The sequence below is a fragment of the Pinus tabuliformis genome, chromosome 6 (genome assembly GCF_031772625.1).
Source record: "Pinus tabuliformis cultivar Carrire ecotype Pingquan chromosome 6, CPIR1, whole genome shotgun sequence".
In the NCBI taxonomy this organism is placed as follows: domain Eukaryota; kingdom Viridiplantae; phylum Streptophyta; class Pinopsida; order Pinales; family Pinaceae; genus Pinus; species Pinus tabuliformis.
This window is the reverse complement of record NC_142292.1, coordinates 278,914,829-279,059,007: the sequence shown is the minus strand read 5'-3', so window position 1 is coordinate 279,059,007 and position 144,179 is coordinate 278,914,829.

Below are 144,179 nucleotides of genomic sequence, written 5' to 3'. Positions count from 1 at the left end.
CATGCTTTCCTCATGGCTAATAGTTGGCATAGGTTGTCTTGAGTCATTGTTGTTATTTTAGGCCTCCCTTTAGCTTTAGTTTTTTACTAGTTTTTTCCTAGTTTTCTATATTTGGAAATTTCTATATAACCACCTCCCTTTGGGATTAGAGGTTTGGTTGCTCATGTATTACTATTGTTCATTAATTTAATACATTGATTTTATGGAGCAAATTATTGCTCTCCTCTCTTGAATATCAGCAAATTACTTGTGTTTAATTTAACTAGAATTCTAGATCTGTCAGAGTTTATGTGGGAATTCTACAGGGGTCCCCGTTGTACCTGGAAAAAATGTTGGCTCGACTAACTTAAGCCTTCTTGAGGGTACTTCACATGAGATGATATATGTGAAGTTACTTGCACTAGGTGGTGACCATTAAGCAGGTTGCCAGCATAATTGGTTCCACCTGCTCTATCTATAACAACTTTACACATTGATCTTTGTGGTGTTGGGTTTCATCTCCGACTAGTGACTTTGTTGTGAAAAGGTTGTTTGCATCATTTTGACTCCTTAGATTTGTTAGCTTGTGTTATAATGTTTGTTTTTACATTTTAGTGAGACCTTAGGTGTAAATTGTGAATTTGATTCATTTATCTTGTTAAAATTCCTAATTAAAATTCATTATTTAGTATACCTTAGGGTGAATCTAATGGCAACAGTTCCAGAATTTACCAATAAAGGAACCACTTTTAATAGGGATCCTAGTCCTTTTCTTTGCTTTAGAAACATTGATCCTCCTCAAAGTTGTATCTTCCTGTATTCACGATAGGTTTACTGATATGGTTGTTTTCAACCTCGTTAATCCAAAAAACCTAAGTTGCTTCACCTCAAACAAGTACTTCACCTCAACAACACCAAGCTCTTGTTGAACCTTTACCTTCTTCACCAATCATGTCTTCTTCCCTTTCTTCTTCTTCGCCTGGTGGAAGTCTTAATTCTAGTAACCAGGAAGCTAAGAAGAAGAAGAAAAGAAAGAAGAGAATAAATAAGATAAGAAAGTGGGTAACCAACTAACTATCATTGTAAGTATTGATAATGTTGAGGAACCCTCCAACATGTGTCGCAAGCCCAAATAGCCTTGGAAGCTTTGTAAGGGAGACCACCTTCTTATCAATTGTCTTGGTATTCCTAGGGTATTAAAAGTGTGGTCTAAATATTCTCATCAACTTACTATTGGTCCATCAACCAGTGGTTATAAATTTCCTGGGAAAAAGTTTAAAGTTAGGTTTCCATGTAGGTTATGCAAAGCGATTCATCAAGATCACCTTTTCGCTCATATGGATGAAGCCTCTAAATTATTGGAAAACCTTATTGTTTCTCAATATCAGCTTCTAACTGGATATCATAATCTTTCTCCCAACCTAACTTCATTTGATGAAGTGATTGATATGATTTTATCTTTGGTCAATCCCACTCTTCCCATAGAGAGTGAAAACAATACCACTCAGGTTAATGAACCATTAGTTGATGAAGTGTCCAAATCATTTCTATATTCAGTCAATCCCACTCTCCCCTTAGAGATTGAAGTTAATACTACTCAATTTCTTCCTTTTGATTCATATATTACCCAACCAGGGGGATTTTCACTCATTTCAATGCAACCCCTTCCAAGTACTGAGGTCATTTCCATTGATTGGAATAGACTGACAAGGCCTTATCTCCCTTCTTACATCCATTTCCAAATCACAATAAAGGCTTGTGATAAGAACCTGCATCTTACTATTGTAGATGAAAGTGCTTATGTTACCATTTTATCCTCAACTGTTTGGAAAGATTTGGGTTCCCCTCAACTTGTGTTTGTTACTTAGAATCTATTGGCTTTTAACAGAAGAGCCTGTGAGCTATTAGGGATCCTTCATCAGGTTCCCATTACCTTGGTAGGAAAAATTGTTGTTTATTGATGTTATGGTAGCCCAAGGCCCCTTAGATTTCAATTTTCTCCTTAGGTAAGACTATGTCTGTGCCATGAAATTTGTTGTGTCCACGCTCTTTCGCGTGATGTTTTTCCCTCAGAATGGAAACATTGTGACTATTAACCATATTTGGTTGATGGTCTTGATATGAATTCCAACCATCCAACCTCCCTAAATGTTCACTATATGCAAGTGGTAATCCCCATACAAAAGGTTAATTAAGTGGAAACTTGTCCCATGCCTTCACTCACTGATGAAAACAATCCTCTTATTGTATTCTTGACTTCTTTTGACTTAGATTTGGTAAGTGACATCAGTGAACCCTTCAATGGGGACAATGAGGCCTAATATTCTTACCCCTATTGAATCCCTTGACATGTATTCCTTCTAGAGAACTTTATTTCCTTATAGTTAAGACCTTTTGGAAGCCATGATCGAGGAATGTCCCTTGGCATGTATTTCTTCCAGAGCATAGTTCTTTTTCTATGTCAAGCTCGTTAAAAAATGAATCAAGTCATCATGAGCATAGTTCTTTTCTTTTGTCAAGCTCATTAAAAAATGAAACAAGGTGTTATAAGCATTGTTCTTTTCCTATGTCAAGCTCATTAAAAAATGAAATAGATCCCCCTCTAATTGATTCGAGTCTTTGACTAGATCTCGTAAATGTTGAGTCAAGTCTTTCACCCAATCTTGTAAATGAACCTTCATTTCATTTTTTTTATTAGTAACCAGTAGTTTACTTGAGCAGATGAAATGAAGCTTGGGGGGCACGTATCTCTACTCATCATACTAGAATTAAGCCAGGAGCCTCTATCATTATGCTAGGCGCATGGAACCTATCTCAAGCACAATTTTTGCTTTGTTTCAAGCTTGTATAAAAATGAAACCTATCTCAATCACAATTTTTTCTCTATTTCAAGCTTGTGTAAAAATGAAACCTATCTCAAGCACATTTTTTTCTCTGTTTCAATATTGTGTAAAAATAAAAATTATTTCAAGCTTAGTCTTTGTTCCTTCTCGCACTTATAAATATATGAGAATAAGTTATTGAGTATAATTTTAGAACTTTTTCTGGCTCATTAAAAATTTACAAAAAGGAACCCCTTGGAGTCCTCTTTAAGCTGTAGATTTTGCTTACTGTAGATTCAACAACTTATGTGATTTTATAAAACACAAGACAAGAATCGACTCTACTCTTCTCAGCAAAAACAAAAATTGATCGATGAAAACAATAAGAAGAAAATGAATAATATCAATCGCACATAACACAATATTTCTCTGGGGAAAGCAACTGTTAAAAACCCTGACTATCTATATTGCACTAACCAGAAGATCTGAGAAGAAACTACAATGTTTGTTCGTCCTGAACAATTCTTGCACTAGTACAATCTAACTCTCTACCTCACAAGCCATCTCAAGCCAAGACTTAACCAAATGTGCTGCGTCCCAAGCCCCTACTTCCTTGTGCAATTCCTAGAGAAATCAACCCATATTTAATTGGGAAATCCACTCTCCATAATTGTGCAATCCAAACATATGTCCTCAACTAATTGTATGCACCATTTGTACAACTCAGAAAATTATACAACTAATAGTACACTGTCCCTGAACTCTAATCTCAACTGGGTCTTCATCTGAACTAACATGCATGAATTATTTGTGAGTGAATCTTCAGTTAACTGGTGTGGTACTGGTGATGCACTGGTGCACTATTCCACTACTAGACCTCTACTAGTTCCTCCAACAGTTAGAACTAGTTTAATCTACTATAACTCAATTAGACTGATTTATCTAATTATAACTCCAAAGAACTCAACCTGGGCCCCTAAAATTTAAGGATCACTCTACATGAATCTAGATAGACTTCCAAATCGAATTTCCTAAGTCAATTTAACTTAATTAACTATTACAAGTTGTTATGAGAATAGAATTACAATTTTAATTTAGAATTTAATTCAAGGACAAAATAAATTGGAATTTCTTGTTGCTATTTTTAACACTCCCTCTCAACAAGAAATGGATTATCAACTACCTCGGTCCTATCTCTGTGAAACTCGAATTTTCATCTTGAAAAATACTTTGTCAAAATATCTACATCCTGCTCCTCTGTGGGAATGTACTCCAACAACATAATTCTCCTATGCATACAATCTCAAAGATGATGATATCAGATATCAATATGCTTGGACCAATCATGAAAAACTAGATTTTTAGAGAGTTTGATGCATCTCTAATTGTCATCATAAATCACAGTTGGATCCATCTGTTGGCCAAGCAAACCAACCAGAATCTTCCTCATCTAGATAGCCTCACAAGTTTCTTGACTAGCATCCATGCAATCTGTCTCTACCATACTGAGTGCAATTGATCTTTGTTTCCTTCTTTACCAAGAAACAATTGTTGACCCAATACTGAAGATCCCTCCTAATGTTCTCTTCCTGTCAGATGGACTCCCTTCCCAATCTGCATCGGTGAAGCCTTGAATATTCACTCCCTCTGTCCATCTATACCATAAACCATACTGAATAGTGCCTCTAAGGTATCTTAGCACATGCTTGGTTTCCTTCCAATACAGCTTGGTCATCTTAACCATTGCTTGACTAAGTTGGTTAACTGCTAGCACATGCGTGGTTGTGTGTTCACCAAATACATGAGTGAACCCACAAGCTTCCTGTAAATAGTAACTTCCACTACTTCACTGGAAGTAGCATCCTCCTTCCTCTAGTTACCTGCTAGAGGAGTCTCCATGGGTTTACTTCTCTCCATGTGGAACCTTTTTAGTATCTTGTTGGCATACTTTCCCTGAGAGACAAAAGTTCCTCATCACCTTGCCATACTTCCATGCCCAAAAAGTAGTGCATGAGCCCCAAGTCCTTCATTTCGAACTCTCTTGCAAGATCCTCTTTGCAAGACTTGATCATCTTATCATCACCTATCATAATCAAATCATAAAAATATAAAAAAAATAGTCAACAATTTACCTTCAACCACAATATGGTAAAGGTTCACATCTGCTTCACTTTTGGTTAAGCCCAACCCAGTGAAGTAGCTATCGATCCTAGTGTACCAAGCACAGGGTGCTTGCTTCAGCCCATACAATGCTCACTTGAGTCAGCACACATGCAAATCTCTATTGAAGGTCTCAAAACCTTCAGGCTACTCAATATACACCTCTTACTCAATCATTCCATTAAGGAAGGTTGTATTTACATCCATCTGATGTATCTTCCATCCCGTTTGAGCTGACAATGACAAAATGGATTTGATTGATGAGTACCTTGAAACATGAGCAAAGGTCTCATCATAATCAATCCCCTCCACTTGAGAAAAACCTCGGGCCACAAACCTAGCCTTTTGTTTCTCTAGAATACCATAGGCTACTTGCTTTACCTTGTAAAACCATCAGGAACTCACCACTGACTTGTCTGTCAGTCTTGGGACGACATCCCAAACATTGTTCCTGACAATGGATTCATACTCCTCAACCAAGGCATCAACCCAAACCAGTTGATGCACTACTTCCTCAAAAGAGGATGGCTCTGTCTCAACACGTCCACTCATAAGAGCCATGTATCCATTTTACCTCTCTAGTGACCTCCTCTACCTGCATTGTGATGTGGGTTCTCCCACATTCTCTCTCGCATCATGTAATAACTTGTCAGCCTCTCTAGTGTACTTTCTCCAATCTCTGGAAGACATTGCATGAGTGGGTGTCTCCACTCCCTAATCCTATGCATGTGGCTGCTCCACATCAATCTGAGGTTCCTCCTTAGGAGCTAAAAGCTCCTAAACTGCATGTATCTAAAGCTCCCTCTCAAGGGAAGATCTCATGGCCTTCTCTTCATCAAATTTTACATCCCTACGAACCACTATCATCCTGTTAGTTGACAGGTACACCTGATAGTTATGTGTATTGGTGTACCCGAAAAATATTCCTAACTCTGTTGTTGGATCAAGCTTCTTCCATGCATATTTGGTTACATGATAGTAGATCAATGAACCAAAAATCCTAAAGTGACCCACATTTGGTCTCTTCCGTGAGAAAACCTCCTATGGTGTACTCATCCCAAGAATTCGATGATGGCTTCTGTTTTGGAAATAAGCAGTTGTGTTTCATGCCTTGACCCACAAGTGTAGTGGTAGGCCCTAATCATGCAACATTGTTGGTGCTACCCCTACTATGCTTCTATTATTCTTTTCATCCACCCCATTATGCTATGGGTTATGAGGTGTTGTCAACTCTCGTTGAATGTCTTATGTCACACATAAGTTTTTAAACTCATTCGACACATACTCTCCACCATTATCACTTCTGAAAGCTTTAACCTTCCTGTCATTATCTTTCTCGACCAATGTTTTAAATTCACAAAAATTTTCATAAGTTTGATCTTTCTTCTGCATGAAGAAGATTCAACATTTACGAGAAAAATCATCAACAAATATAACATAATACTTATGCTTGGCTATGGATGTTGTCGAGAACATCCACACACATCTGATTGGACTCAGTCAAGGATCACCTATTCTTGACTATGTTGGTCGTGAAAGGAAGCTTTGGTGTATTTCCCAAAGCACACCCTTTGCATGTGTCAACTTGCTCTAGTGTACCTTTGGGAAGACCGGTAGAAATTTTTTGAATGATTTTCAAAGCACCATGATGCAAGTGACCCAACTACCTGTGCAGCATAAAATTATCAGTCCTTTTCAAAGGCGGACGTAGTGTTCAGATCGGGGTTAAGAGGGAAACTAGTGAACAAGTTTCCTTTTTGGATTAAGATGTTGATGGTGGAAGAAGGATTGTTACCTTTACCTAGAGAAACTATGGTATCGTAAAACCCCAGTACTAAGGGAAGGGCCTAAGGGGAGAATGCTACCATTTGGGGAAATGTAGATGTCGTTGAAGGAATAGACATAGAATGATTGCAGAGAGGTAGAGATATTAGGGTGCAAAGGAAAGTGCTACTAGCAGAGAAGTGGTAGTAAAGAGTGGTATAAGCACTAAAGAAAAGACGTATGGGGCCCCACCAAGTAGGAGCGGTGCTAGGCAGCCTGAATTCAGGAAAGAGTATGGAGAAAGATGTAGAACAAGAAAGGGATGTCGACTGGATGGATAGGAGCCAGTAGAATGATAGGGACTCTTCCTTACATGTTGCAGGTAAGATGTCGGAAGGAAGTACTCGTAGCAACTACGAAGAGGAGATGGAAGGTGAGATGTGTGATTTGATGAGAAGATTGTCTGTCAAAGATGATACGTCAGTTAGATTTCAACAGCAGAATCCCCAAATCTCAGGTAGTGTTCACCCTGACCTTCCCCTGGTGCTTTACAAAAACCCTGACAAACTTGTTTCTAAGTTTATTAAAGTAATACGAGTACACAGTGTACATGAAAAATACAAAGCGAGTTTTAATACGTCTAATAGCAGTGTTAGTAATCTAGGGTTACATGGATCTCAAAAACTTGGAAACTATGGATTTGTGCTCTTAGCACACACCCGAATCAACATGGAAGGGTCTTTTACTAGATATCCTAAGTTTTCTGGTAGAGGGAATGAAGATGTAGAACAATATTGGTATCTATGTGAAGCTATATGAAGAGCATGCCAAACACTAGATAATGTAAAGTCGATTGAGTTCCAGGCGACATCAAGAGAAAGAGCTTTAATATGGTTTGTCAAATGGGAGAAACAAAATCAGAATCCTTCAGTGGATGACATTAAGAGAGGCTTCGTTCAAGAATTCAAGGTGCCATAAACATATCAGCAAGGATTGTCCAAACTATGGGAGATTACGAAAAGAGAAGGAGAGACTACTTGGGAATTGATGCAAAAGTTTAAATATGCTATTGGAAAGCTAAGCTATACCATAGATCCCAATTATCAGAGGGATTGGTTCATCAAAGCACTCCTACCCATTACAAGAACACCATTGACACAAAAAAAAAGGTTGGAACTCTCCAAGATGCCTTAGAACAAGCGTTGTGCATAGAAATCATGGAAAGATACCCACATGAGTATCGAGGAGGGATGGGATCACAAGACCCATCGATCATGTGCCTTAAAAATCAAATCGCCAGTCTAACAGAGAAATTAAAGGACCTACATCCAATTTGACCAGTAAGACCCAATGTATGGTGTACTCACTGCCTGGTGGAAGGCCATGTGGCAACTGAATGCCCGAGGCTAAGAGGCACAAATAGTTCAGGGGGAATTGCAGGATCATTAGGGGCCCCACCAAGAGTAGGATTTGTGGCAGTGCGATCGCCAGGAGCTTTCCTGGACCAAAACACGCAAGACTACTGTGAAGTTTGTAGGAACTATGGACATTTGCCGCGGGTATGTCCAATACTACAAAAGTATTCCAACGTACTTAAAAATAAATACTATGAATTCTATGCATCCACAACACACCACACTCACCAATGCCTAGCATTAGAAGCTTTAGCAAAGTGGCTAGATAGGTCCACCTTTAGAATCAATGAATCTGGTCGTGGAAGACGAGGAGGATGTATGAGAGGAGGAACAATGAGGGGAAGAGGATCTTTAAGGTGTTACAATTTTCATTAGGAGGGACATGTCACCAAAGAGTTTCCACTCTCAAGAAGGCCTTGGTGCTCACAATGCAGAGTCAATGCACATGCCACTGAGGATTATCTCGAGCTGATTGCAAAATGGGAAGAGAGAAACAAACAGAGGGGGGCTAATTTGATCAATGAAGAACCACGAACCACTGAAACGCTTCCAGTAACTAGCATAAATATAGTTACCAGAGGGGGTAAGAAGATAGGGGATGATCGGGGTATGGTAGACTAGCCCTGAATTGTTCGAGTAGCATCACCAAAGTGGTCATACAACCCCACCCAACAAAAAAATACTATCAAGAAGTTGCCAAGTTATTTGATTTGTTAACAAAGATAAAAGGAGAAAAGAAACAAGTCTCACACATAGCCAGTAACACTTGACCAATCAAAGAATGGTTTAGGTTATTTTTGCATATTGTTGATAATGAACAAATGCTAAAGGAGTTGTGCAGGAGTCTAAAAGAAGTATTTCTAGAGGATGAAGAAAATGGAGACACCATATCGGCAAACCTACCAGAAAGACATTCGAGAAGGGTACGACGGACCAAGAAAAAAATCGGTAGAGAATTCTAGATTGATGCTCAAGTCACAGGATTCCAGATTAAGGATACAATGTTAGATCTTGGGTTAGAAGTAAATATTCTACCCAGAAACACATGGGAAGTGCTAGGGAATCCACAACTTAAATATTCACAAATACAACTGTGGATGGCAAATCAGTGTTACATCTTGCCCATTGGAAGGTTGGAATATGTAGAAGTGGATGTAGCAGGAGTAAAAACTTATATTGAATTTGAAGTAATAGACATAATGGGCGATAAGGACTCGTACCCAACACTTCTTAGTATCGACTGGGCATATGAGAACTATGCTATCATTGACCTGAAGAAAGAGTTAATGATCTTTGAAGTAGAAGGGATGCAGGTAATACAACCACTAGATCCATATCAAGGACCAAGTTTCACCGAACCTATGGATGATCGAGATGAGTAAGGAATTCTAGATCAGTGGTACAGGATAATGGAAGGAAAAAGAGAGGACTACATAAATCCCACAGTAGGAGGATCAGTTAGTTGGAGGAGCATACAAAGTTCATAAGCCAGTTCAGAAGCTGCTTGGGATGCATGGCAAGAAGGATGATACGAGATTGATACCAAACATTGCGCCAAGATATGCAGAATAAACTGGATTGGGGCAGAGGTAAGAAATTATCCTACCTTCCACGACATTGAATTAGTAGACACTTTTCTGAATAAAGTGGACAAAAACATAAGAGAAGATCACAAAGTCCCACTATTAAATATTGCATTACACGCCACCCCGACAAGGTGGTGGAAAGTGCATCGCAACACTTTGCACGAATGGGAGACTATCAAGCGAGCCATGAGAGAGAGGTTTAGACAAGGAGACCAACGACATGACAATGTGAAGTATAGAGGAAACTCAGATCCCAGAAAACATTTAGAGGACTGTACAGAGAAATGGGAAAAAGAGAAAGTACGGAAGGAACTCTGGGTGCATTTATTCATACATACCTAAGGTACGATTCCACAATCATGGTATATACAGGAGGAAATTCGTAGACACAAAGCAGACTCAGATATCATGGCTAACCAATTCAGCAACAGTTTCTCATTCAAATATAATGATCTACGCTTGACTAAAACCTTGTATGCCATTAAAAGGATCCTATTTACTCCAAGATAGCTATGGGAAGGTTGTGTTGACGAGAAATTCCTACAAAATTTCTATGAAGCAGGGTATCCAAAATATATGTCTTGTAGCAAATTAAACACAGATCTAGAGGAGGATGATTTAGATGGACTTAGACACCTGACATATCAAGAAACAGAAGGTGAACAGGATATTCAAGGAATCCCTTCAGGGGATGATGCACACCTTTTCCCAATGAAATTGCAGAAGCATAACATTGGTTCGAAGAATAAACCTAAGATGGCATCCATCAGAGATTATTGGTACGAGAAAACAACTAAGGAGATTTTTTATCTGTAGCATGAATACGAAGACTTATTTCCAGCCTCTATGGCTGAATTAAAATGAATAAAAGGGGACATCAAAGAGATGAAGGTCTTGCTAAAACCGGATGCTCGTCCAATGAAACACATACCATACAGGCTAAACCCAAGAGTGAAAGAGAAGGTCAAGAAAGAAATTAAAAAAGTGTTAGAAGCCAGAATTATATTCTCAGTGGACAAAGCAGAATGGATTAACCCGATTGTAATATAGAACAAGAAATATGCCACGGAAATCAAAGTCTATGTAGATTATAGGATCCTAAACAACACATCTATACATGATCTATTTACAACGTCATTTAGTGATGAAGTTATAGAAAATGTTGAGGGGAATGAAGCATATTCCTTCAACAATGTATTTTCAAGTTATCATCAGGTCCGTATAGAGGAAGAAGATAAGAAAAAAACAACATTCATGATAGAATGGGGGTCATGTGCCTATCATGTAATGCCATTCAGTCAAAAGAACGATCCAGTGGTTTTCTCATGAATTGGCATAGATTCCTTTAGAGATTATATTCACAAGTTCTTAGAAGTATACATGGATGATTGGATGATGTACAGTTTGCTAAAGAAACACACCAGTCTACTACGGGTCATGTTTGATAGGGGTAAGTAGCTGCAAATCTCCTTAAATCTCAAGAAATGCATCTTTGCAGTTCCATTCGGAACATTGTTGGGCCATATTGTTTGCAAAGATGGGGTGTGTGTAGATCCCATAAAGGTTACAAAAATTGTAAATATCGAGCCACCAAATAATGTAAATCAACTATGATATTACCAACGATTTATTTGAAATTATGCCTCAATTACTACTCCTATAGAGAAACTGCTGAAGAAGACAGAATATTTCAGGTGGATGGAGGCATGTCAAGTGGCATTAAACAAATTAAAAGAAAAATTGGTAAGCGCCCCTATTCTTGTATACCCAGACTGGAATAAGCAGTTTCACGTACATATTGATGCATTAGGAATAGCATTAGGAGCAGTGTTGGTGCAACCTAGAGAAATAAACATGGATCACCCAATTTACTTTGCAGTAGGAAAACGTCAACAACCGAGAAGAACTACACAACAAGAGAGAGGGAAGCACTAGCAATGGTTTAATCCCTACAAAAATTCAAACACTGTCTGCTAGTAGCACCATTCAATTTCTTCATGAACCACTTAGCTTTAAAATATTTGGTGAAAAAGCCAGTGTTGGAGGGAAGAATTTTTCAATGGTTACTACTATTCCAAGAGTTCACCTTCGAAGTGGTCATAAAACCGTGAAGCTTAAATTTGGGGCCAGACCATCTATCAAGACTAGAATCAGGATAAAATGAAGGACCATTAGACGACCAACTGCCAGATGTTGACTTGTTCCGAATAGAGGCCATTCCAGACTACTTAGAGGAGATTTTTGCGTTACTAACAATTGGATACTGCCCAGAGGGAAACACATCGACGCATAAGCGACACCTAATAGTGAGAGATGCAGACTATCAATTAATTATAGGACACCTATATAAGCTAGGGCTCGATCAAGTTCTGCGATGCTGTCTCCTTCAACATGAAAGGCAAGAAGTGTTATGGGAGTGCCACACTGGAGTTGCGGGAGGCCATGTCAGGGGGAAATATACCGTAAGGGAAATGTTGCAGGTTGGTTTGTGGTGGCCTACCATCCACAAGGACGCTAAAGAATATGCAAAGAGTTGTGATATTTTTCATAGCATCGGGAAGCCATCACATTGGGATGAACTACCCTTAAATCCAGTTCACATGGTACAAATCTTTGAGAAATGGGCAGTAGATTTCATCAGCCCTATCACACCACCAGCACATCATTCCCATACCAGATACATCATAACCACTACAGAGTACCTTACTCGGTGGGCAGAGGCGGAACTAGTCAAGGATTGTACGATAGATACTGCAGCTAGATTCATCTTTGAGTGCATTATATCCAGATTTGGATGTCCAAAAAGCTTAACCAGTGATCAAGGGATGAATTTCATTAATGAAACTATCACTTCTCCTAAAGAACTTCATGGTCCAGCATCACAAAAGCAACCTGTACCACCCACAAGCCAATGGAATGGTCGAAGCCTTTAATAAAATACTCAAGAGGGGTCTCACAAAAATTGTGTTAGTAAAACAAGACAATTGGGATGAGAGGGTACCAGCAACATTATGGGCTTATAGAACAACAGTAAAAAGGACACACAATAAAATTCCATTCCAACTGGTATACGATAGAGAAGCAGTAGTACCAACAGAATTCATTGTCCCAAGAATTTTTATCTCTCAGGCCACCAAAATGACAGATGATGCAGCTTTGAAAGAGAAAATGGAACAACTGATGGAATTGGATGAATCGAGGCTTTTAGAGGAGTTCCACCAATCATTTGAACAAAGGAGACAGAAGGTCTTGCACGACAGACACATCAAAAAGAAAACCTTCAAGATAGGGGATCATGCTCTACTGTATGATAGTAAGCTTCAAAAGTTTCTGAGAAACCTTCAAATGCATTGGTTGGGGTCGTTCATAGTTGCAAAGATTAAATATTCTGGGGCGGTGAAGCTAGCACAACTGGACGAGATAATGTTGCCAAGATGGGTGAACGATGCATGCCTGAAGCCTTTCTACAAGTCCACAGTCGCACCATCAAATTGAAGGAGTCTCAAAAATGAGCCCGCAAGTAGGTTTTAGTCAATAATACATAGTCAGTCTATAATAAATACATAGTGAGTCACATGAGTCAGTAGCATACTCCTTTATAATCCATGTATTTTTCATTTTTCAAAAATAAATAGCACATGTCAATCTGGTTGCGACAATCATACCATGTCACGCAACCCACTTGTGGTCGGGCAGGGGGGATAGTCACACATTCCACGACTCTCTTTCATCGTACTATAGGTATTTTCCATAATAAGTAAGAAATAATACACTTGTCAGATAGAGTTCCGTAAAATCTTTTCCCTTTGGGGAATAAATCAGCTAATAATTACACACCATTATGTAAAATTTATTAACCATGCAGCCCACTCTGTCCTTTCCTGTGCTACATCATACCAGTCAAATCCAGGTCAGTAGATGACAGAATAACATGATTAAACAACATAGGGAAAGTTTACGTAGTAATTAGTTATCAATTCTAGTCAGAAACGCCGTGTCAAGTTTTGTCTACTTAATTTTCATGGCAATGCAGGGAGTTACAGAATTTCAAACACAGGTGACAGAAGAACTTCAAAATCGCTCTGAGAACCAGTAGCATCAGAGAGGCAGAGACTATAAACCTCCAATAACGGTTGTCTATCAGAGGCATACAAAGATGACAAAAGTAATTATCTCAGTCCCAGATGACCAACTCGACGAATGAATTACAGTGGCTGAAAATTTGTATGGAAAGTATGACAAAGCAACATTAGTGGATAATGATCTCTTGGATTGTTTCCAAATTCCATTGTTGAAGCAGGAAGTATACAAGGAAGATGTGCCAAAAGGAGAAGGCACAATGAAAACAAGGTTAAATAGGATTTCAAAGGCCTCCAGCAATCGACTCTGCTTAATCTTAGAATCCTACTTGTTTTCGGCATGCAATTGGCAGCGACGCAATGCACAAATCTCTTAACTAGAAGTATGCATGGGGGATCATTATGGCTCGACAAAGAATACCCCATCCATGTTGATGACATCCATCGACTGACAGGACTCTTTATAGGAGGAAATGCAATGGCTACAATTCTCCAGGAGGAACAGAGAGAGCTAAGAAAGAAGGAGACAAGGATTATTACGAGAAATACAAGACCAAGTGTGGGGGAAGAGGTGCGAAAATTGATCTTATCGCAAAGGACAAAATGCGATTCACCTGCTACATAATAGTAGGGAAAACAATGAGGCATTTTGCCAAGAATGAATGTACATTGGATGAAATATCGGTTGCCAAACAGTGCTGCCAAGGGGAGGTTCTTAACTGGTCGACCTTTTTACTGAAAGAGCTATTTGAAGCCTATGAGGACATTTACAAAAGAAGCACTAATTTCATATTTGGCTACATATTAATGACTCTAGAAATTTGGAAATGGAGATCGCTGAGAGGAAGGGAAATGATGCAAATTAGAGATGACCAGCCCATAGCACTCAGATATGAGCCATGGATGGCTTCAGGGGACCCCAATAGCAAAGAAATCAATGAGGTGACATTTACCGAATGGTATGGGTTGATGTTGATCACAATAAGAATGAAAGAAATAATACCCAAACAGCTACTGGATGATTTTTTGCAAGATATCTCGTTTGGGGTCACCCATGGGTACATATACATCAGGCCAAGATGCGTCCACCCAAAAACATTTCAAATGAAGTAGCAAAGATTTGTTTTATCAAAAGCAGCATTCCATAGCGAGGTTGGTTTGTGGTCGGGGGTTGTGTGCGATATCACCGAAGGGAAATACATATATTTATTTGAAGGGATGAGGCCGCAACCACAAACAAGAGAAGTAGCAAGTAGCGATAAGCAGAGGATGACCTAGAGCCAATGGTTCTTCAGATGGAGTGGCAAATGTCGTCCCTCAAGAAAACAATTGCGAACTTCACTGAACCTTCAGGTAAGGCAACACAATCTATGTTTTTTCAAGGTTCTACTATGTTTAATTTGATAATAACCATTCTTATAGCTATAGCAATTCCCTATGTTAGCCCCCATGCACAATCAAGGCCAACAATCCCAAAGCCAAAATAGAAAATGGGAATTAAAATGTTGGTCACTAAGAAGCCCAAGACAACCGTCACAGTCCCAATTGTGACCTCACTGGCAAGGCCAATCAGTCATTATCTGCATCCCCAATCATTAAATAAAATCCTCAAACCTCATCCGTAGTCTCACCAAGGTCACGGGATCCATCCCCGCGTATAGCCTCCACCACCATGGCCCTGTCTGAAACCATCCCCCCTAGTACGCGTGTAGCCACAAAAAAATATGGAAGTGGACTCTACCCAGTAGTGTTGTGAGCCTCTTCAAGGCAATGGCACTCACACATCCTCGTCGGTATCCCTACTTCTAGGGTTAGGCCCACTACCAGGCGATGAGCCAATGGTTTCTACTCCACAGTCAGTGGGAACTGAGCAGTACCAAACCGCATTCCCTATAAATTTCTCGTTAATCCAAAACCCTACCATTATTCCACCTACACCTCAGTTCACCCCATCTTAGGAGAAAACAAGCTCTCCCCCATCCCACTAAGACAAGTCCATTGCCAGTGGCCTACCTATTCGAAGCAATTTTCTAGATCCAAATACAATGCAGGTAGAAACCTTATAGCATTGGTCATCGACACAATTGTTTGGATTTGTCTAGCAAGCTATATAGAGAGAAGAAAGATTACATGATGACCTCATCCGTGAACATGAATAGCAGAAAAGACAATTGCAGGAGGTCACCGAAGAAAGAGATCAGTTGAAACAAGAAAACAGTGATCTATAGGCCCAATTAGATTAGGTTACAAATAAATTTTAGTCACTATGGCCGACCATATCATATGTTGTCTTAAAATCTCCCGAGGATATTACATCCTACACGTTGGTCGATTGCTGCGACCACATCCAAGCTGCATGCTCGAGTCTGGCAGCCACAAATGCAGACATGAAGAAAAATTTCGAGACAGTCATATCGGCACTACTTGATCCAACTAAGATAGATGCCAGGACAATAGACAAGAAGCTCAAAACTGTTGTCGCTACAAAAGAATCACTTGCTGAAGCACTAGTTGATGGGTTTTCCCTAATGGATAAAGTGCATGATTGGTTAGGAAACCTAGCCATAAATAATCACCCTATCTATCCTATGCGAGAACAACTTCAAGTTTTAATTCTCGACAACAAAATATGCACAAACTCTATCCGACTACAAAATATTGATGAAGAAATCACCACCCTTGAGGCCCAAGTCAAACAAATAAAGGAGGAATCTGCAAAAGCAAAGAAGAAAATCAAAGACCTCAGACCTCTAGTCCACCTACATGCCCTTGCCCTAAAAGAAGTCTACAACAACAATGAAGATCAGTGGAACAAACTACAAAGTAGCAGGCCGAGTCAGCTAACATCCAGCACAACATAGGAATTCATCAAACAAGCTGACTCCATAGTGATTGCATGGAAAACAACACTCAAAGAATACAACAATTTCAGGCAATAAATGACAACAGTTGTTCCTGAATTGGGGCCTTTGTTTGGAAAAGGATGCAAGCAGATGGCATAAGAAGCATCTAAAATAGTAGGCCCTCATAGGCAAGAACAAGAGCAGCCACAAGCAGAAATACTCGCAAAAACAACAATAGGACCCACAACACTGGAGATAGATTGACTCGGGGACGAGTCAAAGAACTGTGGTCAGGGCCTATATGGACCTTCATTTTGAATTTTGAAAGTTTTGAAGGTATGAAGAGGGAAAAATAGGTGGAGGGAGCAACGGTCAAGTTATGGAGAAGGTAGTTGGGAAAGGGAGCAAGACCATGCAGTCATGGGGCAGTTGCGGCAAGGTGTTAGGAACAAGTAGAAATAGTCGAGCGAACAAGGAGGAGGACGAGAAGCAGCTGAGGGGATAGACAACCGAACGGAATTTGTAGTTTGAGCAATAGAGGAATAGATAAAAGGAGAGAACAACATGAATAAGGGGTTGGTATCTAAGGGAGTTCCAGGCATAGAAGAACCTGATCAGAAGACTGGAGCAGTGGTGGGAATACTAGAGCTAGGATTGGTCTGAGATCTGGAACATTCTATGGTCACGGTATTTTATGTATTTTCTCACAACTTTATGCTGAATGTATGTTGTAATGAATCTTCCATTGAGTTGATATGAATGGGTACTTGGACCAATTGCATAGTATTATCTGTGTGTAATGTTGTGATTTATGGGTCTACTAATAAAAAAGTTCACGTAAGGTCTTTCCTCATATGAATTTGATCTATATAATGATATAATTTTATGATGAATGTATGCTTTAAGTTGTACATAGAGTAATGGTTGGGTCATCCTTGATATACTTCTAAACCCTTCTTAGTTTTGGTCATAGAATGCCTAGGATGAGACTTCTTATCCCTTGGGGTAGGGTGAAAATGTCGACATTGTCCTAGACTACAACAATCCCTTGTTGGCCCCTTGTGCCTGAACCCAGGGTCTTCCCCCGATGACATTTTTGTGTCAACATGTTCACTATATTACAATGTTCTTTGATAATACCTTTTATGCCATGCCTTTCAAATTTATCATAAGATAACCAATTATCCTCAAACTATTTCACTTTCTTTGATGAATGCTAAGGATTCAATAAGGAATAAATTCATACTAGAATGGCAGAAGTAGGTCATATTTTATTTTGTTTATTGGCCAAATTGGTAGCAATACCTTGCAATAACTATTTGATATGTTATTTATCTTAATACATGTATGTGAGGTACATAACTTAGTAGTAAATGAGGAGTTTATTCACACACATATATCCTAATATGGAATTATTTCTCATCTATAAATAAATCTCTTAATATCTTATTTGAATTCAAGGCCTCCTATGTGAACCTAGGAGTTGCATGGTTATATGTCAAGGCATATATGGGAACCATGAACTTATCACAAATTTCATAAAAATAATTATTGCATTCAAGGATCCACAATTTTGAATAGGATATATGCATAGGAACTTGAGTTGATGACCGACCCCACTTCATTAGAGAAAAGGGAATGTTGGCATATACTGCATCTATCAGATATGCAAACATTAAAAAACCTTAACCTAAACCCTAGTGGTGGTTCTTATGATTTTTTAACTTTTTTTGTATATTGAGTAATAAAATTTGAGCCCAAATAAAAAACAATCCCTTCTAAGAAACTCAATTTAAAATAGGGACCCATACCAGTTTGAATTATTGAGAATTTTTCTCACCAAGAAACCTATGGAGCACTATAGAAAATAACACATGAGGTCTCTTAAGTTGTTGAATGGGGTATAATTTATCTGACCTAGTTTTAATGGAATAGAGATCATATCACCACTCTCTTGATAATTCATCCATCTAATCATTTTCTACTTCTTAAACCATAAATTTATCTATAAATTCCTTATTTAAAGTGGCTTGAGTTGGGTTTAACTTTTACATATTAGTAATACTTCATAGCTAAGAGACCCAATCACCTAATGAGAAGAATTAACTATTGACAAGTGTTAATATCAACATGAGGAATAAACCATCGTACCATATCATAATAGGGAAGTATACTCGATCTTACAGCTACCTTTTGAAGATTTGATTTGACATATTCAAATTCCTCTATGTCTTCTTCATATTCATCCTTGAAACTTCCTTTCATGAAAAAATTGATCAATTTCATTCCATTCCATGCAATTTTTTACTCCAACTTTGTGGGAAGTATCTAAAAAGAAGGCAAAATTAGGGTCTTTTTCTTCATCTTCATATTCTTGTTCAATTATTGGTTGTTTTTATTTTTATTTCTTGGAAATATTGTTTGGGTTAAATACAACATTTCAATGAAAATTATTAAACACAAATTTCATTCACATGACAAAGTAAATATGCTAAAATTTGAGAAATAAAATTTATTAACATAATTGAATGACCCTGTGAGATATTTTAGATTTAATTTTCAAAAATCATGGGTAACTATTATAACCTTTAGAAAATTCTTTGTGAAATGATCATAAACATAAGTGGAATTTCATATGAAGTGAATTAGTATAGTGAAATCTTATGAAAATTCATTTGACCTAGGAAAATTTACTTCTCGGGCTATGAATTAATGGCGATTGTCACACATTTTAATGAAATATTTGATAGAATCATATTTTAAAATATCAGTGAGAAAAGATACATTAACTATCAACCAGGAACCAAGTCATCAAGATTTTTTTTAAGTCATTTTTTGAGCAGGTATCAATGTTGAGAAGTCATGTATAGATTACATCTATTAACATAAAGCTTTCCATTATTTAACATCACAATTTATCATCGATTGAACGCTATTTCATTGGTCCTTTCTTTCAATTTAATCTTGATTATGAATACAAGTTGGTCCTCAAACCCCAAAAACCACACTACCTAGCCACCAAGACATCAATATTTAGTTATTTGAAATATATTTTTAACAAAACCCCAATTGGAATAAAATATGGTTACATTAAATTAATGTAAATTTTCTTATGATAATTTACATTGAACTTTTTCCGAGTTGGGCCACCAAGCTTTCTCAGTGACTGATTGTTTGAACAAAACCATGGTTAAAGTTAAACCCAGTTAGTTTGTCAATGTCAAACTAAATGAATTTCAATCATTTATTTATGCCATTATTTTATTAATAAAACTTGTTCTTCTGTATTGACCATTGGGACACCTAGTGTCACGGCCCCAAGGTGGTTGCATCGTCCAGGGCATTGTCTGGCACCGGCAAGAGTCATTACACTTGTTTGGTAATTCCTACTTCTGGACTACGCCTTACACAAATTATGTTAAGTTCAGTTTCTTCTTTAGTAATTATGTTATGTGCAGAATCCATAACAGCACAAGTGTAAAAATTAGTAAGATACCAAAACCCATGCAACAATGTTTAACTGTAAAATTTCGTTAAGTTACAATATTTTTACAAGTGTGGGAGGTTAACCCAAATGGGTGCAGTACCCCACCCAATTACAAGTCTTACAATCTTCTTTAAGAAATTTCCCACACAAAAACTCGGCCTGCCTGCCCTGGACAGGTGCATGGCCTAGGCAGCTATGGTAGCCCACTTGTTTTGCATGACCTTTTCTCATGCTACCTGCGACTTTTTACTACCTTGAATGCACCCCTATCCAACCTTTGCACTGAACCCTTCAATATGTGAACTTCTTTTGATGGACGGTTTCCACAATGGCCCTTTGTTGATTTTCCCACGTTATATTTATACAGGTTCACTCCTTGTCAATTTTCCAACCGTCGCATCCCTTAGCACTTGATCCAACTTGCCAGTCAACTTACATTTTTGGTTGAACACTCTTCATTCAAGTTGTTACGAGCTTAATCAACACACATTCGAGGTGAGAGACCCTTTTTGGGTGTGCACCCTCGCTCATTCACACCTTACCCACTGCTATGCCATGTTACTCACCCAATGTTTGCTTCATACGCACATTATGAACGCCTTTCCCATTACACACATGCACTCCATTTATGAGTCATTTGGGCGCCTACTACTATGGTCGCTATGCCCTTAGCCCTCATGCAACATGGGCATGCTCGCCCGTGAATTGTCCTCAAGTGTCATGGGCACCCGATTGGGATATCGCCTTGTCTAGGGGTGGTGATGCCGACTAGGGGTCTTGACATCCTCCCCCACCATAATTCATTGTCGTCCTCTACAATCCTAGTGGTCATGCTAACCCATCGTCAAATTGTTTAATCTCCTTCTTCCATATCCACAATGAATCCTCCATCTCCCAACAAATTTTCTCCAGTGCATCATTCCATTGAATGAAGAACTCCATCCTCATGGCACTGCCAACTCTCGTAGTCCTGAGATGCAAGATCTTGTCCAAAACTAAGTTTGGTCTATCCATGATCATGATTGGTCCTCTTGGTGGTGTTGCTCTCTCAAGATGATCTGTATCAAGTCCTCCCTTCTTGAGTTGGCTCACATGGAATATAGGATGTTTCGAACACATATGTTTTGGTAGCTCAAGCTCATAAGAAGCCTCTCCAAGTTGTAGCTAAATTGTGCCACATCCAATAGCTCAAGCCAATTATTTTGATCACCCCTCACATAATGTCTCAAGTAGTCTTGTAGAAATGAGTTGATGTGTTTAGTCTGCCCATATGTATGCGGATGATAAATTGAACTATGCAAAAGCTCTGTCCTGACTAGCTTGAACAAAGTGGTCCAAAATCTGCCTATAAAACTTAGATCTCGATTAGAGACAATACTCAAAGGTACTCCCCAATACTTCACAACATTATTAAATAATAAATCGGATGTCTTCTCGGCTCCACATGGTATCTTCGTCGAAATGAAAATGGCACACTTGAATTTTTTTTATCAACAATAACAATGATCCCATTATACCCTTTTACCTGCGGTAACTAAGTGATGAATCCCATCGAAATACTCATCCAAGATCTCTCTGAAATCGACAAAGGTTGCAGCAGTCCTCCCTGTCTCCTAGTGTCTAATTTTTCCTGCTGACAAATGATGCATGTATATACATACTCCTCCACATCCCCCCTCATCTTATCCTGAAAGTACGCTCTCTCTGATAATTCCAAAGTGCGCCACTGCCTTGGGTGGCTAGACCAAGGAGAATCGTGGAACTCCTTCAAGAGGTGCCTCCTAAGTTCAAATGACATTGAAACATAGAGATACTTTCCCTAGAACAAGAGAACATCTCGCAAAAAGAACTCTATCACCTTTCCTTCCTTCACCTTCTTCACAATAGTTTTCACTTGAGTATAGGTCTCTAGACTTGTACGAATTCTACTGTACAACTCCTCACTCATATGAATTTGAATCCTACTTTGTTTAGCATGGCCTTCTTCCTCCTCAATTGCAGCCAACTATACCTTCCTGCTGAGGGCATCTACAACAACATTAAGTTTACTTGGCCTGTTGTTAGGTTGTTATAATACTAGTGTAGTCCCATTATTGTTATTGTTAGTGTAGCCCCCTATTGTTATTGTTGTGCCCATGTATCCCCCATGTTGTTATTGTTATGCCCCATGTAATCCCACTATTTTTATTGTTGTGCCCTTACATTATTGTTGTTATGTACGCTTTGATTATATTGTGACCCCTTAAACTCCTATATATACCAAGGACGTCTTATCATTTGTATCATCCAAGAATTATTCATTTATGTAATGTGAAGGAGGTTTCCCCCTCGAAAAGGCTAATGTATAAGTATTTGATCTATATTTTATTCTATATTGTGAACTGGTTGCATAACATTTGGAATCAAAGCTTTGGATTCTAGGGTTTTGCTTCTTCAAACAGGTCATCTTGGAATTTTCATTATAACTTTGTTTCTATGAGGCTTCAAAACCTGAAATTGAAACCATATAGAGCCAAAATATTTGTTAACTTCTTGTACGAATTTTAGATCTTGGTTAGCTATATTTTCGAAGATATGATTCGAGAAATTTAGGGTTTTGCAGGCTCCAAAATTCAATCTCAAACAGGCGACCTAGGGAAAATCGTCATAACTTTCTCTTTGAACATCAGATTTGAATTTCATAATAAGTGGCTAAAATAGAATGGACTTCAGTTTTTCATGTATCATTTTCAGAGCCTAAGGTCGAAACAGTGACATGTGACACTCCATACAAGTTCACTCTACTGAACGAGTTGCTAATCAGGTCATCGTGGGAGAGTGGGTATAACTCATTCTTGAAGAATCCAATCTCAGCCTGAATTGTTAGGTTGGAAAGAAGACTCATAGGGATACCACAAGATAAAATTTTAGACCTTGGAGATCCGAAATTACATAGATACAACAGTTGTAATGTCGAGCTCCTAAAACTCAAGAAAAAGGTGTGTATCTTTTAAGTTTGCATAACTTTTGTTTGAAAAATCAGTTTGAAGTTATTCAAAGGGAATCTTGAAGCATAGATATCAGTATTTGGTTCTAAAATTCCTCTCAAAAAAAATAATTATATTCCTATTAATCCCTCGGAAGGCTCTACTATGACGCATGAAGGGGAAGAATTGCAACATGATATATCAAAATTAGGGGACCAAGTGCAACAAATTTCGCTCTCACAAAGAGCAACCAAAGATGAAATGGATAGCTTAAAATGGAACATGTATGGTATAAAGGAAACATGGATGTTTTTAAAGTAGACATGGATGTGACCAATATCAAGTTGAAAGGGTTAACAAAGTTGTTGCAAGAAAGACTTCCCGGTGGTGACAAGGTAATCCATGAAAATCATGATGAGGAAAAAAGGAATATGAATTATGATTTTAGAGACTATAATGTGGGGTTTAAGAATAACCACATTCCAAAGATAGATATGAGGAATTTTGATGGCAAGGATCCTGTAACATGGATACTACAAATGGAGCAATATTTTTATCTACATGATATTCAACCCCCACGAAAGGTATGTATTGCATCTTTCTATTTAGAACCCAATCAGTTTGTATGGTATAAATGGCTTTTTTCTCATAAACCACTTGTCACCTGGTCAATTTTTACAGAGGAAATGATAGCGCATTATAAAGATACAAAGAGAAACACCTTCTTTAGCCAATTGATAAATCTCAAACAAAAGGGTTCAATGCAAAGCACATTGAAGACTTCCAAAAATTGAATATTAGGGTAACAGATATTCCAAAGGAGAATAGGATTAATGTCTTCATAGGGAATTTAAAAGATAACATCCAACATGAGGTTCACCTTTGGGAACCTAATTCATTAGAAAAGGCATTCAAGTTGGAAAGAAAAGTTGAAAGAAAACTTATGGCAATAATGAAGTCTACCACTCACAACTATAAAAATGGAAGTGTTGCTACTCCTATTCTTCCACAACCTACAAGGCTTACACCACAACAATTAGAGGAAAAAAAAAAGGAAAAAGGCTTTGTTACAGTTGTGATAGAAAATACACTAAAGGTCATAAGTGTGCTAAGAATAAATTATTCTACATAGATTGTGAAGAGGAGGAAGAAAAGGAACAAGAAACATCAAAAGAGAAGGATATACACCTTGAACCAACCTCGGAGAAAGAAGAAATGAATCTGATCATATCTTGTAATGCATTGGCAAGAATTACCACTCCTCAAACTCTCAAGATAGAAGGATATATCAAGAAGAAAAAGTTAATAGTTCTAGTTGATTCGAATAGTACCCATAATTTTATTCATTGTAAGATAGTGAAGGAATTAAATTGCTTCCTATATCCAGCACTAGAGTGTCAAATGATGGTTGCAAATGGAGGAACTATAAATTTCTGTAGAAAGTGCCATAATATAAAGCTAACCATGGGGGAATATGTATTGAATAGTCCAATGCTTTCCATTCCAATGGGTGGTGTTGATGTTGTACTAGGAGTCCAATGGTTACAATATTTGGGGACGATAGCTTTTAATTTTCAAGAACTTTTCTTCAAAATTTTTTAGGAAGGAAATGAACTTGAATTAAGGGATATCACAGGGAAACCAGGAAAGATAATCAAATATAATGGCATGAAAAAGCTTCTGAAGAAAGAGAAACAAGGCATAATTGCACAATTATGCTCACTAGAGGTTCAAACATCAAAATCATCTATTTCTCCATATCTCCAAAAAATTATCAGGCAATCATTCTAAGGTATTTGAGACTCCCAAAGGCCTCCCACCTATTCATGATCAGGATCATGCTATTCATTTGATTCCAGGAAGTGTTCCTCCAAACATCATACCTTACAGATATCCCTATGCATAAAAGAGTGAAATTGAACATATGGTGGCATAAATGTTAGAAGTTGGTATAATTCAACCAAGTTAAAGTTCTTTCTCTACTCCAGTAGTATTGGTGCACAAGAAGGATGGATCATGGCATATGTGTCCATATTACAGGGAGATCAACAACCTCACTATTAAAGATAAATTTCCCATTCCTATCATTGATGAATTGTTGAATGAATTACATGGAGCAATTTACTTCACCAAGTTGGATATTTGTTCAAGATATCATCAAATTAGAATGAAGACTAAAGACAGTCTGAAAACACATTCAGAACTCATGAGGGTCATTATGAATTTTGGGTCATGCATTTTGGCCTTACTAATGCACCTTCCACATTTCAAGGTTTGATGAATTCAATTTTCAAACCCTTCCTTAGAAAATTTGTGTTAGTATTTTTTGATTATATACTAATCTACAACAAGTCTTGGAAGGATCATGTTCAACATGTTGACAAGGTGCTCATACTTTTGGAGGAGAAACAATTATACGTAAAAACCTCCAAATTTTTCTTTGGAGTACAAGAGGTGGAATATTTGGGTCATATTGTATATCATGAGGGTGTTAAGGTAGACCGTTAAAATATTAAATCCATTAATGAATGGAAAATCCCCACAACCATAAAGCATCTTCGAGCATTTCCCGGGTTGACAAGGTATTATCGCAAGTTGGTTAAGAATTATGGGAGAATAATAGCACGTCTAACAACATTATTGAATAAATATGCATTTTCTTGGACTCCAAAAGAAACTAAGGCCTTTGAACATCTTAAAGAGGAAATGAGCCAAGCACCAGTCTTAACTATGATAGATTTCACAAAAACCTTTATTGTGTAATGTGATGCCTTAGTAAATGGAATTGGTGTTGTTTTGATGAAAGAAGAAAGACCCATTGCTTTTGAAAGTCATCTAATCAAAGGAAAGTATTTACACAAACCTATTTATGAGAAGGAAATGTTGGCAATATTACATGCACTAAATAAATTGTGACCTTACCTAATGGGAAGACACTTCAAGGTAAAAATAGATCATGATAGTCTTAAATACTTTTTGGAACAAATATTATCTTCAGAAGAGCAGCCAAAATGGGCCACAAATATGTTGGTTTATGATTTTGAAATGAGTCTACAAGAAAAGGGAAGCAAAATGTTGTTGTAGATGCACTCTCAAAAAAGGATGAGGATGTGGAAGCATTGCTTTCTGCCATTTCTATTATCCAATGTGATTTGATAACCAAAGCATGGGATGAATGGAAGAATGATGAAGAGGTGTGGAAACTCATTCAAAACTTACAACAAGATCCTAATACATCTTATACATTTAGCTGGAAAATTGATTCTTTTGGTACAAAGATCACTTATTTCTTTGTAAGAATTCCCAACTCAAGCAAAATATTATTTTGGAATTTCACACCTCCCCTTTAGGAGGGAACTCAGGATTTTTAAAATCTTACCACAGGGTCAAGAAGGAATTTTTTTAGGATGGCCTTAAATTTGATATTCATAAGTTTGTGGCAGAATGTTTAGTTTGTCAACAAAATAAATTTGAGACAATTAAGACCTTGGTTTTGTTACAACCTTTATCCATTCCATGTAAGGATTAGGAGGAGGTCTCAATGGATTTTATCATAGGTTTACCCAAGTATGAAGGAAGAATGTCATCATGGTGGTAGTTTATAGACTTACCAAGTATGCACACTTTTGTGGATTATCTCATCATTTTAAAGCCAGTGCAATTGCTACTACATTTATGGAAACAATTTAAAAGCTAAATGGAAACCCAAAGATTATTGTAAGTGAAAGAGATCCCATTTTCATTGGAAAATTCTGGATAGAATTATTTTCTTGTCTTGGTACTCAAATAGCTCATAGATCATCTTATCATCCTTAATCTGATGGGAAAAGTGAGACAGTGAACAAATGTTTGGAAGGATATCATTGTTGCTTTGTATCTGACAAAAAAAACACGATGGGTCAAGTGGTTACATCTAGTTGAATGCTGGTATAACACTTCCTTCCATGCTGCAGCAAAAATGACCCCATTTATGGCACTTTATGGATATCATCCACCATCGATCACATCATATTTAAGAGAAAATTATAAGGTTCAAGCAATGGAAGATCACATCAAGCATTAACAACAAGTTCTCCAACTCTTAAAGGATAACCTCACTCTGGCAGAAAATTGAATGAAACAATAGGCATATTGCCATTGCAGTGAAAGAAGTTTTGTTGTAGGCGACTGGGTATTTTTACAGCTACAACCATACAAACAAAGTTCACTCAAGTAAGCTAAGAAGGATAATAAATTATCACCCAAGTACTATGGTACTCACAAGGTGTTGCAAAAGATTGGTACTATGGCATACAAATTGGAGTTTCCTGCATCTTTCAGAGTAAACCCAATTTTCCATGTTTCATCCTTAAATAAGCTTATCGATGACAAGATCCCAGTTCAAACAGTGTTTCCAGAACTTGATGAAGAAGGAAAAATCATATTTGAGCCTGAAGTAGTCATGGAAACAAGAACCCCAAAACTATGAAATGGATTAATTTCAAGGTATCTCATTAAGTGTAAGAATTTACTTGCTGAAAATTGCACATGGGAGGATGAGAATTCTATATAGAAACATCCAGAACTACTCAAGCATTGAGGACAACACTTTTTTGAAGGAGAGGAGCATGTTAGGTCCCTGTAATACTAGTGTATTCCCCTTATTATTATTGTTAGTGTAGCCCCCTATTGTTATTGGTGTGCCCGTGTATCCCCTGTGTTGTTATTATTGTGCCCCATAGAAGCCCATTATTGTTATTGTTGTGCCCTTACATTATTATTGTTATGTAGGCTCTGATTATATTATGATCCCTTATACTCCTATATATACCAAGGAGGTTTTATCATTTGTATCATCCAAGAATTGTTCACTTATGTAATTTGAAGGAGGTTTCTGCCTCGAAGAGGCCGATTTTTAAGTCATTAATCTATAATTTCTTCTATTTTTTGAGTTGGTTGCATAACACCTATACTCAATAGTCATGTCAAATTCTACCAAGAAGTCTTGCTAATGAACTTGCTTTGCTGACAACTTCATTTGGGATGCAAAGTAACTTGTTGTAATGTTTTCAGTATTGACAACAAATGGCTTCCCAATCAAATATTGTCACCATACCTGCAAACAATGGATGATTGCAGTCATCTCCTTCTCATGAACTGGATAATGTCTCTCCCTATACTACAACTTTAGACTCTCATATTCCATTGGATGTCCATCCTGCATGAGCACTCCTCCAATTGAAATTTCGAAAGCATTCACCAACACCTAAAATGGTTTCTCAAATTCAGGTAACTTAAGTATCAATGTTGTAACCATCCTCTTCTTTAAATATTCAAATGCTTCACGGCGTTTATCATTCCAACTCCATCTCTTTCGTTCTTCAACAAGTCAGTCAGTGGCACAGTCACCTTGGAGTAGCCCTCCACAAACTTCTGTTGGTAGTTTTTCATCCCCAAGAAGACCCTCATTTCATGGGAATTCTTCAGTTTAGCCCAATCCTCTATTGTACGAACCCTGCTAGGCTCCATTCCTATCTACCCTTGAGCCACCAAGTGTCCAAGGAATGGAATCTCCAATTGAGTGAACATGCACTTCGACTTCTTCAAGAACAATTTATTCTTCCTCAGTTCCTCAAATACCAATGTCAGGTGCTTCTTATGATCCTCCATGTTGTCACTGAAAACTACAGTATTGTCCAAGTATACCACTACTAATGAATTCAAGTATGGGCACAAGATATTGTTCGTCAAAGTGAAAAATGTGGCAGGAGCGTTGTATGACCCAAATAACATGACAAGGAACTAAAAACTTCCACACCTCATCATTATCATTATTTTCTTCTCATCACCCTATGTTATCCACACTTGATAATACCCATGCCTTAAATCAAGTTTCGAAAACACTCATGGCTTTACAAGCTTATCAAAGCAATCCACTGCGAGTGATAGAGGATATATGTTCTTTATCATTTGCTTGTTCAATACATGATAAGCAAAACACATTCACAACTCACTTGTGTCCTTCTTCTTTTGGAACAATACTAGAGCAGCATAGGGGGACCTTGAAGTTCATTTGGAGCCTACATCCACCAACATCTTCAATTGGCACTTCAACTCCTCCAACTTTGGCCCTGAAAATCGATAAGGAGATATTTCTAGTGGCTACATCCCTAGCTCTAGTTCAATGTGATAGTCCACTACAAGTCTTGGTGGAAGTACTTTCGGCAATTCATCTGGCATCAGATATGCATACTTGTCTAATACATCAAAAATCTCAGCTAGAATAGGTGTCCCCACTCCATCATCGTCCTCAATATCTCTAATGACAATCACATATGTCTTAACATCTAACCTCTACACTGCCCTACTCATACTTAGTGTAGAAACATGTTGCACCTTCACCTTACTTTGTTGCTGGTGATTAGGCAAATTCCAAGTCTGTGTGTCTCCAACCAACATAATCTCATCACAAAATGGTACAACAACTTCCTTGTTGCCCTTCAAAAAAGCATGCCCCAATATTATATCAAAGTCATTCATCTCCATCACTGTGAAGTCTAAACAACCATGTCAATTTGCAATTTGAACCGACACATCACTTGCCAATCTCGACACTCTATCCTTCGAGTTCACTGCCTTTACCTGCACTTGCTTGGGGTGAGCCATAGCCCAACTTCCTTTGCTAGCCTTGCCTTCATGAAATTATGTGTGGCCCCTATGTCCACCAAGTCTTGGATGACCTTGCCATGAATCCACAAGTACAGAAACCCCAAACTATGCAACCAACACTTCTTTTCATCCAGAACCCCAGTCTACATACATATCCAGTCTCTTATGCATTCCATCACACTAGCTTTGATACCATTTGTCATGGCCCCAGGGTGGTCGGTGTGTCCAGGGTGTCATGCGGCACCGGCGACAGTGATTACACTTCGTAAATTCCTACTTTCGGACAACACCTTGCACAAATTATGTAAATTTTAGTTTCTTATTTAGTTATTATGTTATGTGTGGAATCCATAATAGTACAATTGCAAAAACCATCAAGAGACCAAAACTATTATGAATTCCTCACAAAAACTTGGCCTTCCCACCATGGGAGAGCACATGGCCCGGCCGCTATGATGGCCCACCTGTTTTGCATGACCTCTACCTATGCTTCCTACGAATTTGTATTGCCCTAAACGTGACCCTATCAAACCATCACAATGCACCTTGTGATATGCAAACTTCTTTTGATGGTCAAGTTCTAAAATGGCCTTTTGTTGAGTTGCCCACATTATATTTATACACATTCACTCCCTGCCAATTTTCGAACTGATGTAATTCATGGGTTGGGCAGAACTCCATCTCCTAGGATAACGATATAAGGGTATTTGAATAGTTATTGGTTTTCCCTACTGATCTTCTTGGTTTTGCATCCATCCAGTACTTGAGCCAACCTGCCATCCGACTTACATTTTTGGTTGAACAGCCTTCATTTAAGTCACTACGAGTCGACACAACATGCATTAGGGGTGAGTGCCCCTTTCTAAGTGTGCAACCCCACTCATCCAAACCTTTCCCGTCGTTATCTCGTGTCACTCGCCCAACATTTTCTTCATCCGCACATCATGCACACCTTTCCTGTTACATGCACGTGCTCCATCCACGAGTTGGGTGGGTGCCCACCGCTACGGTGCACCTGCCGTTATGGAAGCTACACACGTTGCCCTTGTGCAACACACGCGCACTCACCTGCGACTTGCCCTCAAGTGTCATGAGAACCCATTTGGGTGCTCGCCTCACCTAGGGGTTTTGATGCCAACTCGGGGTCTTGACACTCGACCACCGGGGATTTTTTGTGGCTCAAGTTTTAAAATAAAATCTAGCTGTGCACTGAACCATTCGATCCATGCATTCATCACCATTGATCCTATCTTTAATTATGAATTATGAAAATAAATAAATTTTTAAATAAACAGTAGACCAAATGATCCACCAAACCACTAGGTTAAGTTAACTATTTAAAAAATTGGAACAAACCATAATACAATTTAAAACCAAGTTGTGAGTACCAAAACAATCGACCTCCTAAAAAAATTTGTAATAAAACTGCAAATTTATTCATCCAATATTCGTAAGAAGAAATAAAAAATAAAAAGTAGAACTAATAAAAAAGTCTCAAAATTTTAATAAATAAAATTCATAAATCACTAAAAGTAAAAAAATAATATGTGAAAACAATAATTATGTACAATATTCTATTGAAAAAAAACATAAATGTTTGTTTTTTAAATAAGGTATCCACTATTTTATTATAATAATGCGTGTTATTGTTGTATGGCCTAAGTAGGAACTCATGCATGGTCCATGATCCTTAAACATATTTTACGGCCTAAGATTTTCATATTCATATTTGTCTTCTGCCCATATTATAGTCATGGACTGAAAAAATCATTTATAATTTTTTCATGGTGATTTTGGACCTTATTCGTGGCCCATAATCCTTAAAATAATCTTGTAGGTTTTGATGTTGATGATGGGTTTTTTATAGTTATACTACTTGAACCCCATTGGCCAGTTCAAGAGTTGATTCAAGAGGATTTAAGTGATAATGATAGTAAAGGGTGAATTGATTCAAGCTTTATTACCCATATGTTGGTTCTTCTAGGGTTAGATGGATGCATAATTTGAGATCTACAAATTCTTATTGAAAGGAGGATCTATTTAAGATGAATGGTATCTTCTAGGGTTACATGGATGTATTATTAGATATCTACAATTTGTTTTTAAAATGTAGATATCTACACACTATTATTGAGAGAATATATTTAAGATGAATAGTCTTATACAAGGACCCATTTGTAAATAGTTGTAGCGATCCTAGAGCAATAACATTTACAAGTTTAGAAACATGAAGCTTTATTATATTATGCATAAGTTTATGGATTTTACTCATGTTTCGAACAAAATATTGATGATTATTAGTTTTGGTGGATCATTTGGTTGGGAAATGTTTGTTCATGTAGGGTTTCTCATTAGTCGAGATTTTGCATCATTGGTCATTCAAGGATTTCTCGCCTAGTTTAAATTATATAAGTCTTGATTCATAGATTGCATCAACAAGCGTCAATATTTAAGCTACCCCTTTCATAAGTCAGGATGCAGGAGTTTCCTTGATAGATGTAATGTAACTCTTTACATACTTATATATTTTAGAGCCACCCTTCTTAGAGATTACAAGTCATTAATTTTTTTCCAATACATCTCTGTGTGGTAATGTGTCAAGAACATGCTTTGAGGTGTATTTATTGTAAAAATGTCTTTGGGGATGTGAGGTCTATTACTTCATTTAAGAAGAAAGTTTCCAATGTTTTCTCTACTCATGTTATAACACCCTCCTCCCACATTTACCCAAGTTAACTGGTCCACTGGGGTAAATATGTGACGAGAGGCTACTATGATGTGCTTCAACTTCCCATGTACAGTTAAGGTAGTGGAACCGGAAAAGAAAAAAAAAAAAAAAAACATTTTGACCTTCCACACATGCTACAAAACCTTCAGGAGAAAACCAAACTTTACAAGTGACCAACCCCTGAGACAACTTGGAATTTCACTGATATAGGCCCTTATTCGATCCCATGATAAGCCATCCATGCGATTGGGGCCTTATAGATGCTCCTCAATAATGCATCCCATCAACTATGGACTTTTTCAACCAATTATAAGCCAGCGACCCTGGATTTTGTGCCACCTTTTCAGCGCTAGGACTCAGGCCAATGCCAAAAACTTCATGAAACTTTTAGAAATGATAAATAACAATGAAATAAGGCTACTAATGCAATCATTGGTACAAATACTTGATCTGGACCCTACTAGCCATGACAGACATTTCGTCAAACATGTCACAAATATGTAATGTATAGGTCATAACAACATATCTGAGGATAGGGATCTCATACTTATCTGCAATTCATAAAGAAGCATTATTGCTCTATCATAATAGCTACATTATCATCTATTAGGTCATATATTCATTGTACATTCATTTGCAAATCAAAACATGATGAGAGCCATACATCAAGTTTGCCATAAACATACTCATAACTAGCATATAACCAATAGAAATAACAAGGATATAACAACCATAAGAATCACATATGAACTAGTATATTTACACATGAAATACCAAGGAGAAAGAGTTCTTATTAATGAATGCATAATCCAACCAGGTTTTGGACTTCCACAAACCACCGACCATAGATTGGCTTAACCAAATCTTTATTTCAACCAATCACCCTTGTGCCATATTCCAAGCATGAATGTGCGACTCACAACAAAACCAATCCAAGATTCCTCGGGCTTTACCGCAATCCCCAACAGATTACTAGGCCCTAAACAAGCACAGATGCCACCAAATTTCTCCACCTACATCGTGATGAATGTTTCTACCTCCTAGTCTCTAGGCTTTACCATATATCCTACCATTCACCGGTCAACAATTCCTATGACTAATCAAGACTCCGCCCTCTAGGATTTACCATATATCCTTCCATTCACTGGTCGAGGATTACTAGGCCTGATCAAGAGTACAACCCTCTAGGATTTACCATATATCCTGTCATTCATTGGTTGAGGATTCCTAGGCCCATCGAGGTACAAAAAATACGGCTTTACCGCAATCCCACCTTCTCCAATCTAAGGATTCCTATGCCTTCTATTCTTCTTTAGAGACCACCTTTCTCAGTTTCGAAACCATCTGACAATCTAGCTTACCCAAATAAAAGAGAACCCATCACACCATGGCTATCCAGAAATGGCAAGGCAAGGCTAAAAACCATTGTCACACTTGGAAAAACTCATGCCAATGATAGCAAGAGAACCAAATACAACCATGCATGTATCATGCATGCCAAATCTAGTAAGGAAATCACACATGCAAATTGATACCTACAAGTAATCCCGTTGTAGCTACTTGATCCTACTCTTCCTTGCTTGATCTTTTCTTCCCTTTTCCTTCTTTGTCCTTCCTTTGCTTTTCTTGATCTAATTCTAGAGTGCTCCAAGAATATTGTAAGTTTCCAAGAGTGAGAGAGAGAGAGAGAATAAAGAGAGCTCCAAAATTGGATTGACAAAAAAAGTACCAATTGATCCTCAGAAGCCTTTTTATTAATGAGGTCTCTATTTTCTTCAATTTTCCATTATTTTTCTTCAATTTTCAATTATTTTCCTTCATTTTTCTCCTCACATGCAACCTGTGACCTTTCACCTTACTTTTCTCCTAATTTTTATTATTGTCATAAATAAATTGCCAAAAATGTCATTTTTCCTTTCCAAAGCCTTTACCATTGTCTTTGCCAATTTCCTTAGCCATAATAAACCAAATGAACATCCACACTAGGATGTTTTTCCCAACACTCAGCTTGGAATACGTGTCCCATGACCTTGGTTATTATTTTTCCTTTATTAACTTTATTACATGGAATTTTGACCAAGGTTGTTACAAAACCCTCCCCCTTGGGGGAACACCATCCTCAGTGTTCAATGACACCTACAACCAACAAGACTGTTGAAAACAAAACATATTGCCCATGGATATTTATAACTTAGCTCATTGCAGTATTTACAATGATCAACCTGCTGAGAATCAAACCAACATGACAACATAACAACATGAAAACTATAATGACATGACACCCATACCACTTATTGGAGCTTTATAACACAACTCATGGTGGTATTTACATCCATATACATATGTACATATACCAAAATATCACACCAGAACATATACCAAAAGCATTCACTCAACTAGTAAATAGAGAAGGATACATGGCCTACATCTAATCGCCATCTCCCATGTAGCTTCGTTGGGCCCAAAGTGCTTCCACTACACTTTAACCTGCTTGATTGCTTGGTTTCAGAGCATGAGCATCTTTCTCTACAATATACATTGCGGTTCTTACTATAATTCTCCATCTGGCTCCACCTGCAATATAGACCAGTCAATCACATGATCAACATATTTAAAATACTTCTTAAGCAATGACACATGGAAAACATCATGGAATTTCATTGTCAGAGGCAGTGCATGTCGATAAGCTATTGGTCCAAACCTTTAAAGAATCTTGAAAGGTCCACAAACCAAGGTGCCAACTTGGCACATGATCCAATCCTCGAGGAGTTATTCTTCGTCTTGATGCGCAAGTACATTTGTTTCCCAACATGAAACTCCTTAAACAACCTATTCTGATATTGTTATCGGAAAATCTAGTGTCCACTTGGAGCTGCTAGTCCCACTAAGACTGGTAGCTATCTTAGAAACAAACTAACTAAAACTACTTTCATTTTCCTTTATGGGAAGTAGATGAGAGGGGAATGAAGGACACCAACCTCAATCTTGCGCTTGGTTCCTTGCTCGGTTCCTCTCCCTTCTGACAGATCCTTACTGCTTCTCCTTCGTCTACCCAGCTTCAAAGAGCACTTGTGGAATCAAAGCAGCATAATACTATCGAAGAACAGAGATCTACAATCATAAACAATATAGGACCATATGTATATTGACCACACAAATGCATATATCATCAAACATACAGGAATGTGGAGGAAAAATTGAATAGCTTTATTAATATCAAGAATAGAAAAGAGGATTACAACCAATTGTTCTGACCTAGCGTCATCCTCCAACATGAAAGCCCTTCTTTCACCTCATGAAAAGCGTAGATCACCCAACACTATGATATTCCACCAAGAAACCAACAGCACTTCCTTACAAGATACAAAATTCCAGCCTCTAGATCTCTGGGATGCGGGATCCATATATAGATGATTGCAGGGGGGTGAGTTAGCTTCTGGGATTTTGATTAGTGTCCTCTCTCTGATAGTTCTTGATTCGACTTGGAGGTTGATGATCTCCTCCTCATCCCTGGGCGAATTCAGAGAGGCAAGTGTCATAGGAGAAGTTTCTAGAAGATTCTATGATCATCCACCTTGCAAACTGTCTTCGCCATTTGTCCACTCTCGCCCATCGCACCCTACAGAAGGGATTTTCAGTATGCATCGCACCCTTTTCAATGGGCAGGTGAGATGCATCACACCCTCTACACTCGGCAGTCTGTATGGTCCAACTTTGACCAGTGCTGAGCAGTTTTCTGTGGAGAACTTCTGGGAGATGATGTAATCAGCTGACCTTGTTCTTTTAGGGTATGGAACAACACTTTTTGGGGACTTAGGAGCCCTTGGTTTATGGACATGTTTGATTGGGGTTGTAGTGCCCAAAAATGTCTATAACAGTTGCCCCCTAAAGCATGAGGTCGTTAATCTTTTGATGTCGGGTGAAATGCTTTATCATGAGGATCCAAAGTTTTTTCGAGCTGGAAGGTGACCTGTAATAAGATACAATACAATACATTATCTTCATAATATTTTCCATGATCTGGCTGAGGCAGGCATTCCCATGCTCAGCTTTATAAATTCATTTTCATGTACATAAGACAGACAACCGTCTGTGCGGGAGACTGATGATTCTGATAGAGTCATCATCCTTTGATTCGGATGATCATCTGTGCAGCAATAATGTACATTTGATGTCTTTATTTTCCTGAATATATCGCAGCCCGGATGGATGAAACTAGATCCGGGATCTTCAAACTCGTTCAATCTTCACTCGGAGTACAAGTCGATCCATGTGAAATATGTTCTAGAGTCGAACATGGAAAGACATCACCTGATTACTAGCCAACGATGTAAGCTATTAACAGGCGCGAGAGGAATCACCGATAATGATGATGACCCTCAAGGTACTCTAGTACAATTTACGTGGTGTGAAAAGGGACTTGGTGTCGAACACCACACAAAATCTTTCGGTCGAAGGCCAACGATGTAAACCTGTTGCCGGAAGTGAGAAACTTGCCACTGAGGCATGCAAGATTCAAAGTACTGAAAGGGTTGTTCCTAAGTCGAATTCTTGGATAATGAGCTGATGTCAACAAGAAGCGACCTATCATAGGAGGGCCTCAATGAATCCCACATCTACGACACAGAACGGAGTAAATGATTTTGGAGGCGAAAACGATCTGATGATACAGGGTTCAGGGTGGCGGTCATGAAAGAATGTATTGCAGCGGATGAGACACAGGTGAATTCTCTGAGTGACTTCTCTTGAACATACCGGTGACACTGACATGGATTGGTAGAGTTAACCCCAAATATGGATGGTGCAATGGACCAATGGTGATATGACCAGTGAACGGAACAACCCAACCCAACTCGGATGCGGAGTGAAAGTGCGATGTTCAAGAGCAACTTGCTACCAATAAAGTTTCTTCAAGTTTTCTTCCCAATTTTTCCCCGATCATTGCTGACCAGTACCTCTTTATTTTTGTCAAGCTTAAGGAGGATAACATATGCTTGTTCTATAGTTTTCCCTTCGGGCAAACCCGTCGCTATGTTTTAACGAGCCTAGCGACAGTGAAACTCGTTCTTGTCTGTATGGACAAGTTTGTCGCTATTCAGTTTTAATGAGTTTAACGACAAAGATAACTCGGTCCTTTTCAATTTTAGAGAGTCTGAAAGGGATGTAAAGGAAACTCGAATAATCCTTTTTTGTCATATAATCCCTTAAGTCTGAAAAAGTATAAAATAATATGAAAGGGATGAATTTTCGGTAATTTTAACGAGCCGAACAAAACAAGCACTCGATCTTTTTGTGTAATAATCCCTCAGGTCCAAAAAGATTAAAATCTAGAGGAGGGATAGCACTTCCTGTCACTTTAACGAGCTAGAGAGGCCAATCGCTCGGTAATCTTTTCATATTTTACAAGTCAGGTGAAAAGAGCTTAAAGGAGACTCGTTTTTCAGGAACGAGTGATAATTTCGGGTAGCAGCTGATTCGAGGCAAGGTTTGGAATTTTCCAATCACGGTAGTGTCACAAGGATGGCTAACAAGATCACTCTTCGCAGTTGTTCCTCAAAAGGGGTAAACAATCAAATGGAGGTGAATGATCGACTAAAACAGAGTGGAAGTGATGGTGAGAACACGACCAGGGCTCAAAAGCTGATGATAATGCATTCACAATGGTTATTTACCAATAATTGGTTCATTTTTTAATGAGCTTAAACTCTGGGGGAACGTTTGCTCATTGCTAAGGTTTAATTTTTAACGAGCTTGAACTTCGCATAAAAACTGCTCATGATAATGGTCATTGATTATTTGATTTCACCGCTAACCACTTTGTTCCTTCAAAGGTTGTACTGCCTATTCAATTGCTTCATCAAACCGGTTAGAAATGAACAATATACGTTTGAAATATGAGTTAAAACACTAATATTTTACTCGAATTACGTGAAAAGTAATCTAAAAGTGGTTTTTACCCCTTATTTTACCATTTCATTTGAACTTGGTTTGTTGGAGCTCTAGAGGTGCTTTTCCCCCTTGATTTTCACCAGATGATTCCGAGAGATTCTATAGACGATTCTCGGCGCCGTCTAGACCAGGTAGGAGCTAAACCTGAGCTCTTCAATTGCATTCCTTCCTTTTTGAATTTTGTACATGTTTCCCTGTTTTTCTGAGCCTCTAGGGTTTGACAAATTCACCCTGGCCCCATCGCACCCTTCCTATATCGAAAGGTGCGATGCATACTAGCTTGGCTATGGGCCAGTTAGTATGCATCTCACCCAGTGCACTGTTGGGGGTGCGATGGGCACGATAAGGAAATTTTTGCACTGTTTTCTCATGGAATTTTTGCCTGTTTTTGCCAAACCGAGACCCTGACTCTTCTCTTTCTTGTTTTCCAGAGATTCATCGGAGCAAAATGGCTGTTACATGGTGAGAACACAAGCATGAAGAAGAGGACATGCTTGCTTTACATGATCCGGTTACGGTAACTGCACTGTGGAACTGTGGCATGTTCAAGTTTTTCCGCATCTCTAGCATGAGGCAAAAAATCAACTTGTTGCAATATCTTCTTGATGCATGGGATCCTACCAACCAGGTGTTTCAGATCAGAGGCAAATATATCCCCTTGACTGTCGTGGACATCTATTTTTTGACCGCTTTATCGAGGTGTGGTGCCCCTCTTTCATTATCAGTTTCCGCCCGCGGGGGCGAATCCGTGAGAGATTATATTCGCTGGTATTGCAGAGAGGGATCTCAGCCGACTAGGGACAGAAATATCAACATCCGAGATGTCAACAACCGGTCCTTGAGGACCATTCTATTCACTTTTGCTAGACTGGCCGGTAGTACGGCTCTTCATTTGGCTAACAGGTCCTATATGCAGTACGCCTTGGAATGCCTTAAACCAAAGGTGTTCAACTGGTGTGACACAGTACTCCCTGTGATGAAAGAACAACTGACCAAGGTAAAAAGTGGAAAATCCAAGAAATTTGGCTATGGTTCTATTTTGACCGCTTTCGCCTTGGAAAAGATCCCACTGATGCAGCCGCAATACATTTCACTTAGCTCACCTCCACCGACTGAACCACGGATGCAGAGATGGGTCGATCTTATGGCCCGACATGCTGGTGAGTCCCAGGTTTCCTTTTTTGATACCTTCTTCGAGTGGTTCAACCACCAGGAGATGGTTTTTCCGAGTATCCATATGCTGGTATGGATTTCCGGGGCGACCCGGATTTGGTGTTGCTGGCTGGTGAGCAGTGGGGTGCTATCGGTAAATTCTCTGACCATATCTCTATTTATCATTTCCTTTTATAATATTCTTGTGCTTTCTTCTATCAAGACTAATCAAAACTCATGTGCTCATGCAGATATTGGACCAGTTCGGCCAGCAGTACATCTAAGAGTACCAGCTACTACCCCAGTAGGAGAGGCTGTGGGGAGGGCTATCCTTCGCGACCTTGATGTGGCTGAGACTCTTTCAGCATTGCAGGATCAGATCAAAGGCCTCACTCTCGGTATTTCGGACATGAGGACTGACGAGCTGCCTCTGAGGTTGCAGTGACATACTACTGGCGTGCCGAGTCGGTGGACTAGGCTTTTACACATGATTGCATAGGCGGTGACTTGTTATCACTAACATCATTAGACTAGGGTGGCCCCCAGCATTTTGAGTTTTGGGTCATTTGACCGATTTTTTCCTAGTTACAAAACATTATGTATGAACCATAAATAGTCATATATATATTTTTGATTTTCGGAGCTTTATTTTGGTTGAGTTACGTGATCTTGATGCAAATATTTGATGAAATGCTTCTTTTATAAATGTTGCAAATGTCTATCTAACACATAATTTGCCAATGAGTATATTAATGTGTTTAAGTTTCTGGAAATATGCTGATATTGAATAGAATCAAACTGCCTTTCCAAAATCTTGACCCTTAGGAACATGCAATAGATAGCTAGATTGCGCACAGAGTAGATACTAGTGAGCTGTAGGATGACGAGTTGTGAGTCTAGACTAACGACGAGTCGGCGTATGCCACACATAATGGCATCAGAGAGGAGCTCTATCAACGTGTTGTATTCAGCGATATTGTTCATTAACCGACCAATACATACCCCTCTGAAACTCACTAACTCGCCGCTTGGATCGAAGATGGCCCAGGCTATAGAAGACAGGTTCCGCGAACTCTGACTCGCTCCGTTGGCATATCCAACAAATGATTCCAATAGGTCCGACATCTGTAACAAATGTGAAAGTGGATCACTTAACCAAAACGATTACCCTTAGCGAAAACAAAAATGTAACAAAAGCCTAGGGGTTACTATCTTGAGTCAAGCATAGTAACGCTTAAGGTACAGCCCGTTGCAGGGTTGCACCAGTGGAATCCCATCATAATCCACTAACTTGTAGGCTCCTTTTGCTAATACATGCTTAACAATATAGGGGCCCATCCATAAAGACTTGAACTTACCTGCTCCCAATTTATCGGATTCCTGGTCGTAAAGTAAGACCAGGTCACCTTCTGAGAAGACACGGGGTTTGACATTCTTGTCGAACTGCGCCTTGACTCGTTTCTTATGGGCTTCATTAGCCAAAGCAACATCACGACGGGTTTCATCCAATTGGATTAGTTCCAAGAAATGAGCCTCCTCTTCTGAAGTTCCGGGGAGAAGGTCGACCGCGAGTTTGAGGGACGAGATTTCACACTGAACCGGTAAGATTGCCTCTAGGTCATACACCAGTTGAAAGGGTGTAAAATCGGTCGCATTTCTTATCGATGTCCAGTATGCCCACAAGGCTGAGTACAGGATCAAGTGTCAACTCCTTTTATGGACTCCAATCATCCTTTGTAGCATCCGCTTCAGGACCTTGTTGATTGCCTCAACTTGTCCGTTGGCCTGCGGATAATATGGAGTAGAGCTGTCGTGGGACAGCCCTAATTTGGTAGCCAATTCAACCATCATGTGATTGTGGAAATGTGATCCATGATCTGTGACTATGGCCTGTGGAACGCCGAATCTAGAGACTACATGATTGAAAAAGAAGAGGGCAGTCGTTTCGCCGCTGTTGTTTAATGTAGGCATCGCCTCGGCCCATTTGGTAAAATAGTCTACTGCGACTATGATATACCCATGCCCCCCGGCCAAGGTGGGGTTACATGTCATGAAATCTATGCCCCATTTGGCAAATGGTCCAACAACAACTACTAGTTGCAGAGGTGTGGGTGGTATTCTGGTTTTTCGATCAAAGATTTGACATGCATCGCAAATTCTGACTGCGGTTATGCAATCTTTGAACATTTTTGGCTAGAAGTATCCTGCTCGTAAAATCTTTTGTGCCATAGTGTAACTAGATTGATGCCCCCCACACGCACCTGAATGGAAATCATTCAAGACTTTTTTGGCCTCCTCGTGGGTGAGGCACCTCCTCAGAACTATATCGACACCACGACGGTAAGGTGTATCACCGACGATCATGTAGTCTTTTACTTGGTATCGAATGCGTCGTTGTTCCAAGCGGGAGGTATTAGGCCTATATGTTTGGGTTTGGAGATAGATTATTATGTCTCCATACCACAGATTTCTTGAAGATATCAGAAACAAAGATTCGTCCACGATTGCTTCTTCTAATGTTGCATCGTTGAACGATAATGGGAGATCACATAGTAACTCCGCAAAAACCAGGGATTTCTTCGATTTGGATTTTATAAATTCCAGATCAAACTCTTGTAGAATTACAATCCATTTTGAATATTTTCCCCCCAGCAACTGTCGCGACAATATATAAGTCATGGGGTTGCAATCTGACAGAATGGTAGTTTTTCAAAAGAGGACATAGTGTCGAAATCTCTGTATCGCTTGAACAGCTGCGAGAGCTAGCTTTTCAACGTAGGAATACTTTCTTTCTGTATCATTTAAGTTTCTACTCAAATAATATATAGGATGTTCAATTCCATTGTCTTCTTGAACTAAAACCATTGTGATGGTCGTATCCGCTGCAGCCAGATACAGGTTAAAGTCTTTTTGATAATCAGGAGCGTACATTAATGATGCTTTTATTAGGGATTCCTTTAAAGCATCAAAGGAAGCTTGCGTGACCTGATCCCAGACGAAGGGTACTTCTTTTTTCAATAGATGAGTATAACCTTTAGCAAGTTCGGCGTAATTTGGAATGAACCTCCTCAGAAAGTTTGCTTTCCCTTGGAGTTTCTGAATCTGAAGCAAATTTGAAGGTGGAGGCAAATTAATGATCGCCTGAACCTTACATGGGTCGAGACGAATCCCATCCTTTGAGACCACAAAGCCAAGTAAACGACCAGAACTGACACAGAACACACATTTGTGTGGATTGAGTCGTATCTTGTAGTGTTAGCAACGTAGAAATATCGCTCTCAAATGCTGCGGATGATCGATCCGCTTTCACGAATGAGCCAGAAGATCGTCGAGATATGGTTGAACAATGTTTTTGATGTCATGGAAGGCATAATTCATTGCCCTCTGAAATGTTTCCCCTTCGTTCTTTAACCCAAAGGGTAGCTTGCGATATGAAAATGTGCCCCACGGACAAATAAATGCAGTCTTTGACTGGTCCTGTGGGCGGATATTTATTTGATTATACCCGAAAAATCCATTATTAATTGAAAAGATCTCACATCCGGCGCATTCATCAATTATCTGGTCAATGAAGGGTATAGGGTAGTTGTCTTTTGGACAAGCTTGATTTACATCCCTATAATCGATGCACACTCTAATCGTTCCTCGTTTTTTCATTATAGGAACAATATTCGATACCCAATCAGTTAGAGGAATCGGGCAAATAAAACCAGCATGGAGAAGTTTTTCAACTTCTGCCTTGATGGCAGCAGCTTTCTTAGGGTGCACCTGTCGTAGTCGTTGTCGTACCGGTTTGACATATGGATACATCTTAATTTCGTGTTCAACTATGCTTGAGTCAATGCCTGGCATTTCATCATACGACCAAGCAAAGATATCTCTAAATTCGTGAAAAAGAGCGTGATATATTTCCAGTTCTGAAGTAGAACAAGATTCACCGACATGAATATTCTCTACAACATCTGTTTTTGTCGAGATATTTATGGCGATAGTCTCTTCAATATTGGACAAGTTTTGCTCGGAATCCACCATGTTTATAGTATTTGATAGAAAATCAAAAACTGAGGGATGATGAAGGTCACTAGGAGTATATTCTTTGTAATCCAGAAGATGGGAACGATGGTGTTAATCTTCCCATGGTGCCCTGTCAATCATCATTGACTGAACAATTCCTTCGTCTGTATAATGTATTTGCGACCAAGGATCTGAAGGGGTACCATATTCTTTAGACCTATCTATCCAAACGCTTGATGAGTGTTGATTTGGGTTTGCCTCCCATGCCGAAAACATTGATTGCTACAAGATTTCCATTGGGCTTGGAGGCAATACCTACAGATGATCCATGTTAATATCGTTTTCAGAGATCTTTTGAATAGAAGATATCATATTGCAGGTTCCCACCATTGCCACTTCCGCCAGATTGATTGGAGGCGGTAGGGCAAAAGTCCCCATTAATATAGGGTCTTTTAGTAGGCCTACTCTGATATTTGTAAGCGAATGAGGGCTTCCGTGGATCATCGAAATGCTTCCCATAACTTGTGAACTGTTGGGGAGAAATGTCTGTTGGTCGACGATTGTAATTCCTCCTTGAAAGGGAAATGCAATCTTCCTGAAGTAGGTCGACACAACGGCTGCCATAGCATATATCCAGGGCCTTCCCAGTAGGATGTTGTAATCGAGGTTTCCGTCAATTACTTCAACATCTATTTCTATTGTTTTTCCCCCCAGTTCGACTTGCAAGTTACTTAAAATCCCATATGGGGTGTATGTTCATCCATCAAATGCTTTTAATGTTGTCGAAGATCGCGACAAGGGTGGAGATCCTAAAGTTTTCCAGCAACTCATCGACATAATACATGTAGATGCCCCCTCATCAATAATTTTTCGATGAATAGTTTTGTTGAGGGCTTTCACTTGAATAAGGAAAGCTAGTTGAGTTGGTAACTGAGGGTCATATCCTTTGTGATTAAAGGACACAAGATTGGAATCCGTTGGGTCAATCCCACCTATCGCTGATAATAAAGCCTGCTTTTGAGAGGGGCAATTTTGCAGTACCTCAAGTGTCAACATAGCGGATGGCAATTGGGCCAGATCCTCCACTATATTATAATGTTGTGCTGCTCTGGCACGAGGATTAAATGTCGATTTGTGTACTACTCCCTTTGGCGGCTTTATCGTTAGTTCAGGAATGATGGGTGGCACAACTTCGGTCGAAGTTGTTGTCGAACTACTGGGTTGATCATTGGCCTTGTTGTCCGACAGCTGTGGATTCCCGTAATCTTTATTCCTTGTCGATATCAAAGCATCATTTTGCTGCTTCAAAACCGACAACATTAGCACTTGGGACGGGGAAGCATTGTCACTAGCAACCAGATTTGTTCCTGGATTTGGAAATGGATCAGTCAATACTGTCGAGGTTTTTGAATTCTTGAAGAATTTTCTAAGCTCAGCTTTATACAGACACTCTCTTGTCCAATGATCCTCATCACATATTAGGCATGGACAATTTGGTTTCCTATCTCCAGAAGGGTTTGCAGAAGGTTTTTCAGACTACCATTATGTTCATGTAAACGGTTTTCCTCGTCAACATTATGGGCACATTGGGAAGGATCCCTAACGATCGACTGGTTCCTTTGTCGAAGCCTATCAAATTTCTCATCTCAGGCAGAAGCGATGGCGAGCCAAGCACTTCCCAAGTAGTTGAGGAAAGGATACTCGCAGAAGCCCCTTCATCTATGATGGTACCGACCATGATCATTTTGTAAGCTTGTACAATGATTCGGAATGGTACACTAGCCAGTACACGGGGTCTGCCTAGTAGATTCCAATCAAAGGAAACGACTAGGTTGCTTGGAGGTGGGACCCAATAGATGGCCGGATATGACTCTGACAAACTTCCTTCCTGCGGTAAAGGAACGGGTAGACTGCCCCCATGTTCATCGGAGTCTGTGCTTACGAAAAGAATTTGAATGGTGTCATTCTCATTCTCTTAGGTGATTGTGTCATCTGAAGATGGACCTTCCGAAGACAAGACCGGGTCGACTGCCGCCTCAACCTTTTGACTTTCATCTGGTATGGATTTAGTGGGTTTATCTTCAATGACAGATGCTTCGACCGACCACAATGGCGTGTCGGTTGGATTTTCAACTAGTGATGGACTCGGCAAGAGTTTCTTATATCCAGGAGGAAGCCATAGCGGTGAAGCAGGACGGTCATCCAAGACTCTTCTAGCTTCATCTAGGAAGGGAAAACGGTGGACGACGTGATCGCCTTCACATAGTTTACAAGGAAATTTACATTTCCTTTTCTATCCAAATGCTTCACTTTCACTAGTTGATGGTGTACTTTCAACATGATCTTGAGAGGTTGATGACACCGAATTATGCAAACGAGGAGACCAGTCCCTTAAGATCCGAGGGATGCAAGGACAATCTTGATGATAGTGGTCTCCTTTGCAAATGACACATGGATATTTAGGCTTGGAAGGTGCAGTGTGTGGATTTTCACTAGATGATGCCTAGTTATCCCTTTTTGCCTTCGGCTCCTTCTTCTTCTTATCTTTCTTCTCCTTCCCCTTCTTCTCCTTCTTAGTCACTTGATTTTTGGCCTTACCATATTTATCAAGTGAAGAGAAAGGAGGAGAGGGAGAATCGGATGAAGTAGAAGGTTGGGGGGTAACTTTAGTATCATCCAGTTTTTTACTCGATTGTTCAGGAATCACAGTGTTCTGAATGATGGAGGTTGAGAAGAGGCATATTGGCAAGCCAATCGTCAACCCTGGAAGTGACAATGTGACCATATGAGGTGCACCAACATCTCCCCAAGAGGAGAAAGGACTAGGATTTCCTCCAAGGGGAAATCCTTGGTTGGTGGACTCCATTTTCCTCAACCTAAGACCAATGTGGGAATGGTGATATTATTCCAATTAAAATAAATTTTAGACACTTTGACACAACTTGTTTTTTCAATTTTTAAGAGTCGAGAAAAAACAAAAGATGACTCTGGTCGCCTTCGATTTTTAATGAGCCTGAAGTGACAAGTGCTCAGATGGACCTTTTCCTTTAAGGAGTCTGAAAAGGAATGAAAGAGACCACTCTGGAAATCTAGACAAAGGGATTACCAAACCAATCGCAAAACTGCAGAATACGTTTTATGGTACAGCAATCAATCTTCCCGAATGCTGTGTTCAGTGCATTGCGATCAATAGGGCGGCAGACACGACTTCCTATGGATAAAGGATATAGCCTATTGTGGTCTCCCAATATATACTCGATGGTACGTGGGAGCACAAGTCCGTACTGGCACTTGTCGTCTCAAAGAGGAGGAATCACCCAACCAACAGTGAAAGCGACAGTTACCAGGCTTTACGACGCCGGAATACGTCTCTAGCCTAGACTTCTAGATGTTGTGCGTTAGGTTCCAAAGCGTTTTTATGTTCATTGAATTTATTTTACAGTTGATATTTCTTAAGAAATTTTCCTTTCAGGTTCACCGCGTGATGTAGATATACAATTCCTAAAATGCAATCTAAGATGATAAACAATCGTTTAATCTTCTTTTTGAAATGAAAATCCTAGCTACTAAAGAAAGAGAGACGATATTCTTTCAACATAGAGCAGAGAGCACACACTAGATGAATTGTCCTAAATCAAACCAACAAGCAATCTAAATGCAAATGCACATGCATGTATTTGTTTTCAGTTTTCTTAATGCGTGAATGACAAGAAGAATGTTAAGTACAAATCTGAATTATCTTTTCAAAGCGACAGTACTAACAAATTTCTTTTCAAAAACGAAAGGAAGATAATGATGACCCTTTGCTGTTTTGAATTCAAAACTGCTTTCAACACTTGAAAAACTACTAATTCAAATCAAATACAAGAGTAACTGTATAATTGACCGTCAAGAACAATAGGATTCTTTTCTTTGACTGAAAATGACACTTGCGACACTTTCAAATCAAAAGACAACAGTTTGATTATGCTACTTCTTTGTAAAAGAGAACTGAAAATGGCACACAATACATAAAAACATTCACATTTATTTGCACAATGGAGGTGGAATGATGGAAATGAAGGGAGTTTCCATAGTGGTATACTGATCACAGACAGCAAAATTCCTGAATAGAGCTGAAAAGAGTGAAGAAAAACCAAAACCTGGAGGCAAAATTAGCCTTTTCTGATCATCACACCTGTAACATAGGGAATCCAATATGCATCCCACCTCTTGCACATGGGAGGTGCGATGCATATAGACTTCCTTGAAGAGAGGGTGCGATGGTACCAAGACGAGACTTTACTTGGATCTCGGTCATAGTTTGCAACTCAGTTCAGGTATTTAGGCCGAGGAAGTGATGTTCAGTAAATATAAATCATAGGGGCTGATCTAATGAGGTTACTAGAGCCACCACTAGGGCAATTAGAAGGTTTGAAAATTGATTGTTCAGTTTATAAACAAAACCCAGAGACAGACTAAAGCAGCATTAATCTACTGTGCACTTGCATAGCAAATGCAGTTCGAAGGCTAGCTGGCTTGACTTCAGGCTCTGTCTGTAAGTTTATAAAACAAACAACTATGGACAAACAAACAATATATTCACTCCCCAGTGGAGTCGCACCCTTTTCACTGGGTAGGTGAGATGCATCGCACCCTTTTCACTGGGCAGGTGAGATGCATCTCACCCTCTGCACTGGGCGGTCTGTATGGTCCAGCTTTGACCAGTTCTAAGCAATTTTCTGTGGAGAAATTCTGGGAGATGATGTAATCAGTTGACCTTGTTCTTTTAGGGTATGGTACAACACTTTTAGGGACTTAGGAGCCCTTGGTTTATGGACATGTTTGATTGGGGTTGCAGTGCCCGAAAATGTCTATAACAGATATGCATAAATTTTATGTTTGTCCTATGTTTCCTTTAGCTTCTTCTTGATAACCTGCATATTTTGTTCCATCTCTGCCAACATGTACAGTCCTATCAAAACCTTGTTCACTAGATCACTGCAATTAATGGGAGTATGACAACTCCGCTCATATAGTGCCTCAAATAGACTCATCTGCAGTGACTCCTGATACCCATTGTTATAAGCAAACTCAACCAAAGGAAGATACTCCTCCCATATCCTTTGTTGATGCATCATTTACATCCTCAACACGTCCTCCAATATCTTGTTGACCCTCTATATCTATCCATTTGTCTACGGATGATAAGTTGAGCTGAAGGCCAACTTTGTCCCCTAACCTATAAATAGCTCCTTCCAAAACTTGGAAGTGAACTTAGCATCCATGTCTGACACAATCTTCCTTGGAACACCATGCAGCCTCACTATATCTTTGATGAATACATGTGCCACATCACTAGCTGAATACATAGATTTTATTGGAATGAAGTGCGCTACCTTTGTCAACCTGTCCACCACAACCATGATGGAATCATGTTGTCTAGATGTCCTTAGAAAACCTGTGATGAAGTCCATGGAAATGACCTCCCACTTCCACTCTGGAATCAGAATCGGCTGTAGTAGTCCACTTGGATGCTTACATTCTTCTTTCACCTGTTGACAGTCCAAACATCTAGCCACAAAATCTGCCACTTCCTTCTTTAGATTCGGCCAATGATAAAACTTCTTCACTGTTTTCAATGTCTTATGGTATCCTAGGTGACTTGAATATGGTTTTGCATGAAATTCTCGCAAGATAGTCTTCTTGAGCTCAATTTTGTCTGGCACATATATCATGTCCCTAAATTTGATCAAATTGTTTATTATAAGATGATATTCCACATCCTGACCACCTGTACCATGTTGTAACATGTGCATAAGCTCCATGTACCTGTCATCCTGTTGTCCTGCCTGTAAGATGTGATCCTATAAGTTTGTCCCATAAGAAATCATAACTGCTATATGATTCACATGTATCCTCCTACTAAGATAATTTTCAATCCTATTCTCTTTCCCTTTAATGTACCAAATCTCAAAGTCAAACTCATTAATCGTGGCCAACCATCTAGCTTGCCCAGAATTTCGATTTTTCTAGTCAAACAAGTATCTCAATCCACTATGACCACTCATCAATATGAACCTCCTGCCAAGAAGATAGTGTCTCCACATCTTCAGTGTATGGATGATCGCTGAAAACTCAAGATCATGTGTCGGATAATTCTACTCATTCTCATTCTTTTTCCATGACTCATAGCATACTACATTTCCTTCCTGCATCAAGTCTCTATCAAGTCCTCACTTACAAGCATCTGTACACACCACAAACCCTTTGTCCAGATCTACAATCTTTAACACTGGAGCATTTGTCAACAACTGCTTCAATTTCTCAAAATTCGCTGCACATTCCTCTGTCCATCCAAATTTGTAGAAAATTTGTGATAGGTTAACCCGATAATGCAATATAAATCAAAGCAGAATACTATAACCGACTTCTATTATCAATTTGCGAAAGCTTAAAGATCAAGCTGAACAATATAACCAGAAGAAGAAGATTGAATGGCACAATACACATGAAAATACTTTGGGGGAAGCCTCAGCTAAAAACCCCACACTATTTTATTATCATACATGTTGGAAATACATAGGAATTATACAAAGCCTTAGCTCTCACAGCTAGCCAGCTCTCAGTACAATCCTCATAGATGCTCATAGGCAATTTTGGCTTCTCTCCAGCCTTCCTCTCTACCCTCCAAGATCCTATTTCCTTGCGTTGTTCCTTGTGGATGATTAGCCTATTACCAAGTGGAAAACCAACCCTTCAAAACTGTGCAATCCTCAAGGATAAATCCTTGACTGCATGCATGATTTTTCTCCATGAGAAAACACATGCAATTGATAGTACATTGTCCTTGAACATTAATCTCAACTGGGTCTTTCTCATAATATACATGCATGAGTTTCTGATGAGGGAATCTTCAGTTAACTAGAGTAGCACTAGACGAGTGCATTAATGCATCAACTAACTCTTAACTCACTATTAGTTCCTCAAACAGTTTGGAACTAACTTAACTAGACTTAACTTAGTAAACTGAGTTAACTAATTACAACTCAAATATAACTCAATCTTATCTCCTTAAATTAAGGGATAACTCTTACATGACTTCAGAAAGACTCCTAACTTGAATTTCTCCAACTAATTAATTTAAAATAAATTAATTAATTATTGTAGAGCTGAGGCTTCTGTGATCCATAACAAGTTTGCGAGAGATTTTTCGGCGAAAATCACATGAGAAACCATTTGTCGACGTGTTTTGAACCAACCAGTGTGGTTCATCGTCATAAAATTATTATTATTATTATTATTTTCATAAAATTATTTTTATTTTAAGGGATTGGTCCCCCTAGGGTAACTTTTTCCCTTAAATTATTAAAAAGGGTTTTGTTCCCGGTACCTAGTCAAAATTAGCTGTTGGTCTTTTTAGCCGTTGGAGGCTCTGCTCTGTCTATTTAACTTGCTAAGCTGGATCTGTTTCTTCAACTTGTCCTGACGATTAACCACACTAGTTGGTTCAAAACGCGTCGACAAATGGTTTCTCATGTGATTTTTGCCGAAAAATCTCTCGCAAACTAATTAATTATTTCCAAGTAGCTGTTAAGACTAAATTTGATTTTAATTCACAATTTAAATCAAGGACAAATTAAATTGGAATATTCTTGTTGCCATATTTCAACACTCCCTCTCAACAAGAAAGGGATTATCTGCCACCTTGATCTTGTCTCTATGGAACTCGAATTTACACTTTGACAATGCCTTTATCAAAATGTTAGCATCTTGCTCCTCTATCGAAATATACTGCAGCAACATGATCCTGTCAACCTGTGAAAAGCCACGGGCAACAAATCTTGCCTTATGCTTCTCCACAATACCATCAGTAGCTTGCTTTACCTTGTAATGCCAACAGGAAATCACAACTGACTTGTTGTCCGGTCTCGGAACCATGTCCCAAACACTGTTATGAACTATGGAGTCATACTCCTTGTTTGGTCAATTTAGAGTGTCCTAAATTGCTATATTAATTGTCAATCCGAGAGTCATAAACTGTTGAAGTGTGGCGCACTATATGTGCAAGATAACCTATTTCTTACTTTTTGTCGTTTTTTATTTTTATTTTGTTTTTGGGGGTTTTTATCTTAGTTTATCTCCTACTGTGAAATGGAAATTCTAAATGGATATAAATATTCAAGGCAATTATGTCCTTTGAAATGATTTCCAAAACTTCAAACTTCAGAAGATCTTAGAACATGCAATGATGAAATTAATTCCTAAAAGAAAATGAAAATGTGCCACTATTCTAATTAAACAAACAGTGAACTATTGATCATGAAACCATTATCCCTGTTGCTGTCTAAATACAAAAGAAATGAATTAAGCTATTGTACTCAAAGAAATCCAAAAATTGCAAGTAAAGTAAAGCTAAAATCAAATTATATCAGTTCATATTCTGACCCCTCGCCAGTTAGTCTCGCTATGGCTTTCGGAGGTAATCATCAACAACCTAAGCAATCCGATATCTAATTTGCAGAAAAAATAAACTAATATCAAATTACACACTCATACTTCAATCCCTCACCATTAGTATCGCTATGGCTTTCGGAGGTAACTGATAATGACATGAGCAATTTAATATCTAATTTGCAGAGAAATAAACTAATATCAAATTACACACTCATACTTCAATCCCTCACCATTAGTCTCGCTGTGGCTTTCGGAGGTAACTGATAATGACATGAGCAATTTAATATCTAATTTGTAGAGAAATAAACTAATATCAAATTACACACTCATACTTCAATCCCTCACCATTAGTCTCGTTATGGCTTTCGAAGGTAACTGATAATGACATGAGCAATTTAATATCTAATCTAACTAATAAAGCCAATGAACAATCTTGAAATAAACAAAACAGAACTGAAATTAAAAGCTAAGAAAAGTAAGTCAACAGAAGGACAAGACTGATTCCATGTCATTAGTCATTGTGAAAACTATATGCAAATGCCCGGGCTGCCTACTGTAATCTGGAACAAATACACTGATTAGCGTTAACAGCAATGTAAAATTATGGACAAATATAAAACGTTAATAACATAAGAAATGCAATATATACAAGTGAATAACTATGGCATAATGAACGTAAAGAAACACAACATGAAACTGTACAGCAATATGAAACAAAACCTCGGCGTGTGCAGGGGCCCTCTGCACAACCTCAGGCAACAGCTATCAACCATGAATTATGCTTAGAAACAGAGTCTTCTCATATATTTAGAACGCAGTCATAACAACGAAACAATGTCACGGCACAGTGGGCTCGTTAACAATCAACAATACCTTCAAAAAGACTAACTATTATGTGTATGGAAATGCCTTCTTATAATAGAAGGCTACATAACTAATTTCCTAAAAATTACGCTGACAGAGGACACGTGAACGACAACGTCCATGGATCTAGCATCATGGCTGTCGTGATGATTAAATCTATTGAGGGTGGCTGTTGGATTCGCCTTATGGAGCAGTCCACAGGTGTCAATATGTCCCCAGAGATCTAGGAACGGCCATGAAAGTCTTTACGTGTTGAAAAACGGAGTCCTGTTGCTGCAGGACTCCAATATTCGACCACAGCTTGTCCACCTTTGACCATGGCCTTCTTTGATGAATTCGACTGAGCCAATAGGACTCAGTCCATGTCCACGTCATTTTCAACTTGCCCATGTGGCTCGATTTGCCTGAAGACACTTGCAATATAGACTTTAACAAAAAGGCTGCGGAAAGTTGAACTGGCTGCGGAAAGTGACAAGATTCCGCAGCTTATGAGCAAAAATCTAGTTCAAACAGCAAACACAGAACATAGTTAGAAAACCACTTTATGTGCTCTTTTAAACTCAATATGCAATGATGTTGATAGCTTATGAGGTCTAGGTGGATGGAGAAAGTTTAGGAAAATGTGTAGGAAAAGTGTGGTTTTGGGGCTCAACATACCCCCACTGTGAAGGTGTTGCATGTCCCCATGCAACCAAAATTTTGATCATCCTCCCTTTAGTCCATGTGCTCTGAAACTTTTGCCAGTACATCCAGCCCTCTTCTTTTCTTCTTTGGTGCTGCTAACATCCTTGGCTTCCTCATCAAGCATCTGAATTTGGGATTGATCAATACCCTACTCAACTTCCTGCATTTTCTCTTTAATTTTGTGTTCTTCTTTTGCCATAGACCAAGGTGTAACATTGTGTTGTCATGAATAATCTTGTGCAATCTACTTTGTTCCTTTAGTTCTTCATTTTCTTGTTTAATGTGTCTGTTTAAGACCTCCAATTCAAAAACTTCTTGTTTCAATGATTGGACTAGAGCTTCTTGTGCTGTGTGAGGCTGAGTGGATGACGTGCTTGGACCTGCAGCTGTCTTCTCTAAGGATTCTATATAATCATACATCTCCTGCTGATTTGGGTCTACCTCGGGTGTAGTCTTCCTTGGGCTGACCCCAAAATCCTGTTGAGAGGGACTGATCTCAAAATTTTGCCGAGAGGGACTCATGTCAACATCTGGCTATGAAATGGAAGTATGGTGTGGGCTACGGTCAGGAGAGGTTGCTGGAGGCTTTTCTAGGGTTTCCCCCCCCAAATCAATAAAGTGGGGCCCTTTGGTTTTTACTATCTTTAATTTCCCTTTAAGCCTAGAGCTTCTTCTTACATGTTGTGGACTAGTATCTTCCTCCATACTCTGCTTTCCTTTTCGTTTCTTCTTGGCTACAGCCGCTTGTTCTCGAAGATAAGCTAATCTTTCAGACAGTGTTTGGTGGTCTTCTTTTTGAGAAGGCTCTGAAGTTTGATATACAGCTTCTATGTTTCGTTTCCCTTTTGATTTTCCTTGGTTTTTATCCTTGGTTCTTTCCAGTCTCTCTTCTTGATTAACTTCTTTGGTTTTGCTAATAGGAGGGTCTTGAATTCTTACACTTGTCTCCTTCCTCCTACTCCTTCTTGCTGTACTACTCTCAGGTACCTCGGGTGGCTCTTGAAAGTAGTTTCTCACCAAAAACCATTCCCAAGTGTCCCTCTTTTTCTTCAACTGGTCTTCAATTAGAATTTTCACAAGCCCATGATGATACAAATGGGGTTCTATGTCTTCTATATTCTTTTGGACTGTTGTGCACATCTTTTTCAAGCTCAGCAATAAAAAGTAGGGCAGATTGAGGGTTTGGTTTTCTAAGAAGTTCATCAGCAACCGGGTATGATACATATGCATTGACCCAAAACGACCCTCATAGGTAATGAACTTTTGAATAATTAACAATAAACTGGCCCACTCCTCTTTTAAAGCATGGACAGGAATTCCTCGTTTGAATATAGTTACATCCATACCTGGATTGCGTAGTATGACTCTCCAAGCCTTCTCGTCAAAGCTCTTGTTCTTGAACCAGCGTTCACCCTCCTGCGGAAGTTCTATAGCGGCTACTATGGATGCCTCGGTGATTCTAAACTTGAGGTCCCCAATTTCCACCTCCTCGCCGTTAAAAGACCTCACAAAAGTTTTTGTAATCTCCTTATTGTAGCCTTTGAACTTTTGAACGAACCGTAGCCACCTTGCCTTCTTCAATGTGTTTTTCACTTGCAGCTATCCTTCCAAAAACTTGGGCCCTTCCGGTTCTTCCCTCAACAACAGACCCATCCTTCCTTCTGTTCCTAAAATTTTTCTGCGTGAGGGTTTAGCGGAAGTGAGATGGTTGGGTTATGGGAGTGAATGGAGTTTATGGAGAAAACCAGTGACTGTGAGCGGAAAACAGAGGACAGACAGTGGAAGTGAATTCGTGAAATGGGGCGAAGGCTTATGTGAGCAAGGTGGAAATGTAGCCGTGATGTCAATAGAACAGTAGGGGGAGTAAAGTACATCCGGCAGAATTTTAAATTGGGTGGCTGCAGAGTAGACGCGAACACGTTTATGAAACGGCTACAGATTTTGTGCGGCTGAGAAGAGCCGTAGTCAAATCGACTACGTCCTCATGATTACAGGTGGAGTGTTAAAATGCAGCCAACACAAATTAAATCCGAAGGCTAATCATAAGACCATTTGGAAAATAAATGCATGGTTCGTGGAGGAATGTCGTGGAATGGTTATGGAGGCTATCACGCCAATCATTGCATATAGTGGAGCTTATGGTTTAATAACTATGCAAAAATGTGCTTTGATTGCTATTTGAAATAAATTTCTACTCATACCTTGGAATTTTTGCCATTTGTTGTCCATTAACCCTTGATCAGCTGCTCCTTATTGATGCCTTTAAGTGCCCCCATGTCTTCATAATATGTCCTCGGTCATACCTGCATTTGATTTCATGATTATAAAACTAACATCTGACTGTTAGTTTTGAAAAACAGAGTGATAGCTGCGGAAACTGCTTCTGGCTGCGGAAACTGGTTTCAGCTGCGGAAACTTGACACAGCAATCATTTGACTGAATGAAGATGGATAAATGATGACTGAATGAATGAAAATGGTCATAAAAACTTTTATTGGTGGAATGAAATGAAATGGATGAAATAAAGTGGAATGAAAATGAAATGGAGTGAAATGAAAATGAAGTGGAGTGGAATCAAAATGGAAAAGAAATTTTTATTTTTTTTGGGAAAGTATAGGGTGTCAGAAGATTCTGATTTTCGCCCTATATTTTCTGTATAAGATTGCCAATCTGTGATTGGTTTTTAGGCTTATACAATTTTTTTTATTTTTTTTGGAACAGAAAGGAACAAAGGCTAGGCTGGTGGAGAAGAAGGATTCTTCTTCAGCAGCCTTATTGCAGAACTATCTTGGAACATTTTGACAAATTCCTCTTTTGAGAGTGGCTTATGATAGACCTTTAATCTGTGGCCATTCACAATAAGAGGAGTTTGAAATTCATCAATGGTTTTGATTCTTACCACTCCATTGCTAAAGACTTTGTCAATCTCATATGGCCCAAGCCAATGAGTCTAAAATTTACCCTTGAAGTCTTTAAACTTGGAATCAAATAGCAATGCCCAGTCTCCTTCTTGAAACTTTTTCTCTTTGATGTATTTATCATGCCACTTAGCTCTTTGATACTGAACTAGATCAGTTCTTAGGATTGCTTCTTGTCTGATCTCATCTAGCTCATTCAACTGCTCCATTCTATGCTTTTGGGCTTATGATAGATCCATCCCCAACTCAACTTCCATCTTGAAAGTTTTGACTTGAAACTCAATGGGGAGTAGGACTTCTTTCCCATAAACAAGTTCATAGGGAGAATGTCCTATTGTATTCCTCCATGTAGTTCTGTAGGCCCATAAGGCTTCAGGAAGCCTTTCTGCCCAATCTCTTCTGTGTAGATGAACAGTTTTGGTGATGATGCCTTCAATAACTTTGTTTGTAGACTCCACTTGGCCATTTGCTTGCGGATGGTAAGGAGTAGATTTTCTGTGCTTGATTTTGTATTCTTCCATCAGCTTCTCCACCAGGTTGGATGTGAATTGACTTCCTTGATCTGTCACAATTTCTCTTGGAACACCAAAGCGAGTAAAAATATCCTCATAAAGAAAATTAACAACTGAATTTTCAGTAGCAGAAAATAATGCTTTGGCTTCTACCCATTTAGTGACATAATCAGTACATACCAATATATACTTCTTTTGTTTAGATGGTGGATTAATAGGTCTAATGAAATCTAAAGCCCATTTTTCAAAGGGTTCGATGAGTACCTATGGTTGCAATGGCATTTCATTTGAAAGGGTCGGTTTCCCTACTCTTTGGCAGTTGTCACACCTTTTGACATATTCTTTTGCATCTTTGAAGAGGGAAGGCCAATGATATCCTAAAGAGAGGATTTTATAGGCTGTCCTTTTGTCAGCAAAGTGTCCGTCGCATGGTTCATCATGACATGCCTTGAGGATGTCAGGCATTTCATCTTCCCTAACACATCTTCTGATCACAATATCTGGCCCTGTTTTAAACAATTCGTTAGAAATCCATGAATATTTTGAACTCTCCTAAATAATCTTTCTTCTTTCACTAGGAAATAAATGTGGAGGTAGTTTCCCAGTAACCAAATAGTTAGCAATATCTGCATACCAAGGGGTCTTAGTAGTTACTGCAAATGAATATTCATCCGGAAACTTATCCTCTACAGGAGAATCTTCTTTAGTATTCTGGATCCTAGACAAGAAATCAGCTACTGTATTTTGTTTCCCTGGTCTATCTAACACAGTAATATTGAATTCTTGTAAAAGTAAGAGCCACCTTGTAACTCTGCCATTAGTAACAGGTTTGTTCATTAAATATCTAATCGCAGAATGATCAGTATGAATAAAAGTTTCATAGCCTGTTATATAATGTTTGAACTTATTGATTGCATGAACAACAGCTAAGAATTCTTTTTCAATTACAGTATAGTTCAACTCAGTGGGGGTCAAATTTTTACTGGTATAGTAAATGGCATAAGGAACTAGATCTTTTTGTCCCAACACAGCTCCTAGAGTTGTATCTGAAGCATCTGTAGAAATATGGAAAGGAAGTTTCCAATTTGGTCCCCTCAAGATAGGTTCTTCAGATATTCTTGTCTTCAAAGTTTCAAATGCTGATTGACAATTAGGATCCCATTTGAATTCACAGTCTTTTGTAAGAAATTTGAAGAGTGGAGATGTTATTTTAGTGAAGTTCTCTATAAATCTTCTATAGTACCCAGTAAATCCCAGAAGACTTCTAACATCTTTTTGATAATTTGGAATAGGAAACTTGGAGATGACTTCAACTTTTGATCTATCGAATTTAATCTCATCCCCTGAAATGTGATGTCCCAAAACAATACCTTCAGTAAACATAATAAAGCATTTTTCATGACTCAATGAAAGGTTTTTTTCTTTACATCTTATAGGTACTTTTTCCAAATTCTCTAATGCCTCTTCAATTGAATTACCATAAACTGTTAAATCATCCATATAAACCTCTACACAATCATGGATTAGATCAGAAAAGATTCCTAGTACTGCTCTTTGGAATGTTGCAGGTGCATTACATAATCCAAAAGGAAGCACTCGATAAGCAAAAGTTCCCCATGGACAAGTAAATGTGGTCTTATCTTGATCTTCAGGTGCTACCTGAATTTGATTATAGCCACTAAAACCATCCAGAAATGAAAAGTACTTTTTGCTTGCTAATGTATCTAATACTTGATCGATAAAGGGCAAAGGAAAGTGATCCTTCAAAGTTGCTTTATTCAATTTCCTGTAATCAATGCATACCCTCCATTTACCATTCTTTTTAGGTACTATAACCAAAGGAGAAACCCATCGGCTATCTGAAATTGGATAAATGAAGTTTACATTGAGTAGTTTTTGGAGCTCTTCTTTCACTATCTCCCTAAGGTTTGGATTCATCCTTCTCTGAGGTTGTCTGATTGGTCTACTGTTTTCCTCGATGTAGATGTGATGAATGCAAGTCTTAGGGTCAATACCTTTCATATCAGTATACTCCCATGCAAACGCAGTAGAATTTCTTTCCAAGATTTTGGTTAGCTTTCCATGTTGTGATTTTTCCAAGTTTTTGTTGATATTCAATGTTTTACCTGGAAAAATCTCAATGGCGAAACTACCGAACTCTTCCATAGAGTAAAGAGACATTTGTCTGGATGATAGATACTCAATGTCAGAATCTAACTGAAATTGTGTGTGGTCATATTCTGAAGATGTTTCAAAATTTTCTAATGTGTTCAGAATTTGACTATCTTCACTAATTTCAGAAATGGTAAAGACAGGTTGTATAGTGTCCTCATCATCGACCCATTCATTATCTCCTACTTCTGTAATTGCTTTTGCTGGAGGATACAAATTGAACTTCTTTTTTGAATTACCATCAGAAATGTACATATCTCCAGATCTACAACTAATGAAAGCATCAGTTGTGGCTAGCCAAGGTCTTCCTAAGATGAGTGGGTGCCCTTCTAAATTACTCTTGAGAGTCAAAATCATGAAATCTACTGGATATTCCCAAGAATATAGGGAGACTAAAATATCTTCTAATACCATCTGGTTTGATTATTGATCTATCTGCAAGTTGCAGTAAGGTAGGTGTAAAAACAAGATTAGGAAGTTTAAGTTGTTCCATAGTCTGTCTACTCATAATGTTGATAGCAACCCCTAAGTCAATCAAATCATTTGGAATTTCTACCCCATTTATATGCGTCTTGACGATTGGACTACCTAGATCTACATATTTCTGCATGGTAATTTTTCCCATCATGATATCTGCAATTTTTTCTACCAGGTGAATTCTTCTTGTATCTCTTGGTTTCCTTCCTGGTCTTTTGAGACTCAACTCCTTTATTGTTTTTGCTAAAATAGGAATCTCTCTAATGGCTTGTAGCAAGGGAATCTTGATACAGACATTCTTTAATGCATCTAGGAAATCATAGTTAGGCAACAAGATTTGTTTTTCCACCCCTTTGTCAATTTGTAATCTTTCAGGGAAAGGAGGTGTGGATGAAGATGCAGGTTGCTCAACTATAGGAGTTGTGGGGGTTGACTCTTTTTCTTTTTCTTTTTGAGTGTTTGGGTTTTGAAGAGATGCTTCAGAACCTTTATTGGCTTTAAGAGAATCTTCCTCAGAAATACTTTGCTTTTGAGCATCTATAGAAGGTTTTTATAAAACTCTACCAGATCTGAGTTGTACATTGTTGAGAGGAACAATCATATAGGTAGGAAATTGTTGTCCTTCTACCATGTAAGCATTCTGAGGATTTTTATTATTGGGATTTGGCAATGGCTGGGCTGGTAGTTGATTTGTCTTTTGTTGAAATGGAAGCAAGAGTTGAGAATTTGGATTTTGTTGAGAAGGTTGTTGTTATTGTGGAAATGGCAATGAAAGTTGTGGATTTTGATTTGGAAGTTGTGGAGCTTGTTGATTTTGAAAAGATGGAGGATATTGATAAAATTGAGCAAATCTCCCATAAGGATTTTGCATACCTTGTACCCATGATTGATATGGATTTTGAGGTTGGGACCAAGGTTGTTGCCAAGGATTCCAATTTGGCGGGGGTTGAAAGTTCATAGGGTTGTTAAACCCTTGATTTTGTTGCCCCTACCACGGTCTCCTTGAAACAAAACAGAGAGACTCTACTGAATTTGGATCTTCTTGAAAGACAGCTTTGAGCCCAGGAATTGAAGGACAATCCTTGGTCTCATGGCTTTCCGAGAAAATCATACATGTTTCTACAAATTTTGCATCCAAGGGGCATTCCCTTAGAGCATGTTTCTTCCTACATTTTGGACAAAAGATGGCCAAAGCTTCAGCTTCTGCTTTCTGCTTGTTTTGTATTTTCAGGGTGTCTATTTGTTCACTAAGGCTCCCTAGAATATCAGTTTTGAATTCATCAAGCATATTGCCAATCTCTACCCTACTTACTGATCCAATTGCAGATTTGTTTTCTCTAATAAGAGAAGGATCTCTAGGCCCTTTTCCTGTTTTAGATTTTCCCCTTGAGAGATGGACACATAGTTCTGCTATGTCATGAAGTGGAAGTTGAGAAATATCTCCCTTTCCCATCATGTTTAAAATATCTATCCATTCATCTCTAATGGATTTTAATTGAAGGGCTTTCAAGGTCTCCTCATCTAAGTTACTCATTTTTTCTCTTTTCAAATTGTATTGAAATCTTTCAAGTAAATCCTCCAAGTTTTCATCTTCTTTTTGCACCATTTTGAATACCTCATCCTTATGGTTGGTGGGCGTGCAATAGTCCAAGTATCTATCCAAAAATGTTTGTTTCATATCATTCCAAGTCCTAATAGATTGAGTGACTAATCCCATCAACCATTTCAAAGTAGCTCCCCTCAATGTTGAAGGAAACAATTTGAGTTTTTGAGAGTCTTCCATATAGTCATAAGTTCGGCACATGACTTCAAACTCAAATAGAAATGTTTCAATATCCTCACTTCGCAACCCATAAAAGTTTGGGAGGACAGATGGTGAGATGTTTTTCTTGTTGTATGAGATTCTCATCAACTATAGGAAATCCAAATGAGTTATATCCATCCCTATTTCCCCCATTGTTACCTCTACCTCCTCCATTGTTTCCTCCTCCTCTACCTCTACCTCTACCTCCTCCTCCTAATCCGTTTACTACTTCCTCTGTCATGATAGTTTCCCCAGAGTTTTCAGAGTCCTCTGGTTCTTCTACTAATGGCGAACGAGGAGGAATTTCTCCCTCTTCTTCTTCAAGTGATTCTACTTCTTTGATTACAATATGTTCCCCTGTAGAAGTGAAGAAAGGTTCTTTACCTAAGTCAGATTTGATGGATGGTGTGGGAGAGTCTCCTAATTCAGTTGTTGCCCCTTGAATTCCAGGAATCCTAAGGCTAGGAGTGTGAGTTGGAAATGATGGAGGTGTATCTTGTCTATGCCTTGAAGTAGATGGAGTTGTGAAAATCGAACTCTTAGCCCTAGCTATAAACCTTCCCCTAGAATCTCTTGCTCTATGCATGTCATTTTTTATTTTTTCTCAAGTCGGGCTAATAATTCTCTTTCTGATCTTCCAGATCACACTAGGTGCAAGAAGAGAGCATAATCAAGAAATTATTGAACCAATAACTCTCTTTTCTGATCCTCTAGATCACACTGGGTGCAAGAGGAGAGCATACTTTGAGTAGTTATCAATTTTTCCCTTCTTTGAATTTTTTTTTTTTTTTTTAAGAAATTGGCTACCTAGTTACACTTCCCTGGCAATGGCGCCAAAATGTTTGGTCAATTTAGAGTTTCCTAAATTGCTATATTAATTTTCAATCCGGGAGTTGTAAACTGTTGAAGTGTGGCGCACTATATGTGTAAGATAACATATTTCTTACTTTTTGTTGTTTTTTATTTTTATTTTGTTTTTAGGGGTTTTTATCTTAGTTTATCTCCTACTGTGAAATGGAAATTCTAAATGGATATAATTATTCAAGGCAATTGTGTCCTTTGAAATGATTTCCAAAACTTCAAACTTCAGAAGATCTTAGAACATGCAATGATGAAATTAATTCCTAAAAGAAAATGAAAATGTGCCACTATTCTAATTAAACAAACAGTGAACTATTGATCATGAAACCATTATCCTTGCTGCTGTCTAAATACAAAAGAAATGAATTAAGCTACTGTACTCAAAGAAATCCAAAAATTGCAAGTAAAGTAAAGCTAAAATCAAATTATATCAGTTCATATTCTGACCCCTCGCCAGTTAGTCTCGCTATGGCTTTCGGAGGTAATCATCAACAACCTGAGCAATCTGATATCTAATTTGCAGAAAAATAAACTAATATCAAATTACACACTCATACTTCAATCCCTCACCATTAGTCTCACTATGGCTTTCGGAGGTAACTGATAATGACATGAGCAATTTAATATCTAATTTGCAGAGAAATAAACTAATATCAAATTACACACTCATACTTCAATCCCTCACCATTAGTCTCACTATGGCTTTCGGAGGTAACTGATAATGACATGAGCAATTTAATATCTAATTTGTAGAAAAATAAACTAATATCAAATTACACACTCATACTTCAATCCCTCACCATTAGTCTCGCTATGGCTTTCGGAGGTAACTGATAATGACATGAGCAATTTAATATCTAATCTAACTAATAAAGCCAATGAACAATCTTGAAATAAACAAAACAGAACTGAAATTAAAAGCTAAGAAAAGTAAGTCAGCAGAAGGACAAGAGTGATTCCATGTCACTAGTCATTGTGAAAACTATATGAAAATGCTCGGGCTGCCTACTATAATCTAGAACAAATACACTGATCAGCGTTAACAGCAATGTAAAGCATGTAAAATTATGGACAAAAATAAAATGTTAATAACATAAGAAATGCAATATATACAAGTGAACAACTATGGAATAATGAACGTAAAGAAACACAGCATGAAACTATACAGCAATATGAAACAAAACCTCGGCGTGTGCAGGGGCCCTCTACAAAACCTCGGGCAAACGCTATCAACCATGAATTATGCTCAAAAACGGAGTCTTCTCATATATTTAGAACGCAGTCATAACAACGAAACAATGTCATGGCACAGTGGGCTTGTTAATAGTCAACAATACCTTCAAAAAGACTAACTATTATGCGTATGGAAACGTCTTATTTATAACAGAAGGCTACATAACTAATTTCCTAAAAACTGCGCTGACAGAGGACACGTGAACGACAACGTCCATGGATCTAACATCATGGCTGCCGTGATGATTAAATCTATTGAGAGTGGTTGTTGGATTCGCCTTATGGAGGAGTCCACAGGTGTCGATATGTCCCCAGAGATCTAGGAATGGCCACCAAAGTCTTTACGTGTTGAAAAATGGAGTCCTGTTGTTGTAGGACTCCTATATTTGACCACCACTTGACCACCTTTGACCACGGCCTTCTTTGATGAATTTGACTGAGCCAATAGGACTCGGTCCATGTCCACGTCATTTTCAACTTGCCCATGTGGCACGATTTGCCTGAAGACACCTACAATATAGACTTTAACAAAAAGGTTGCGGAGAGTTGAACTGGCTGCAGAAAGTGACAAGATTCCGCAACTTATGAGCAAAAATCTAGTTCAAACAGCAAACACAGAACATAGTTAGAAAACCACTTTATGTGCTCTTTTAAACTCAATATGCAATAATGTTGATAGCTTATGAGGTCCAGGTGGATGGAGAAAGTTTAGGAAAAGTGTGGTTTCAGGGCTCAACACTCCTCCACCATAGCATCAACAAAAATCAGCTGCTGCACTGCCTCCTTAAAGGAAGATGGCTTGGTCTCAACACATTCCCCAACAAGGGCCATGTATCCAGTGCACCTCTCAAGTGACCTCCTCTGTCTACGCTGAGAAGATGGTGCTCCCACATTCTCTCTTGCATCCTCCAACAATCTGTCAACTTCTCTTATGCACTTCCGTCCATCTCTGGAAGACTCTGCTTGAATGGATGTCTCCAATCCTGGAACCTTTGTATGCGGTTGCTGATGAGCCCCAAATTTGGTAACATTTTGGGCTCATTTGGCCTAACTACCCTTTCTCAACCCTTCATTTTTCATAACTTATGCATCATTTTTTAGTATATTTATGTCATTTGTACGAATAAGGGCAGTCACTATTCCTAGGTGGCTAACACGTGCTTATTTCAGGTTTTTTGAAATTTAATGGAGCAAAACCACGCAGATGAGGGCTAGGAGACAGCCAAGATGGGGTTGAGGATTCGTAGGAGGGTTTTCCATAGCATTGAATGGCCTTCCTCGGGATTTTCACCCCCAACTCCGAGCTCTGACAGCCACCACAACCGAATCTAGAAGGCAGCCAAACGGATTTTGAGGAAGCAGCAATTCACTCCTAGTTTGGTCAGCCAAGTCCCACTGATTTAGGAGGCCAGCTTGGGGCCTCGAGATGTATAAATGATAGGGCTTTAGCCTTCGAAAAGGACTTTTGAAACCTTGTTGCACATTCTGGACTACGAGCTGCTAGCTCTGTTTTGCTCTTTTGTAGCCATTATTGGCATGTTATTTGACTTATGATTATTATCTTTTAATGGAAAGCAGGCAGATTTGAGTTCAGTTTTGAGTTCTTAAAGGAGCCATAGCTCTCGGGGTTGGGCCCAACCTGAGAGCCTAAGGCCTCCTTCCTTTGTATTGTTATCTTTCTTTCAGCATTATGTTTTTTTCCCTTTACATGCAATTGAAACGCAGTTTGCTGAGTTAGATTTCTTGGTATGGTTAAGTAGGTCATTTTCATAAGACAAAATTGCTTCAGCTGTTTAGAGTAGAGTGAAGAGATTGGAGTTGATAAAAGTTCTAAAAAAGGGGTTGCCTGCACACTCATTTTCACCTCTTTCTAGGGGCTGGAATTGCAGACAGTGCTGCCCACCCAAAAACATTGGTTTACGTGTCCATGCAATCTTTGATGCAATATTTTTGTTTGTAGAAGTGTCCATGCGTTCAGATCTCTTGGAATGTTTCTTTGTTTCAGTACCATGCACGATTCTCCTTAGAAATAACGTTGTTGTTCATTGGTTTTATTAAACAGTTAGAATAGGTTAAGAATATTTCAGTTATGTGCAGGACGTGGATGATTTGTTTCGTTTACACTGTGCAGTGCTACTCCCTCACTCTCTTGTCCTTCTAAGTCGTGCCCAAGCCAACTACTCATCTCCCAATTAGACCCCTTGTCTCTCAACTATTCTATTACCCTCGTTATTCTACCTTCTTCTGCCTTCCATTCCCTCTGCCCTCTTCAAGACAACCTAGCTTTGCACACCCCCTCTTCATCTCATCTCTCTGTCCCTAAGTCATTACAAACCCCTCTCCTACCTCCCTATCCACCCATGCAGCCTCTTCCACTCATCCATCACCCAAAAATCCGATTGTAGAACATCCTGTAGGAATTACTGAACATCCTGTAGAAGTTCTAAAACATCCTGTAGAACCCCTGCAGACTTCCTGTAGAAACTCATAAGCACAGTTTCTTGGGAGCCAAACTTTATGAGACTCTCTGGAAGGGTGTTAGGGACCCCCTTAGACCCTCTCTGAACTTTCCCAACCTTTTTCAAACCTTTCGCCTCCTTGATCCACCTCTGCACAGTAAAAAGCTAGTTAAAAGCACATGCATGATAATTCTAATAGTTGGAACAAAAATACAAAAAGTGTTTTCTTCAGATAGAGGTAGTCTAAACACCTGCATTTCACCTTCATAGAAGTAATGGCATCGCTTTCAGTAGTTTTCATCCCCATCTCTGCATCAGTAAGACTAGCTGGTAGAATTAGGGTTTGCTAGGGTTTGCGTTTCTTATTGGCTTTCAGTTCCTTTTTGCAAATAGATTAGCTTCTTTTGATATTAGCTTTCGCCCATCAATTCAAAAGCTTCTTCTAAGAGCTCATAGAAGTTGGCTTGAGTCCCTAGCGGACTTGTGCCAACTGACCAAGTGACAGCTGCGACAAGAGCTAGTACTTGTGCATACAGCACCGTCGCTTCCAAGTTTGTTATGAACTACCGGGTTGATAAAATTAAAGAAGGAAGCTCCAGGAGTTGTAGCATTATTGCTACAATACTGGCGCCCACCATCTTTTTGGCACCGTTGCCGGGGAAGCGTCAGAGTATTGGTGATTGTTGCTTTTCTTCTACTTTCCTACTCTCGCCTTCTGCTAAGTAGTATTTCATTTCCATGCTGCAATTTCCTTTCTGCAAAAGTAGCATAGACATTTCCTGCTTTCATAGATTAACATTTCAATTCCGCAATTTCCTTTCTGCAAGCGTAGACTAGCATTTCAATTCTGCAAAGCATAGCTTAGCATTTCATTCCTGCAATTTCATTTGAGAAAAATAGATTAGTTATTTCATGCTTTCATTTCAATTCCGCATTTCCATTTCAGCAAGATAGTTAGTTGCAGTTCAATCTATTTTAGTTTTGCAGGTACCAGAAAAAACAAAAGCAATCAGAAGTCTTTTCATTTCATGCCTCGTAGAAACCGAGATAAAACAGGCAAATTCTTACCCAACACCCCCACCACATCACTAAGTCACCCTTCTCTCTTCTTTGGTGACAGTGATCCAGAAGAACCTATAGGTGAACCTCCAGAGATATACGAAGATCCTATAGCAGAAGAAGAGTTAGAGACCACTCCATCTGAAGCTATGGCTGACAATAGGGGAGAAGATGAGAGAATTGAGGGTGCCTTCCCCATCCGAGAGACCAATGGGGACATGAAAATGAAGAACATCAGCCCCTCCGCTTTACCTCACTTCCATGGACTGACTACTGAAGATCCTGATACCTTCCTGTTTGAGTTTGTCGTCCTTTGTCCAACCTATGACTATACCGAGGATGAGCAAAAACTGAAACTCTTCCCCTCTACCCTTAAGGATGCAGCATTACGCTGGTTCATGGGCTTACCTGGGAACAATATCACCACTTGGGCCCAGATGCAGCAAGCCTTCAATACCAAATACCGGGACTACTATAGGTCCAAGGAAACCAAGGGAGAAATCTTTCGGATGACCATGGGGAACGATGAGTCTTTAGAGGATTACGAGGAAAGGTTCCAGCTTAGCTATAAATGGGCCAGGTGCACACTTGACCCTGAATCTCTTAAGTTGGTCCTGCTCCGAGGAGTCCCGGAAGACCTCTTAGATACCCTTCACATGCTAGCTGGAGGAGATATTTACCAACTGCCTTATGAGGACATAAAAACTGTGTTTAGAAACCACTCTAGGGCAGCCCGGAAAAGAGGTAGAGGAAACCCCCTCTCAGCTGGTATTCCTTTCTCCAAACATGAGTTTGCAAATCAATTAGAGGACCTCAAGAGTGAGGTGAGACAGACCATCACCATGCAACTTGATACATTCCGAATCCAGCAAAATAAAGAGGAAGCTGAGAGGGCTTTGGCTATCTTTTGCCCTAGGTGTACAAGGAAACACCCTAAGAATGAGTGCCCATTACATTCGGTTGAGGTATGTTTTGTCTGTGAGGAGGACCACCCCACAAACCAATGTCCAACCTTACCTGGGCTTAAAGCCATGTATCAAGGGACAGAAGCGCCCACTGAACCCCTCTATTTCCTCAACCAAAGGAGGCCACATGGACCTAGACCTTACCAACAGGGGATGCAAGGGACACCCCAAACCTATTACAGCCCCAACCAATCTGCTCCTATGCCTTCCTGGGGACCCCCTGTTCATCCTTCCTAGTCTATAACTCCTCCATGGTCTTACCCACCTCAGTACCATACTCAGCCCACTACCCCTTCGTTTCACTCACATGCCCAGCCACAGCCTCAGTGGAATGCGCCTCAACCGGGGTGGAGGCCCCAGTACAATACTCCTCCTGCCATTTTTCCTCCACCACCGGCTCAACCACAACCATTACCTCCTGCTCCTCCAAGGCAACCCCAAATGCCTGCTCAACCGAACCCGAACCCCAACAACAGACAGACCCAGCAGGTATATACTGGGGAAACATCCTGCCCTACCTATGCTGTGGAGATCCAGGAGATCAATCTGCGATCTGGAAAGACTCTTCCGGATCGCCAACCTCCTCCCCCAGAGGACGAGGAAGATAAACAGGAAAGTGAACCAAAGGCTATTCCACCCTTTCCTGAGAGACTAACAGCAACCACACAACCCAACCCAGAGGAGGATGAGCTTCTGGGGGAACTCAAACAGTTGTGTGTGAAAATACCACTTCTCCAAGCCATCAAATATGTACCAATATACAACAAACTGGTTAAGGAAAAGTGTTTCAAACACCCAGGCAGGCGAAAAAGAGATGCTTCAACCATCAATGTCATAGGACAACTGTCTGATCTTATGTTGGGGCAGGCCATCTGCCCAAAGTATCTGGATCCTGGGAGTCCTGTAGTGGATGTCCACATCAATGGCACCATCATACCTCACACATTGATTGATCTGGGGGCTGCCATTAATGTGATGACCAGAGATACCATGCTCAAACTCAACCTTCAGGGTTCCCTGAGAAAGACCTCGACAGTCCTACAACTAGCAGATCGCTCCACTGTGACTCCCAAAGGGATCGTAGAGGATGTCTTGGTCTCAGTTGACTCTTGGGAGTACCCCGCAGACTTCTTGGTTCTGCAACCAAAGGCAAAGCTTACTGGATACCCTCTCATTTTGGGAAGGCCTTGGTTAGCCACTGCAGATGCTTACATAAGCTGCCGTGCAGGAAACATGACCATCAAAAATGGTCCTATGTCCAAGCAGCTAGTCCTGTACCCTCCTGCCCAACCCTTATTAGAGCATGACTTACCACTTTGGTTAGAGGAAGGAGAAGAGGACAAGGTGTACTCAGCACCTTTGTGCACCCTAGACACCACTAAGGGAGGCCTCCCAACCGAGGATGATTTGATTGAGACCTTGATTCAGACTCCACCTCCCAGTGCATTGTCCTTAGAAGAATTGGTGGAGGATGCCCAAGCCAGCACCTTAGTGGACCTTTGTGTGACCGACCCCGTCACTCCCAGAGTCAAAAATGTGGAGTTCGGTCCTGAGAGAACGTTAAAGATCAGCTCCTCCTTATCTCCTTCCCAGGAAAAGGAGCTGTGTAGTCTGTTGGCCAGTCATCTAGATGCTTTTGCTTGGAGCTATAAGGAGATGAAAGGAGTCCATCCTTTGGTCTGTACCCATCACATCTACATCAAGGAAGACTGTAAACCGGTTAGGCAACCCCAAAGGATAATGAATCCAGCCCTTAAGGACATCGTCAAGGAGGAATTACAAAAACTATTGGATGCCGGATTCATTTACCCCATCTCGGATAGCGAATGGGTGTCCCCTTTGGTGTTGGTTCCCAAGAAAAATGGGAAGTGGAGAATCTGTGTGGACTACCGAGAACTGAACAAAGCTACCAAGAAAGACCATTTTCCTCTACCTTTCATAGATCAAGTGTTGGATGGACTGGCAGGAAAGAAGTTTTTCTCTTTCCTAGATGGGTTTAGCGGGTACAACCAGATCCAAATCAGCCCAGAAGACCAAGATAAGACCACCTTCACTTGTCCTTGGGGTACCTTTGCTTACTGAGTTCTTCCCTTCCGACTATGCAATGCTCCTGCCACCTTCCAGAGAGCCGTCTTGAGCATCTTTTCTGAGCTGGTCCATGATTCGGTGGAAATATATATGGATGACTTCACTCCTTATGGGTCCAACTTCCAGGAAGCATTGTCCAATCTGGGAAAAGTCCTCACCAAGTGCATTGAGATGAAACTGTCCCTTAGTCCTGAAAAGTGTGAATTCTTGATGACTGAAGGGACTGTGCTAGGCCATACCATTTCTTGCCAAGGGTTACAGGTGGATCCTAACAAAATTGCTCTCATCAAGAAGGTTCCACCTCCTCAGAAGGTAAGAGATGTTCGAAGTTTCTTAGGATTAGTGGGATATTATAGGAGATTCATTAAAGACTTCAGCAAGCTAGCCTCGCCATTGTTTAGCCTCTTGGCAAAAGATGTTGAGTTTAAATGGACTGACGATTGTCAGAGGGCTCTGAATGAATTAAAGGACAAGTTGGTGTCTGCCCCAATCTTGAGAGGTCCAAACTGGGCCCTACCTTTCCACATCCACACTGATGCCTCGAACAAAGCCATAGGGGCAGCCTTAGGACAAGTTGAACAAAAACTTCCATATGCCATCTACTTTGTCAGCAAAAACTTATCCAAGGCAGAACTGAATTACACTGTAACTGAGAAAGAATTCTTGGCCGTGGTCCATGCACTGAACAAGTTCCGACATTATATCACTGGCTATCAAACATTTGTACATACTGATCATGCTGCAATTAGATATTTAATGAATAAACCAGATGTGAATGCTCGTATTATTAGATGGTTACTTTTGTTGCAGCAGTTTGATTTGACTATCGTTGACAAACCAGGTAAAGAAAATGTTGTTGCTGACTTTTTGTCTAGATTGGATTTACCTGCAGATGAGGATGGAACAGTGGATGACCAGATGCCCGATGAACATCTGTTTGCTATTTCAGTACTCTCTCCATGGTTTGCTGATATAGCAAACTACCTTGTTTCAGCACAGTTCCCTCCGCACTTATCCTCAAGAGAAAAGAGCAGAATCGTCAGAAAGAGTGCCTCATTCACTTGGATCGGGGGCAACCTGTTCAAGCTTGGCCCTGATCAGATCTTAAGGCATTGTGTAAGGGAGGAGGAAGTCTTTGATATCCTCCTCACCTGTCATGACGAGCCTTGTGGAGGACATTTTGCAGCAAAGAGGACTGCCTTCAAAATCCTGCAGGCAGGCTACTATTGGCCCATGCTTCATCAAGATGTCAGAAGGTATATCAGCCAGTGTGACCGATGCCAAAGGATGGGGAAACCGACTCCAAGGGATGAAATGCCTCTCCAACCTCAAGTGACTCTTGAGCCATTTGAGAAGTGGGGTATGGATTTTGTGGGTCCAATCAATCCTCCTTTGAGGCAAAGGTCTTACATCATTGTGTGCACAGACTACCTGACAAAGTGGGCAGAAACCAAGGAAATCAAAGCAGCTACAGAAGAAAAGGTGGCCGAGTTCTTAAGAGAAAACATCTTCTACAAATTTGGCTACCCAAGAGAGCTAGTCACCGATCAAGGAAGCCAGTTCACCTCCAACTTAATTGAAGACCTGCTAGCTCATCACAAAATCAAGCATAGGACTTCCACCCCCTATCATCCTCAAGCAAATGGGCAGGTGGAAGTCACCAATAGAGCATTGGAAGGGATCTTGACTAAGGTGGTGAGCAGCAGTAGAAAAGATTGGGCAGATCGCCTGGTTGAGGCCACGTGGGCTTACAACACCACTTGGAAGACCACAACCGGCTTCACAACTTATGAGCTGGTCTATGGGAAGAGAGCTCTGCTGTCAATTGAATTCGAGTACAACACTTTGAGGATGGCAGCTCAGCTGGACCTAGATCTCATCCATGCCCAACAAGAAAGGTTATTTCAGCTGAATGGATTGGACGAGCACCGAATGCAGGCCCTTCTTCACTCAGAAGTGGTTCAACTTCAGAGGAAGGTGTGGCATGACCAACACCTCAATGACAAGCAATTTCAGCCGGGAGATTGGGCACTGTTGTATGATTCCATGCATAAAGATTTCAAGGGGAAGATGAGAACCAGATGGCTGGGACCATATGCAGTGGAAAAATGTAATGACAATGGATCTGTTCTTATTCGGACCATTGATGAGGAGGCCATCCCTATGCTTGTCAATGGGCATCGGTTGAAGATCTACAGAAAGCCTCTGTCAAGGCAAGAATTCATCAAAACTGTGGAAAAATCAGTGCTGGTCATCAAGAAGGGTTCTGCCTCTGTTTTGGGCATACCTTGAAGATCTTAAAAATAAAAATAAAATAAAAAATAAAAAATAAAATAAAGATCCTTGGGTGAAAACCTTTCTGAGGCTCCCAAGGCAGATGGTAGGGGTGAAAACCTCATTGAGGCGTCCCTACTATCTTTCTGAAAATGGTTGAAAAAATACCCTTGAGTGAAAACCTCTTTGAGGCGCTCAAGGCAGATGGTAAGGGTGAAAACCTCATGGAGGCGCCCCTGTTGTCTTTCAAAAAAAAAAAAAACAAAAAAAACAGGGACAGCAAGTTCACAATGTGGCAATGCATGCAGGTTGCAGGTATTCTATGAAGGAAAAGAGGTCCCTCAACTCAAAGACAAGGGTCCTTACTATGCTACCAGGTGACCTCACTAGCACCCCCTCCAGAAACACTCATCTTCTCCAAGGTCTGGGCACGATTTGATCACAGTTTAGTCTTCTACAGGAAGCTACAGGACTTTCTACAGGAAGTTCTGTATTTCTACAGGAAACTTCCTGTAGAAGTTTTGGACGGCCCAGAACTAATTGTGTGGGGAGATCTAATGCCCGAGGTCCGGCACGGAGGCATGCAAGCTAATATTTTCTCCATCACGCACTGTTGTCACCTCCTTCTACCACCCCAGTTGCCATGCAATGGAAATACCTGCACAGTCAAATCAGAACACTGAATTATCAGAGGAAGCGATTCTCAAATGGGAAAAAAGATGCAGAGATACCATGCAATACTTATCAAAGCCATCCGAGGGCCCTGCGATCATGACCGTGATGCCACCGTCTCCACCGTTCAGCATGCACCCGAGGAGGAAAAACTGCTACAGGACATCCTACAGGAATCCCGTAGCAGTTCAGCCAGCTAGAGTGTACACCATCACGACGCCTGCAACACATAGAGCGGGCACATGCACCACCCGCAGCCAGGTAATAAGCGTCGTAACCATCAGCAGTCTGCGAAAAGGAAGGACCCCCGGGCCTGTGCAAATAGCAGCAGCGAGCAAATCTAATCACCATCGTCCTGAAACCTGAAAATCATGTCGCGGCCACACAGGTAAGTGCCTCACCCTTTTTTCGTCAAATTACATGAATAATACTCTGAAATGTTTGCAAGTGTGGAAATGAATGGGTTGAGCAGTCGAATGGCCATTCAACTGGCCACGACGACCAGTCAGATGGTCTAGTCGGATTTGGAAAGTGGTGGTCGTGGCAAGCAAAACGGGTAATAGACACGTGAGGAATGTCCAGTCGGGGAGAAGCGGCGATTTAACGGAAATGGCGGCGGCAGAGCTGCAGGGAATGATGCGGCAGTTAGGGAGACTTGCAGTGAAATGAGTAGGTGACGTCATCCAACAGTCTGGCAGGGACAGCTCACCCCCGCGCCACGAATTCCGCAGGGATTCAAATCCACCGGCTAGATCGCCACTCCACTCATTTATCATCAGCCGTTTTGAAGTTGAGTGAGCGTCCGAATTTCTCTGAAGCTCGTTACTCCAAGTCTTCGGCTTGTTCAAACGTCTGGTAGCGGCACAGAAGGCACAGAACCACTGCCGTGCTCTCCAGAACCTGTGCGCTACTTCTACAGGAAAGCTACGCTACAGGAAGCTCACTGCCACGAGGAAAATTGGTCCCTTCACGTCAAAGGTGGCGAATTGGAAAAGGTAAGCCTGAACCTATTCCTCCCATGCAATTGGTTTAAAGGGTGGCGAAGTCGACGTCTTCAAAAATGTAAAACTACAGTCTGAGCATAAAATTGCAAGCGTCGTCTTCCTTTTGCATGAATTGTCGTCGAAGTATATGTGGGGTTTTCTACAGGATGTGATTTATAATTGAGCCCCTGTCAAGGCTCATCTGTAGATAATCTTCACGAATTGTGTGCGTGACAGAGGCGTAGTTCTACGCTCTGTCCCAAAGAAATCTGAAAGGCCATCTTTTGATATGCACCCGCCACCTCCGGTTAACATAGCAGGCTTTCACCATGCCGGGTGGATTCATCAGAAAGGAACCGACAGACTCAAAGAAACTAAGGGAGAACCCTGAGGTGGTGGAACTGTTCACTCGTGCGCGATGGATGTCGTTCTGCGACAAACTTCAAGGTTATGATGATGAGGTGGCAGAGGAGTTCTTGCGAGCTCTGAAGCCAAAATCAACAACGCTGGCCACTGTCAATTTCAGGGGTTTGAGTCTCAGACTCACCCCACAGTTCATCAGCAAAGTCACTGAGCTCCCAATGGGGGTACCGTGGGACAAGGAGGAGAGGAAATTAGGCCAGAAGGCTAAAAAGGAGTTCTTCCCACCAGAGGAGCAATTCTTAGAGGATAAGAACGGGGTTCGCAGAGCTAGCCTACAGCTGCTTTGGAGCGAGGTCAGCCTCCAAATTATGAAGTACATCACGTGCGAAGGACGGTTCAGCATTGTATATGGGTACCATTTCCGACTACTCACAGAATTGAGGCATCAGATGGACCTACCTGCAGAAAGCAAACTAAGTATTCCCTACTTCCTCCTGCAGTCTATGACTGAATGTGCCACCAAATTACGAGAGGGCACGCCAGACCAGGTAGCTCATCATGGGCTCATTAAGCTCCTCGTGGAGGATGCACTCCACACATACAAAGTCCCTCTCTCGTGGGAAGCCTTCCGGAATCTGACTAAGGATGGCGATATCAAAATGTTGACCGAGGAGCTCACCTCCTCCAGCAGCGAGGAAAAGGAGTCAGTACGCACAGAGAAGAAAGGGAAAGGCCAAGAACCCACGGCCAAAGCACCGAAGAAAGAGCAAAAAGGGAAACAAGAGAAAAAGGTTGCCGAAGAGAAGGATGACAAATCCACATTGACACCCAGGGAGAAAAGGTTACAAAGTAGGGTGGACAGGACTGAGCAAGTCCACGTCAGTAAAGGCACCTCGACAGTAGCCTCAACCAAGTCAAAAAGCAAAGCACCCGCAGTCAAACAAGCTAAAATGGTGCCACCTGTTTCTACAGGAAAACCAAAAATGGCTTCTACAGGAAGCCAGAAATCAGCTGATACAGGGCCTTCTACAGGAAGCCCTGAGAAAGGAAAACCAAAGGAAAAGAGAGCCAAAATTCTTGCAAGGGAGGCAGCAGCCGTGCTGGCCGCCCTTAGTACACCTCCTAAGACGAAGGAAAAGCAAAAGAGGGAGATCCCTCTATATTTTAAAGCCCGGAGAAGTGTGAGAATCAAAATAGGTAGGCCACAGCCTCCATCCAGTAGCCCAATTACTATAGAGGATGCCCCTACTTCGCCCAGGGAGAGGTCCCCCTCAAAAATATCAGTCACTTATGAGCGGGGGAGACCGAAGACAACCACTTGGAAAGAGAGAATGGACAGGTTGGCTTCACAAGGCCAGCTACAGGATGCTGAGGCCGCTCTACAGGAAACCTTAGCCCGGCTTAAGGAGACAGAGAGAATGGAGGGAGAGGCACCCTCATCACCACCTAGGGAAGACGAAGTAGAGCCACCAAGAGAAGAAGAGAAAGAGCATATTCCGGAGCCTAGTCCCCAGTCAAGTTTGAGCTCATATTATAACTTCTTAGAAGCTGGAAAAATTATACGACAGAAATTCACTGTGCCACTTTTCTTCGCGTTGGAGGAAGAAAGAGTGAGAACTCACACGTGGATGAAAATAGCTAAATCAAAAGGAGTGGCTAATATAGGCCCCTTGGAGGAACAACTCAAGGAGGCACGAAAAGAATTAGCTATGGCCAAACACGTGGCAAACTGCCAGCGGGTGATCCTACAGGAAGAGAATGAGAAACTTAGACTGCAGCTACAGGAGCTGAAGAAGGAAAAGGGCACATCCTCAAGGGACACTACAGCAGAACATCAAGGCAGAGAAGGACTGCAAGTCGGTCTTGGGGAGCCAACCTCGCATCTACACGAAGGGGAACTGCAAGCACAAATCGAGATACAAGCTCTCAAACAGCAGTTGCAGCAAAAAGAGGCACAACTGGCTTGCATGGCCAGTTGGGCCATGGATGCTATACAATGCAGACAACCGGCCAAATCCTATGGCCTGTACCTACGAGACCAGTGGCTGCAATTTCAAATCAACGCATTAGCGCAGAGGGGTATCTCCCAACTCCAAGACCCGCAGCAGTTCACAGCGTTATGTAATAGCAGCTCATCAGAGGATAAGGCCAAACTCTCGGAGTTCTATCTCCATAATTTGGCCCTTCCTAACGTGACTACATGGGATCCCAACACAGTTGTAGGGGATATGCAATTGATGGCATTTGCCTCATGGTTGAACCATGAAGAAAAGAGTGCAGCAGAAGTCAAGGAGGTCATGGACCGAGAATTACATGAGCCACTGCTGATCAGAGTAGAGCCAGGGGATCCCACTGTGTTGATATCGGCCCACCAACACTTAGCCACCAACCCTCAAACTTTATTGAAATACATGGATCAGCAGGCACAGGCCATAGCACATTTCGAGGATATGGAGCGACTATTAGGGGACAACTGTGTTCATGCTTGCACCCACCGATGGAACTCATTGTCCCACAGCCTTAAAATCAGAGAATACCATACTCCAACTCGAATGAGGGAAGCTCTAGCACGAGTGCCCCTCTACAAAAAGTCCATACAGAACCTTCAAGCCAGCTGGATTGGCCTCAAGCTAAGCGCACCTCTGTTGTTAGGATTGATGGAAGGCAGCAGAGAAAAAGAAGAGAAAAAGCAGTGGGAAGAGGTGGAAAGGAAGGCTGGGTTCCATGCCAGTGAGGAGGAGACCACTTCAGAGGCCTGGGATGTGAGGGTGGCAGTGAAAGCAATGAAGGACGAGGAGCTGGATTAGTTGCTCAAGGATGAGCAATCATTTTAGCTGGGGGGTGATGATGAGCCCCAAATTTGGTAACATTTTGGGCTCATTTGGCCTAACTACCCTTGCTCAACCCTTCATTTTTCATAACTTATGCATCATTTTTTAGTATATTTATGTCATTTGTACGAATAAGGGCAGTCACTATTCCTAGGTGGCTAACACGTGCTTATTTCAGGTTTTTTGACATTTAATGGAGCAAAACCACGCAGATGAGGGCTAGGAGACAGCCAAGATGGGGTTGAGGATTCGTAGGAGGGTTGTCCACAGCGTTGAATGGCCTTCCTCGGGATTTTCACCCCCCAACTCCGAGCTCTGACAGCCACCACAACCGGATCTAGAAGGCAACCAAATGGATTTTGAGGAAGCAGCAGTTCACTCCTAGTTTGGTCAGCCAAGTCCCACTGATTTAGGAGGCCAGCTTGGGGCCTCGAGATGTATAAATGATAGGGCTTTAGCCTTCGAAAAGGACTTTTGAAACCTTGTTGCACATTCTGGACTATGAGCTGCTAGCTCTGTTTTGCTCTTTTGTAGCCATTATTGGCATCTTATTTGACTTATGATTATTATCTTTTAATGGAAAGCAGGCAGATTTGAGTTCAGTTCTAAGTTCTTAAAGGAGCCATAGCTCTCGAGGTTGGGCCCAACCTGAGAGCCTAAGGCCTCCTTCCTTTGTATTGTTATCTTTCTTTCAGCATTATGGCTTTTTCCCTTTACATGCAATTGAAACGCAGTTTGCTAAGTTAGATTTCTTGGTATGGTTAAGTAGGTCATTTTCATAAGACAAAATTGCTTCAACTGTTTAGAGTAGAGTGAAGAGATTGGAGTTGATAAAAGTTCTAAAAAAGGGGTTGCTTGCACACTCATTTTCACCTCTTTCTAGGGGCTGGAATTGCAGACAGTGCTGCCCACCCAAAAACATTGGTTTACGTGTCCATGCAATCTTTGATGCAATATTTTTGTTTGTAGAAGTGTCCATGCATTCAAATCTCTTGGAATGTTTCTTTGTTTCAGTACCATGCATGATTCTCCTTAGAAATAATGTTGTTGTTCATTGGTTTTATTAAACAGTTAGAATAGGTTAATAATATTTCGGTTATGTGCAGGACGTGGATGATTTGTTTCGTTTACACTGTGCAGCGCTACTCCCTCACTCTCTTGTCCTTCTAAGTCGTGCCCAGGCCAACTACTCATCTCCCAATTAGACCCCTTGTCTCTCAACTATTCTATTACCCTCGTTATTCTACCTTCTTCTGCCTTCCATTCCCTCTGCCCTCTTCAAGACAACCTAGCTTTGCACACCCCCTCTTCATCTCATCTCTCTGTCCCTAAGTCATTACAAACCCCTCTCCTACCTCCCTATCCACCCATGCAGCCTCTTCCACTCATCCATCACCCAAAAATCCAATTGTAGAACATCCTGTAGGAATTACTGAACATCCTGTAGAAGTTCTGAAACATCCTGTAGAACCCCTGCAGACTTCCTGTAGAAGCTCATAAGCACGGTTTCTTGGGAGCCAAACTTTGTGAGACTCTCTGGAAGGGTGTTAGGGACCCCTTAGACCCTCTCTGAACTTTCCCAACCTTTTTCAAACCTTCCGCCTCCTTGATCCACCTCTGCACAGTAAAAAGCTAGTTAAAAGCACATGCATGATAATTCTAATAATTGGAACAAAAATACAAAAAGTGTTTTCTTCAGATAGAGGTAGTCTAAACACCTGCATTTCACCTTCATAGAAGTAATGGCATCGCTTTCAGTAGTTTGCATCCCCATCTCTGCATCAGTAAGACTAGCTGGTAGAATTAGGGTTTGCTAGGGTTTGCGTTTCTTGTTGGCTTTCAGTTCCTTTTTGCAAATAGATTAGCTTCTTTTGATATTAGCTTTCGCCCATCAGTTCAAAAGCTTCTTCTAAGAGCTCATAGAAGTTGGCTTGAGCCCCTAGCAGACTTGTGCCAGCTGACCAAGTGACAGCTGCGACAAGAGCTAGTACTTGTGCATACAGCACCATCGCTTCCAAGTTTGTTACGAACTATCGGGTTGATAAAATTAAAGAAGGAAGCTCCAGGAGTTGTAGCATTATTGCTACAATACTGGAGCCCACCAGTTGCTCCGCATCAGTCTGAGGCTCCTCCTCCTTAGGAACCAATAGTTCCTCTACAGCCTATAGTTGGAGCTCCCTCTCAAGGGAAACTCTCATGGCCTTTTGCTTATAAAACTTGAGATCTCTGCGAACCATTGTCCTTCGACTGGTAAGCAAGTACACCTGATAGTTGTGAGGTGTATAAGTGTACCCCACAAATATCCCCAACTTTGTTGTTGGCTCAAGCTTCTTCCGTGAATCCTTTGTCACATGGCAATATACCGATGAGCCAAAGATCTTGAAGTGACCCACATCTAGTCTCTTACCGGAGAAAGCTTCCTCTGGTGTCTTCATCCCAAGTATGCGATGCGGGCTTCTATTCTACAAATAGACCATTGTGTTGCATGCCTCAGCTCACAAGTGAAGTAGTAGGCCTTGGTCATGCAACATTTCTCGTGTTGCCCCTACAATAGTTCTATTCTTCCTCTTGGGCACCCCATTCTGTTGTGGGTTATGAGGTGTCGTCAACCCTTATTTAATTCCTTCCACTACACAGAAGTCCTTAAACTCTTGAGAGACATATTCTCCACCATTTTCACTTCTCACAACCTTGATCTTCTTCCCTGACACTTTCTCGACCAAAGCTTTGAACTCACAAAACTTTGTGAAAGTTTGGTCCTTCTTCTCCATGAAATAAATCCATCATTTACGAGAATAGTCATCAATGAAAATCACATAATACCTTTGTTTCATTGTGGATTCCATCGAGAATGGTCCACACAAATCAGTATGAACTCGCTCTCAAATAGCCTCTGCTCAACTGTCTTGATCATGAAAGGAAGACTTGGTGTACTTTCCTAAGGTACAACCTTTGCATGTGTCAACTTGCTCAAGTTTACCTTTGGGAAGTCTTGTACATATCTGCTGCATTATCTTCAAAGCCCCATGATGCAAATGGCCCAACCGCCTGTACCACAACTCGCCAATGTCTTGGCTTTGAACCAATTCTGCTTTCGTACTCAATGCTACATAACCATCTACCTCTAGTTTATAGAGATTCTTCACCTGAATCCCTATCCTCTTGGTCTGACCCGTGTCTATGTGTCTTAGGAACGTCTTTCCTTCATTGAAGACAACATCGTAGATTTTGGCCTCCAACATCGCGACTGATACCAAGTTCTTCTTCTATCCAAGTACATACATCACATCTGTCAAGGTGAGAGGAGCTCCATGCTCCCTCTGAAAAGCATATGTGCCCACTCCTGAAACACTATACCTTCCGTCATCACCCATCTCTATGTGCATCTTGAGGTCTTTCTCCTCCAAGGCATTCAATAAATTTTTATCACCGGTCATGTGGAATGAGGCTCCACTGTCAAGATACTAGACACAACCCATCATCGATGACACCATGCATGCGATGAGGGTAGAGTCCATTTCGAACTGAGAGGCTAATGCCTCACATTCTGATCCTTCCGAGGATACCTTCTTGGACTTCTTCGATGGGAAATTAGTTGCATAATGTCCCATCTTGTGACAATTAAAGCATCTTACTTTAGACATGTCACCCTTCTTCCCTCCATGAGAATAATTCAATTTGAAATGGGAATCCTTCCCCTTCCTTTCCTTGCCTTAACTGCTAAGGCCAGATTTTCTTCATCTTCATTCTTGGATGAAGAACCATCTCGTGTGCTCCTCCTAATCTCCTCCTGCATAAGATCCGACCACAGTCGTTCCCAATCCAGCAGTTTCTCCCTTCCATTCATAGAGTCCCGGTAGCTATTCCAACTCTTTGGAAGGCCAAGGAGAGTGAGGCTTACCATATCATCATCGGCAATAGTTATTCCCACACTGCCAAGCTCATCTCTGTAGGTGGTGATCTTGTTCAAATATGTGGAAATAGTATTTCCCTTCTCCATCTTGATTCTTCGAAGCTTATCCTTGAGCACCAATTTCCTCTAGTTGCTATTGTTCTAGTAGAGGTCCTTCAATGTCTTCCACATTGAAAATGGAGTATACTTCCCATGGACACTCAAGACAATATGGTCTCGAACTCCCTCAAGGATGATCTGTCTCACCTTCACCACACACTTCTTCTACTCAGCCAACTCTTGTGCATTAGTTGAAGTTAGCTTTGGGATTCCTTTATCAATGAATTCCTTCAAGCCATTGTCTTCTAATACAGCCTCCATTCTATCTTTCCATGCTATGTAATTTGAGCTACCTTCCAAGGCATACTCGAGTCTCAAGCCATAGAATGCCATTGGCCAACCTTGAAGTATGATATGAATTCGATTTGCACCTACAACCCCGAACTTGAAACTTCAAATTCTCTTCTCAGTATATTGTTCACATCTCTGATACCATGTATAAAATCTATGATAGGTTAACCTAATACTGCAATATAAATCAAAGCAGAATACTATAACATACTTCTACTATCAATTCACCTTAAAGATTGAGCTGAATAATATAACCAGAAGAAGAAGAATCAATGGCACAATACACATGAAAATACTTTGGGGAAAACCTCGACTAAAAACCCCACACTATTGTATTATCATACATGGTGGAAATACATAGGAATTATACAAAGCCTTAGCTCTCACAGCTAGCCAGCTCTCAGTACAATCCTCACAGATGCTCACAGGCAATATTGGCTTCTCTCTAGCCTTCCTCTCTACCCTCCAAGCTCCTATTTCCTTGCGCTATTCCTTGTGGATGATTGCCTATTACCAAGTGGAAAACCAACCCTTCAAAACTATGCAATCCTCAAGGATAAATCCTTAACTACATGCAAGAGTTTTCTCCATGAGAAAACACATGCAACTGATAGTACATTGTCCTTGAACATTGATCTCAACTAGGTCTTTCTCAGAATAGACATGCACGAGTTTCTGATGAGGGAATCTTCAGTTAACTGGAGTAGCACTAGTTGAGTGCATTAATGCATCAACTGACTGTTAACTCACTATTAGTTCCTCAAACAGCTTGGAACTAATTTAACTGGACTTAACTCAGTAAACTCAGTTAATTAATTACAACTCAAATATAACTCAATCTTATCTCCTTAATTTAAGGGATAAATTTTGCATGACTTCAGAAAGACTTCTAACTTGAATTTCTCCAACTAATTAATTTAAAATTAATTAATTAATTATTTCCAAGTAGCTGTTAAGACTAGATTCGATTTTAATTCACAATTTAGTTCAAGGACAAATTAAATTGGAATATTCTTGTTGCCATATTTCAACAAAATTTATTACCTTTCCTCTACAGTGACGTAATAGGATATGCAATGCGAGAGAAGTTCCTAATGAACCTCCTATAATAGCTTGTTAGCCCCATAAATCATCTTACCTCATCCACATTTCTAGGATCTGACCACTCCATGATAACCTTTATATTCTCTAGATCCACTGTTATTCCTTCCTTAGAAATAACATGTCCCAGGTAATGTACCTCTGTCTAAAAGAAACTATATTAGCTAAGCTTTGCATACAACTTATGCTTTCTCAGTAATCTCAACACTGTTGCTAAGTGCTCGACATGCTCTTCCTCATTTTTATAATATATCAAGATGTCATCAATGAATACAATAACAAACTTGTCTACATAAGGACGCAATACACTATTCATCAAGCACATAAACATAGTTTTAACATTAGGAAAACCAAATGGAACTACAACAAACTAATAATGCCCATACTTGATCCCTAAATATATATTGTAAATGTCCTTTTCCTTGATGTGTAACTGATGATATCCAAATCTTAGATCAATCTTCGATAACATTGTTGCTCCCTTCAACTGATCAAACAAGTCATCAATCCTCGGCAACAGATAGTTGTTCTTAATGGTTGTCTTATTCAACTGCTTGTAATCGATACACAATCTGAGAGTACTATCCTTCTTCTTCAAAAACAATATTGGTGCACCCCACGGTGATACACTTGGCCTAATGTATCATTTATCAAGCATTTCCTTCAACTGTAACTTCAACTCTACTAACTCTGGAGTGCTCATCATGTATTGATTTGAATTTAAATAGGAATGAAAAAAATTATAGATATAACCATAAATACAAAGATGCAGCAGAAATACCACTTCATTTCATTAATATCAAATACTGAAATATGCTTACAAATAGAATGGAAATAAGACTAGCTTGGGCGATGGTAGCTTATCTCTAAGAAGAGATGTGGCAGCTACATGTCTCTGAACTGTGTTACAATGAGGCTCAAAGGACTATTTATTATTGAGAAACAATGGGAAACCCTAAACATCCCAAAACTTAACCCTAGGAGATGAAGTGCCAAACTATGGGCCCCGTTTGGGCAAATTGGTATATCAACTTCCCGGGGTTGTAACTTTGGCATACGATCTTTGTTTGACGCACAATACATGGTTAGAAAGATCTATTTGAGGACTACAACTTTCAAGCGACCATCATCGGTCAATGCTCCATGTTGGCCCTGGTTTACCAAAAAAAAACATCATTTAGGGCCTCAAAATGGCTCTGGAAGTTCAGGACCCAAAAAACTACCAAAAATAGTAAAAACTGCTACAATTAAGGAAACTAAAAAACTGAAAGAGGCAGTGGTGGGGGTCCAAGTGGAATAGGCGGGTGGCCATCAACATCCACCTAGATCAGTCCCCCCCCCTTAGGAATTAATGGTCTCCATTGCATTGAGTGTGTCCATGAGATAGGGAAACTTCTACTAAACTTGGTCCTAGTGAGCCACTTACCTTGGTGCAGGAGTTGGCTAGCTTTGACAACCCGATATAGTTGGATCTTCTACTAGCGATTGTTCTTGAACTATGTGTCCATAATCTGATCAGTTATGGCCTATTCCATGCAGTTTGGGTTTAACTCTGTTGGTGTGAGTTGTTCTGTAATATCTTATGTGTCCAATAATGGTGGAAAGTATGGTCGAAGGCGGTCCACATTTAGCATTGGGTGCAGGCCAAGGAATGGGGGAATGATGAGCTCAAAAGAATTGTCTCCCACAACCTTGGTAATGGTGTCAGGACCATATTAGAGTGGTCTGAACTTCCGATGGGCTCCAGTAAGGCATTGTTTTTGCAAATGCAACCAAACTTTGTTGCCCACCTGAAACTTTTGTGGATGTTGATCATGTCGTTAATTGTACTTGGCATTTGACTTCTCCAAGATGTAGTGAACCTGCTAGTAGATGTGTTGGATGTGTTCAATAAACTTGGTTGCTTTATCAGCCTCGAACAATACATGTGTGGATTATGTTTGTGTAGTCGCATGAGGCATGGCAACATCAATCAGACACAATGGTTGAAATCCTAGACCCACTAGAAAGGGACTGTGACCAGTTGAGCTATGGAGAGCTTTGTTATAACTGTGCTACACATATGGAAGACTCTCATCCCAGGTTCATGGATGCTTGGAGTTGTACATGCGAAGTATGTGCACTACCATCCTATTGATGACCTCCATCAAGCCATCATTTTGGGGATGGAAGGCAGTCGACTTGGTGAGCTTGGTGCCCAATAGTGTCCAGAGGCTTTACCAGAATGTGCTTAAGAAATTGCTATCCCGATCTGATATAATGGTCTATGGGACCCCAAAATGTACCCATACTCATTCAAATAAGATTTTGGTAGTGTCCTCTCCTTTGATACTCTTCTTGCAGGCCGCCAATATAGCCATCTTAGAAAATCTATCCACAACCACAAATACACAGTCATTACCATGCTTGGTCAAAGGGAGACCAGACATATTTTCCATGGATATGGATTCCCATGGCTGGCTGGGAGTAGGCAGAGGAGTGTACATGCCTTGTTTCTTGATGGTTGGCTTGGTGATGGAATAGGCAGTGCAAGATCTAATATATTCCCCAACATCTAATCGGATTTTGGGCCAATAAAAGTACTTTTATAATACATCCACAGTTTTCTCCACACCAAAGTAACCTACGACCTGACTATAGTGCACCTCTAAAATTAGGTTGGCACACTCGCTTGAAGGAATAAAAAGGTGGCCTAGGTAGCATAATAATGCATCCTAGAGGTGGAAATCAGGAACTTGCTTTACATCTACTAGCATCTGGTATGTGGAGGCAAACTCTAGATCATTTTTGTATAGATACGACCATCCGTAGGTCTCGTGACCACAAGAGTTGAGAACAGTAGTCAGTACTGCAACTGGGGCTGGCTGAGGCAGTCTGCAACATGATTGGTGTTGCCCTTTTTGTATTTAATGTTCAAGTGGAATTGTTGTAGATATGTAGACCACTTCTGATGGCGATCATTCTACAACTTCCCTTGTGTCTGTATAAACTAAATAGGTTGGTGATCGGTGTGGATGACTGTTGAGGAAAATTAATTACTTATCATTTAATTGTCAACCTGAGGGTTTCGTAAAACTTGCGAAACATGTGTGCACTGTATATGCTAGAAATTAACTTCCAATTTAGATCAATCTAACTATGAAACCAAATAATGACAAACCAAATTCACCTATTCTAATTCAACAATCAACTCAAAAGAAATTTTAGTACAATTATAGTACAGCGCGTGGAATTGAAATTACATGAAATGAAATCTACTCTAAGGGATCATGTGTGCATTATCAAATCAGGATCCTATGAAATGAATAATCAAAACCACATGAAATGAAATGAAATAAAAAAATAATCATTTTTAACCTTTCACATAGGAAAAGATATGAAAGAAAATAAAAACAATCGCCCTTAACCTCTAGATAGGAAAACAAATAAAAAGAATCGCTCTTAACCTCTAGATAGGCAAGCAAATAAAAACAATTGCTCTTAACCTCTAGATAGGAAAGCAAATAAAAATAATCACTCTTAACCTCTCACATAGGAAAATATATGAAAGAAATAAATCTTAATCTATGAAAGCAATAAATCTTAATCTATGAAAAACAATAAATCTCACACATTGTAGGTGGCCAATCCAAAAGTATGAGAGATGGCAAGTTGAGAGGCTCCCAATGCAAGAATTACCAATCAAGGTGAACATCACTCATGAGCATGGTGCTAAATCTAAATTCCATTCAAAACATAAGTAATCTTAACTTTCCACCTGAGTATCTCCAACTTTACACATGCCTTTGAAAGGAGAAGGCTCTCCTATTTATACAAAAACATAAGAAGCTACCTCATTAATGGAGGTCCATTATTCTCTCCCTAGATCTCTAGAAAATCTCATAGAGTTACAACTCAAATAGGTAATGATGAGACACATATCCTCTTTGACCTTTATCCAAATCTTCTTCCATATCTTGAAGGGAATTCGAATTTGAGCATTGGAGGCCACATAAGGGTGCCTTGGAAGCTTCCAAATGACCTACACATGTCATGAAACTCAAGCCACTTTTAAGTATTAGAAAGTATATGTCATTTTTCTAAGTTTTAACCATTTAATTCACTTATAATACTAGAAATCATTAACTTTTGGAAAACACAAATGGAACCCATATAATTATGAAAATGGAGGCTAATGAAAGATTATATGGCTATGGAGTTGTGACATGTGAGTGAAATGGTGGCAATAAAGGTGAAAGTGGATGATATTTTGAAGACATTTTGGAGACTCTACATACCCCCCAACTAATGTTATTGCATGTCCTCATGCAATCTACTGCATTTCTTAATCATGATTTTCTTTTGAATGAGCTTGGCTTATATCAATTGTCCTTAAACTTTGCATTTGACAATTTCATTTCTTTTTTCAAAGCATTCTTTGTCATTCATTGAATTGCAACATGTTTGGTTGGCTCTTCTGTGACAACCAAATATTAATTGGTATTGGTTCTTATGTTTCAATACCTTGTTTACTTTTGTTGCAGCAAGATTCATTGAACATATTTAAGAATGCATCTTTGAATCAGCCATATAATATGCTCATCATTTAGTCTTTTATTTGCAAATCACATAAATTTTGAACCATAATGCAATCATAATGATTAGGACAAGTATGTTAGGATGAAATGAAGTGATATGAAGAGTGATCATAAATGGATGTCCCTTCCCCCCAACTAAAGGTGTTTACGATTTTTTTTCAAATGAGAAAGGAAATATGGTGAAGTATTTTCCAAAAATTATAATTTCAGTATTTAAGGAATTCTATGATTAAAAGCTAGAAAAGAACATACCTTTACTTACCTAGGAAGTGGACAAACTGTGCATATGTAGAGAATTTTTAGTTGTTGTTGGATCATGGAATAGAATGTAGAATTTCATTTGCTTATTGGTTGCATAAATAGTGGATGAGGTGGTGAAAGTGGATTTTTTTATTTCTGCTGCTAAATTTGTTGTATCTGTTGCATAATGTTGAAATGATATAGTCTTCACCTGCTACAAAACCCGATGGTACAATTGTATTCATGCAAATAAATGTGTTTTTGTCAAGCATGAAGAGAAGTCATTGGATTACTGACCATTAATGAATGTCGTTAACCAATGCGAGGCAAACTCGCCATTAATGTCAACGAGTGCCAAGGTACCTAAGTACATCTTGCAAAGTGCGAATAGATGAGCTGATGTCAATCCACTTGCAAGATCTAATGATCAAGGGACATTGATGTATTCCCATGATTGTCAGCAAGAGAAATTGTCATTAGTGCATACAAGCCTCAAGGTACTAATAAGGACTCTAGCCTTAAACCTAGATAGTGTGTTGATGTTGATAAGCCAAGACTTGTTAGAATGGAAGCATTATGAATCCCCCATCATCTAACATGAGTATGAAATGATGATTTTCGAAGGACTATAGATGAAAATTTACATCAAGCGGGATTTATTTTTTTGAAAGGAAAATGGCAAGAGGGTAAACAAGTGAATAGAAAACAAAAGGACAAATCAACATGTAAGCGAGCTGAATGTCTCTATTAATGGGTTAATGAATGGAAATTATGGAAAATGTGAATGGAAAATGTAAGTGGAAAATATGAAGGAAACATGTGACTCTTTGCAAGGAAAATGGTGATGATGATGCTTAGCAGAAATGATGGCATTTATGGATGATAGAAATGGATTCAATTGGTTCATGTTTCTTGAAATTGGTCATAGAAAACCAATCATACATGAGCTGACCTCCTTCAATTCTTCGATTGTCCTAGAACCTAAAAACAAGCATGGCACTAATATTGCAATAAAACGTAAGTGTGTTCAAAGAGAAGTGATCAATTTCTCTAGGTACATAAAAAAAAATTGCATAATTGATAGGTTCATGACGTGTCTTCATTTCAAATGGTTAGTCCAATTTCACAATTGCGATAATAAATCCAATTTCTAAAAAAACAATTTCCTCAATTTATGTTTGAATCATAGCATTTCATAAAAATAAAAATATAAAATATTATTTGTGAATGCTTGATGATTCTTGCAAAACAATCTTCGATCAAAAGTTCATCAATCAATCCAACAGATAAAGCACCTTCATAGTTCTTCTTCTTTTCTACATCATGCTTGAAAACATAATCATTAGAAAAATCTAATAAATTTTGATCATGATTTTCTCATTAGAATGCATTGTTGACAAATAGATCATTGAGTTAAATACAGAGCTGCAGAATTGCACAGTTTCTATAGCTAAAATCCTTAATAGGCAATTAAGTACACACAACTGTGCATTTTTGTTATGAACAAATAACCATTCTAATCTTCAAATTGATCAATACCTCTTCCAAAAAAATTAGCAAATAGAACAATTTATTATTATTTTTTTATTAAAAAGGACAAGGTAATTTTGATCTGCTTATTTTACCTGTAAACTTTCTTTGGCTGAACAGTGGCAGAGAGATTTCCAGTTTGTTGATGTTGTAGCCTTGTTAGGTGTTCTTGTCTCGTGTTTTATGATTTTTTCGTTTGTTTCTTGCTTCAACGAGTGTGTTTGAGTGGACCATCACAACAAATTTTTCTCAATTTGCTCTAGTCACTAAATGAATTTCATATCACTTTTTATGGCAATTTTCTTAAAAAAATAATAAAACATACAATCTAAAAATGAATGAAATATTTACAAAACTAAAAAGTAAAATAAATGTACATAAAATAAAAACATAAGAAGAATGGCATATGTATAAACTAAAATATATGTACAAATAAATTTAACAAAAATCATAACAAAACCTATTAACATAAATGTACAAATTAAAACATATCATAAACATATACTAAGAAAGACATAACATTATACATAAAACATTAAAACACACACACACACACACACACACACATATATATATAGATATATATATATACATTAAAAATAAAACAAAACATATAACATTCTAAAAACACACACACACACAACGTAGCAATAAAAAAATATAACAAAAAACAACGTAATAAAAAAAACAAAATTGCCATGTATAAAATGTTTTCATGTGTGAAATCTTGAAGTGAAAACAATTTCATAATCTGCCATGAGGAGTGTGAAGTTTTGGTGAAAACAGTCGCAAAGCATTTTCAATTGCCACAGACCTCGATGGAAATATGACAATGTTATCAGAAGTTAAACACCCTGTAAATCTGTTAGCAAGAATGATCTTGGAGATGCAAAGCTTCTCTGCCATTTACCTTGAGGTAGCAGTGGAGGTAGGTGTGCATCATTTTCGTCCTTCTCTGAACTGTCCCCTGACTTGCTCATGGCAACAACAAGGGCCAAGGTGCTTTTACTAGTATGCATTGCTTTCTTAAATATCCCAGCACTGCTATTTCTTGGGGGATGAAAACGATTCCTTTCCTAACTATTGCCATATGCCAGCAAGTTCCTTCGCCTCTTGTTATAAGGATTCTCTGGTTTTGCAAGGTCTTTTACAGAAACAACATCTGACAAACATGTAAAAGATTTTGGTCATGGAATGTAATGATATGTGGGTATAACCAATCTGAATAGATGACCCCAACACTACCTACCATCATCATAACTCTAAACTAAATGTCGACATTTCTAGGGTGGCTTTAACTCAGAAATGATGGGTGTAAATGCGTGAGGATTTGTAGGAGTTGAAACTGCCACAAATCACAGCAACCAGATTTGTTTTTTTAGCTAAGATTTTTTTCCATCATTGCCGAGATTCAACTTTGTGGCCAAAACAAACTTCACGTTCAAACCTCTGAGTGTTATCTTAGTGGATCCACCTCCTATAGATCAAGTAAACCAGATATTATCCTTTCAGTATGGCCGCAACTGAAGCAATTATCTATCTGTGCATTAAATTGAAAACCGTTTTTCTCACGTAATATGGAAAATAATGCTCCAAGAAACCCTAAAAATATCTCAAATTGTTATGAATTTGAGAAAATTGCTCCCCTGTAATATAATTAATCCCATTATGAGAAAAACCCATGTTTTAGTTTCTTGAAATTCGTTCTCATTTGGCGAGAAAACGTGTTTTGAAATGACATGTCGAAAACTGCTACTCATTTCTAGCAAATGCTCAGGTAAAAAAAAATCACTTGCTAGATCTTTCATGTCCACCATCAAGCATGGATAAGGAGCACATTAACTTATAATCTATATGAGGTAGTGTTTTTGGATGTGTTAGCAAGGCAATTGTCGAACTATTCTATGCTTTGCAACCTCTAAGCATCACTCCCTGTTGTACTGGCACGGTCTATTAGAGTGCTCACTACATTTTGGATGTACTGACCCAGTTGCGTTGTTGTTTGAGTCGGGATACCTTTTGGGCCACCTGCCTATGGCGGAGGCCATTTCACTTTAACTGAATCAATAAAATCAACTTTAGTGGGTCCACTCGATTCGGTCAATTGGATCTACGACTGGATAATATGAAACTGGGACTTAAACTGGAATTGGCTGAGATGCTCTTGCCTCTGGCTTGCTTGTTCGATCAATCAAATCAATCAGTCAGGTTATGGGATAAGATGGGAGTAGCTCGAAAAGGAAGTTGATCCAAAGGCAGAAGAAAGACTCTCGATTTTCATACCAATCCTCCAGCTCCGAGAGAAAACCAAGCTAGGTTGTAGAAATGAACTGTTTCCACTGTGCTTTGCATCAATGATCTGCTTCCCTTTGTCATTCCCCTTGTCAGGTTCTTACTCAGATTCAGAACATGCATCAGACTCAGAAGCCTTCAGCTCGGCCACTAGTGACTACTTGGCCCGACACTCACTTGTGTTATGAGTGGAGCTCTTATGGAACTCGCACCATTTTCTCGTGTCCTTCTTTGTCTTCGTGGTGTTTTTCTTTACTTGCGGATTCGACAGGTTATCTTAGGTTGCCCTGCCTTGGCTTTTCCATTTTATCTACAGTTTAGGGGGTCTTTCCCTTGCTTCAGGTTCATAGATCCAAAGTATTTCTTTTCTTGTTTAAGATTATGCTTGATCTTGACAACGTATCGGTACATTGTGCAGAGCGAGGAGATGTCCAAGAACTCCATCTCATCCTGGATGTAACTGTGTAGGAAGTCATGGTACTAGAGTACCAAATGTTTCTTAGAATCCTTGATACCCAACTTCATGCGAAGGGTATGAAAAACATTGGTAAACTTTGGCATGTCATGGTCCCTTCCCTGTTGCAATGTGATCCACTTTATGTATTTATCCTCATAGCTCCCGATAAGGTAGTAGTGCTCCTTGATGGCATCCCAGAACTAATCCCAAGTGAGCATGTCTAAAAATAGTGAGGGCGTACTTTCATCCTTCTATTCACAGTGGGTTTCCCATGAGTCCTTGACATGGGGGGTGGCTTTGAGAAGAGAAAAAGTAATCTTTTCCCAACTGGAAAAATCATGAACAGAAAAATATCCTTCTAGCAAATTTAACCATTTATTGATGACGTCTGGATCTATCTAACCCTCAAATATGGGAATGTCAAAATTAACTTGTACCTTAAAGGGTGTGGCGCTTCCACAGTAGCTGTTGGAAGTAGATGCGTCGCCCTTGGGTAGCCGCTGAAGGATCTGGGCAAATTTGTCCATCATCACATTCCTGTATTGCTCGAGGGCTTCTTTGAGCATGATTTTGAAAGGATCTCCTGCCCTCTCATCTTTCTTTTCTTCTCCCATGGTAATTTTTCGGGATTTACGAGGCTAGTCTTGAAAAGGTTCGACTAGTTCAAGCCCTAACTCCTTATATCCCGGCCTTGTTGGGGACATGCAAAGAAAAACAGAGAAAGAGCAGACCGCTCTGATACCATTGATCCAAATTTAAATAGGATCGCAACAAATTATAGATATAACCATAAATACAAAGTTGCAACATAAATAACACTTCATTTCATTAATATAAAATATTGAAATATGCTTACAAATAAAATGGAAATAAGACTAGCTCGGGTGGTGGTAGCTTATCTCTGAGAAAAGATGTGGCAGCTACATGCCTATGAACTATGTTAAAATGAGGCTCAAAGGCCTATTTATTATTGAGAAACAATGGGAAGCCCTAAACATCCAAAAACCTAACTCTAGGAGATGAAGCGGCAAACTATGGGCCCCGTTTGGGTAAATTGGTACATCAACTTCCGGGGGTCATAACTTTGGCATACAATATTCGTTTGACACACAAAATACCTCGTTAGAAAGAGCTATCCGAGGACTACAAATTTTGAGTGGCCAACATCAGGCCACGACCCAAATTGGCCACATTTTCCCCAAAAAATGTCGTTTAGGGACTCAAAACAGCGCCAGAAGTTCAGGACCCAAAAAACTGCCAAAAGTAGTAAATTGTGCTACAATTAAGGAAACTGGAAAACTAAAAGAGACAGTGGTGGGGGTACAAGTGGAATAGGTGAGTGGATACCAACATCCACCTAGATCATGTATGGTGCCTTTGATGTTGGTGTTTCCCTTGGCACCAACTCAATGGAAAATTCCACTTCTTTGTGAGGCGACAACTCTAAAATATCTGCGGGAAATACATCCTAAAACTACTACAAAATTGGGTACCTTCTCAATACCTTTGCATCCTTAACATCCTTACCTTTATCACTAGAAATATGTACTGAAAATAAAACACACCATTTCCTGCGACTGTGCTTTTCCTACATAGTTGTCACTATTGTAACTGATGTTGCCTTCTTCTTACCCTACAAGATCCTCTATTCTCCATTTTCATCCAAGCACTCAATGGGCTTGTCATAAAAATCCACTTTGTTCCTATGAATATACAACCAGTCCATACCCAAAATCATACTATATGATCCTAACAAAAATACATTCAAATGTGTTGAGGTAGGCATACCATTCAACTCGAATGCACAAGCTCTTACCTCGTGATACATGATGAGCACCAGTGTTGCATCAAGAATGTTGCAACTCCTGGGCTACCACCTTTACTTTATCAACCCAGGGTTCATAGAAACTTGGAGGTGATAGTGTTGTATACACAAGTAGATTCAATGGATCCACTCTTTGTCATTGTTGAGATGGCTATAGACCACTAGGGTTTCTCAAACCAGCCTTCTATTGATTTAGACAAAGTTTGATTACCAGTGGAGAAAAGGGAATTTTACCCTAATTGAGAGAATTGAAATATTTTCTACTACAGTAATGAAAGACTGAAATAAATACTTTAAACACACTACTCATCTAACTATTTATTAACAGATCTTGCTTCACAAGAGTTCTAAGCTAACATGTGTGTAATCCTAACTATCTTAGGCATGCAATCTGATATAATCAAATAGTTTACTGTTGTGCAAATGAATGAATACAATATCTTTTTTCTTTTTGTCCCTTTTGTGAAAATTTGAATGCTAATTCTTCTTGGTGGTATGGCAGGTGGGTTAGAGATGGTTGTGAAAGGTCAGATGGCTTGGGAGGCAAGTAGGGGTCTTCTCCTATCTTTCTGGATGCATTTTCCACAAATCAGCCTCAAAACATGCCACTACAGGTCATCCTACAGGATTTCCTAATGCACCTACAAGATTTCCTAATGCACCTACAGGATTTCCTAATGCACATACAGGATGTCCTAATGCTCCTACAAGATCCCCTGTATTCCTACATGATCTGGCCAAAAGCAGAAGGAGTAGTTTGGGAGGTGGTATAGAGCTTAGGGAAGGTGAATGATGGAATAAATAAGGCAAGGGAGTGGCTAGGAATTGCTCAGAACTCAAACCAAAGTTTGTAAGATGGTTGGATTTGCTCAATAAACATGGAAAGTGGTTCTTATGGAATGATAAATTGGTTGATGGACTTCATGGCTTTTGGTGATCATGGATGAATGAGGTTAGGCTGGGGTTGTTGACATGAGATCTTCCTGCACTATGGCAACTCTTGCAATACACACATGACTGGCATTTACCCATGAATTATGTCAAACAAGAAAGATTTCCAATTAGCATAAGAAAACAGAATTCCATTATTTAATTGCCTAGTTCATGAATGGAAATACTTGCATAATTTTTTGAAACACTATGAGATCTAAGACAAAGTTGGAGATATCAGAGATAACAACTGAAACCTATTCTTGAAAACTGAAAAGATGTTGGCCTAATTAGCAAAAAACCCTAAATTCCATAACAAATTAGAATTCTGTCCTTTTTGTGTTGAATAGGATTTTGTCCTCAAACCATGTTCCCTGAAGGGAGGAGTGAGGCCAGATCCACCTGCTATCAGCCTTTTTTGTATTCCTTTATCTATCTAAATCCACTTCTAATGCTATGCACAAATGGAAGCAAACTAATCAAATTCACTACTACTTGCAATGAAACAATGCCAAAATCAATTCAACAATTAATCTATGAAATAACCTAAGCATACAAGTACAATAAGAGGAACCTATGTTGCTAGGGTTGGGCCCTAACCCAAGAGCTTCAGCCCTCTGATTCAACTCAGTGCTGGATCAAGGAAATGCTCATTCTCATTATCATATCAAAAAATAATTACATAACAATGTTTTTCCACAATCCTTCAACTCGAAAATACTTAGTGCTCTTACATAAAAAATCTGAATCCTAATGAGGCTCTAGGCCTCCTTATTTATACCACCGAATTATCCAACAACTTCCTTAAATCTAGGGAGACTTGGCTCCCAAACTCAAGATGAACTGGTTCTTAACTATCACTGGCTCCACTGCCAATGATCTCCATGACTCGGCTACTTGCAACTCCGAGCTAGTGTCATTTGATTGAGGGATATTCGAATGAGTGAGGAAGATCCATCTCCTATAATCTCTCCTTCTTGTCTCATTCAAGTTCCTGCACCTTAATTAGCCAAAATTGTCATGATTTTCTCCCAAAAACCTACAATCAATGTACATTAGACCACTAGACATAACATCTTACTTTTACTCATCTCATTAAGAAAAATATAATTAAAACATGTAAGGAATTATGAGAAGAGTTGATTTTAGTAAGCTTGGAGGTGTATTAAGGTCCATATAGTTACCCAATGATGAGGCTCATCATCACCCCCCTACTAAAAGTGTTGCTCATCCTCTGAGCAACTTAATCTATATCCATGTCCTTCATTGCTTTGGTGGCCTCCCTGACATCCCATGCTTCTGTTGTAGTTTCCTCTTCCTGTGAATAAAATCCTGCCTTCCTCTCTATCTATTCCCACTGCTTTCTTTCTTCTTCTTCTTTCCTTCCTTACAACATTCCTAAAAGCAGTGGTGGACTGAGTCTCAAGCCATTCCAAATGACTTTGAGTCTTTGTAGAGCCTGCTTATACATGGGTGTTCTATTTAGTTCCTCTCTCATTTTATGAGGTGAATGGAATTCTCTGATTTTTAGGTTGTAAGGCAAGGTGTTCTACCTCCTTTAGCAAGCTTGCATGTTGTCATCTCCTAGCAATCTGAACATGTCATCAAAGTGTGTGACTGCTTGTTCTTGTGTAGCAAGGTACCTAGGTGAAAGCTTAAGATCATTTTCAATGAGGTTGTGGGTGCGAATGACAGCCATTGGATTAGATTGTTTAGCTCTAATCATACGGGGTTTTATCTCTTCTCTTGCCATTACCTTTTTCATCTCTGTAGCTCTTGCCTTCTCATGATTCATCCATGATGCTAAGGCAATCAATTCCAAGTCTCCTAGTTTTTAATTTGGGTCCCACACATTCAAATCCGTCAATGCCAAGTTGTGTAGGTAAAACTCAGAAATTTTTGCTCTATCTTCCAAGGTGCTTTGATCACAAAGATCAATGAATTTTCTATATTCTTGGAAGCACATAGTGCCTCTTTGTGCTAAAGTCTTGATTTGGAATTGTAGCCATTGTTCCTTGAGATACAAGGCATAATACTTTGCTAGCATCTTGCATTGAATTGCCTCTAAGGATAAATTGGCCATAGTTGCCCACTGGCTTTCCCTTGGTTGTAGTTGTCCCCTTAGCCATGCATTCTCTGCTTCTAACTGAGCTTTCATCATTGCCTCTCTGTCCCTTATGTTGCTCAGTTCTCTTCCCATCTCCTTCAATTTCTCCTCCATGTGGCCTACATCCTCCACTCCTTTTGATTTGGCAATTTGCATCCACCTATGTGTCCTTGCCCTCTATTTTTCAAGTTCAAAGAATAAGGGGATGGAAAAATTATATGGGATTACCCTACCCCCTTCAATGAACCTATAGTAGGAGTTGAGTTTGGGTTGTGGACTAGGTTCTCTTTGTTATAGGTCTTCTTCCTTTATTTAACAGAGTTTCCTATAGGATGGCCTTTGCTTCCTGTAGGTCTATATGTGTCTCCTGTGGGAGACCTTTTCCCTTTGATGAGGTTGACCTTGTGACAAGTCTCCTAACATAAGTGATGGGAGACTTGAGAGAGGCTTGTTCTGGTGATCCTTCTCCTTGATTTTTCTCTACAAGAGCTACCTTTTCTTGCTACTTTGGTGAGTCTTCAATGACAATAGGAGTTTTGGTGGGGGTTTGAGGTCTTCATTGCCTAAACATTGTGCTCTTTCTTGTCTTGAAGTACAGTTGGGTTTGTCTTTACCTTTTCCCTTTTGACTTGATAGGTGTACTTAGGGTAATAAGAGAAGTTGTTGCCTCTTTCTCAATGGGTTCTGGAGATACCCTTAGTGATTCTTCCCCTTCTTTGCCTTGAACTGTAGACCTCTATTCTTCCTTCTGTTTTGTTTCCTCTTTTCCATTCTCCTTCTCATTCTTATCTTTCTCTTTCTTTTCTTCCTCTAGTTCCTCACTCTACTCATCTATCTCTTCTTTTGTTTCTTCTTCTGTCTCTTCTTCATTCTCCTCCTCCTTTTCTTCCTCTTTTTCCTCCTCTGTTTCCTCTTCATTTTCTTCTTTTGTTTCTTCTTCCCTTTCACTAGCAGTGGGGCTTTTTTCATATTCAAGAGCTTGAATTGCCCCTCCTACCTGCATGTCTCTGAAGGTTGTCCATGTAATAGGGAGTCTTAGGTTTTGTAGAGCATCTTCTAGGATGAGTTTGATCAACCCATGATGGGCTAGTTGTTGATGTTTTCCCTCCTGCACTTTGATGCTCATGTCTATCATTGATTGAAGAAGAAAGTAGGGTATACTTAATATATTTTGAGGAGGTGTGTCTACTCCAAATCTCAGTTCTTGGAGGAGTCTAAAGTGGTATCCATACACCACACTGTATCTCCCTTCACATGATATGTATTTAATGAGGTGGTAACTAACTTCATTCCAAGGGTATGGAATGATTTCCCTTCTAACCTCATTTTTGTCATCCATTAGCTCCTCACCTTTTGAAAAGAATTTCTTCTTTGCAAGGGTGTTGTTGCCCTTATCTTGTTTTCTCCATGGTAACCCTAAAGGGAGTGTAGTGATTCTGCTTATAATTTCAATGGTAATTACTACTAATAGGCCTTCCACCACAGCAATGGCATGGTTCCTAGTCAGGGGTATGAGTGAGAGAGAAAAGTCTCTGGCCACCTCATCATCGTATCCTCTCATCCTCTCAAAGAACTCCATCCATTGTGGCATTGTTAAAATTTCTACTACAGCAGGATGCTGGTGGATCCTTACTGTGTTTGTGGGTTCCCTCTTGTTAAAACCTCCTGTCATCTCTCCCTAGTAATTGTGGAGGCTTGTATGGATACAATTCAAGAATTCTGGTAGTTGAGAGAGGTTTGAATGTTAACTTTGAAATACAATTTTCCTAGATTGCAATTTCCTTAATCAAATTGAGGATTTTTCTTCTTTTAACTGGAAAACATGGAAGATATAGCTCCTAACTCACTTGTTAAGTTTTGTTGAGGAAAACCTTTGATTTCTCCTCCCACAGTGCCCACTGATAATCCTATAGATTGACTGCTCTATATCCTATAGGTTTTCCTATAGGATCCTGTAGGTTTTCCTGTAGGATCCTGTAGGTTTTCCTATAGGATCCTGTAGGTTTTCCTATAAGATCGTGTAGCTCTCCATGCTGCAATTGCTAATTGTCTCCTATAGGTGCTGCTTCAAGAAGGTCGAGAGCAACCTCTTTTCGATGAATTCTCAAGATTGCTAATGCTCTCTTTGTATGGGAATCGGTGTTTTATTTCCATATATGGATGATCATGTGGGATGGTGTGCTAGCTGTCTAAGTACAAGCAAACTATTGGTCCCACTATCGGTCCATCATTACACCTTACTTCATAATCATCTCCCACTTTGTTCCTTCATAACTTAACCATTTTTGTCCTTATCCCCTTTTTCTTCTGATTTGACTGTTTCCACGTGTGGAGTGGTCTAATTGTTTTCTCCTCATCGAATGGCTGAAGGTGGCCAAGTTAAATGACCACCTTTGCTTATAAAACCAACTCTCACATAATCCTACAGTTTTGATCATATCGTACTAACGAGAGAGCATGAGTAAGATGACATACTTGTGGGTAAGATGCTTTGATGATGATGCATGCTAGAGAGTGATGTCTCTGTGCTGTCTTTTTTTTGCATATTCTTCTGTGTATTAGACTCTTTTGATGCTTGTTTCTTTTGATGTGCAGGTGCTGGAGAGTGATGTTGGTGATCTTGATGTTGTTGCTGAGCTCTGGAGGAGCTGCCTCAACCTTGGAATCCTTTTGCTAAAGATGGCTGCAAACCTATGAAGTTTCCTTTGTGGGATAGCCTGCTACAGGAAACCTACAAGATGTCTTGTAGTTGCCTCTCCCCTAAACTTTCATAACTTTCCTTACTTCTGGAGCATGAGGGTTGTTGACATGAGTGGAGAAGGGTTGTAGGGAATGGTAGGTGAGGGTTGTGGTCTTCAGGTATTATCCCTCTTTTCTTCTTCTCTCCCTCTTCTATTTGATGTTTTTTTTTCTTTTGTAAACTGTATTTCTTGGAATTGATTTATTGGATGGATGCAGGGCTGACATGGTGATGACAGGCATGGCGATCATGTGGTGGAGTGAATGGTTTTTTTTTTTAGACACAGGCTTGTCATCCCCTTCCTCCAGGACCACTTTTCTTGGGATTTTCAAGGCCACTATATTTCCTACAGGAAACTCCTGTAGGTTTATAGGGAATCCTGTAGGATTACATGGAATCCTCTAGAAAACACAGAGCCCGTGTAAACTGAGCTGGAGAAGTTCATAAATGGAAGAATGGATGAAATAATGAAAAATATGAGATGGAGGGATTGAAATATGGATCTTGTAGGTCCTTCTGTTTCTCTCAAGTTGTGCTTATCCTCCTCTTGTTGACTTGCAAAACAAAATTTCCAAAAAATTTTACTTTTTTTTTTTTAGAAAACAACTAGTCTACCTCCAAGGAGGCTTTCATCCTAGTTGCCTACCCTGGATGCCTCAAAAGATTTTTTCACCCAGAGATCTTTTTATTTTCTTCTTTTTTTTTAACACCATTGGGCTGCCTCAAGAGGTTTTCAACCCAACAGTGGGACTCAAGTGCCTCATGGAGGTTTTCACCTGAGTCTCTTTATTTTTTTCTCTTTTTTTTTCTTTTTTATTTATTTTTTATGGACTTGGTGGGGTGGAAGCTGAGACTTTCTCCACCACCATCACTGTCTTTCTGATTCCATTGATGAATTCTTGCTTTGACAAGGGCTTCTTATAGACCTCCAATCTATACCCATTGACAAGTAAAGGGATAGCCTCTGCATCAATGGCTATTATCTGTATTAAACCATTATCATGACATTTTTCTATGACATAATGCCCTAACCATCTAGTCCTTAAATCCTTGTATTGGGAATCATACAACAAAGCCCAATCACCTTCTTGAAACTATTTGTCCTTCATATTATTTTCATGCCAAATTTTCCTTTAAACTTGAGTCACCTCTGTGTGCAGGAGGGCCTGAATCCTAAATTCATCTAACCCATTCAGCTGGAGCAATATTTCTTGTTGTGCCCTAGTGAGATCTAGATCTAGTTGTGCTTCCATTCTTAAGGTGTTTTATTCAAATTCAATGGACATCAGGGATTTCTTCCCATAAACTAGCTCATAAGGAGTAAACCCAGTGGTGGTCTTCCAAGTGGTATTATAGGCCCAAGTGACCTCAACTAATCTATCTGCCCAATCCTTTCTATTGCTACTAATCACTTTGGTCAAAATGCCTTCCAGCACTCTGTTGGTTACCTCCAGTTGCCCATTAGCCTGTGGGTGGTAAGGAATGGATGTTATGTGCTTGATCTTGTGCTGGCTTAACAAATTCTCAATCATGTGAGATGTAAATTGACTGCCTTGATCAATGACCAATTATCTAGGTTACCCAAACTTATAAAATACATTTTCCCTTAAGAATTTAGCCACTTTTTCTTTTGTTGTTTCTTTGATGGCCTTGGCTTTAGCCCACTTGGTTAAATAGTCAGTGCACACAATGATGTATTGCTTTTTCTCGGATAGAGGTTCGATGGGTCCAATGAAATCCATGCCCCACTTGTCAAATGGCTCGAAAGTCACTTGAGGTTGCAGAGGGATTTCATCCCTTGGGATAGGTTTCCCCATCCTTTGGAACCGATCACACTAACTAGAATATCTCCTCACATCCTGGTGAAGAGTGGGCTAGTAGTAACTAGCTTGTAGTACCTTGAATGTTGTTTTTTTTGCTGCAAAGTGACCTCCACAAGGCCCATCATGATAGGTCAGAAGGATGTCAAAGACTTCTTCCTCCCTGACACATCTTCTCAGAATTTGATCTGGGCCTAGTTTGAAGAGGTTGCCCCCAATCCAAGTGAATGGGGCACTCTTCCTTACGATATTGCTCTTTTCCTTGGAGGACAAATTTGGTGGAAACTGTGCAGAAACGAAGTAATTTGCTATATCAGCAAACCATGGAGAGAGAACTGAAATGGTGAATAAGTGTTCATTTGGTAGTTGATCATCAACCATTCCTTCCTCCCCTATAGGTAAAGTCAATCTAGATAGAAAATCTGCAACAACATTCTCCGTGCCGGGCTTACCGATAATAGTTATATCAAATTGTTGCAATAAAAGTAACCATCTAATAATCCGGGCATTTACATCAGGTTTATTCATTAAGTATTTAATTGCAACATGGTCAGTATGCACAAATGTTTGGTAACCAGTAATGTAATGCCTAAATTTATTCAATGAATGCACAATAGCTAGGAACTCTTTTTCAGTCACTGTGTAGTTGAGTTTGGCTTTTGACAGATTCTTACTGATGAAGTAAATGGACTAAGGTAGCTTGTCATCTATCTGGCCTAGAGCTGCTCCTATGGATTTGTGATAGGCATCGGAATGTATATGGAAAGTAAGAGCCCAATTTGGGCCTCGGAGAATAGGTTCAGTGGTCAACATGTCCTTTAGGGTGTCCAAGGCTTCTTGACAGCATTCTGACAATAAACATTTAGAGTCCTTGGACAATAACCTAGATAAAGGAGAAGCTAACTTACTGAAATCTTTTATAAATCTCCTATAGTATCCAGCTAAACCTAAAAAACTTCTTGTTGCGGCTTCAAAATTTTGCTGCCGAAACATGGGGGATAACCACCCGGTTCGGACCTTAAGACAACTCCTTTTCCATTTAAAGTGGTGGCTTCGACTAGGGATAATGGGACTAGTTTCCCAGTGTGGGTTTTAAGATGAGAGTGGGTGGTTTATGAGTGCTTTGCAATAGAATAATGATAATCTAAGTGACCTATTCTACAATGAAATTTTTCTAACTAACTTATTCTAATATAAACCCGGGTGTTGTTTTGTGATATGTGATCTACAAGGATATCTATTTAGCATGTGATAATAAAGATTGAACACAACTAAACAGAGATGATAACGTAAAAGATAATTCCTTTGAATAAATAGTTAGTCAAAGGAATTTATAAAATATATCACATATATGATGAGTTATATATGAAAATCACAACTTCAGCTAGGCATCATACAGAAGTGTAATTAATGCTTAACAGAAACAATAAATCTCACATATAATCCATGAAAGTAAAGTTTTGCCACCAATTAAATGTAAACATAATCAATCATACACGATAATAGTACCATATGCATGAAGTCCTGCTCATTTGACAAATGACATAGACCAACTTCTTTCTTCAAATCAAATTGTCTCCCAAGAATACAAAAGTGCATCAACAAAGGAAAGTAGTCTGATATCTAAAAGAAATGATCATGTTCCATAATTTCACCAAAGCATTCACAAACTTACAATAGTGCATTCTTTGCAAATGTTTTTGATAAAATTCTAGACCCTTCTCTAAATGCATGAGAAGGGTATAAATACTATTCTAACTAAATGTGAAAAAATAGATTATACAAAATTTGAGGAGGTTTCAAACAACCTTCCTCCTAACTAGGTAACTAACTCCAAAAATAAACAGAGGCTAAATAAACAAAACTAAGAGGATGACTTGTTGTCTGCCAACTTGTCCTTTAAATCACAGATATCGATCATCAGTTGAATTTGAGGAGGTGGCCCAAAATGAGTCTTGAGCTGTCCTATGAAGATTGCATCGGTGAGCAGTGGCAACATCCTTTGAGTCATGTGAAGGGAATAGTTGAGAGTCATAATTTGGCTATGTGGATTAACAAGATACTGCCAATACGACTCCCAGTTGGTCGTGGTTAGTTTTCTAATTTCCTCTCTTTGATTCCCCGCCTTTTCTTGCTAGCCTTTATACAGAGCAATTAAATCGGGCATTTCTTTCGTATTGCCTTCTTTGATGAGATTGGTGGCGAACAACATGTGATTCACTGCTTTGATGATGTTCTTTGATACTCCAGTTGCCCTTGTGAATGCTAGCTCAGCCTGTTTGATTCTGCCATCCCAATTTGTGAAGAGAATGTCTTTATGAGTTTCTTCAATATCAGGTAGATTGGCCTTATTTCCCTCTTTTGTTTCCTACCACTCAATGAACTCAAAGATTCTAGTGCTTAAATCGTTAAACTCCATTATCTGGTCGATTGCCTTATCTGTCATTTGGTCGCTAGTAGTCAGATATGGAGTAATTTGTGACATCTTCTCGCAGAAATACTCTTGCTATCTCACCAGAAGGGAATTTAATTCCAAGGCCTTTTTGATGAACTCCTCAGTAGTGGGAATGTCCTTGTATCTTTCCATGGATTGCTACATTTCTTGGAGTTGCATATTTTTGGCCGATATATCAGCCTCATGGCTTATTTTCAGGACCTCCATGTCTTGCTACAATTTCTTCAATTGCTCTGCCACCTACCTGTTCGTGCTTTCTCTCTCTACCTCGAGCTATTGTTTGAGCTGCACAATTCTCTCCTATTTCTCCCTTAGTAAAGTAGAGACCTCAGTAGCCTTCTCCATAGTGGTCGATGCATATTCTCCCCTGAATTATGATAGTCTAGTCAAGTTCTCTGCCAGATTGAAAGGAATATCCTTCCAGACAATGTCCATGGCCTCATTTCCGGGTGGGAATTCAGGTGCATCTACCCTTCTCCTTTTTATCTGCCTTCTAACTACATCCTTGTGGAGAGGGCTATAGAACACATCAAGTGGAGGTATTTCAATTAATTTCAGAATAATCTCTTATGTGGGCAGAGTAGGGATAATTTCAGTATGTTGGGACGTTGTTGCTTGTTCCTCCATAGGTGTAGATTGTTTGTCGACAGACTTGGGCTCTGTATCTTTATGAACATGCAGAGGAGTTTTTCATTCCTCTGTTTCTTGGGCATTTGAGGCTTTGGGAGTGCCTTGCAATTTCTGATTAAACTGATCCCACTCCTGCTCCAAACTACCACCTTTGGTCTCTGAACCGATTTCTGTAGTTGGGGTGCTCATCACTTGCTTCTCAGTTGACTTCCTACTGGACTCAGCTATGTTGTCGGCATCTTGGGGCTTCCTTGTGTCTAGTGTCTTCTCAGTGTTTACCTGAGAGTCTATTTGAGAGCTAGGACCTCCACTATCAACAGTGACGCTTGGAGTAGACTTATCCTTGGGTTTTAATAGATGCATTGGGATCACCCAGAGCCTCTCATCTCTGAATTCCTGAAATCTTTGAAAATATTCAGGTTTCATATTCGCTTTTGCCCATTCAAACACTTGTTTGAAGGATACGGCTGACTATAACAAATCCTCAAAATAATTATCGTCATGATTGTATGGCTTGAGCTTTACTCCAATAGTGACATTATATGCCACTTTGTTTGGATCAAATTGCCTCTTAGGCAATGTATGAAGACTGAGGGCTTCCATATGTGCTGATTCCTTAGTGGCATGAACAAAATTGGCTAAAGTAAAAGAACTACATTTGACAACGAAAATGGGCCATAATGACTTCTTGCCGTCTTTGAGAACTTTAGTTAGGCCCTTTCCCACAGTCTAGTAGGAAATCTCTCTTGCTAACAACTTATTATAAACATATAAAGTAAGGACATGTGGATCAGCTGTGCTACCAAAAACACTAATATAGGTGAACCACTCTTCAATAAAATACTTGCCAACAGTAAGCAGGTTTTTTGCAGCTTCTTGGGAAAACCTAGGGGCTTTCTTATTAAAAATCATTTGATGTAGGGGAAACACAACAACATGGAATATCTTATATAAGTGAGGTATGTAATGTGATTCCCATATTTTTTATGATTGAGATGGATTGGGTAAGGATCTTGTAAGGTCCATTTCCAACCCATGGTTGGGAATGTTGTGCAAAAACAGATAGCATCCATAATGTAGGCACTAAAATAGAAGGGAGGGAGGTTATCTGAAAAGGAGGCTTTCTTCTGTCAATATTCGGTAATGGTGGTGGCTAGGTTGTCAGATAGGATGGAATGCCAATTCATGATATGGTAATTAACACAAGCATCAATCAAAAGAATCCATTCTATTGAAAACTTAGTATTATTGGGTATCCCATACAATCTACATAACATGGTTGTTGCATAGTTGTAGGGGTTTTCCAAAGAGGCTACAGCATACATGCCCAATTTGTCATACTTGAATTTTTTGTTCAACACCCTCCAACCCTGAATTAGGTTGAAGGGGTTTGGGTTCTTCTTTGCGAAGTTAGCCACAAAAGTGTTGTCGTAGATATCCTGCGGATCAAGTATGTGGTACATATTCTTCAGATCCTTTGCTCTGAACGACCCTATGAGCTCCATCTTTGAATTCTTGAACTGCCTATCTTCAATGATAAGGTTTTTGATCACCCACCTGATCATATCTGTATAGGGGAGGATTTTAACCCTTGCTCCTATCCTATGAAGGAATGAACAGGAAGCATCTCTACATTGAAGTTCTAAAGGCCTTTTTGAGTCAGATGTTTCTCTCGTAACAGTGATTTTAGGATGCTCGTTCTCTAGCCTATTGTAAATTACTTCCCAAGTTGTTGCACCCCCGGCAGCATCAAAAACTGTATCAGCAAAGATAGGAGCCATGTCTATAAACTCAGCTTCAACAATGGTCTGTTTGCTATGTTTCTGCATCACCTTTCTTAATGACATGTCTTTTGTCGCTTGCCTAAAATAGACAAGATATATCAGCGCAGACGATATCTAGTAATTAAGATTGAAAGCTTCTGTGAAATGACTTTGGATCGTGAGAAAGGTTTTAATGAGATACTCAATTATAACTACCCATAACCTGGAAAATGATTATCCTTCCTCGGGCCGCTAAATTTTTAATAACCTGTCAACTCATTTGTTTTGGTATTTAAAACGTAATTATTCCACACATTTTACTGCTCTTAATTGCACATCACGGTCTCAAAAGGGATACAGTATAGCACTACCAGTTGTATTAAGTGAAATGCGATTGTGGAGATCACAATATCGCATTTCGCAAACCATTTGCGGTTGTTCTAATGGAAATGTCAAGTTATCGTGAACTATGCGAAGTGCAAAATGCGATTGCAAAATGACAAGGTGATGTTATCGCAGCTGGAGACTTAATTGCATATTGTGATTTTGTAAATGTTTTTTAACATGGTCATGTGGAAAAGTGTGATTTGCGATTTGCGATATGGATTTCATCCTTAGTTAGTTTTACAAGGTTTTGCTAGGTATTTTCTTAGAGTTAGGGTTTTATTATCCTAATCCTAAAAATTTAAAAGGGTCCCCATTTACAATTCTAACCCTAGCTATTGTTTGTTATAAATGGGGGGTTGTTTCGTAGTACAAAAATTGGCAATTCACTTGGAAGAACTATCTCTGAGTAGTTTTCTAAAATTTCTAAAAACTTTCAAAGTAATTAGGGTTGTAAGAATAATGATTACATGAGTTATAAGGTAAACAACATGTCTCTGGAATCATCATTACTTGCTCAGCTTATTTACTTAATTACTTTACTCTTGTAATGATAGAAGTATAAACATTTGTATCAGCCAATAATAAGGTTTAAAGTAATATCACAGGTATCTTTTGCATATTAGTTTTCTGGTGTTTACTCATTTATCACAGATAAGGCCTCTGCTACCAGCAAGCATTCATAACCTCGACAAGGTTATCTTTTAAACAACAATGATTCATTATCCCATCTGTATGAGTTGTCAAAATTCAAAATGATATTCACTTGGATTGAATCTCACTTGGACCTTGTCCCCTTTTTCCTTTTTTGAATGTAATCTTCTTCTTTTTGGTTTCTTAAAAGACATTGTCTAGGCGTGGTAACCTAAAAATGGCAATGCCATTCACTGGTTGCAACTAAACTGAACAAGATGGCTCTTGATGAGACCCCTTGTCTTCTGATCAATGAGACCATTAGTTATTACCTTGTTTGGTATGCAGTATTGGTAATATCAGTTTAATCACTTCCCTATGAACATGGTAAACAAGCTCGTAATGAGACTTTTTATCTTTTAAGTTTATATATTTTAGAATTACACTCTGAAAAAAGGAAAATTTTAACAGATGGGGTGGATCATTGGCTCTTTTGAGAGTTTTGGATGATAATGATAGAGTTTTTAAGATGTTGATTTGCAAAAAGTCCTTACTAGGTTAAAGATTATTTTCTCGACTAATAACAAAAACTTCATAAAGATAAGAGTTTGTTTGTAAAATAAATGTTTTAAGCAAGATCAAGTTTTTCAAAAGAAATCAATTCTAATTTAGTACTCAAATGTCCTAATTATTCCTTTTAACTCTTACTTTCTTATGAAAGCGAAGAAAATAGAAATATTATCAAAGATTTTATTTTGAAAAGCCAAAAGTAAATACTATTTAACCATTATTTTCCTAGAAAGCAATATGTTACAAAATTGGAAGAGGTTATCTCCTAAGAGAAGTACTTTTTCAAAAATTTCCCATTGACGAGCAAATAATCCTTCTTACCTCACAAGTTTTGTAAAAGAAACGTTGATTGTCCAACTTTTTTAATGATCTGAAAAGGGCCAAGCCATAGTCTTTGGAATTTGGTATGTCTACCGTTTTCCTCATGTGCCTTGTCCCATTTCAGAACCATGTCACCTACTTCAAGATTTTTATGACTGACAGAAGTTGTGTCAAAAGAAGCTTTGAATAATTGTTGATGATGGAAGTGGGTTGCTTTAGCCTTTTCTCTTTCTTCTTTAAGATTGAGAATTTGAAATTGTCTAGCCTGGAGAGAAGATGAAGGGTTTTCATCGATAAATTGTACTAGGGAAAGAGATGGGATTGCTACGTTTGTGGGAAGAACAACTTCTTTTCCATAAACTAAAGCAAAAGGAGAAGAACCAATAGAGGCTTTATGAGTAATCATGTCTGCCCATAGAGCAAATGTTAATGCTTTGTGCCAATTCCTGTGATTTTGATCAATAGTCCTTTTGATAATTCTAATGAGGTTCTTGTTTGTTGATTCTGCTAATCCATTACCTTGAGGATAATAATTGGTTGAATATTTCAACTTGAAACCTCACTTAAGAGAAAATTCTACCATTGTATTTCCATAAAAGTAAGATGCATTGTCAAACATTAAAGCTGAGGGTAAGCCAAACCTGGTAATTATGTATTGATCAATGAAGTCTGTAATATTTTCTGTATTAGCTATCTTTAATGGGACAACTTCTACCCACTTAGTAAAGTAATCAGTAGCTGTAAGGATGTACCTATGCTATTTGGAAGAGTTAGACTCACCAATTATGTCTAATCCCCATTGTTCGAATGGTTGTTGGATGTTAACTGGTTGTAAAGGGAATGCTGGATTTCTTTCTCTTCCAGCTGTAGTTTGACAAGTTTTTCACTTCCTTGCATATTCATGTACATCTTTAAATACCGTTGGCGAAAATACTCTACATGTAGGATTTTGTGGGTCGTGGTATTTCCTCCAAAATGTCCTCCAACTGGTCCATCATGTAATTCCTGCATGACCTTTTCGGCTTCAGGTTTCTCTAGGCATCTCAGCAATACTGAATCATAATTCTTCCTAAACAATACATCATTGACTAGCTCATATTGATTTGATTTCAATCTTAAAGCTTGCTTTTTTTTATAATTAAGATGCATAGGAGCATATCCATTCTTTAGATAAAATTTCAAATCAGCATATTGTGATTGCGTCTCATTGAGGCTTACCTCTAATATTTGTACTTCATTACCTTGATCTTCTTCTAGTGGTAACTGGGAAGCTCCTGTTAACATCTTGCAAAAACCTTGGCCCCTGACAATTTTAGCTAGCCAGATTTCTACATCATATTCTTGGAGTGTAGTTACCCAATTAGCTATTTTCTCCCCTACTTCTCTTTGGATCAATAGTTGTCTTACTATAGGGTAGGGTACAATTATCTTTGTATGGGTTTTAAGAAGAAAAGGTCTAAAATGTTTCAAAGTTTTAAAAACAACAAATGCTTGTTTCTCTACAGCTGAATAATTTAATTCGATGCCCTGCAAGTTAGAACTGAAAAAGGATATGGGTACCTCGACATTTTCATCGTTTAGTTGTGTCAAAGCTGTTGCATATGGTGTATCAAATGAGAAAGTATATAATACAAAAGGTTTGAGAAAGTTTGGGGTTGTCAATGAGGGAGCATTAATAGTAGCTTTTTTAATCAACTTAAATGACTCTCTTTCATCCTTGTTCCATCTGAAAACTACATTTTTTCTTATCATCGCTCGAAGGGGTAGAACAATTTGTGAAAAATCTGGGATAAATCTTTTTACAAAATTTATTTGGCCCAGGAATTATTCCATGTTTTTCTTGTTGTGTGGGAGGGGAATTTCTTCAATCTCTTGGATTCTATCAAGATCAATGTAAATTCCTTTCTTGGATACTATAAACCCAAGGGGTTTTCCTTCTGGTAAAGCAAAATAGGATTTTTTGGGATTTAAGGAAATGTCGTATTTCTTGCATCTTTCGAAAATTTGTTTCAAGTCACTTAAATGATTGCTCCTATCTTTGGAATAGACAATGATATCATCAAAGTAAATAACCACTGATTTATTGATTAGACCTCTGAAAGCAATGTCCATAACACATTGAAATGTGGCACCCACATTAATGAGTCCAAAAGGCATCTTTTGATAGGCATATGTTCCCCACTTGGTCCTGAATGTTGTCTTTAATCTATCATCTGGATGCACAAGTATTTGATTATATCCTGAGAATCCATCTAGAAAGGACATTAATTCAGAACCTACTGATTGCAATATCTGTTCCATGGTGGGCAAGGGAAAATTATCTTTTTGGCAACCTTGATTCAAGTTTCTAAAATCAATACAAATCCTAATATCTTCATTATTTTTCCTTATGGGTACCATATTTGATACCCACTTAGAATGTCTAACAGGGAAGATTATTTTGGCTTTCAAAAGCTTGTTCAATTCCGATTTGATTTGACTTTCAAGGTTTGGGTGAATTTTGCGAAGCTTCTGTTGAACTGGATTTTCATTTGAAGTCATGGGTATGGTATGTTGAATTATAGAGGCATCATAAGTTTTGAGATTTGCATAATCCCAAGCAAAAACGCCTTTATATGTCTTCAATAACCTGATGAATGATATTCTTTCTTCAAATGATAGGCCTAGACCTAGGTTGACATTTTGAGGTTTTTCATTTGACCCTAGGTTTACTACTTCAAATCTCAAAGTAGAACTTTGAGTTTTGGAGTTAGTAATTTTCTTAAATCTATCCTTTAGATCATAAAGATCTTCTATTTTAACCACAGACTTTGGGATTGGGTTATGATCATGATTAAGTTTGATTTCTAGATCATGCTCATGTTCATCTATGATCTGTTCTTCATATGTAAGGAAATTAACTATATCTGCATCGTTGTTGAATACTCTCCAATTTGTTACATTATCGGGAATTGATGGCCTAAATATTAATTCTATTGAAAATCTGTCTGGACTAAAGTCTTCTAAGGGCATAAGCCTCGATGCCACATTAGCAAGTAAGTCAGCACTTATGTTCTGTAATCTAGGGACTACAGATATGTTGAAAGCAGAAAAATGAGAAGTCAATTTCTGAGCTAAAGATTGATAGTGTTTAAGGTGCCCAAAGACACAATGGATTGTATTTCTCACCTGTTTCACAATTATCTCTGAATCACCGTAGACTTGTAGGTATTTGACATTAAGACCGATGGCTTTATACAGTCCTTGGATTAGTGCTTCATATTCAGCGACATTGTTAGTGCACTAGAATTCAAGTCTGTAGGCCAGCATGGTTTTCTCTCCTTATGGATTGATCAAAATGCATCTTGCACCTGCACCGTCTTCTGATTTAGAACCGTCAAAATAGAGAGTCCAAAACAGAGAGTTATTAGAAACTTTATCTACTAAATTTAGACATTTGGAAGGATCCATTTGTGAAATTTTTTTGATTTGGGAGACTACAACGTTATCTAAAAAGGGAGACCTCTGAGCATTAAAGGATCCTAAAGAGGACTTGGCTGAGTAATTTCCAATGATATTATTAGTGAAAGAAATAGGTTTGTTGCTTCCCTCGAGGTCAGTGACCATATATTTCATGAATTTCTCTTAGTCTAACCTGATTTGGTTAGGTTTACCAATGTGTGGCAACTACATGTGAGACCAATTAGTTGCGAAATAAGCGTGCAAATTTTCAAACCAATCCCTACTAAGAATTAAACCATAAAATTCAGGGATATCAGCCACTAGAATATCAATTATTTGTGAGAATTTTGGATCAAAGGAAAGCCTAATTGAAATTGATGTTGTTTCTCCAAGCACCTTGACTTTTGTCCTATCTAACTGAACTATGTGCACTACAGATTTTTGAGGTGTAATATTCAATTCGGTACACATAGCATTTGAAGAGGCTACTGAATCAAAAAGGCAGTTGTGAACATTCCTATTGAAATTTTCATAAGTGAGCAAAAATGGAGGAACATGAGTAATAGACCTATCACCAATCAGAACTAGATCTAAAAGATCTACTTTGTTTTAGGATGAGGGAGTTATTCCCATATTGTAGGAAACTTGAGTAACTATAGCATATGGTAGAGGGGATACTGGAACTGCTTTCAATCCCCTTAATAAAATCTTATGTTGTTGTTTGATTTTAGTGAGCTCATGCAGTGAGATGTTAGCTCTAGTCTTTTTCATGTCTTCCGCTATATTGTATTTGACCGTATCTGAGATTACAATGTTTTTAAGGCATTTGGGGAATCTCGAGGGATAGGATTGGTTTGGCTAGTTTTAGATTTCTTAGTTATTGTTTTCTCCTTTGCAGGAGTAGCAACTTTTTGCTTGTGATTTGTGATAGACATGTCAGGAGAATTTTTGCTTCTTGTAGTCACTGGCATTGCTTGTGCCTCTTCTTCAGTTGGGAGAATAAAATCCCACATCCCGTTTAGTTCAATTTCTTCTTTCGTTTCAGCTTCCTCTTCGTTTGGTGAATCTTCTTCTGCTTCTTGGTCAGATTCAGCATTTGAAATGGTGTTTGGGGATTGTGATGTAGAAGAAGGGTTCCTTTTGAATGATCAAAAAGGTTTCTTAGGGGCAGAGGATTCTGCGACTTTTTTTTTAGTTTCGACCATTTTGTTGGACATCGTCTTTAACACTTTCTGAAGACCTTCAAGATCGAAAGGGTCCTTTGAAGCCTTCTTCTTAGAGTCATCCTTAAATGTTACTTTTTTGGTCTTCCTTTCATCTGTTTGTGATCTTTCTTCCAAATCTATGATTCTTCTTTCTACAAACAGGGCTTCTTTCATGTTTTCTACAAGGGTAGCCTTATTGGCTCTATCTACAAAAATTGCAATATTAGAAGGAAGAGATGATATATACCATTCTATTTGTACATCTATAGTAGGTTTAGAGGCAGTTGGGATTTTGTTTAGCAATTTGTTAAATCTGGAGTTGAAATCTTTGATCTTTTCATCTAAATTAGCTTTCAAATTAGAAATATCATTGATCAAGGATGCTATGGTCCTATCATCACCAAATTTTGCAAGAAACACTTCTTGAAAAGTATCCCAGTCTCTAATTGAACCTGCTGGGAGGGAAAAATACCAAGACCCAACAGATCCTTGGAAAGTATAAGGAAACAGTCTGATTACAACATCTTCATGTGCAACCCCATTGAGATTCATGGCTAACATAAAATTATTTAGATGTTCTTCGGCTGGGAGAGCATCGTCAGGATTATACTTAGGCAGCCATTTTTCTGGGTTTGCTGGGAGTGCATTTGGATTTGCAACTAGGACAACACCAGGATTTGTCCAAGGTTGATTGGCCATAACTTGAGTTGGGGACTGAGAAAATGGGAAGGTCGGTCTAGAAGTAGGTATAGATGGCGAAGAACTTACTACTGGATTAGTACTGATAATTGTAGTACTAATTGGAGAAGTGGATATTTGAGAAGTCGTGGATTGAATAGAAGTGGATGGAGGAGTAAATGGATGGAAAGGTGATGTGATCTCGCTAGTATCTAATTCAAATGTTGATGAAGTGACTTTCCTATGTCGTGGAGGAATGGGGAACTCGAAAGGGGTAACCCCAAGTCTCTCACTTTGCAGTCTAGTCAATACACCAGTTTGTTGTAATAAGGAGGTAACACTCTCTTTAGATACTTCGGGTCTCTGTGTTTTCTCTACAGAAATGGATATATATTCCAATTTCTGTATCAAAGAATGAAATTCGGGAGACTCAGGAGTATAATCAGGAGAAGTTGGTTGCCTTACTACTTTAGGAAACGAGGGAGATGTTTCTACAACTTCAAACTTCCGATCAGGAGATTCTTAACGAGTTTGGAAAGGTGTAGAAATGGTGGAGGGGTTTTGACTCTTATGAATGCTTTTCGAATGATTTTTAACTTCACCTTCCATTCACAGTTGAATGCCCTCCTTCTAGCACCAAACTGTTGCGGCTTCAAAATTCTGTTGCCGAAACATGGGGGATAACCACCTGGTCCGGACCTTAAGACAACTCCTTTTCTGTTTAAAGTGGTGGCTCTGACTGGAGATAATGGGACCAGTTTCCCAGTGTAGGTTTTAAGATGAGAGTGGGTGGTTTATGAGTGCTTTGCAATATAATAATGATAACCTAAGTGACCTATTCTACAATGCTATTTTTCTAACTAACTTATTCTAATATAAACCCAGGTGTTCTTGTGTGATATGCGATCTACAAGGATATCTATTTAGCATGTGATAATAAATATTGAACATAACTAAACAGAGATGATAATGTAAAAGATAATTCCTTTGAATAAATAGTTAGTCAAAGGAATTTATAAAATATATTGCATATATGATGAGTTATATATGAAAATCGAAACTTCAGCTAGGCATCATACAAAAGTGCAATTAGCGCTTAACAGAGACAATAAATATCACATATAATCCATGAAAGTAAATTTTTTCCACTAATTAAATGTAAAAATAATCAATCATACATGATAATAGTACCATATGTGTGAAGTCCTACTCATTTGACCAATGACATAGACCAACTTCTTTCTTCAAATCAAATTGTCTCCCAAGAATACAAAAATGCATCAACAAAGGAAAGTAGTCTGATATCTAAAAGAAATGATCATGTTCCATAATTTCACCAAAGCATTCACAAACTTACAATAGTGCATTCTTTGCAAATGTTTTTGATAAAATTCTGGACCCTTCTCTAAATGCATGAGAAGGGTATAAATACTATTCTAACTAAATGTGCAAAAATAGATTATACAAAATTTGAGGAGGTTTCAAACAACCTTCCTCCTAACTAGGTAACTAACTCCAAAAATAAACAGAGGCTAAGTGAACAAAACTAAGAGGATGACTTTCTGTCTGCCAACTTGTCCTTTAATATGCAGATATCGATCATCGGTTGAATTTGAGGAGGTGGCCCGAAATGAGTCCTAAGTTGTCCTGTGAAGATTGCATCAGTGAGTGGTGGCAACATCCTTTGAGTTGTGTGAAGGGAACAGTTGAGAGTCATAATCTGGCTATGTGGCTTAACAAGATACTGCCAATACGACTCCCAGTTGGTCATGGTCAGTTTTGTAATTGCCTCTCTTTGATTCCCTGCCTTTTCTTGCCAGCCTTTATACAGAGCAGTTAAATTGGGCATTTCTTTCGTATTGCCTTCTTTGATGAGATTGGTGGCGAACAGCATGTGATTCACTACTTTGATGATGTTCTTTGATACTCAAGTTTCCCTTGCGACTGCTAGCTCTGCCTGTTTGATTCTGCCATCCAAATATGTGAAGAGAATGTCTTTATGAGTTTCTTCAATCGCAGGTAGATTGGCCTTCTTTCCCTCTTATGTTTTCTACCACTCAATGAACTCAGAGATTCTAGTTTTTAAATAGTTAAACTTCGTTATCTGTTCGATTACCTTATCTGTCAGTTGGTCACTAGTAGTAAGATAAGGAGTAATGTGTGACATCTTCTGGCAGAAATACTCTTGTTGTCTCACCAGAAGGGAACTTATTTCCAGGGCCTCTTTGATGAACTCCTCAATAGTGGGAACATCCTTGTATCTTTCCATGGATTGCTGCATTTCCTGGAGTTGCATATTTTTGGCTGATATATCAACCTCATGGCTTATTTTTAGGACCTCCATGTCTTGCTGCAATTGCTTCAGTTGCTCCGCCACCTACCTGTTTGTGCTTGCTTTCTATACCTCGAGCTCTTGTTCGAGATGCACAATTCTCTCCTCTTTCTCCCTTAGTAAAGTAGAGACCTCAGTAACCTTGTCCATAGTGGCCGATGCATATGCTCCCATGAACTATGATAGTCTAGTCAAGTTCTCGACCAGATTGAAAGGAATATCCTTCCAAACAATGTCCATGGGCTCGTTTCTAGATGGGAATTCAGGTGCATCTACCCTTCTCCTTTTTCTCTACCTTCTAACTACAGCCTTATGGAGAAGGCTATAGAACACATCAAGTGGAGGTATTTCAGTTACTTTCAAAACAATCTTCGATGTGGGCAGAGCAGGGATAATTTCAGTATGTTGGGATGTTGTTGCTTGTTCCTCCATAAACAATGTAAACTTTGAAACGGGAACTATAAACTCAAAACGGGAACTCTGGCCAAAAAACCCCGAAAAAACATCAAAAACAATGCTAAAAATGAAAAGTGTGTATACTGGAACGATGATTTTATTTTCTAGGGGTCAATTTTGAACATTTTTTAAAAATGGCAGTGACTACAAAATTTACTACGAAATTTTCGTGCAAAATATAGCTTCAAAACGAAAGTGATGATACTGGAACAATGTTTTTTTCTTTTAGGGTCAATTTTCAAACTTTTTAAAAACTGCTAGTAAAACCAAATTTTTATGTGTCAAAGAAAAGTTGTTTATGAGGAAAAAAACACATTAATGTTTTTGGTAGGATATCATTTTTCTTTCCTAAGTATAAATTAAACATGTTTTCAACCATAACATGCTAGATAGAAAAGAAAAATGATTCCAGGAATTGCCCAGCCACCATCCGGGTGGGCGGGCGGGCCACCAGGGTGGCGCCAGCCCAGGCCGTGCCACCCCGGTGGCCAGCCTGCCCACCCGGCTGCTGGCTGGGCAATTCTGGGAATCGACCAGCCACTAGCTGGGCGGGTGGGCAGGCCGCCGGGGTGGCACGGCTGGTGACTGGGTGATTCCCGAAATCAACCAACCACCAGGTGGGCAAGCGGGCGGGCAGCTGGTGTGGCACCAACCCAAGCCGCGCCACTACGGTGGCCCGCTCGCTCGGTGGCTGGGTGATTTCCGGAATCGCCCATCCACCAGCCGGGCGGGAGGCTGGTGGTTGGGCAATTCCCGAGGCTGTCGGGGTGGCGCCAGCCAAAGCTGTGCCACCGTGGTGGCCTAGCCGCCCGCTCAACTGGTGGTTGGGTAATTCCCGGAATCGCCCAGCCATTAGCCGGGCGGGCGGGCGGGCCACCAAGGTGGCGCTAGCCCAGGCTGGGCCACCCCGGCGGCTAGTCCGCCCACCCAGCTGATGGCTGGGTGATTCGCGCCACCCCGCCTGCCTGGCTGGTTGGTGGCTGGGCGATTTCGGGAATCGCCCAGGCACTAGCTACTCGCGTCCGCCCGACTGGTGGCTGGGTGATTCCGAGAATCACCCAGCCACCAACAGCTCGCCCGGCCCAGCCACCAGCCAAGCAGGCAGGCGGGCCACCAAGGTGGCGCCAGCCTAGGCCGCGCCACCCCAGCGGCCCGCTCGGCTGCCTAGCTGGTGGCTGGGTGATTCCCAGAATCACCCAGCCACCAGCCAGGCAGGCAACTTGTGGCGAAGTGATTCCTGGAATCACCTAGCCACTAACCGGGCGGTCAGGCAGGTCGCTGGGGTGGTGCAGCAGCCGGGCGGGCAGCTGATGACTGGTTGATTCCCGAAATCACCGCCCCACTAGCCGGGCAGGCAGCAAGTGGCTGCTTGATTCCGTGAATCACCCAGCCACCAGCCGCCCACCCGGGTGGTGGTTCCACCTGGCTGGTGGCTCCACTCGGCCGGTGGCTGGTCGATTCCCGGAATCAACCAGCAACTAGCCGGGCGGCCAACTGGTGGCTGGTTGATTCCCAGAATCAACGAGCCACCAGCCGGGCGGCCAGCTGGTGGCTAATTTATTCCCGGAATCAACTAGCCACTAGCCGGCACCGGTGGCTGGTTGATTCCCAGAATCACCCATCCACCAGCCGGGCGGGCGACTGGTCGCTGGTTGCTTCCAGGAATCAACCAGTCGCCCGCCCAGCTGGTGACTGGTTGATTTCGAGAATCAACCAGCCACCAGCCTGCCGTCCGGTTGGTGGCTGGTTGATTCTAGGAATCAACCAGTCGGCGGCCACCGGCTGGTGGATGGTTGACTTTGGGAATCAACCAGCCACTAGTCGGGTGATTCCAGCCACCAGCTGGCCGTCCGGCTGGTGGCTGGTTTATTCCAGAAATCAACCAGCCACCAGTTGCCCGCCCGTCTTCACCCAGCCACCACCCGGCTGGTGGCTGATTGATTCCGGGAATCAACCAGCCAACAGTCGCCCGCCCGTTTGGTGGTCCGCCCGGCTGGTGGCTGGGTGAAGCCGGGCGGGTGGCTGGTTGATTCCCGGAATCAACCAGCCACCACCCGGGCGACCATCTGATGGCTGGTTGATTCTCGGCTGGTGGCTGGTTGATTCCCGGAATCAACCAACCACCTGTCGGGCTGGAATCACCCAGCCACCAGCCGCCCACCCGGGTGGTGGTTCCACCTGGCTGGTGGCTCCACTCGGCCGGTGGCTGGTCGATTCCCGGAATCAACCAGCAACTAGCCGGGCGGCCAACTGGTGGCTGGTTGATTCCCAGAATCAACGAGCCACCAGCCGGGCGGCCAGCTGGTGGCTAATTTATTCCCGGAATCAACTAGCCACTAGCCGGCACCGGTGGCTGGTTGATTCCCAGAATCACCCATCCACCAGCCGGGCGGGCGACTGGTCGCTGGTTGCTTCCAGGAATCAACCAGTCGCCCGCCCAGCTGGTGACTGGTTGATTTCGAGAATCAACCAGCCACCAGCCTGCCGTCCGGTTGGTGGCTGGTTGATTCTAGGAATCAACCAGTCGGCGGCCACCGGCTGGTGGATGGTTGACTTTGGGAATCAACCAGCCACTAGTCGGGTGATTCCAGCCACCAGCTGGCCGTCCGGCTGGTGGCTGGTTTATTCCAGAAATCAACCAGCCACCAGTTGCCCGCCCGTCTTCACCCAGCCACCACCCGGCTGGTGGCTGATTGATTCCGGGAATCAACCAGCCAACAGTCGCCCGCCCGTTTGGTGGTCCGCCCGGCTGGTGGCTGGGTGAAGCCGGGCGGGTGGCTGGTTGATTCCCGGAATCAACCAGCCACCACCCGGGCGACCATCTGATGGCTGGTTGATTCTCGGCTGGTGGCTGGTTGATTCCCGGAATCAACCAACCACCTGTCGGGCTGGAATCAACCAGCCACCAGCCGTCCGCCCGGCTGGTGCCTGGTTGATTTCCGAAATCACCCAGCAACCAGATGGCTGCCAGGCTGGTGGCTGGTTGATTCCAGGAATCAACCAGCCAGCCACCAGCCGGGCGGGCGACTGGTTGCCCGGCAGGTGGCTGGTTGATTCGCAGAATCAACTAGCCACCACCCGGGCGGCCAGCAGGTAGCTGGTTGATTCCCGGAATCAACCAGATACCGCCCGGGCGGCCATCTAGTGGCTGGTTGATTCCGGGAATCAACCAAGCACCCGCCGGGTGGGCGGCTAGTGGCTGGTTGATTCCGGGAATCAACCAGCCGCCCGCCCGGCTGGTGCCTGGTTGATTCCCGAAATCACCCAGCCACCAGATGGCCGCCCGGCTGGTGGCTGGTTGATTCCCGGAATCAACCAGCCAACAGATGGCCGCCCGACTGGTGGATGGTTGATTCCGGGAATCAACCAGCCACCAGCCGGGCGGGTAGCCGTGCCGCCGACTGGCTGGTTGATTCCCGGAATCAACCAGCGGCCGGCTGGTGGCTGGTTGATTCTCAGAATCAACCAGTCACCAGCCGGGCGGGCGGCTGGTGGCTAGTTGATTCTCGAAATCAACCAGTCACCAGCCGGGCGCGGGCGGCTGGTGGCTGGTTGATTCCCGGAATCAACCAGCCACCAGCCGCATCAACCCGGAATCACCCAGCCACCAGCCGGGCGGGCGGCTGGTGGCTTGGTGATTCTGGGAATCAACCAGCCAGTAGCTGGCCGCCCAGCTGATGGCTGGGTGAAGCCGGGCAGGCAGCTGATTGATTCCCGGAATCAACCAGCCACTAGCTAGCTCGTCTGTGGCTGGTCGATTCAGGGAATCAATGAGCCACCAGCTGCCTGCCCGGCTGGTGGCTGGTTGATTCTCGGAATCAACCAGCCAACGGTCGGGTGGCCAGCTGGTGGCTGGTTGATTCCCTGAATCAACCAGCCACCAGCCGGGTGGCCAGCTGGTGGCTGTTTGATTCCTGGAATCAACTAGCAACCAGCCAACTACCCGGCTTGTGGCTCGTTCATTCCCAGAATCACCCAGCCACCAACCGGGCCACCGGCTGGTGGCTGGTTGCCCGCCTAGCTTCACCCAGCCACCAGCCGGGCGGGCGGTTGGTGGCTAGTTGATTCTCGGAATCAACCAGCTACCACCCACCCACCCAGCTAGTGGCTGGGTGAAGCCGGGCGAGCGGCTGGTGGCTGGTTGATTCCGGGAATCAACCAGCCACTAGCAGGGCGGCCGACTGGTGGTTGGGTGATTCTGGGAATCAATCAGCCACCAGCCGGGCGGTGGCTGGTTGGTTCCGGGAATCAACCAGCCACCAGCTGGCCGCCCGGCTGGTCGCTCACCGGCTAGTGGCTGGGTGATTCCGAGAATCATCCAGCCACCAGTCGGGCGGCCAGCTGGTAGTTGGATGATTCTCGGAATCACCCAGCCACCAGCTAGCCACCCGGCTGGTGGGCTGGTGGCTGGCTGATTCCCAGAATCACCCAGCCACCAACCGCCTGGAATCAACCAGCCACCATCCGGCCATCTGGCTGGTTGATTCCGAGAATTAAGCAGCCACCATCCGCCGGGGCGGCTAGTGGCTGGGTGAAGCTAGACGGGTGGCTGGTGGCTGGTTGATTCTAGGAATCAACCATCCAGCAGCCAAGTGGCCAGCTAGTGGCTGGTTAATTCCCGGAATCAACCAGCCACCAGCTGGACGCCCGGCTGGTGACTGGTTGATTCCGAGAATCAACCAGCTGGTGGCTGGTTAATTCCCGGAATCAACCAGCCACCGGCTGGACGCCCGGCTGGTGGCTTGTTGATTCCAAGAATCAACCAGCCGCCCGCCTAGCTTCACCCAGCCACCAGCCGAGAGGGCGGTTGGTGGCTAGTTGATTCCGGGAATCAACTAGCCAAGTGGTTGGCTAGCCGCTAGTTGCTTCTCGGAATCAACCAGTCACCAGCCGGGCGGACAGTTGGTGGCTGGTTGATTCTCAGAATCAACAAGCCACCACCCTCCCGCCTGGCTAATGGCTGGGTGAAGCCGGGTGGGCGGCAGTTGGCTGGTTGATTCCCAGAATCAACCAACCACCAGCCGGGCGGCCGACCGGTGGTTGGGTGATTTCGGGAATCAACCAGCCACCAGCCGGGCAGTGGCTGGTTGATTCCGGGAATCAACTAGCTAACAGTCGAGCGGCCAGCTGGTGGCTGGTTGATTCCAGGAATCAGCCAGCCACCAGCCGCCTGGAATCAACCAGCCACCAGCAGGCCATCTGGCTGGTTGATTCTGGGAATCAACCAGCCACCAACCACTCGGGCGGCTGGTGGCTGGGTCAAGCCAGGCGGGCGGCTGGTGGCTGGGTGAAGGTAGGCGGGCGGTTGGTCGCTGGTTGATTTCGGGAATCAACCAGCCACCAGCCAGGCGGCCAGCTGGTGGCTGGTTAATGCCCGGAATCAACTGGCCACCAGCCGGCAGCGCGTCCGGCTGGTGGCTGGTTGATTCCCGAAATCAACTAGCCACTAGCCGGCGGCCCGGCTCATGGCTGGGTGATTCCGGGAATCAACTAGCCACTAGCCGGGCAGCTAGCTGGTGGCTGGTTGATTCCAGGAATCAAACAGCCACTAGCTGGTCGCTGGTTGATTCTAGGAATCAACCAGCCACCAGCCGGGCAGGCGGCTGGTGGCTCATTGATTCCTGGAATCAAGCAGCTACCAGCCGAGCCAGCTGGTGGCTCGTTGATTCCGGGAATCAACCAGACGCCCGCTGGTCGCCCGGCAATCAACGAGCCACCAGCCACCTACCCGGCTTCACCCAGCCACCAGCCGCCTACCCGGCTTCACCCAGCCACAATCAACGAGCCACCAGCCGCCTACCCGGCTTCACCCAGCCACCATCCGGGTGGCCAACTGTTGGCTCGTTGATTCCTGGAATCACCAAGCCACCAGCCGCCCGCTCGGTTGGTGGCTGGGTGATTTCAAGTTGATGCGGCTGGTGGCGGGTTGATTCCGGGAATCAACCAGCCACCCACCGCCCGCGTCTGGCTGGTGACTTGTTGATTTTGAGAATCAACCAGCCACTAGTCGGCCGCCCGGCTGGTTGATTCCGGGAATAACCAGCCAGCCGGAAGCCCAGCTGCCCGCCCGGCTGGTGGCTGTTTGTTTCCCGGAATCAACCAACCACCAGCCGTGCGACCATCTGGTGGCTGGGTGATTTCGCGAATCAACCAAGCACCAGGGGAGCGGCCAGCTAGTGGCTGGTTGATTCCAGCCCGGCAGGTGGCTGGTTGATTCCGATAATCAACCAGCCACTAGCCGCCCATCCGGCGGGTGATTGGTTAATTCCCGGAATCAACCAGCCACCTCCCGGAATCAACCAGCCACCAAATGGCCGCCCGGGTGGTGGCTGGTTGATTGCGGGAATCAACCAGCCACAAGCTGGTTGTCCGGGTGTTGGCTAGTTGATTCCCTGAATCAACTAGCCACCAGCCGGGCAACCAGTCACCCGCCCGGCTGGTGGCTAGTTGATTCCAAATCAACCAGCCACCATCCTGTCGGCCATCTGGTGGCTGGGTGATTTCGGAAATCAACCAAGCACCAATTGGGCGGGCGGCTGGTGGTTGGTTGATTCCAGCTCAGCTGGTGGCTGGTTGATTCGGGTTGATTCGGGAATCAACCAGCCACCAGCCACCAGATGGCCACCCGGGTGGTGGCTGGTTGCTTTCGGGAATCAACCAGCCATCAGCTGGCTGCCCAGGTGGTGGCTCGTTGATTCCGGGAATCAACCAGCCACCAGCTGGCAGCCCGGCTGGTGGCTAGTTGATTCCGGGAATCAACCAGCCACCAGCCGCCCGCCCGGCTTCACCCAGCCACCAGCCGGGCAGGCGACTGGTGGCTAGGTGAAGCCAGACGGGTGGCTTGTGGCTGGTTGATTCTCGGAATCAACCAGCCACTAGCTGCCCACCTGGCTGGTGGCTGGTTGATTTCGGGAATTAACCAGCCACTAGTCCGGCGGGCAGCTGGTCGCTGGTTGATTCCGGGAATCAACCAGCCACCACCCGAGCGGCCATCTAGTGGCTGGTGGCTGGTTGATTCTTGGCCGGTGGCTGGTTGATTCCCAGAATCAACCAGCCACCAACCGCCCACCCGGCTGGTGCCTGGTTGATTCCCGAAATCACCCAGCCACCAGATAGCCGCCAGGATGGTGGCTGGTTGTTTCCTAGAATCAACCGGCCACCAGCCGGGCGGGTGACTCGTTGCCCGACTGGTGGCTGGTTGATTCCCGGAATCAACTAGCCACCACCCGGGCGGCCAGCTGGTAGCTGGTTGATTCACGCAATCAACCAGCCACCACCCAGGCGGCCATCTGGTGGCTGGTTGATTCCGGGAATCAACCAAGCACCCGCCGGGCGAGTGGCTAGTGGCTGGTTGATTCCCGGAATCAACTAACCACCAGCCGGGCGTCCAACTGGTGGCTGGTTGATTCCCGGAATCAACCAGCCACCACCCGGGCGGCCAGCTGGTGGCTGGTTGAGTCCCGGAATCAACCAGCCACCACCCCTGCGGCCATTTGGTGGTTGGTGGCGGGTTGATTCTCGGCTGGTGGCTAGTTGATTCCTGGAATCAACCAGCCACCAGCCGAGCTGGAATCAACGAGCCGCCCGCCCAACTGGTGCCTGGTTGTTTCCAAAAATCACCCAGCCAGCAGATGACCGCCAGGCTGGTGGCTGGTTGATTCCACCAGCCGGGCGGGTGATTGGTTGCCCGGCTAGTGGCTGGTTGATTCCCAGAATCACCCAACCACCAGTCAGCCACCCAGCTGGTCGCTGGTTGATTCCAGGAATCAACCAGCCACCCAGCTGGTCGCTGGTTGATTCCAGGAATCAACCAGCCACCAGCTGCCCGCCCGGCTTCACCCAGCCACTAGCCAGGCAGTGAAGCCTAGCGGGCGGCTGGTGGCTCGTAGATTCTAAGAATCAACCAGCGACCAACTGTCCACCCCGCTGGTGACTGGTTGATTCCGAGAAGCAACCAGCCACCAGCCGGGCGACAGGCTAGTGGCTGGTTGATTCCGGGAATCAACCAGCCACTAGCCTGCCGCCCGGCTGGTGGCTAGTTGATTCCGGTAATCAACCAACCACCAACCGCCCGCCCGGCTGGTGGCTGGGTGAAGCTAGGCGGGCGTCTGGTGGCTGGTTGATTCTGGGAGTCAACGAGCCACCAGCCGGGCCACCAGCTTGTGGCTAGTTGATTTCGGGAATCAACCAGCCACCAACCTAGTGGCTGGTTGATTCCGGGAATCAACCAGCCACTAGCCTGTCGCCCGGCTGGTGGCTAGTTGATTCCGGTAATCAACCAACCACCAACCGCCCGCCCGGCTGGTGGCTGGGTGAAGCTAGGCGGGCGTCTGGTGGCTGGTTGATTCTGGGAGTCAACGAGCCACCAGCCGGGCCACCAGCTTGTGGCTAGTTGATTTCGGGAATCAACCAGCCACCAGCCGGCTGGTGGCTGGTTGATTCCCGAAATCAACCAACCACTAGCCGGGCGGGCGGTTGGTGGTTGGTTGATTCCCGGAATCAACCAGCCAGGTGGTCGATTAGTCGCTGGTTGATTCCGCGAATCAACCAGCCACCAACCGCCCGCCCAGTTGGCTGCGTGAAGCCGGGCAGGCGGCTGGTGGCTAGTTGATTCCCGAAATCAACTAGCCACCAACCGGGCGGCCAGTTAGTGGCTGGTTGATTCCCGGAGTCAACCAGCTACCAGCCGACAGCCCGACTGGTGGCTGGTTGCTTCTTGGAATCAACCAGTCACCAGCCGAGCGGACAGTTGGTGGCTGGTTGATTCTCGGAATCAACCAGCCACCAGCCCCTGCCGGCTTCACTCCTCGGCTAGTGGCTGGGTGAAGCTAGGCGGGCGGCTGGTGGCTGGTTGATTCCCGGAATCAACCAACCACCAGCCGGGTGGTCGACTGGTGGTTGGGTGATTCCCGGAATCAACCGGCCACCAGCCGCCTGGAATCAACCAGCCACCAGCCAGGCGGGCGGCTGGTGGCTGGGTGATTCTGGAGTCACCAGCCGCCCGCCCGGCTGGTGGCTGGTTGATTCCCGGAATCACCCAGCTGCCCGCCCTGCTGGTGGCTGGGTGATTCCGGGAATGAAGTAGCCACCAGCCGCCCGCCCCGCTGGTGGGAATCACCCAGCCACCAGCCGCCCGCCTGGCTGGTGGGAATCACCCAGCGACCAACTGCCCGCCAGGCTGGTCGCTGGTTGATTCCCGGAATCAAAAGAAAAAGGAGAGATAGTTAACATTTATCAAAAACCACAATTATTGATTAACTATCTTATAGACATTTGTTCAAATGAAGGAGATTGGGTTCTGGATTTATTTTCTGGTTCAGGTAAGTTTTATTATATGGAATTGAATTTCAATATGTTATTTTTTAATTAATATGTCATTGTACTAATTTAGTTCATTATTTATTTTACGCTTGATAATTAGGTGCAACGCTAGCATGTTGCCTTCAAAAAGGAAGAAATTGCATTGCAATTGAAAAAGATCTAGTACAGTGCAATTTCATTCAGCAAAGAATTAATGTTCTTCAATTTCTTCCAGATGCAATGCAAGAAATTGGGTTGAATAAAGGGGACTTTAGTGAATCATGTGTGGAAAAAAAAGGCAAAGGAACCCCAACCACCATTACATGGAATGTTTGGAAAGACATACATTGGGAGATTCGCAGACATCAAAGACCCATTAGAAGAGGAAAGTGAGCAAAAGGAAACATAAAATATTGTGGAAGAAGACAATGATGAAACTCTAGAGGATGAAGAGTTTGGATTACGTGACATTGTTGATTAAATTTAAGTTATGCTTGTAAATCAAACTTTGCAATGTTTTGACTTTGACATTTTATGAGAAGAATAAACACTCAATTAGGGTTGTTGTACGTTCAATATTTGTAATATGTGATTTTCGCATTGATTTTTAAATTAACCATTATTTTTTGAAGAAAAATGTAATTATTATTATTTTTTGAAGAAAAATGTAATTATTATTATTTTTTGGACATGAAATTCATAAGAAAAGCTATTATTTAACCATTTTTAGTGAAAATTATCGTATAAAAATTGTGATTTTGACATGTCAGTTCTAGCAAAAAATTATCAGTGTAGTTTTTTAGTTATATTTATGTTAAAAATGGTTATTTTTATGTCAATTGTTAAAAAATATTGTTTTTTAGAAACAATTATTTCATGTGAATTGAAAAATTAATTAAGGATGTAAAAATATGTAGAATATCGAAAATTCTAAATATCAACCTCCTAATTAAAAATGCAAAACAATAAAAACCTCACTAAAAAAAAGATTAAAATTAAAATAAAAAAACAAAAAAATGTGAAGAAAACGGCCACTTCAAAAATGATCAAATTTACAAAATAATTATTTACATTTTATACATTAGAAAATTTAAAGCCAAAACACAGGTCTTTTAAAAAAATGGGGTGATACAGAATACTCGCTTTTTAAAATCGGCTTCAAAATCACTACCATTCTAAAACGATTCTAAAACGTAATGTACATAAAAAGAATTAAAGTGCCAAAAACTATGCTCTAAAAAAAACATGTTCGTTCTGCATCACCCCTTTTCAAAATCAGGTCACTTTTTTGCTATCTCTACTAAACGGGTAACAGTATCAGTTCCCGTTTCAAAGTTTACATTGTTCATAGTTGCAGATTGTTCATCGACAGACTTGGGTTCTGTATCTTTATGAACATGCGGAGGAGTTTTGCATTCCTCTGTTTCTTGGGCATTTGAGGCTTTGAGAGTGCCTTACAATTTCTGATTAAACTAATCCCACTCCTGCTCCAAACTACCACCTCTGGTCTCTGAACCCACTTCTGTAGTCAGGGTGCTCATCACTAGCTCCTCAGCTAACTTCCTGCTGGACTCAGTTGTGTTATCGGCGTCTTGGGCCTTCCTTGTGTCTGGTGTCTTCTCAGTGTTTACCTGAGAGTCTATTTGAGAGCTAGGACCTCCACTATCAACAATGATTCTTGGAGTAGACTTATCCTCGGGTTTTAATAGATGCATTGGGATCACCCATGTTAGGGCCTAAATCTACCTCAGGCTAAGAAGGTAGGATCTAGGGTAACATCAAACCATGCTTAACCTGGTAGGTAGCCCAACCAGGTCAGGAGAGGGATTTCTCCTTGTCAATCTCAGGAAAATATGATCAATGAGGTTTGAGATGACTAATATGAATTCTAATTTTAGGCTAGGTATGTGCTCAGAGAAGTTTGATTGAATTTTATGTTGGTTTGCTGGCTCAAATGTGAAGGGCAAATTTGGGCCCGGGAATGGACTCAGTCTTGTAGAGGTTTCTGTGGGGCAAGGTAGGAAAATGGTTTATCACTTTGAAATAAGTGAGATGGAGAGTCTTAAGACTGGTGAGGAGCTAGAGAGGGCATGAAAGTCTCAGGGATCCTCTTCAAACTGCTGAAAACATAAATAACTAAACAAACCCTAGGTAGAGCACTGCAACATCAATGAATTCTACCTTTATCCTTGATTCATTTAGTTAAGCTGAACAGAAAGAGATGATGGCATACATAAACACATGTAAACTTGCATTACAGAAGGAAAAATAATACCAAATCAAATTGCCACAAGAATCCCACAAAGTGCTGCAAACCCTAGTCTATTCCTTTGCCAAACTACAAAGATGAATGTACAATAATGCTCAAAGCATTCACAAGAGTCCAACCTTTACCAATGACTGAAAAAATACTAGATATAGGCAACAAACAACTCATGCTAGGCTTTAGGGGTCGAATTCATGAGTTTAGGAGCTGTTTCAACAAGATCTAAACTAAGAACTGAAAAGTAGGTAGTGGAACAACTTGCCTCTAAAACCTAGGAAACTGATTCATTCAGTTTCAAACTACCTTTTCATGATGTATCTACCTCCATGAGTGAAATTTTAGCATATTTACATCAAATTACATCATGAGTTTGACTATGAGAGAGAGAAAAGTCAAATTGAGAAAAAACTAGGCGAAAAAACAGAGTTTTTTGGCAAAAAAGTCAATTTTCCATCCTGTGCACCGCGCCTCTGTCCCTGTGCGCCGCACCTTTTTGCAGCTGATTTTGGAGGCCTTCCCGTGCACCAAATTTTCTCCAAGTGGGCTTGTTGGAAAGGTATGCCTGTCTACTTTCCATAACAAGTGTAATTTCTGAATTTGGTCTCCATTTGCCTCTCCAAAAATGAGTTCTCCCAACACTACTTCCTGTGTGGCCAAAAAGGGGCAGAAAGGGAATTTTTGAGGTGTTTTTGACCCTTTTGGAAGCTCAAAACTTGTCAAAATTTCTAGGCCATGTGTGAGAATTCATATTTTTTCCTGAGGAATCCAAAATGATAAGTTTTTCTCCAAATGAGGTCCCTAGAAAAAGCGCGCGCCAGGTGGCGCGACACACCAGGCAGAAAAATCTGTGTTTTGCTCCAAAAATTCAAAAATGACAAAAAGTATCCCAAATTTCTTGAAATTTGGGCTGAATGTCCTGCATCAAGTGCTATGTTGGGCTAAGGAAGCCTCAGCCAAAATTTTGAGCTTATCTTGCTCTTTCTTCCTCCTCAAAGTTTTCCTCAACTTGGCCTTTAAAGTCCTAATTCTTGCTTTGCAACTTTTGTTTCTTGCCAAATAATGAAAAGCCATGTGCCGCAACATGTCCTTCTCCTTGTTAGCCTTGTCCAGCAGCCTCTCCAAGTGCATGTTTATCTTCTCCAACCAAGACTCCTTGTCATTCTCTATCTCTTGTTAAATGGAAGTCAAAGTGACATGGTCCTCTTCATCATTTTGCTTCTTCAGTTTCAATATTTCTAGCTCCATTAGGCTTTGCTTATCCTCCAACTGTTTGTTTTCTTTCTTGTTTTTCATCTATATCATCCTTGTGCATCTTCTCTTTGCCTTTTCTTTGCTGCTTATCATAGTCATATTCATTGTCTCTTTCCATTGTTTTCCCTTGGTTTTGAAAAATGTGATTATATATGAATGGTTTGTGGATAATAGTATGGAATAGGATGGAGGAATGGAATGGGCAGAGTGTATGGGGAAGGGAGTGTGGAAATGTATGTATGAACAGGGTTTAGGGATGTGAGTAAGGTTTAGGGAGTGAGTAGGATAAGTGTGTAGGGTTTAGGGAGTGAGTGTAGGGTTTTAGGGAGAGTGTGTAGGGTTTGGTATAAGTGAAGGTAGGGATTAGGGTTATTGGTTTTACGGATAGGGGGAATAGGTATATGTAAGTGGAATATGGAAGGATAAAAGAGGTGAATAAAATTTAGTGAGGGAGTGAAAATGGTAGGGGTAGGCTTTCGCAACAAAGACGGTGATTTGTAAACCCTAGGCAGTTTTCTCAACAAACTGTGCAAGGAACTAGGGTTTAAATTTTTCCCTATTGAATCACCATGAAGACTAAAGAAAACTCATACATTAGGCATATGGGAGTGTTGACTTACTTGTGCAATGAGGAATTTACGATTTTGGGAGCTTTGGAGGAAGATTTGAATGATTTTCGGCCTTGAAGACTAGTGCATTGCACCACCTCACAGGTGTGCCGCGCCTCTCTGGTGCATCGCACCAGTTATAAATTTCAATGCAAACTGTGCTCTGTGTTCACCGTGCAGGCTAGGTATGTCGCGCCTTGACTTAGGTGCACCGCGCCTGCAAATTTTTACCTTTTGACTGCAAAAATCGCTCCCTTGGCTTTGAAAACGCAAATTTCACTTGCTCTCTTCTCCTTTGGACACAAATGAGCTTCTTTTGACATTAATACACTTTATATACCAATGATTTTAATTTTTCACTTATGAAAACCCACTTTGCTAATGTTTGACTTTCACTTGCTTTTTTAAAACTCTGTTTTTCCTCAAAATAGGGTTTTGAGGAAAAATCAATCACTGAGCATGTGATTATTGAAATTTTTGTTGCTGAGACTTTATTTGATCTCCTCATGTGCCTGTTGGCCATTATTGAGCTTTTTCAAGACCTTATGGACGAAACCCTAGACCTAATGAGAACTAAAACCCTAAAAATGACTTTTACAGATTTAAGTACAAAAAATGACTGCAAATGACCTAAATGTATAAAAATGGGCCATCAAGTAAAGAACATGATGGAAAATGTATAATATGCCACTACCATCAGATGATCCATGACCCTAATGGAATGTAGATGATCGAATGAGACACCTAACATGCAATGCAACAAGAGAATTTGATCATTGATGGAGGGATGAAGATACCGACACTAACAACCCAAAGCCTCTCATCTCTAAATTCTTGAAATCTTTGAAAATATTCAGGTTTCATATTTGTTTTTTCTCATTCAAACGCTTGTTCGGAGGATACGGCTGACTATAACAAATCCTCAAAATAATTATCGTCATGATTTTATGGCTTGAGCTTTACTCCAATAGTGACATGATATGCCACTTTGTTTGGATCAAATTGCCTCTTAGGTACTGTATGAAGCCTGAGGGCTTCCATATGTGTTGATTCCTTAGTGGCATGAAAAAAATTGGCTAAAGCAAAAGAACTGCATCTGACAGGGAAAATGGGCCATAATGACTTCTTGCCATCTTTGAGAACTTTAGTCAAGCCCTTTCCCACAGTCTGGTAGGAAATCTCTCTTGCTAACAACTTATCAGAAACATATAAAGGAAGGACATATGGATCAATTGTGCTACCAAAAACCCTAATATAGGTGAACCACTCTTCAATAAAATACTTTCCAACAGTAAGCAGGTCTGTTGCAGCGTCTTGGGAAAACCTAGGGGATTTCTTGTTAAAAATCATTTGATGTAGGGGAAATGCAATAGCATGGAATATCTTATAGAAGTGAGTATGTAATGTGATTCCCATATTTGTTTATGACTGAGATGGATTAGGTAGGGATCTTATAAGGTCCATTTCCAACCCATGGTTGGGAATGTTGTGCAAAAACAGATAGCATCCATAATGTAGGAACTAAAATAGAAGGGAGGTAGGTTATCTGAAAAGGAGGCTTTCTTCTGTCGATATTCGGTAATGGTGGTGGCTAGGTTGTCAGATAGGATGGAATTCCAATTCATGATATGGTAATAAACACAGGCATCAATCAAAGGAATCCATTCTATTGAAAACTTAGTATTATTGGGTAGCCCATACAATCTACATAACATGGTTGTTGCATAGTTGTAGGGGTTTTCCATTTTACAATAATTCAAGTATGACAAATAGGAATCCATTTTACATATCCGATTTGTCATACTTGAATTATTGTCCAACACCTTCCAACCCTGAATTAGCTTGAAGGGGTTTGGGTTCTTCTTTGTGAAGTTAGCCACAAATGTGTTGTCGTAGATATCCTGTGGATCAGGTATGTGGTACATCTTCTTCAGATCCTTTGCTCTGAACGACCCTATGAGCTCCATATTTGAATTCTTGAACTGCCTATCTTCAATGATAAGGTTTTTTATCACACACCTGATCATATCTATATAGGGGAGGATTTTATCCCTTGTTCCTATCCTATGAAGGAATGAACAGGAAGCATCTCTACATTGAAGTTCTAAAGGCCTTTTTGAGTCAGATGTTGCTCTCGTAACAGTGATTTTAGGACACTCGTCCTCCAGCATATTGTAAAATACTTCCCACGCTGTTGCACCCCTAGTTGTATCACAAGCTATATCAGCAAAGATAGGAGCCATCTTTGTAAACTTAGCTTCAACAATGGTCTGTTTTCTCTATTTCTGCATCACCTTTCTTAGTGACATGTCTTTTGTCACTTGCCTGAAATAGACAAGATATATCAGTGCAGACGATATCTAGTAATTAAGATTGAAAGCTTCTATGAAATGACTTTGGATCGTGAGAAAGGTTTTAATGAGATACTCGATTGTAACCACCCATAACCTGTAAAATGATTATCCTTCCTCGAGCCACTAAATATTTAATAACTTTTCAACTCATTTGTTTTGGTATTTAAAACGTAATTATTCCACATGTTTTACTGCTCTTAATCGTGCATCGCAGTCTTAAAAGGGATACAGTATAGTGCTACCAGATGTATTAAGCAAAATGCGATTGTGGAGATTGCAATATCGCATTTTGTAAATCGTTTGCGGTTGTTCTAATGGCATGGTCAATTTCTTGCGAACTATGCGAAGTGTGAAATGCGATTGCGAAATGACAAGGTGATGTTATCACAGTGGGAGACTTAATCACATATCGTGATTTTGTAAAGGTTTTTTAACATGGTCATGTGGAAAAGTGCGATTTGCAATTTGCGATATGGATTTCATCCTTAGTTAGTTTTACAAGGTTTTGCTAGGTATTTTCTTAGAGTTAGGGTTTTATTATCCTAAGCCTAAAAATTTAAAAGGGTCCCCATTTACAATTCTAACCCTAGCTATTGTTTTTTATAAATGGCGGGGTTGTTTTGTAGTACAACACTTTTGACATCCCTCTATTTTTTTGGAGCTGGGACCTTTTGGATGATGGCTATCTTATTTGGGTCAACCTGCAGTCCTTTCTAGGATATTGAGTGACCTAGAACAGTCCCTGCAGCCATCAGGAACTCACATTTTTCGGGATTAAGGGATAAATTCATTTCAATGCATTTTTTAGCACCTTACCCAAGTTGGAGAGAGCCTCCTGGAAATCACTCCCATAGGGTGTAAATTCATCCATATAAATTTCCGCTGCATCATGGACTAGCTCGGCAAAGATACTTAGGACTACCCTTTGGAAAGTGGCAGGGGAATTTCATAGACCAAAAGGAAGGACCCTATAAGAAAAAGTACCCCAAGGACAAGTGAATGTGGTTTTATCCTGGTCCTCTGGGCTAATTTGGATTTGATTGTACCCGCTGAACCCATCTAGGAAAGAGAAAAACTGTTTCCATGTCGGGCCATATAACACTTGGCCAATGAAAGGTAGAGGGAAATGGTCCTTCTTTGTTGCTTTGTTTAACTCTCTGTAATCAACACAAATCCTCCACTTCCCATTTTTCTTTGGAACCAACACCAAAGGAGACACCCACTCACTATCCAAGATAGGGTAAATGAATCTTGCATCCAACAGCTTTTGCAGTTCTTCTTTGACTATATCCTTGAGAGATGGATTCATTCTCCTTTGGGGTTATCAGACTGGTTTGCAACCTTATTTGATATAAATGTGGTGAGTACACACTGAGGGGTGCACTCCCTTCATTTCTTTGTAGCTCTAAGCAAAGGAATCCAAATGTTCCCTTAGCATGTTACATAACTCTTCTTCTTGGTGTACAGAAAGAGAGGGGTTGATTTTCAAAGTTCTTTCAGGGCCGAATTCTATTGTCTTGACACAAGTAGGGTTTGAATCAGCTAAGCATAGATCAATCCGATGGTTTCTCTTGGTTTCCTTCACTACTTCTTCTAAGGACAAGGTGTTGGGAGTTGGATTTTGGAGTATGTGTTCAATCAAATCATCTTCATCCGGTTATCCTCCTCCCATGGCAGTTTCTAGGGTATAGATTTGAGCTGAGTAGACTTCATCTTCTTCCTCCTCTTCTAGCCATAAAGGTAAATCATGTTCTAAAGATGGCTGAGTAGGAGGGTACAAGACCAACTTCTTGGATAGATGCCCATTTTTTATAGTCATGTTTCCAGCCCTGCAGCTGATGTAGGCATCAACAGTGGCTAACCAAGGCCTCCCAAGTATGAGAGGATAACCATTAAGCTTGGCCTTAGGCTGGAGAACTAGGAAGTTTGTAGGGTACTCCCAGGAGTCAATGGAGACCATCACATCTTCAATAATCCCCTCAGAGGTTAATGTGGATCGGTCTGCAAGCTGCAAGACTGTTGTGGTCTTTCTTAATGAACCCTGGAGATTCAGATTGAGCCTGGTGTCCTTGGTCATTACATTAATGGCAACCCTAAGGTCAATCAAGGTGTGTGGGACAATGGTACCATTGATGTGGACATTTACTACAAGGCTTCCAGGTTCTAAATACTTTGGGCAAATTACCTGCCCCAGCATTAAGTCGGACAGTTATCCAATGACATTAATGATAGGGGTGTCTCTTTTTTGCCTCCCTGGGTGTTTGAAACACTTCTCTTTAATCAGTTTGTTGTAAATAGGTACATCCTTAATGGCTTGGAGAAGTGGAATTTTGACACATAGATTTTTCAATTCACCCAGAAGTTCATGATCTGGAATTTATCTAGGACAAAGAATTAAAGGTATCATAGACTCATGTGCATGGATGTGCCTATGTTACTTTATGCAATGGATCGATAAGATTGCAAAATGCATAGACACTGAGGTAGTTAGAGAAAACATAACAAGAAAACATGTAATACAACAAGTTTAATAAGGAGTTCACCCAATACTCCTGGGCTACGTCTCCTGGTCCATCTTTCAGTGGTGGCCTCTCCATTATGTTTTCAAAGCAGAGTTTCTTTACAACAGTGAGCTCAATTTGAGTCTCACTCAACAGATATGAATTAGTAGGATTTGAGTACACAGACCCTTCTTACTAGTACTTGACCTCTACTAGTCACAGTAGTATGATCCCAATCTGAAACTCATACATGACAAGCCTATGCCGAGGAGCTCGCTTGAACCTCTCAAGCTTTCTCTGGAGTACACAGACTCTCTGACTCTCTCTGGCTCTGTCTGGCTCAATGCTACCCTCAGGTCAGCTCGGCTTCTTCTCTCTGTTCTTTGCTCTTAGCTTTCTGCGTCTAACTAACTCCTCTCTATGTGTGTCTTTCCTCTGCTTCTGTCAGTTCATGGCTTTAAAGCTAGTCTACTTTCTGTCGGTTCGTTTTCGCTTCCCGAAATTCTGGTTTTCCTTCCTCTGTCCATTTGAACTCCCCTATTCTACGTCATCATCACTGTGTAACGCTTCACAGGGAGGTGGCCACCTATTCTACAACAGGTGAGTGTGTCAGGTTCCTTGGACACATTTGAACAGTCATTATTTCCATTTGCTCCAAGATGCCCGCAAAACACGAATCTTCTGCCAACTCATCGTCCACGTCAGACTTCGAATCCCATGTAATCTTGCTTTACAACCTTCTCAAATCCGGTCATTTATCGGGACGCGCCTTCACCGTTGATCTGGGCCCCCCAAATCCTACAGTCGTCATTCATATCGGGCGGGTAAGTAGCATGACATTTACCCATCCGATGTTAGTGGTTTTCTCTCTCTTCCGTCAAACGCGTGTCACTCAGTGTGTGGCATTGGACGGGACTCGGTCAAAACTGCTTACCACCTCGAGGCCTTCTAATATCCTGGCGGTTTTGTGGAATCCACAAAACCGAATTTATTACTTTTCCGCATTTCATAGCCATTTCGGGTCTCGGCACTTCAAGGCTTTCCTTCATTGAGGGGGACACCCTTTAGCGCTAATTGCATATCAGAAACCACCCACATTTCTTGAATTAGCCTATGATTTTGCCAATTTGCGCCAGCGCGTGTTACCATGGGCCAACATTATGTGCGCTCGACCAAGGGTCCTCGTTGCTCTGCGCTGATCACAATTGCAACTGTCACGAGGATTCCTTCTGATAGCTTGATCTTTCTAAGACTTGAATCTGTTTGGCATAATTTGAACGAGTTTATGAAAACTTAGAGAGTGTTTAGGATCCAATTTGGATCACGGCCTTCCTACTGAAAAAGCTTTTGGACCACCAAAAGTTTATTTTTAAGCATCAATCAAGTGAGGGTACTAATTCCTCGCTTGCCCAATTTCTATCCATTTCGCACTACTTGGCTTTGAACCTTTGAGTCCAATCTTGAGGTACTCAACATCCCCTCTGCACGTAGTTCTCACCTTCCTATCTAGAACTGTATCTTCCTATAATTCATTAAGATATTCAGGCAACAGATCATCAATAGAAGGCAATTGACTCTGCTCTTCGGGATATTCAATTAATGAAGGTTCAAATAATCTCAAGTTGTCTACATTAACAACTGAGTAGATGTGCATGTAAGCTGGTAAATCAAGGCAAAAAGCATTCTCACCAATTTTCTCAAGTATCTTCAAAGGTCCATACCTTATTAGCTTCAGCTTCTTACCTTCACCTTGCATTCGGTCTTTGCTGATATATAGCCAGACTTGATCACCAATTTGGAAACTATGCTCCATATGATGCTTGTCATGCCTTGCCTTGTACTTGGCTTGGCTCTTTTCCAGCTATTCCTGTATTTCCTGGTGAATCTCTTGGATTTGTTCGATGAACTTGGTTTCCTTGTCCACATCACTGTGTCCATCAACCGTTATGTCTTTACCAAAGACAAAATCCAAGGGAGACCTTGGTGTGAAACTAAAATAGGTCTCAAAAGGAGATCTTTGTGTAGAAGAATGTTTAGCTCAGTTGTAAGCATGCTGCACATAACATAAATGTTCATCCCAAAGCTTGGGATGCTTGTTGCAATAGCCTCTGAGCAACTAGATCACTGTCCTATTGACCACTTCTGTTTGGCCATCTGTTTACGGATGAAAATTTGTGCTCTTCTTCAGTCTGGTGTCCATCAATTCCCACAGACTTGACCAAAATTTCCCAAAAAATCAGGTATCTCGATCAGATATAATGGAAGTGGGTAATCCAAAATGAACCCATACATGCTGAAAGAATAACTTTGCAATTTGTTCAGCTGTAATTTGTTTGTTACAAGGTATCAAAATACACATTTTGCTAAACGTATCCACAACAAAATATAAATAGTCATGCCCTTTCCTAGATTTAGGCAGTCCTCCAACAAAGTCCATGGAAACACTTTCCCAAGGATGAGAAGGAACTGGTAGTGGAGTGTACAAGCCTAGTTTTCTATTGTTGGGCTTGCTTTTAGCACACATGGTACACCCTCTTACATATCCAGAAATTTTCTCATTCAGTTTTGGCCAATAACAAAACCTTTGCAGCTGTGCAACTGTTTTACATACACCAAAGTGACCTGATATTAGAGAAGTATGTGCTTCTTGAATTATCTTTACTCTTTCTGTTTGAGAAATGCATAACTTTCCCAAATGATACAAGAGTTGGTCCTTAACATGAAAATCCAATTCTTCTACTTGTTTAACATGACTTAAAGTTGCATATACATCTTTAAAATCTATATCTTGAGCATACTATTCAATGTAGCTTTCATGCAATACTGAATTATGCTTAAGTATAGTGGATGCATTTATGATTGGTCTGGACAACATATCTACAACTTTATTATGTATGCCCTTTTTATATCTGATGACAAGATGAAACTGTTGTAGAAAACCCATCCACCTATAGTGTCTCGATTGCTGCAACTTAGTTTGTGAGTGAAAATATTGAAGTGGTTGATGGTTAGTATGTATAACTGTCTCTTTGCCCATTAAATATTGTTTCCACTTTTTCACACTCTGTACTAATGCATACAATTCCTTATCATATGTGGGATAATTAACTACTGCAGAATTAAATGTCTCAGAATGATAACATATGGGTTTACCATGCTGCATCAACACTGCTCCCATGGCATAGTCACTGACATCCGTTTCAATCTCAAATGGTCTTTGAAGATTGGATAGTGCTAGTATTGGTGTTGAACTAATCTTTTCTTTCAAGGTGTCAACGGCTTTTTGCTTTTTTCCTCCCCATTGAAACACCTTGTTCAATATTGTTAAAGCATGTAAGGGAGCTGCAATTAAGGAAAAGTTAGAAATAAACTTTCTCCAATACTGTGCTGCTCCTAAGAAGCTTCTAACTTCGGTAGCAAATTTGGGTTTAGGCCAGTTTACAATGACTGCAACCTTAGAGGGATCTATCTTCAATTCACCACCCCCTACAATATGACCCAAATAATTCAAATATGTTTTTCCAAATTCACATTTTGAGAGCTTAACATAAAGATTTTCTTTTTTCAAAACATCTAGAGTCTGCTTAACATGCTTTAAATGTTCTTCCCATGTTTTACTAAATATAAGAATGTCATCCAAATATACAATGACAAAATCATCAAGAAAAGGTCTGAGTACATCATTCATTACTCTCATGAAAGTAGCAGGAGCATTAGTTAAGCCAAAAGGCATAACCAACCACTCATACAATCCCTGCTTTGTTTTGAAAGCAGTCTTCCATGCATCTTGCTCTGCAACTCTGACCTAATGATAGCCACTATGCAAGTCCAACTTGGAAAAATAAACAGCTTCCTTTAATTGATCCAATAGATCATCTATATGAGGAAGGGGATAACGATTTTTTATTGTTATCTTATTCAGTGTTCGGTAATCAATGCACATTCTCCATGAGCCATCTTTCTTTCTCACCAAGACAATTGGAGACCCACATGGTGATGTGCTAGGTCTGATAAACCCCTTCTTGAGCAGCTCCTATACCTGCTTCTTGATTTTTGCATTCTCTAAAGCAGACAACCTGTACATTCTAATGTTAGGTAATGGAGCATCTTGTTGCAAATTAATATCATCTACTATTTCCTTTTTGGGTGGCAGACCTTTAGGTTCTTGAAACAATATATCATATTCTGAAACAAATTTTTCTAAATCAGCTTGTTGTTTAGCATCACAGCTCTCAAACACATTGGTTTTATCAGGTTTCTTTTCCTTTACAACCATCAGTAAAAATTGTTTGCATGAATTTACAATTCTTTTCATCTTCCCTGAGTTTATGAGAGTATAATTATTCTTGAGTTTATGAGCTCTTACAATATATTCGATTCCATATTTAATGAGTTGATACTTGTTTTCAGCTCTATAGAAAATAGCTTTTCTATCATACAAGTAAGGACTTCCTAAAACAATTCCACATATATCCAAGGGAACAATATCTAACTCAACCTCATCTACAAATGCTGACCCAAAAGAAAACCTAAGTTTACATTGTCTAGTCACTTGTAGTTGTGCTTTATCACATAACCAACCTAATGGATATGGCTTTTTGTGAGGTGTGGTTAGTAATCCCAACTTCTTTATAATTGCTTCATAAATTAAATTTACTTGTGAGCCACTATCAAACAAAGTATCAATCTTTTGATGCTTGGAAATAACTCGAATATGAAAAAGCTCATGTCTTTTCCTCTCATTTTCTTCATTATCAGTAGATTGTGTAGAATTACTAGTAGATGCTTCAGAATTTTTACCTTTTATACCTGTGGCTACGATTGTTGTTTCATCTCCTGAGTCTGACCCCAAATCCTTTTGAATAGCTGCAGCAATCTTCTTCTTCTTGCCCTCGAACTTCTTGGGTCTCAACTCCGGATGCAGGATCCAGCAGTGTTCATCATCATGCCCATCCTTCTTATAGTGAGTGCATGAAGACTTGGTATTTTGTACAATATTTGCCTTCCTCTCTTTCCATTTCTGTTTTCTTTTCTCCTTATTCTTGCTTGCAGTGGGTTTTGATGATCCCCCAACTTCTGGGTTCACATTCTTTCCTCTAGCCTCTAGATGTGTAGCCTGAATAGATACCTCATCTATGCTAGTGGGATTAAACATGAGAATGGTGTGCCTTAAGTAGCTGTGTAGACCACCTATATACTTCAGCAGAGTTTCAGGTGAGTCTAAAGAAATTCCTAGAATCAAAGCTCTTTTCCTAAATGTTTGAGTGTAACTTTGTACACTTTGCCCTTTCAACTGTCGAAGAGTTTGCCAGCTCATCATGGCTTGCTGCATATAGGCTAGTGGATAGAATTGATTTTTAATTGTAGAAACAAATTCACTCCAGACAGAAATAATTTTACCATGTTTCTTCATGTCAGCTTGTGTCCTGCCTTCCCACCATACTAAGGCAATGCCTCCAAGGCGTAGGCTGGACAACTGAATCTTACTACTATCTGAATGAATGCTCTGCACTCTGCAATAAACATCAATATGTCTAATCCAATTATCCAGCTTCTATACATTCAACTCTCCATCATATATCAGTAAATCAAATTTAACATCTAATTTAATCAAAGATGTTTTCTTTTTATTTTTAGGGCTACTAGGAGGTGTGGGAAGTTTTTCTTCTTTCCCCTTGCCTTTAGAGTGGTCATGGAGGAGAGATTCTTCTGCTCCTTTATCTCTTTTGGAGTTTTATGCATCTTTCTCTCTACCTTTCTTAAACTCTCTATACATTTCCTCTACCATGGCTCTCATGGTCATGAAACTATCCATGAACTGAGGGTCTGATTCCAAGGGACTTTCTTCTGACATTTTTCTCTTAAGATAGAATCTTCCACTTTTAGGGTTAGTTTCAACCAACTCTCCTTCTCCTAATTTAAGCTTTGATCTAGTTAGCATTCAACAACAAAATCCAGCACAAGCTTTCCTAACCTTAGTAACCTAGAGCTCTGATACCACTTGATCTGGAATTTATCCAGGACAAAGAATTAAAGGTATTACAGACTCATGTGCATGGATGCGCCTATGTTACTTTATGCAATGCATCAATCAGATTGCAAAATACATAGACACTGAGGTAGTTAGAGAAAATATAACAGGAAAACATGTGATACAACAAGTTTAATAAGGAGTTCACCCAATACTCCTGGGCTACGTATCTTGGTCCAGCTTTAAGTGGTGGCCTCTCTATTATGTTTTCAAAGTAGAGTTTTTTTACAACAGTGAGCTCAATTTGAGTCTCACTCAATAGATATGAATCAGTAGGATTTGAGTACACAGACTCTCCTTACTGGTACTTGACCTCTACTGGTCACAATAGTATGAGCCCAATCTGAAACTCATACATGACAGGCCTATGCCGAGGAGCTCACTTGAACCTCTCAAGCTTTCTTTGGAGTGCACAGACTCTCTGACTCTCTCTGGCTCTGTCTGGCTCGATGCTACCCTCAGGTCAGCTCAGCTTCTTCTCTCTGTTCTCTTCTCTTGGCTTTCTGCATCTAAATAACTCCTCTCTATGTGTGTCTGTCCTCTACTTCTATCAGTTCATGGCTTTAAAGTCAGTCTGCTTTCTGTCGGTTCGTTTCCACTTCCAAGCATTCTGGTTTTCCTTCCTCTGTCCATTCGAACTCTCCTGTTCTGCGTCATCATCAATGTGTAACACTTCACAGGGAGGTGGCCACCTATTTTGCAATGGGTGAGTGTGTTAGGTTCCTTGGACACATTTGAACAGCCGTTATTTCCGTTTGCTCCAAGATGCCGCGAAACACAAATATTCTCCCAACTCATCGTCCACGTCGAACTTCAAATCCCATGTAATCTTGCTTTACAACCTTGTCAAATCCGGTCATTTATCGGGACGTGCCTCCGCCATTGATCTGGGCCCCCCAGATCCTACGGTCGTCATTCATATCGGGTGGGTAAGTAGCATGACATTTACTCGTCTGATGTGAGTGGTTTTCTCTCTCTTCCGCCAGACGCGTGTCACTCAGTGTGTGGCATCAAGCGGGACTTGGTCAAAACTTCTTACCACCTCGAGGCCTTCCGATATCCTGCCGGTTTTGTGGAATCCACGGAACCGAATTTATTACTTTTCCGCATTTCATAGCCATTTCGGGTCCGGGCACTTCGGGGCTTTCCTTCACTAAGGGGGACGCCCTGTGATACGCGATTAGCGATTTAGCGCTAATCGCATATCAGAAACCACCCCCGTTTCTTGAATTAGCCTATAATTTTGCCAATTTGCACCAGTGTGCATTACCATGGGCCAATGGTCTGCGCGCTCGACCGAGGGTCCTCATTGCTCTGCACTGATCACAATTGCAACTGTCACGAGGATTCCTTCTGATAGCATGATCTTTCTAAGACTTGAATCTATTTAGCATAATTTGAACGAGTTTATGAAAACTTAGAGACTATTTAGGATCCAATTCGGATCAGTTGATTATCTTCTAGGGTAGGCTGGACTTGATGAGTTAATCTTTCAGGAAAGGGTGGTGGATTCACTCTAGGTATACTTTCCTCTCTTTCCTCCTCACTCTCCCTCAGTGAATATGGAGGTTGGTTGTCTGGGAGTACTCTCCCAGACCTCAGGTTGATTTCCTGAATCTCCACAGCATAAGCAAGGTATGATGTCTCTCCAATGTAGACCTATTGTGCCTGTCTGTTGTTCGGGTTCGGATTTGGTTGGGTAGGCATCTAAGGTTGTTTAGGTGGATCAGGGTGTAAAATTTGTGGTTGAGTAGGAGGTGAAGGCAATAAAGCTAGAGCATTGTTGTATGGGGGCCTCCACCCCTGGGGTGGTGCATTCCACTAAGGCTGTGGAGGAGTATATGGTTGAAATCACTAGTTGGTCGACTGGGAATGGTATTGAGGTGCAAAAGACCAAGGAGAAGGTGTAGACCAAGAGGGATGAGTAGGGGGGGCACAAGGGGGAATGGATGTGTTTTCTTTAGGGTTGTAATATGCATAGGATGACCCTTACATGCCCTGCTGGTATGGATGAGGCCCATGAGGCCTCCTTTGATTTATGTAGTAGAGTTGTTCAGTCACCCCTTTAGTTCCCTGATACACAGCTTTTAGTCTAGGTAGAGAAGGGCACTTGTATGTGGAGTGGTTTTCCTCACAGAGTGAGAAGATTTCTATAAGGTTTAATGGACATTCATTCCTAAGGTGCCTCCTTGTGCATATGGGGTAGAAGATGGCTAATGCTCTCTCTGCTTCCTCCTGCTTTCTCTTGATGTGCATTATGTCCATCTGTAGGGCAAGGGTTTGCATCATTTCACTCTTGAAATCTTCTAGCAGATTTCCAATTTCACCTTTTATAGATGTGTTGGAAGAGGATGAGATGGCCACTGGTTGACTACCCCTACCCTTTTTCCTAGCTACCCTAGAATGGTCCTTAAAGACAGTCTTAATATATTCATAGGGTAGCCGGTAGATGTCCCCTCCTGCTAGCAGATTTAGGGTATCTAGAAGATCTTTCCTGACCCCCTTGAGTAGGACTAGCTTCAGTGACTTAGGATCAAGTGTGCACCTAGCCCTTTTGTAGCTAAGTTGGAATATTTCCTCATAATCCTCTAAGGACTCATCATCCCCTAAGGTCATTCTAAAAATTTCTTCTTTAGTGTCTTTGGACCTATAGTAGTCTTGATACTTTTTGTTGAAGGCTTGCTGCATCTAAGCCAAGGTGGTGATGCTATCCCCAGGTAAACCCATGAACCAACGTAGAGCTACATCCTTGAGAGTGGATGGGAATAATTTCAACTTCTGATCATCAGTGGTGTAATCATAAGTTCTGCATATGACAGCAAACTCAAACAAGAAAGTATCTGGATCTTCTGAGGTTAGGCCATGGAAGTGAGGAAGAGTAGAGGGGCTTATGTTCTTCATCTTGGCATCCCCATTGGTTTCTCTGATGGGAAAAGCACCCTCAACTCTTTCTCTATCTCCTTTTTCATTTCTATTTTCAGCCATCAGGTCAATTGGAATGGGTTCTTCTTATTCTCCCCCTGTAGGCTCTTCAAAAATCTCTGGTTGCTCACCTAAGGGGTCCTCCAATTCACAGCCACCAAAGAAGAGGGAAGGTTGGCTGTTTGAAGTGGTGGGGGTATTTGGTAGAAATTTTCCTAAGTTATCCCTATTCCTACGAGGCATGAAAGAAGTGTTTTTGTTTTGTTTTTTTTTTCAAGCTTTAAGACTAATTGCAGAATTGAAATAACAAATTGAATGGAAACTAACTATTGAATGAAATCTTACTTGCAGAATGGAAAGGAAAGCAAACCAACTTACAATTACTTTTGCAAAAAAAAAAATGAAGCTAATAGCAGAACGGAAGAGATAAGAAATGGAATAAAGAAAGTAGAAATCACATCTACTCAGACACCTCCCCGGGAACAACACCAAAAAGTAATGAGCACTAGTATTGCAGCAAGAATGTTGCAACTCCTGGGCTACCAACTTTACTATATCAACCCAAGGTTCATACAAACTTGGAGGTGACAGTGTTGTATACACAAGTAGATGCAATGGGTCCAATGGGTCCACTCTTTGTCATTGCTAAGCTTGCGATAGACCACTAGGGTTTCTCAAACCAGCTTTCTATTGATTTAGAAGAAGTTTGATTACCAATGGAGAAAGGGGAATTTTACCCTAATTGAGAGAATTGAAATATTGTCTACTGCAGTAATGAAAGACTGAAATAAATACTTTAAACACACCACTCATCTAACTATTTATTAAGATATATTGCTTCAAAAGAGTTCTAAGCTAACATGTGTGTAATCCTAACTATCCTAGGCATGCAATTTGGTATAATCAAAC